Below are 139,167 nucleotides of genomic sequence, written 5' to 3' on the forward strand. Positions count from 1 at the left end.
TTGAATATTTAGGCATGTTGTAATTACATTACATCAACCCCAGTTGTTTTTCCATTTTAAATATGTTTCTTTCTATGTACGTGTGCTAGCTGTTTTATTTGGTTTATTCACTGACGAGCAATTGTACATTTAACTTGTGTCATGTTTTAAACATTCTATCAGTTTTATATTGTCTCACAACTTATATTCTGATCATAAGGTCAGGAATCTAAGACAATGTATAATCTTTGATGTAGAATCCTCCTAGCAGAAAGTGACGATTCTAATACATGTATTTTTAAGGAACTTTTGTTCTACAATTATTTACTTTCTTTAAAAAAAAAATCCAATAGGGATTATCTGTTAAAAGTATCTCCTTTAACATGATTAACCTACCTACATTTATTTATATTTTTGTTTGTGATTCATTAACTTAATATTTGCCATGTTGCACATACAAGTGTATGTATTCTGGAAAACTAAAAATAAAACTACAGTCTTATCTTATGCAGGGCCGCAACTACCTATGAGGCAGGCGAGGCAACTGCCTCCCCTGAATTTTCTACACAAATTTTTTTTTTTGAAGTAATAAAATGAAATATTGACCATATGTACACGAAGAACTTGAATTTATATTATAAACAACACAAGTTTACAGTTTTAACAGTGTTATCATGATACGTGATATATCTGTCATTTTCGGGATTTTTTTACCGAAAGTGAACCGTTTCAGTATTTTATTTTTGTGTGGCCGTCCATCTGTTATTCAGTATTCGTACGAGAACACATATGAAACTTTGCTTTCGACAATTTTGAATAAAACTTAACTATTCACATTTATTTAGGGGCTCCATTAAGCAGAGGAAGTTCCCTTTATATTGTTAACGTCTCCCGGCCGATCGTACGAGAACATTATGGTCAATGCCATAGTAGTTAAACACTCCCATTCATTGAAGCAGAGACTTTCTAAACTAAGTGTATACTAGTTTAGAAAGTCCCTGGTTGTAGTTATATACATGTCTCTTCAGCTTTCAACACTGTGGCGGAGAGCCAGTTTTTAAAACAACATTACTTCCCTTGAAAATGGACTGTTGTGAAATTAACATTTAAATATTACTGTTGGTATAAATTATTGATAAAAATGATTGTTTTACATGTCATAATATCTATTTACTTTATTGTGCTTTAATTTGTTGAAGATATTCACAGATTTTGATATATTTGCAACTTATCATTTACTTATAGAGCTTTTGTATTGATCTTGCTCTTGTAAAATTAGTCCTGAGATAAATATTTGTTAAATTGCTGCCGACCGTGCAAGGGCTGTATAGCCAGTCAAGGTCGTTAAAAACTTCCATTTGTTGTTGTTAAATTGCTTAATCATTTAGAGAGCCACAGTCTATTAAAGAGACTTTTTACGGTAAGTGCTTTTATGAAAGAAAAGATATGCAACACTGCTTGTCGACACTAGTCACTCTGCAGTATAGCTTTACATATAGAAAGCTTGATGGTCTTGCACAGACCTTACCACTAACTGTTAGATGACATTGTTATATATAGAACAAAATGTCTATCTTCAGTCTTGCTGGTCTTGCACAGACCTCGCCATATTTTGTCACTTTTATGCGAGTTTTAACTTATTTACATTTGAATACTTTTATCTTTATAATATTGTTGATATTTGCTAAATTGTAATTTATTGTAATAAACTATGAAAACTTGCTAGTGTTAAGTCATACAAAGCCACATATGAAGGATCAGAGACTCAGGATTCCGATACCTACTCTTTACACGGTCTGGGGTAAAATATGAAAAGTTGACACAGAAAATATGCAACGTAAAAAACCCTCCGGTTACATTTTGGTGGCAGCGGTGGGATCCTGAGGCGAAACATCTGATCTTCTCATAGGCTACAGCACTATTTATACAATTAAATATGTAAGTTAAAATTGTGAAATTTAAATCTTTTACAATGTATTTCATTTTGTTTATCGTAAGTGAGTAGAAATCACTTCTTACATAACAGAGTTCATTAAAGGAACACTGTTCACTGATGTTTCATGTTTACACATGTTTATTTTTATTTGAAAAACATTGTCATGCTTTATGTATGTAATAATGATGAGTAACAATTTCAGTTTTAGTTTACAGACTGATTATTATAGAATGGCAGAAATAAAGTATGTATTGATATTTATAGAATTTATGTAATGCATAGATGATAAAGTTTTAAATTATTTAAATGAAAGTAAAGCTTAGATTGTTTAGTTAGAATGGTATATTTTGTCCATATTGTCTTAATACATTCAGTTATTATATATAGCTCAAAATGAATGTGTATGAATCGTCAGGAACAACATTGTTGTATCCTTTTGGTCCATTCAAAGGGCCGTCGCTTACATCATTTTATTTTATGCTAACTTGCTTCAAGATTATTATGTTTATGTGGATATAAGCTAGGCTGCGAACATGATTGTTTCGGCACGATTGACGTGTTTTAAAACGCCAATATGAGCCTCTGACTCACGTTTATATCGCTAGGGCCTGTTAAAAAGAGCTGGTCGCGGCATGATTGTTTTATTCTATAGTAAATGTCTCTTAAACTCATACAGAATATCTACTTCTTAGACAGTTACACAATTTCCATAGCATTTGACACAACAGTTTACTGGGTGACGATTCAGTGTAACTATTTGTTTAATTTTGTTGTTCAATTTTTCAGCACTTGTTTACAGTGAGGGTGATGATATGACATAATATACGTGTGTTAGAACTAATATTGGAGATGACCTGATCAGCATTTCTAGTGTTAGAATGATGAAAGAATTCGATTGTGTTTCATGTGCAATATAAAAAAGAATACCGTGAAATATAATATGTGAAAGAATATCGCTGTGTTTAAATGGAGAATTTAGAACCATTCATACCTGCCTAGTTTTTAAACTTCATGGCTTCAGTTTTTAAGTTGGGAGGAATGTGGCGGAGAGCCAGTTTTTAAAACAACATTACTTCCCTTGAAAATGGACTGTTGTGAAATTAACATTTAAATATTACTGTTGGTATAAATTATTGATAAAAATGATTGTTTTACATGTCATAATATCTATTTACTTTATTGTGCTTTAATTTGTTGAAGATATTCACAGATTTTGATATATTTGCAACTTATCATTTACTTATAGAGCTTTTGTATTGATCTTGCTCTTGTAAAATTAGTCCTGAGATAAATATTTGTTAAATTGCTGCCGACCGTGCAAGGGCTGTATAGCCAGTCAAGGTCGTTAAAAACTTCCATTTGTTGTTGTTAAATTGCTTAATCATTTAGAGAGCCACAGTCTATTAAAGAGACTTTTTACGGTAAGTGCTTTTATGAAAGAAAAGATACGCAACACTGCTTGTCGACACTAGTCACTCTGCAGTATAGCTTTACATATAGAAAGCTTGATGGTCTTGCACAGACCTTACCACTAACTGTTAGATGACATTGTTATATATAGAACAAAATGTCTATCTTCAGTCTTGCTGGTCTTGCACAGACCTCGCCATATTTTGTCACTTTTATGCGAGTTTTAACTTATTTACATTTGAATACTTTTATCTTTATAATATTGTTGATATTTGCTAAATTGTAATTTATTGTAATAAACTATGAAAACTTGCTAGTGTTAAGTCATACAAAGCCACATATGAAGGATCAGAGACTCAGGATTCCGATACCTACTCTTTACACGGTTTGGGGTAAAATATGTTAAAGTTGACACAGAAAATAAGCAACGTAAAAACCCCTCCGGTTACAACACTATTAAAATTCAAGGTCCTCGACAAAAAAAATATCTTTCTATGATCTTGCTTTATGTTTTTTTAACTTACCAGTTGGATTTCTAACAAAAATATCTTTAAATACAGATAATAATTGTTTGTATTAAAAATTGCTTCAAGGATCCAGCAATTACTGATGTTTTTTAAAGTAAGGAAATCAAAGGAAAACGGGTGGTTTTTAGCCATATTGAGAACAAAATCCGCGGTCACAATGTATTTAATGTTAATAACTATAGGTCAAAGTACGGCCTTCAAGACGGAGCCTTGGCTTACCCCGAACAGCAATCTCAGTTTTTTTGCATAAAAATTGTTTCCAGGTTCAAGCAATACTGATGTTTTTTAGAGTAAGGAAATCGAAGGAAAACGGGTCATTTTTAGCCATTTTACTTGGAGAAAAAATCGGCAGGGGGCTGTGCCCCAACCCCCCCCTCTCTCAGGGGGGCCTCAATTGGCGGCCCCCAAACCCCTGCCTCCCCTGAATTCGAACCCTAGTTACGGCCCTGTTATGGATAAAACATTAAATAACATTAGATGCACAAATGTACCTTGTTCACATGTATACTGCTGTTGAGTATACTTTCTGAAGGCTTCTCCAATATGTTATTTACTGGCTGTTTTGTCAAAAAAATCAATTCCCCTTTACTCAAAACAGTCATTTCTGGATACTCTAAAATAGTACAACAGTATTATAAGTCAAAATATAAAGTTCATAATGACAGTAGACTAGTTCTATACTTTGATTGACTGCACAATCATGCATAAAAGAAGATGTTGAGTATACTACTAGCCTAGGCACAGCAAGCCGCACACACTCACAAACTAAAAGACCTGTATTATAATTGGTCTACAGTGTCATCAACATTATACAGGTGACTATGCAATACATCAAGCTCTAAATATTCTAAGATATAAAATAAATTATGAATAAGTTAAAGAGACACAGGATTAATGAACTTCATCAGCACAAAATAATGAGACTTAACAGAGAAAGAAGCTATAATTTCTTCAAGTTTTTTTAAGCCAGATTGAGATGTCCTAAAATTTATATTCATTGGTTGGACTTGGCCTGGACTGAATCCATGCCAAGGACAGTTATAAAATTTGATCTTTTGGCTCCAGTGTACATTTGTACTCTAGCTATCGATCTGTCCTCTTGGAATAAATCCACTAGATTAAGATATTACATGACATCTTTTAAAATTCTTTTTTGAATGTTTTAGAAACTTTTATTCTGGTCAAAGTAATTTAAAAAGTGTGAAGAAGACACTCACCAGACAGAATGTAGACACACACAAGCTTAGGACAATCAAATATTAATAAATCAATAATTCAAAAAGTGTCAAAATAAAAGAAAAATTTAAATTATATTTACCCATATTTGAAAACTGGTTGACGGCCTTTACTTTTCTCATATTCTTGTGGGGATCAAATCTGAATTATAGAAACAAATGATATTCAAAAATCTAAAAATCTGTAATATTTCCTACAAGTTTCCAAATTTCTTTCAGGAAAAACATTTATTATTTGATTTTTTTGTTAATCCTGTGAAATAGATGTTGTATATATGCTTGCATAGGCGGATCCAGGGGGGCCCTGGGGGGCCCGGGCCCCCCCCCCTTCGTGGGAAAAATTTGGTTGATTATATAGGGAATCATTGAAGCATGACTGGAGCAGGCCCCCTCTTAGGTCAGTCAGCGGGCCCCCCTTAGGAAAAGTTCTGGATCCGCCACTGGCTTGGCATAGGAATCTTACATTTTACTGTTGTTGGCCCCTCACAGTCTACATCTTTAACATTCAGGTTCTAGTTAACTTCAAGGAATACATGTATATCAAACTTGTGTTGAAAATACTTATGCCAGACTAGGCGGTGTCGGCTTGGCTCATTATTGAAGGACATACAGTGACTTTAATTTTTATTTCTGTGCCACTTTATCTTTTTTGGAGAGTTGTCTAATTTGCAATCTTCCTTTGTATGATAACTTCAGCTGAAATACATTTAGCATTTCATTGAATGTAAATAAATTGCAAATCTCCTTATATAAAGGTATTTCTCTATTTGATTTCTTCTCAGATTTCTTTTACAAACTATCAATGCAAAAGATTCAGTAAAGATTATAATATTGATCTGATCTTAATACAGACTTTTCTTAATACAGTTTTTTTGACATCAATAACCATTTTAACCCACTGCATTTGTTTACACCTTTCCTAAGTCAGGAACCTGTTGTTCAATGATAGTCATTTGTTGATGTCTGGTTCATAAGTGTTCTCTTGTCTTAGTTTAATATATAAATTAGACATTTGTTTTTCCTGGTTGAACAGTTTTACACTAGTAATTTTTGGGACCCTTTCGAGCTTGCTGATTGGTGTGAGCCAAGGCTTTTTGGTGAATGCTGTACTTTTTACAAATTGTGACTTGGATGGTCGGAGAGTTGTCTCATTGGCATAACATGCTACATCTTCTAATATATCTACAAACCTTCATGAAATTTTACAGAAGAAGTTTGTCAAACCACAAATGAATCATGGAGTTTAATAATGGACAGAAGCTTTAACTACATCATACTGCCCAAAATAGTGAAAATATTTGTTATCCTTTTTCTTTTATTTTGTTATAAAAGGACCTATGTTTTTTGCAGTTAACATGATGATACAATCAATCCAATCTAGTGTTATAAGTTTAATATACTCCAATTATTTGTAAAACCTTCATAGATTTTTATTAAACGTGGCAGAAACTTTTTTTGTTTATTACAACAGAATGAGCAGATGTCTTTTTTTTTCTTTTTTTTTTAAAGTTTTTCAAATATATTTCTTCCATTTTTCAGTATTTAACTGCCTTATAGGGGTCATTCAGTGTATTGCAAAAAACTTTTAGAGACATTTAGGATAAACTTTGTAAACCCATCATGGATTGTTAAGTAAAAAAATGGATTGGTAATTATATATATATAAGAGTGTCTAGCATTAGAACCTTGAATCTGTTCAATAAAGTATTTTAAACACCTACCCCTGTGCACCAGTCATGGCTGTAAAACTATCTTCTATCAAAACCTTGTGTATAATACCAAGTTTCTTTTGATAAAATAAAGTCTGAAAATAGATACTGTAAATTAAGAAATTATTTATAACAATGTATAAGGGACGACATCAAAAGTTCAATGTAGGATAAAAAAAACTTAATTCATATAGTTTTTTCACTGACCCCCCTTAACTTAATATGGGAAAAATTTATTGACCAATAAGGATATATATATAAAATCGATGTCAATTACATGTAAACAAAACTTGCAGCAATAAAAACATATAAATAACATAAAAACAATCCAATTTGACATTTAATTTAAAAACAACCTGTAATATGTGCATTTATAATTGGGATTGTAACACAATGACAGACCAAAATGTGAGACTAATTATTGCCATTACAGGAAAAGATGCGTACAAATATATGTGTCAAGATTTCAGAATGCTATTTCTTATAAAGTTGATACTCAATAGTCTCATCCATCCCTAAACCCTAGAAGCATCATTTATATTTGCAATAATATTAATAAAATCCTTCCCCTGCAAAATTGCAGATATTGTTATTTAAAAAAAGTACATGCATACAATAAGTAGACTGACATCCTCAAAACTGCCTCTTCTTTTTGGTACTGTCGAGTTTCCCATGCTTTACAATTTGTTGTCTGCAGTTATCTCCCCTAATTTCGACTAACCAAAATTATGAGTCTTTGATTTCATGCCCTCCCGTCAATCAAGGATGCAAAAATCAAAATCTAAAAATACCCTCAGAAGACGTCATGATTATCTGGACTAATCATAGTGTGTATTAACACATCAAATCATTGAAAACTCTGTAATTTTGGGTCTACAGGTATCATGTCAGCCTCATCATCTTGGTCATTCATGATTACCGGGATTATTTTTGTTCTGCCAGTTGGTGACTTTTGTTTTCTCCGCCCCAACCATTTTTTTCTTCAAATGTACCACCATAATAATGTGTGGCCAGGTGGAATTAGTGATAATCCCGTGCAGTCCGTGCATATTCCAAAATTCTGACGTTATCACGTGACTGGATGTAAAATGAGATCGAATCTGGAAAACGAACGTTGATCATGGAGTGATCTTTTTTCTTTTTTCTTCTCAGCTGCTAGGCGGATTCAGGAGGACCGGCCCCCTTTTATTTGGGAAACATTATGGTGGAGTAAATAGGGTATCACTGAAGCATCACTGTTGAGCCCCCCCCCCCCCCCTTTTTCGTTCAGTCGGCGCCCCCTATAATAAATATGAAAAGTTCTGGATCCGCCACTGGCTGTCTAGATTCTAGTTCGCCAGATCCAGATCAGATCTACACATTGGAACACTAGACACACAGGCTGCGTGGAAACATTGTCAAACTGTGTATTCCTCGTAACGAACTTGAAATCCTCTAGTACTCAGTGAGACACTTTGTTAACTTGGCCTTAGTGTCTATACAGTAATACGTTAGTATAAAATAGCTACTAATTGCTAGAGAGGTAATAAAGTCGTCTGCACAGTTTCATGGTTTTAATACAACTGATAAACTAATACAAGTTACACACATGATAAGACGCGATTATAACGGTCTGCATCTGTTAAAGTAATTAAGTTCTGTAGTGACCTTAGATAAACAATTTCAATACATTACATCTCTCCCTTTCTAGATTTAATCTTTATCAGTCAGTAGAATAATAAAATGAAATAAAATTAATGAATTGTGAAATTAGCCATAAAATTAATTTTCTTTAATACATTAACGATGTCCATAAAACAGCGGTGTAATAATGTCCAAATGTTGTATACACAGTTCTCAGTGCGGTAAACATAGCAATTAATATCATGAATGAATGAATGAATCACAACTGAATTAATGTGTAAAATTCTTTGGTATTATCAGTCTAAATAGTACTAAAGACATCATACGATACGCAGAAAATTAAAACTTATTCACTTGATCATAAATACTAAGCGTGATGCCTAGTTAAATGTGAGCTCAGGATTATTATGCCTGTTCACTAGCTACACATTACTTTACATAACATGACTTTACATAATCATTTAAGTACGCCGGTGTTTTGTTTATTCTTCCTGACGTCCTGAGTTGTGTTGCTGCTGACGTCCTGAGTTGTGTTGCTGGTTCTTCTCTTTTTTTTTTCTTCATTTACAATTGTCAGTGGTATTTTAACTTGCTTATAAAACGAAGAATTTCGAGTGATCGTGTGTCCATTATCTCTTTTAGCTGTTAACATTGTACCATTCCTTTCAACTATTTTGTATGGATTTGAGTTATACGGAGTTGAAAGTTTGTTTTGTTTGTCTTGCTTGACCAATACAGTGTCACCAATTTGTAAATTTGACGGTTCGGCATTTCTTCTTGTATCTGCATAGTCCTTCATTTTATCCTTTTTCCTCTCGTCAGTTTCTCGAATTTCTTTGTCGTCATATTTTTGTGTTAAAGTTGGTAATTTGGTTTTGATATTTCTCCCAAATAAAAGTTTTGCTGGTGAAACTTCCGTTGTGGCGTGTTTTGTCGCTCTATAATTACGGAGGAATGTAAACATTTCCTGTTTCCAATTTTGATGTTGCGTGTGTGCTGCTCTGATTGATTTTCCAATGCTTCGCATAAATCGTTCGCACTCTGCATTGCTCTGAGGCCATAATGGTGTTATTTTTCTATGCGTAAATCCCATATATGTCGCAAAGTCTCTGAATTCTTTTCCTTGCCACGGGCTTCCATTATCGGTTTTTACTATATTCGGTATTCCAAATGTTGAAAATACTTTGTCAAGTAGTGGTATAACCGCTTTTGCAGAAATCGTTGTTAGTGTTTCTACAACTGGATATCGTGAATACTCATCCATTATCACCATGAGATAATGTCCACTAGGAAATGGTCCACAGAAATCCATGCTAAGATATGTCCATGGTGCCTCTGGTAGTTCTGACATAGCTAACGGTTCAAAAGTTTTCTTTGGCGTAGCTGCTAAACATGGAATACAAGCTTTACATGTATCTTCTACACGTTTATCTATACCAGGAAAATAAACTTTTTCCCTTAGTAGCTGTTTTGTTCGCACAATTCCCTGATGACCTTCGTGTGCCAATGTTATAACTCGGTCTGTAAGTTTGTGCGGAATGACAATTCTATTATCATGCATCAATATTTCTCCTTTGTCTGTGTTCACTGTCGTTAATTCGTTCTTTAAACGAGCAAATGTATCAAGAGATTTATTGTCATATGAATTTTCCCAGTTTCCCGATTTCACGGCCTTGATAACATACTGAATATTCATATCGGCTTCGGACTCTAATGCAATTTCTTCAATTGTCATTGCTTTCGGTATTGCGTTCTCTGATATATAATTCACGAATTCTTCTGCTACCTCGGAATGATCTGTTCGATTTGCTTCGTTAATATTCGGATGTCTTGACATGTAGTCTGCGGCATTTGATTTTCCTGATTTGTACTTAACATCGAAATTATACGTTTGCAGTCTTAATCTCCATCTTTGAATTCTCGCTGGCGGTTTCGATTTTGGATTGTTGAAAATACATTCCAGTGGTTGATGATCGGTAACGAGTGTAAATTTGTGTCCGTACAGGTAAAGATGAAAGTGTTCTATAGCCCAAACTATGGCTAGTCCTTCTCGCTCTGTCTGACTATATCGTTTTTCTACATCACTAAGCGCACGGCTTGCGTATGCGTTAACTCTGCCATCCTGAGTAAGTAACGCACCAACACCTACTGGACTTGCATCAACTATAAGAACAGTGGCCTTTCTTGGATCAAAATAAGCCATTATCCTATTGTTCATTAATTCCTGTTTAAGTGCATCAAACGATTGTTGTTGTTCTGAAGTCCATGTCCATGTCACTCCTTGCTTAGTTAAACGTCTTAATGGTTCGGTTATTGTAGAATATTCTGGTATAAATCTTCCAACGTAGTTAGTCATCGCTAAAAAGCTACGTACTTCCGATATGTCACTCGGTATATTGGTGTTACGAATTGCTTCAACTTTTCTCGGATCTGCTGATATTCCTTTTGAACTGAATATATGTCCATAAAATTCCAAGCTGTCTTTATTAAATTCGCATTTCTTTTTGTTAAGTGTTAAACCTTTTTCGTTTATACGTTGAAATAAGGCTGTCAGTCGTGTATCATGTTCGTCTTGAGATGCTCCAAACACAATTATGTCATCGGAGATATTTCTCACCCCGTTAAGACCTTCTAATGCTGTACTCAGCGTATTCTGGAATATTTCAGCAGCAGACGTGACTCCAAAGCTTAGACGTTTGTATCTTCTTAGTCCAACATGTGTTGTGAAAGTAGTAATATTTCGTGACTCTTGTGTAAGTTCTAACTGATGGTACCCGTTTAAAAGGTCCATTTTGGAAAATACCTTTGCTCCATTAAGGTCAACTATTAGATCATCTATAGTTGGAGTTATGTGTCTCTCTCGTTGTATTGCCTGATTTGGTAGTCTCATATCTACGCATATTCTTATTTCACCTGGACTTTTAGGTTTGGGTGCTACAACTATAGGCGATACCCAGGGAGTTGGTCCATGTACCCTTTCTATAATGTCTAACCGCTCTAACCTTTCAAGTTCGGTTTCTACCTGTTTCCTTATATGAAACGGTATCCTTCTATGTGGCTGGACTATAGGTTTTACGGTTTTGTCAACATGAATTTTCACTTGCGTTTCTTTAAGTTTGCCCAGTCCATGAAATATATCTTTATATTGTTCACACAATTGTTCGTGTTTGTTCCCTGTTGAGAGCCTCGATATTTGCGGGATTATCTGTAGTTCTAATGACGTATCATAACACAGTAAATTACCGCTTGTCCCTTTAGAAACATAAACAGTTGCACGTGTTAGCTTATTTCTCGTTTCAATTACAGTGTCAAACTTTCCCACGAATTCTAAGTTTTGATGAGATCCATATGCGAAAACTTTGGTCTTTGTAGCTATCAATTTTGGTTTTCTCTTCATCCTGTTGTAGGTATCCTCATCAATTACATTGATACTTGATCCAGTGTCGATAAGAACGTTGATGTCCGATTCATTGATTTTGACACAAATTCTTGGTTGTTCACGTTTGATAGAATTCACGGTTCCTTTTAGCGATTCTGCCTGTAGTCCGAAAACATATTCATCATCTGAACTACTATCTATCTTTGTTTGACATTCGAAATTGTTTTCAAAATCTAAATTCTCTAGCGTATTAACAGATTGTTTAGTATGATTATTTCTTTTTGACCTACACATCTTCTCAAAGTGATTAGGCTTCTTACAAAAGTTGCAGGATTTTCCTTGAGCAGGACATTTCCCTCGGTGTGGAAATTCACCTCCACAATTCCTACATTTGTTGTTTCGATTCACACGTTGGTCATTCACACGTTGTTCCGGACGCTTATCTTGTTGTAAATATCTTGGTTGATTTTTCCGAAAATTTCTCTTCTTGTGTAAAGCGTTGGTCTCAAGTTTCTCTTCTTTGTTCTCGATTTCGTTTGCTTGTCTTTCAGATAGTTCCAGAGCTCTTGCTGATGATAACAATTGTTCCAAAGTCATATCTTCTCTTAAAGCTTTTCTCCTCAGTCTTGAAGACGAACATCCTTGAACGATTTGAGATTTTACTTCCCGATTGTCATCATTAAATTCACAGTTGACGGATAATTGTCTTAACTTTGTATGAAACGCATCCATTGTTTCATTTGTTTCTTGCTTTGCCTGACGGAATTTATATATTTCGTATTCAACGTTTTTCTTCGGTGCAAAGTATTCAGTAAGCTTCGTAAGTGCTGTATCGTAATCCTCTCCAGTTTCTTGTAATGTATCAAAAATGTCATTTACTTCTTCCCCTGCGTAATGCAAAAGTAACGCTCTTTGTCTCACTTTATCCTTGATATTCATTCCAACAAGTAAATTTTGAAGTCGTTTTGTCCATTTTTTCCAGCGCTGATCAGCTGCACTTTCATGTACACTGAAAGGTGGAAACACAGGTAGTGCTGATGCCATAATGGAACTAATCAATACTATTAATTAATCCAATTGTTCAATTTGTTAATCCAATTTGTCTCGTCGCCATTATAAAATAGCTACTAATTGCTAGAGAGGTAATAAAGTCGTCTGCACAGTTTCATGGTTTTAATACAACTGATAAACTAATACAAGTTACACACATGATAAGACGCGATTATAACGGTCTGCATCTGTTAAAGTAATTAAGTTCTGTAGTGACCTTAGATAAACAATTTCAATACATTACAGTTAGTATAGAACGTTCCTGTATAGCCTGAGGTTTAGCAAGATACGAAAAAGGTTTCAGAGCTTGCAATAACTACTTCTCACTGAGTCAGCTGCTTAATTTGACCATTGAGAAACATGCTTATTGGCTACCCGGTAAATCACAAAGTATATTGCCAAATAAAGGATTAAATTAAATTAATTTTCAAAAACTACTTATGATAATGTACAAAGATATGAATGAAATATCATAAAAAGGACATGGGTGTTCAGGCAATAAGAATTAATCATATCAAAATATCATGTAGGATTCATGTAGCTTTGATACCTTTTCGAAAAATTCTTTCGAATGGTCTATGATGTTACTGGTTCTAACTTTTTTGAATTCAGTTCCTGTCTCTGTGTCTTTGGCTGTGTATCTGGCGGAGTGTGGCCCTGAAAAAAACAATCACCGGCAAAATATCATGGTTAGTTTTTCGATTTATCATTGTCTACATGCATAAGAACCGTTTTTTTAATCCGTTGTCTACGTTTGATTGTCACAATTTGTTTCTGCCGAGAAAAAAATCATCGGGTAGTACCGTACTTATCATGCTTATGGAGGGGTGTAATTCTTTTATATCTCAACCTAGAATTACCATATGGGAGGTTCCAGAATGTTTGACAACAAGTGTTCTATTATTTTTTTTAGGGGGGGTGGGGACTTCGATTAACGGTATTTTTTTCAAATTCGCCCAGTGAACCGATTTTAAATTCATATAACATTAGTTTGTGTATTCAATGCTGCGATTCATAAGAAATTTCACACCTTATCTATAAAGATATATAAAGGTTTTTTTTATTTCAAACAGAAATTTAAATGAAATGCACTTTTTCAAATACAGACAAATAAACTTGCATATTTAAATTTTAGAATAAATTATTATTGTATATCGTGTTTCGAGGTGCAAATTGGATAACTGCGTCGTGTTACGACATGAAACTGTATAATTTTTAGATTTTTTTTTATAAGAGATGAGCAGTCATGTAGGTAACTTGTGACGTTTGTTTGATTTTTTTTTTGTTGTTTTTTTGTTTTTTTTTTTTGCATTAGTTGTTAATGCTCAGATAGAAAAAGATATGATAATTAACTAGTTAATTGACTCCTTTCATTTATAGTGCATTATCTGCTGACTTAAAGGTCATATGATTTTCATATCATGAAACGAAGGTCCCAGATTTCAGATGAATGACAATTAAAGGTCGTTTGTGATTTATACTTTAATAAGTTTGAAAAGCCATTTTTAATAGATCGAAGTATCTGTGGTAAACCCAAAGCTGGAAAATAACATGAAAAGGATGCTCACATGAAGGTTATGCTTGCACAGTTTGACACTCAATGTTTTCTCAGATCTATTTTGTTTTTTTCAAGAACTCATTTACTGGACAACATTTGAAATACATGGGGAAAAAAATCTTTTGTATCTCGAATATACGCATCCAAACCTATTCAAACAAGGGATAGAAACTAACCTTCATTTCCAATTTCTTGGGTCTGATATTTCCACTGTCCGTTTCCTTCATCTACTAATCCAGAATGCAGCTGAAAAACATTACTAAGCTACATGTAGTAACGATATGGTTTTAGCTTGAACATATTTGTAATTTCTAGCTTATTAACTCCCGCAGAGTCACATGTCCTTTTTCTTTTCTGTGTTATGCTTTTTTCTTTTTATTTTCTTTAAAATTGTAACAGGAAATAAAAGAAACGACAACTATGTAAGGAAAATGCTTTATTGAAAAATGGATCCAGAAATTAGCTTTTTAGTGTTTTAGTGTTTTCAGTAAAAGTGTTCGTAATGGTCATGGTGATGTTTTGGAAATTTTACAAAAGATGGCCTAAACGCATTTAAAATGTGTAAGTGATTGATTTTATTAGAATAACATTCAGAATAAAGTTTAAAAAAAACTATCTTTTAAAGGCCATTTATAAAAAAGTGGCTTGATTAACTGATAAGAGATGAAAAACATAACTATGTAATCTAAAGTCAAATAGACAAGGAACACTACATTATATTATGTATTTTTAGATATCTAACTCTTTGACGTTCGGTTTCTTTTTTTAAAAACCCCTATAACACAGCCGTAATTTTGCATTTTCATTAATATAGAATTACGAAGATGTGTTATGCTATCGTTTCAATGCGACAAATATCCACCAGATACCAAACTACGTGTATGCAAGCAACTGAGTAACTGACATATGTAGCAATCTTTTTAGCACTTCAACATTACTTACCTCTTCTTTATCGTGTAGTTTGGCAGCTAGCATTCCAGCAAGACCCTTTTTCGTTGCTAACACGTCTTCATCTTCAAGAGGGTGATATACTTTAAGAATTTCACCATTTGGTTTTATTTGGAAAGAAAACCTTTAAATAGGAAAAAGAAAAACATTGTCAATCGTAATGTCAGAAATTCCCCTGGGATCTTTGTTATAAGCAATGCCATAATATCTGTTCCTGTTGGAACAAATATAATGTGACCCTTTTATCCGTAAGTAAGACATACAGTAATCAATTGACAATAATATTACAGAATGTTTCTTTCACTTGGAACTTATAATATTATGAAGGAACTTCTATTTCATGACAAATTTACTTTCATTAGTTATTGAACAAAAACAATCATATCATCAGTTTAGATTTTTTATATATCTCGTAGCTAATGACCCTTTAACATTAAATGTATCTCATAAAGGCACTGGCTACGGTTACATGGAAATGTAACAATAATACAAATATTATTGTTACTTTGGAGACTAAATGCCGGAATGCATGGATGGGTAAGGACCTGATTAATTACGAATGTAACAATAACTATTGAGGCTACGGTTACATAGCGTTATTGTTACACGAAAAACAGCACTGTACGAATGTACTAAATAATAAAAGTTGAAGACATTTATTTTATTTTTGAGAGTCTGAACCATTTTTGATGAAACCACTCCTACAAGCAGTCATCACACACCAGTGATGCCGCATTGTGAACGTCTGTATCGCAGTGTGCAAATCCATTCTGCGATATTCCTTTTAGAAGATAAGGCAACCTTTAATGTTTGCCATGGTTCTGGTGAGAAATACTTTTTACTCTAGCAATGTTGATATTCTCATCCAATATTTTGGTTGGAAGCATGTGGTGTAGTTTCATGTCGTCTATCAATATGATCACATTGCCGTCCATTACGGATTTTAGGTCAAGTTACCTCAGATTTTAGTATACAACTTAGCAGTTAGCAAACTTTGCTTTTGATGTATGAATTTTTTTAGAGCTGCGTTTGTATCTATAGCTGTATGAAATTTGTGTCTTGATATTGTTTCAGTTTCGTTTTCGTTTCAAACGCATCCCAAGTTTTAATTTTTTCATCCAAACGTGACAAAATTGGTAATAGGAATCTCTTCATCCATTGTTCAAAGTGTAATGACAGTAATAAGAGTAGGTGTGCAGTTAAATAGAAGAAAAAAAGTAAACACTTTTCTCAACAAAAAACCATTGAACTATATTTTTCGCCTTTGACACTACTAATCTGAAGTAGTACCTTTAAGAACATCAAAACCATTAATACGTAAAACTATCTAAACACCATTTGTTGAATAATAATATTTATTATCTATCATTATTACAAGTATTAGTTAGTACATATGAAAGAATTAAGCAACACAACCATAGAAGATTTAAATTTAATAAATCTAGCGTACATTGCTGTTGTTCATGTAATAATAACACAATGTAACCGTAGCCTCAATAATTATTGTTACATTCGTAATTAATCGGTTACTTACCCAACTTTGCATTCCGGCAATTAGTCTCCGATGTAACAATAATATTTTTATTATTGTTACATTTCCATGTAACCGTAGCCAGTGCCTTTATTATTAATCTAAAGTTTTCAATTTCATTTTTGTTTCCACTAGAAAAAAGGAAGTTGAACATGTGTATTGTGTTGATTTTTTAAAATAACTTATTCTGGGTGATGCGATGTCCCTTTTGATACAGCGGATTTGAAGCAGTGAATTAACATCATTGGCGTTAGGTATACAGGTATAAGGATATATATGGTTTAAATGGGGATAACAACGAATTTTGAAATGATGAAATGCTGATTTGAAGGAGTGTGATTCTCAGTTTTTACAATAATTAAAAAATAAATTCCCACGGATAAGTTGCGATGAAAAAGATAATTACTCAACGAATATTGGGATATTAAAAGCGTTTTTATTCAAGGGTTATCGAGGGATGAGTTGTGTAGCTTTTACTGCTCTTTTAGAAATTAAAAATATAGACAAAAAGTATGGTAACTAGTAATAAAAAAACTTGAAAACTGACATTATAGTCCTGAATTGTCTATGAATTTTCATTTCTACGGCATCAACTTTTTTTTTTTTGATGAATTTCGATTCTAATTACCCTTAAATACCCTTAACCCAGACCCTTCATGTCAGTTGAAATAATCACACCATCTTCTCCCCCATTACATCTACATCTTGTAAATACTTGTAATATATAATCAAGAACTGATCTGTCGTACGTTTACAATTTGTCACTGAAAAGTATCCGTTTCGTTTTGTCATTTTTCTATTCTTTATATTTCGTTCTGTGAATTTTCGCTTCGTGTTGTTTCGTTCGTTTAATGCATTTTGTTTTTCGTTTCTCACTATAGCAATTTGAAGAAATGAAACAAGTTTCCACAAATCTTGTACGAATAGTTATAAATGAATTATGTCGATTTGACAAAATTAATGCCAAGGTTGTATTTTATTTTGCATGTCACTGATGTTCCAGTTACATTTAAACAATAAAGCAAGCTATAAACATGGACCGACATGATATGAAAATAATACAGAAGACACTGTAGTACAATTAGTTCAGTAGATTGATTTTATAAGTTTAAACCGACATTTATTTAAGCTTTTCATATTCTTTCGTATATTTTCAAAGATCTATATGATAAACTATCAGATTTCATAGTTTTTATCAATTTGCAGAATAATGCTATTTTATCATATACATATCAATCGACACCGTGACAGTGTTTAAAGAACTGGAATTGAATTTGAAGTATTCGATGTCGGATTTAAATAAAAAAGCAGATGAATAGATTGGTTATACTACTGCCCTAATATGGTGTTTGTTATTTATCAAGAAACTGCTACTTTTAAAAAATAAATTATATATAAGTATGGACATGGTACATAACGGTTACTTTTCGTATATTTCTTTTGTCATATTGTACACATACAACGAGTAAATACATTTTCTTATTCTTATTCTCAAATTTTCATTGTGGAAAGAGCAAGGACACATTCATTTTATCACCTTTTATTTAATAATTCCAATATACCCAATAGTTATCAAAGGAATCATGCTTATAATTTGATACGCCAGACGTGCGTTTCATCTACACAAGACTCATCAGTGACGCTCAGATCAAACTAGTGAGAAAACCAAACTCGTATGAAGATGAAGAGCAATGAGGACCTAAAATTCCAAAATGTTGTGCTAAATACGGATAAGGTCATTTATGCATGGGAAAGAAAAAATCCTTAGTTTTTCGAATAATTCATACTTTGCAAAAAAGTAAGTTTATAAAAATGACCATATAATTAATATTCATGTGAACACTGAATTGCTAACTACTGGGCTTCTGAAAAGTGTCTAGCAAATACGAAGACCTACTGTGGTAATGTAACTGTTGGATTGGGGCTACGTAATTATTTGAATAATGGCCTATATCAACGAACAATTTTCTTTTTTCTTTTTCTATTTTGGCAGAAGTACATGTAACGCTGAGGTGATATATAGTTCTAATATGCTCGTCGCACAGACTTTTCATACAAACGATTGAAGTTTTCATAACGTGTTGAATATTTAAATATCCCACCGTCTTGTACCGCGATGGTATAAATAATCTCATCATAGATACCAGGACTAAAATTTTACACTTACGCCAGACGCGCGTTTCGTCTCATTAGTGACGCTCGAATCGAAACATGTTTAAAAGGCCAAATAATATACGAAGTTGAAGAGCATTGAGGACCAAAAATTCATAAAAGTTTTGCCAAATACAGCTAGGGTAATCTATTCCTGAGGTAGAAAAGCCTTAGTATTTCAAAAATTCAAAGTTTTGTTAACAGTTAATTTATTATCATGAACACATCAATGATAACTCCAGTAAACACAGAAGGGCTGACTACTGGGTTGGTGATACCCTCGGGGAAATAAATATCCACTAGCAGTGGCATCGACCCAGTGACTAGGACTAAAATTGTACACTTACGATCAATAAGGATCTTGCACAATTTGCAATATAGAGTTCAACTTTGATTTTAATCGGTTCAGACAGATATTCGTTGATGAGAGAGGAGGGGACAATTTTTTTTCAAGCTGAGTCTGCACTCTTCTTTCGAAGAGAGCCACTTTGATAGGATAATTGTGTTTCATTTTGAGAATTCCAACTGTTATAGGTCAGCTTTTGTTTTTGTTTTATATCCAACCGTGTAGACATGTACTAATTTAAGCTTAATGGTATAGGTAAAGAATAATTTTCAAATGTAACCAGTTATTTGCTTGTTTGTTAACCTGCATTAGTCAACATGATTTTTAAAAAAACGTTCAATACCTAAAGTCAGATCAGTTAAGAACCGCGATTTTTTAAAATGCTCAATACCTAGAATCAAATTAGTTTAGAACTGAGATTTTTTAAAAACGATCAATATTAAGTCAGATCAGGTAAGAACCACGATTTTTCTTAAATGCTCAATACCTAGAATCAACTCATTTTAGAACTGAGATTTCTTATAAATGCCCACACATAGAGTCAGATTATTTTAGAACTGCATGTATGGTTTGTTTATAAGTGACCCAGTGACATCAATTAATTTTTAAAGATGTAACAAGTAATTGTCGCGTTTGTTTACCTGCACCAGTCAACATGATTTAAAAAAAAGTTCAATGCTACTGTGTTGAATCGGATCAGATAAGGAACGCGATTTTTCGAAATCCTCAATACCTAGAATCAGATCATTTAATAACTGAGATTTTCTATAAACGTCCAATACCTAGAGCAAAATATATATAAAGTAAAGACTGCATGTATAGTTTGCTTATAATTAGTAACATCAAACAAATTTTAAAGATGACCTTGTAACCAAAGGGGGTAGGTTATCTACCGGAGCCCATTTTTTGGGCATTGTACCTTGCAAGTTAGATATTTTTTATTTTAGGATAGTCCAATATTCACTGATATGTCGACTGATTAATATAATGTTTTATACAGAAAAAATATAAAACAACGAAAGAGTCCAAAGATCTTAAAGAAGAACAATCCCCTCTCTTATATCTAGAAATATTTATTACCCTTTTCTGATTTCGTAAAACTGCGTCATTTTTGATTTCCTTATGGGATTTTAATAATCAATAATAAATTGCAAGGAGTAATTGCCTTGTTTTTTTTTTGTGATTAATAAAGGCAACAGTAGTATAACACTGTTCAAAGTCATAAATCGATTGAGAGAAAATCCGGGTTACAAACTCAAACCGATGGAAACACATCACCTATAAGATTGATTGATTGTTGGTTGCTTAACGTCCAGTGGCAAATATTTCATGCATATTCAGGACGAGAACAAGTTCACAATAAATACAATAGGTAGGTTGTTGAAATATAGGCCATCTAGGATGATGGACGGGGAAATTTGGACTGCCACTGGAAAATGAGGGTATATTGGATAGAGACAACAATTTTGCCTTGCAACAGGCCACCTACGGACCCCTCAAAGAGTTGTTACAAGGGTTCTTAACGTGCAAAGAGCGTGGCACTCTCTTACACGAGGCATTGGATTTAACGTCCCCCTTCTGACCGGACGTGACTACGAACTTGATACATCCCGCAAAGCCAAACGGACGCCCCACTTCAGCAAGCGTTTTACTGCCGGTCGGGAGAAGACCAAGTGACCATATTTCTATACCCCAGTCACCCTTGGGGTGTCACCTATAAGAGGAAAACAATGAAACAGAAAAACACTGAAGTGCAACAAAAACAAACGACAATGCAACATACATAGAAACGAAGATTACTAGGTTTTCATTGGTTTTATATTAAAATCCCATAAAGAAGTCATAATAGATGCAGTTGTAGATTTTATTTGGTCAACAACAATAAGGCATAACCGTACTTATAATTTTACGAAGGATCTTCGTGAATAAAGAGCATCTAAAAATTAAATACCCTATTAAAAGATGATGTGGTATGATAGAAAATGAGACAATTATTCACCAAATTTTAAATGGAGTGAATTTAAGTACGAACGTTAGAAGTAAAATATACATGCATTTAAATATCATGTATTTCCTAACCTTCGTCATGTTCGTTTATCTATGCATTTATGCAATTATTTGAACTACAAAATTGATTACGTCTTGCTGTACAATACATTGACAAACGTTGAGTCATGAATACTGTTTTCGTCTTTATTATTACATAATGTAAAAAAATGCAAAAGAATTGGAAAGTTCTATATGACGCACCAAATATGTAAATTGTAAGCGACAATTGCGATTTAACGTACAGTGGGTTGTCATATTGATAAATTATAAAGAAAAAATATAGAGTACACAACAATGCATGTTAATATTCATTTGAACTAATACAAAGGAAATGGAACTTTTTATTAAAAATAGTGAAACTGGCCAAGTTAGTATATTCGAATTGTTTACATCTGCTTCTATGGCTTTTAATAGTTTACTGTAAAAGAATAATTTAGAATTTTGCATCTTCTATACGTGTTTATACTAAAATTGCAGTACACAGATTCGAGATTTTTTTAGACTTTTAAATTAAAATCCAATTTTCAGAAAACAATCGATTATGGCAGGTACTTATACGTCTGGATTTTTGATATACTTAGAAATTAATTACCATGGCTGTCTTTGGAAAAAATCATGACATACCATGAAAACACAAAAAAAATTCACAAAACATTACAAAACAGACTTAGCAACACGAACCCTGTGAAAAAAGATAGTGACCTATATAGTAAATTTCCGAGTCATTTGGTGTCTTGTGGGGTTTATCTATTATGCAGTCGCATAGTTTATGTGCTTAATATCCTTTTTAACTGCTTATATAGAAATTAATTATAGATTGGACAAATTGTTTGATTTATAAGGAAAAAAGACTGACATTAGTTCCAAATTGTCTATGAATGTTTAACGCTTCAGCATTTATATTTATTGTTTTTTTTACAAGTTTTGGTTATACGAAGTATTCTTAACACCCACCCTCCATTTCCCCCTTTTCGGTTGAAATTATCACTCATCTCCTTCCAATTACATATAACCAAACCCAAATGACTTATCTAATCTCAACTTGAAAATACTTGTAATAAATAACCGAGCAGACTCATTGCTTTTTTTCTTTATATAAACGCCCGTCGTACATTGAAATTATTTTCTTCGTTTCTTTTAATTAGTTGTCATCTGTGCGTTTCGTTTTCGTTTCTCATTCTAGCAAGTTGAAGAAACGGAAGATTTCTCCTTAAAAATTGTTCGGAATACCTTGAAATATATAATGTCGATTTTACGATATTCTTGCCAGTATGTTTTATATTTTGGCATGTCACTGAGGATTCAATTACATTTTACCAATAAAGCAAGATATGAACATGGATCAAAATGTTATGAAAATAATACAGAAGACATTGTTATATAATTAGTTCAGTAGATTGACTTATTAAATTTGTTTGAGATTTAGCTTATATGTAGTTTTTCATCCTGTTCGGTATATCATGAAAGATCAAAATGATATAATATTAGATTTCATAGTTTTTATCAATTTGCTGAATAGTACTATTTTGTCATGAATATATCAATTAACACCGTGACCGTCTTAAATGAACATTGATTATATTTAAAGTATCCGTTTTAGTATTTAAATACAAAAGTGGACACCAGGATTTGTTATACTTCTGCCATTGTATTTCTATTTATTAAGAAGGTACTATTCTTCGTTGTAAATAAGCATGATACATCCCAGCTACTTTTCGTGGATATTTTTTTTATATCATGTACATCATATGACCAATACACATACTTTGTTATCCATATATTTGTTAAACATATTTTACAGAGAAGTGAGTAAAAAGACACGTTCAGTTTGTTTATTCAATTCTCAACTCGATAGATATTAAATAATGCATGTATTATTCTGGTAAAATATATATATGTATCAAATAGGTGCATCATCATTTTTTAAAATTCTTATAAACTCGTACTCAAAGTGTCAAACAAATACGAAAATTTTCTGCTTTAGGGCAGAAAATCCTAATGTGTAACTTTTGTATTTGGGCCTAATAATTACTTGACAATGGTCTATAATGAAACTAATAAAGCTCGTCGGGCTGACCTTTCTTTCAAACTATTCAACCTTCATAACGTTTGCATGTCTAAATATTTCAACCAGTGCGCGCAGCGAAAATGGCATCCATCCGATCATCTGTTCGTTCAAAACAAACCAATACTCACATACCACTTTGAAGAAATACTTTAGAACTATTTGTCGTCATATTTGATTGATTATTATTTTCTACCATTTTATTTTTATCACTTCCTGTGGAATTCTCTAACAAAAAGCTCTCTTACTTGGCATGATTGTTTTCCAACATATGTAATTATATTTTATGGGAGTCATGGGCCTTTGGTTTTCCTAGCAGAGTGATACCTTGTGAACGCCTTTCCCCTGAGACCGTTTAGTGAAAAGCTCTAACACTTGGTTATACACCCTTGTAAAAGTTATTCTGCCTATAGTCTGTTCCGTCTGACACGCATGATTTTGACGTTTTGTCAATATGTTTGTCCTAACTTGAGAATTTCTTAAAATATCATAAAACTTTTTTTTCCAGAATATTAATTACCTGTCTAGTCTATAGATATAAATTTTATATATCTTGTCTGTTTTATTTTATAGAAAAGCTGTTTATTAGTGTGGACTGTGGATTTCACAGTATACACGCAATAATGTGTGAAACGTCTCTTCTATCTCTTCACATATTGGATTCTAATGGCTAATTCATCTACTAGGTAATTCGGAGAAAGTATTTTTATAGTGTTGTATCTTTCCTGTATTTTTTCAGTTAAATAATAAACTTTGCAATTTTATGATTAAATGTTTCGCATCGTTTGAACCCAATGTATAAGCTTTTATTGGCAAATTCAACAATACAGAATTGGAGATATTACAAAGTTAAAAATTTTTATAACTACTTTGTGTGTAGTGAAACTCCAAAAAAAAAAAAATCTTTATCTATCTAATTTGTTTGTTACTATTCGTGTACGTAATTGCGATTTATATATAAATGTTTATGTCTCAGACAGATATTGAGCTTTCAATCTTAACTTCAAATAAATTGTTTACCACTATTAACCTGATAGTAAATACATCATTATAAGATTTACACGACGATTTTTCAATCTTTTTCAAAATTGAATGACGAGTCATTGTCTGTGATTGATCGATAGGTGACACTATTATGGTTTTCTTTTACCATTAAGTCAGTATATTTCTAAAGTTAAGTGACTTACGGATGAAAATCAAAATAAACAAAACAAGTGTTGGCGTCGCAAATAATCGATATAATAGATATTTTAGAAAAGTCCAAACAAAAAACAAAATTCCTTTCAAACAATTGCATAATACTATCATTTATTAGAGTCATAAAGATATACTGTTCTCAAAAAAATTAAAACAGTAGGCACTGTTAATGTACCTATCCAAAGACAAAATCACTTGATACGATTTATAAGATAAGAAGCACCAATAGCAATCAACAATAATAAAAAAAAATAATAAAGTTTGTATTTTCTCCCAGACACACAGTCTCCAAAAGGAGCGATGAATATGTGTAGTACATTTTGAATAATATGTATACAAATTTATTAGGAGCAGAAAGCAATCAAGGCCACCAAAGGGTCTTCAATGTAGTGACAAAAAAAATGTTTACGCATAAAAAATGGGTGAAATGTTAACAAGAACAACTTCGTGGATTTCTAATGCGCTGTGTATCCTTTTATCTATGTAGCGTATCTATAGTTCATGATTATACACAATAAATTTCCTAGTGCTTTCTGGTCAAGTGATATTTGTGTCCTGGCATTTATCAATATCACAAGGACCAACACTCCTTAATGGTAAAAGTTATAATCATCAATATCAAACTTGACCTCCATTTTGTCAACAGTAACAACATTTTTAAATTTGAAAAGCTTTATTTAAATGGTTCATGAGTAAATGCAACGACATGACTGGAAACGCAATTTTTCAATCTTTCAAGAACCATAACTCCTGAACCGGAAATTGAAAATCGCCATTAATGAACCTTGAACTCCATTTTGTTAACATATTAAAATTTTAAAAGCTTTCGTTTAGCAGTTCATCCGTAAATGCACGGAAACGACTGGAAACGCAACTTTCCAATCTTTTAGGACCATAACTCCTGAACGGTAAAAATCAAAATCGACATTATTGAACTTGACCTCCATTTTGTTGTAAGTAACAACATATGAAAACTTTAAAAGGTTTGGTTGGATGGTTCATCAGTAAATGCACGGACAGCTTTTGACTGCCACCCGCACGACCGCCCACCCGCTGTACATCCCCAAATTAATAACCGATATGTTTTTTCGAAAATCCGATTTAGAATTAAAACAACTAGTTATTTAATTTCATGTGTCCGAAGACTCCGAAGTTACTTGCCATATATTGATATCATAAAGTAATCATTTAAACAATGGCATACAGGACGTTATGAAAGTTAAGGGGACAAAACTATGTCCCGCCAGTTTGTGCAATATTGCAAAAATGAACATGAAAGATACCAGGATCAAAACTTTATATTGACGCCAGACGCGAGTTTCGTCTAAAAAAGACTCATCAGTGACGCTCGAATCAAAAAATGTTTAAAAGGCTAAATAGAGTACAAAGTTGAAGAGCATTAAGGACCAAAAATTCCTTAAAGTTTTGCCAAATACAGCTAAGGTAATCTATTCCTGGGGTAGTTTTTCAAAAAAAAAATCAAAGTTTTGTTAACAGTTAATTTATAATGATGAACATATCAATGAAGATCACTTGAATTTGACAGTTGCAGTTGACTGTCCCTCTGGTATCTTTCGTCCGTCTTTTTTTTTATCCTACATTAGATTGCAGTAAAACAAATCTGGGTCCTCAAAATATATCTTAAGTTTATCAAAGAACCATCATTTTTTTATTTGGGGTTTCTAGATAACATTTTGATAGCTGGAGGTTACATGGTTACTAAAGCTTGCACACAGGTAAAAAAGAGATGAAATTTTGATTGGTTAACTTCCAATGATGTTTTTATGTGCAATACCATGCTAAGTGAAATTTTGTCTATAGTACTAGTACTGAACAGGATAAATCTTTACTCATGTCGAGTAGTTCTTTATTTGCAATGAAATGTTGTTTTTTTTCTTCTCACTTTTAGAATTTTGCCCCTCCCAACATACGCACTTTTCAGTTTACGCCTACACCAATATTTAAACTGGAGTGTTCCTATATATTTTGACACACATACGTACTGACGGAATATTTAGTTGTAATTTTTCTATTGCAATATGTCGATCACTATTTCAATGGATGGTAAATTTCAAGTACATGTATGGTCATGGGTCACAGTACGCCCTTTACCATTGAATCAAACCCATACTGCACACCAAGCTATAAAATATCCCGATTTCAGTATCCTAGTATCAAAAGTGTATATTTGGAGGTCTAGGGGTTTCAATGCCGTCACTTCCCAAAATGTAGAGCTCCTCTATAAATTCTAATGGGGTGGATCGTTTTGTTTCTGATTATCACATGTGTGTACCAGACGTAACATTTTACCAATTTCAGCAAGTGGTTGTTATTGGCTACATCAATAACGAACATGAAGAAAACTGCAGTGACTTATTTCGGAGTGTTCAATTTAAATACCGAATGGCATTAGAGTAACACAAAAGTTCGACCAAATATGAATCACAGTACAACACCCTCCCCCCCCAAAAAAAAACCATACGGATAAGCTAAATATACGGTCGACGAGTATGAAATAAATATATGAACAAAATTACGTCCCCTTTTCGTAGATATGCAATAGTCTTAAGAATACATGCTCATTGGCGAAAAAAAATGATTAATTACAAAAGTATGAAACATACGACTGCATCAATTGCACCTAGTTCTTCTAACAAATCAATGGCAAATGAGAATAAAACTTGGAGACAAATTGATATGTCAAGGTACAATAACAAAATTCGAAAGAGGAAAGATTGATTTCAAGGAACAATATATTTTCGTCGGGGTCCTATACAAAATATATTTCCTGTTAATAAACGATAGAAGTAAATCAATGAATAAAAAGTTTTGTCCAACACAACTAAGGTAATCTATTCTTGAGGTAGAAATGCCTAAGTATTTAAATATTCAATGTTTTGTAAACAGTCAATTTATAATTATGACCAGATCAATGATAATTCAAGTTAATTCAGAATTGCTGTCAGAATTGCTGAATACTGGGCTTTGATATCCTCGGGAAATAAAAACTCTACCAGCAGAGGAATCGACCATGTTGTTGTAAATAATCTTATAATAGCTACCAGGAATTGCATTTTATATGTGCGATAGAATTGCGTTTTTTCTGCAAAAGACTCATTGGTAACGCTCGAATATTTTTTTTTTAAAATGCCAAATAAATGTGTGTATAGAAAATCATCGCTTTCATCAATCGTTCTCATTGGATACATTGCGTCGTTCGCCTACAACTGTCAAGTCTCTGATTTTTCACCTGTCAATTTTCACTTTTTACCTTGAAATGTGGACGCAATAGATGAAGACGGTGCACACTATGCTACAGAAAGTTCACCTTCAATCTTAATCTATACAAAGAACTTTTCACATAGATATTCGTTAATGAGGGAGGAGGGGACAATTTTGTTTCAAGTCGAGTGTGCATTCTTCTCTCGAACTTCTGATATGATATTTGTGTTAAGTTCGAGATAATTGCAAACAGATCTCAACTTTGTAGACGTGTACCAATTAAATAAAAAGATTCTTGTAATTATAATTAGTCCCATTTGATTACCTGTAATTTTTTAAAAACGTTCAATACCTAAAATCATATCAGTTCTAAACGGTCAAAACGTTGAAATAGATCAGTTTATAATTGTATAGTTTGTTTACAAGAGACCCGGTGACATTATACAATGTTTAAACGCGACCTTGTAACAAAAAAGGAGGTGGTAAAAGATATATTTATATAATGTATACAATTTTAATTGTTTATGTATTCCCAGTGTTTCATTTATCAATTCATTCATGCAATTATTAGAACTCCAAAAACGTTTTGATATACAATACATTTGGAAATATAGAGACATTAATACTGGTTTCGTCTCCGTCAACATGATTTTTTAAAAACGTTCAATACCAAGAAATAGATCAGTTTTAAAACTGTGATTTTTTTTTAAATGTTAAAAACCTAGAATAAGAATTTTCTATGCATTCATGCAAGTGAACTCTCAAATATCACGTCTTGATATATACTACATTGACAATTAAAAGCATGCAAACTGTTTTCGTTTTCGTTGCTTCATATATTTTACATAATGTATTAAGGATGAATTCTTCTACAGTAATATTCTCGTTGAAATCTCGTTCTGGAATTATTCTCAAAATATTTGATACAAGTGGGAAATATCAGTGAATTTAAAATAAATATTATATTCAAACTGAACTCTGTGAATGTGTATTTAAAATAAGTAGTTTTTGAGTAATACATTTTTTTTTATAACAAATCTAGTCGGTCTCTTAAGCCCAAATGATGATAAAAAAGGATAAGGGTACAAGAAATTATTTTACTAGAAACATATATATCCCATCCCATATCAATATCCTTTCTTTTCAAATTTCTAAAAAATGTTTTTTTTCCCCAACTTATTTATATCAAAGAATTTGTAATAAATTTCTCTTTGTTCTAAAAACAAAAAGAGAAATAAAACAATTTTACAAAATTGACAGCATTGTAAATTGACACAAAAACGCGACAAAATTTTATAAAACTTTCTTATATTAGCACCTATCTATAGTTTTTAAAGTAAAATTTATTCATATGGGTCCATTTCATCTTAAGTGAAAGCATGAAAATGAGGTAATATCTTCAAAATTGGATACTTACAAATGGCAAATAAAGTAGTTTTAGAGTCATAGAAATCCAAAAATCTGGTTAGGGAAAAAGTTTATAGAAATTTTTGGCTCCTTAGAGGTGTACATCCTATATGTATACAAGACATCGAGTGTATTCATTGTAATTGGTAATGTTGGTTTTCTGTAAGGTGGTGTCCTATTATTATTTTTATAAATAATAGATATGCAATAAACCACATTGCGGGATAAAAATCCATTTGAAATTAATAAAATGATTGGACCTATTTATGAAAATAGGTAAAAATGGTCAAGTTGATAATTTGATTTGTTAACATCTGTTTCTAAACCCTTTAAACAATAATATATGCTGATTATAATTGAGGTTGTTTTTTTTTTGCATAACTTACATTTTTTTTGCAAATTATACTATAATGGATCTTCGAGATATCTGAAACTTTTAAATGCGAATTTTCACAAAACAGTCGATTACTTTTATTGTCTTTCATTTTTTGCTGGTGTGTTTTGTATATGCGACCTTTTGTATTTGTTTGGTTCTTATAACGTGACTCTGTACTCTAAAAGATCCCGTCAATGTGATATTGTTCTATTTTATGTCATTATGATATATTTCTATTATGAATTACAAAATACGTTGAACCACGAACGTCAAAATTATTCAATCGCGTAGTGGAATGAACTATTTGTGGAATCTTATAAATTCTATATAACATTTGGACTATATTAAATCTCGGTCTATTTCTGAAATTAATTCTTACATACATTTGATTTTTTAACCCTGTATGCTAACATTGCCTATGTGAAATTTTGAAATTGTTTGTATATACATTGAACGACAAATATATGTGACGTATAAAATTTTCTGACGTCAGACACGCGAATTCATGAATGTGTTTGTAGATAGATTTTTTTGTGTTCTGTTAAATTGTTCCTTTTAAAATTGTTACACGATGATGACTGCTGTACCAATATTTTGACTATTTTATTTATTATGTCTGTTCATCATTGCATCATTATAAATATAACGGATTTGTGGAGACTGTCATGAAAGTGAGAGGGTTAGCGCTATAAAACCAGGTTTAATCCACCATTTTCTACATTTGACAATGCCTGTACCAAGTCAGGAATATGACAGTTCTTGTCCATGTGTTTGATGTGTTTTGTTATTTGATTTTGCCATATGATTATGGACTTTCCGATTAGATAAACTCATCATTGATACCAGGACTAAATTTAGTATATACGGCAGACGAGCGTTTCGTCTCCAAAAGACTTATCAGTGACGCTCGAATCCAAAAAAAGTTAAAAAGGCCAAATAAAGTACGAAGTTGAAGAGCATTGAGAACCAAAATTCCTAAAAGTGTTACCAAATACAGCTAAGGTAATCTATGCCTGAGGTAGAATTTTCCTCTAAGTTTAGTATTTTTGTGATTTTACTTTTTACTGTACGTGTGAAAACATATGGATCTTATTACGCATTAGCATACGCATTAGCATAAATTCCACAGAAATATAAACGATAGATATCAGGAAAGCAATTATTTGTATATTTTTATAAAAAGGGGTAATAATCTAATCAAAACGGAAAATTTGGATACCCCATGTTACGTTGAACGTATCTATAAAGCAAATATGTTAGAAATATTATATGGCTTCAGATTTCATTCTAATTATATGTTGGCTGCACGTTGATATAATAACATAAAAAAAAATCACAGTACCAAAAATGAGGTATACAGGTCAAGTGAAATACCTTTCTAATGAGTCATAACAATGTAATAGTATGTTTGAAAAAAGGCTTCGTGCTACTTAAAATGATAAAACTTGAGGATTTCTAACTTGTATTTTTAAAACTTAAAACTAAACTAAAACTAAAATTTAGGCATATTGATTATTTTATTTATGAAATGTACTATCAGAACAAAAGGAAAGTCGGACATACCGTTTACTTTACACCCCGTACATACGAGTCCTTGCTGACAGACGTTACTAGCAGATCTTTTGTATACATAACTTCAAAGTTTGCAAGGGTAACCAGCCTCAAATTCTAAATATTTTAGACTGTCCTTCAATGAAGTATCTAATTTTCTGAACATTGGGAAATTCCTCTTGATAACCAAGCAGGCAATAGTTTAAAGTTGACAAAAAGTCCAAATGTACATTAAACTATGCTTTAATATAGTCATTTTTATCTTTAAATGCAACGTTCATGTACGGATCGTAATGATGCCATGGATAAAGTTTTCGGTTTTCAAGACTCAGAGCTAATATAACAGCGTGACATTCGTAGAATGGCTTTTATTTTCACGATTAAAAAAAGGTTCGTTAGAGTACTGGTGAGATAATTTTGAAGTAGAATTCCGAATGAATGGTCCCGAATATATTTTTAGTATCAATACCGTGCTTATATTTTAACATTGTGGTGTTATTTTTTGAACATAAGCGCATTAATTAGTTATACAGTTCTGCTGTAACAGTTTATTAATACCACCTTAAAGTATAGCGATGTTCACCAAAGGACCTTGTCGCAGAAGATATATTTCTTGTTGAAGGTTTCCAACAATATTCAAATACTTACTTATGCATCATATAATTTACTGTACATTTTTATAATATAACCTTACGATATACACAGAATTATGGTTTTATTTTTTACCGTGAATATACAACTTATTCCTTTAAACATACATATATATACACACACGTATATGAAATGCATATAGTATGTTTTATTTGAATGTTTATGTCTCCAAACATTGACTAATGGGACTTATATAATGATTTTTGTCAGTATAATTAGCTTATGATCTGTATACTACACGTTGGGTGTTTTTAATTAAAAAAAAAAGGATAGAAAAAAATGGTAATTGAATGAAGTGAAGTGAATAATGAATGTTTAGATTTACAGAATAGTGCAAATTAGAAATAGAAAACAGAAAATGATGAGCAATGCAGCTCCTTAGACCCTCTAAACTTCGCCAATAACTCAAAAAAATTCTTCTACACATATAGATTCAAAATTCAGAAGTATGTAGACATATCTTGAGTAGGTATCTCAGTACCAAGACAAATAGAACTGAGTTATCTTTCTTTATTCGGAGGTGTTCTTTGGAGGCTTATACACAGTACGCAATAGAAGTAGATACGATCAACAAAAGCAGCCGCGTTTGTTATTTTCGTATCAAAGGTGAAGGCAGACAAAGACTAATTATGTCTGAATTTGCAATATTTAAGAAAAACAAGTAAAACGATGTTTGGTAACAAGTTCATTATTTTTTTTTCTTTCTAGGGCGAGAAAAGTGGTGGGCTTATCTCGCCCCGTAAACACAAAGATATAACAAGAGAGGATCTTTAACGGGTTTGGGCTCATGTAGCCTTTATTTTAATTAATTTTCTCAATTTGAAATTCGTCTTTTTAGCCCCTTCTTCGATATTCAGCGTTCTTTCATCTGGATACAAGAAATTCCTCTTGTCTCGAACGTTTTAATGGCGTTGTAGAAATCTGGGGTTTTTTCTTTCTCAATCATTAAAAATGTATTATGGATACAGCTAATCAGAAGAAACTAGTTTTCTTTTTCCAACTCGAACAGGAAGATCTGTTGTGGTAGATCTAGAGTTATCTTTCCTACCCTGATTTCCGAAGTTGTTTGAGATGTTGACATACCTGCAGGATATGTTGAAGGTCGACCCTCAGCACCTCAGCACCTGGTGTGCAGGCGGGGTCATTTTGTGGTATGCAGGGTCGATTTCTGTCGTCGTCGAGTATCGTTTGATCCTGTGAAGTCATTTCTTCTGTAGGTTCAGCGGTATATTCTCCCTTCTTTTCGATCTTATTGGTAGAATCTACATCGGGGTCATTTTCATTTTCTAAACATTCTTTTTGAGCGGTTTCTCTGTTCTGAGTTATCTGGTGGGGCATTTTTAATTATAAGAGCTTCTAGGCGGCGTTTCTTCCTGTTCTCGCTTTTGATGACATTTTCCGTGTCTTTGGTAATGTAGGCGACTCGTTCTGCTGTTCTTGTTGTCTGGACTTTTCCCATCTTATATCAAGCTTGTAATCTCTATTTCTAGCTGAGAAACCGAGTTGGCGGTTTGGTGTTCAAAGAAGTGTATAATAGTAAAGATATTTCTAGTCAAAAGTGAGGGTGAACATGACTCATTGCTCGATGTCATAACGATTCACCTCATCCTGCCATGTTTAACCTAATATTATTTGATTAGGGTTGCATGTTATTGCTTTAAATATCAAATAAGTAACATGTTGATTGATTTGTGTAGTTCGGTATGTCGAATTGTAAGTGGTTACTTCACAACAGTCGTGATTGAGTTTTACAAGTTGATTATGGTTATCGACTTTCTGTCAATTACGTTACATATTGCACACTTCCGCTGTGACATTAGGTTCTGGTGTTGAAATAAAAAAAAAAATACCGACCCTCGCGCTGACACAATTCTCAAATTTAAATTCAATTATGATTGTCTTAATTACCTGGCAATTATCACATTAGAAGTTTCACCTATTGCAATTGATTATAATTACATGGTTAACCTCGGGCCAATCATCAGGTGTCGTGAATGTCACAAAAGTTGATTTCTATAGTTCATTGTTCATCACAAGGGCGTTTTTATCAAGGCAGAAGGGCGCAGCTGAGGGCATCAAGGTCGCGGCTCCCTGTTTATTTTGGGCTATCGAGACCACTTAAATAGTTGTCACATCTTGTGTACTTAAAGAGGGGCGAAAGATACCAGAGACAGTCAAACTCATAATCGGAAATAAACTGACAACGTCATGGTTGGTTGATTCGGCTGTGTTGTGTTGGAAGCTGTACTGTGACATATGGTAGCTCACAATATTAATTAATCGTCGTATCATTGAAAATAACAAAAATTCTCGTTATCTTTATATCGACTTTTAAAATTTTTTACAATAAAGGAGAACATTATAAAAGAAGAGCCCAATACAATTTTGTGATCTTAAATCATGCCAATGTAAGGTCTTAGGATTTGGTTTTAGTTGAATCGACTGTAATAGTATTTTTTTACTGTACTAGTTACCAATAACAACAAAAAAGTGTAAGTATACTCACCACTTTGATAGGTCTTTGTCATGATCAGGATCATCTAAAACATTTTTTAAAATTGTATGATTTTACTGAGACAAGAAGACTATTCTAACATTAGACAACTTAGCATAAGGGCTCCAAAAATATGTTAGGCAAATATATTTTAAGTGATCACGATTCTTGAAAGGAGACTTGACTCATATTCAAATATCTATTTCTTACAAATTTTTGTTCGTAATACGGATCGTTGTAACATGCTTAAAGTTTATTTTTGTTTGTTTTGTTGGTACATTAGAAAAATTAAAAAAAAAATGAAATTCATATACAGATGCAGTCCAACATATAACTGATAATATCTAACAAGCATATTGCACACAACCACTTCTCATTGCGAGCCTCTTGATACACCCCATTATGACACTTAAACGTTAAGATAGTATAAGTGAAGCTGATAATGACATTAAAAATCAATACACAAGACAATTAACGAGATGAGTGAACATGCAACATTTGTTGAAATAGCAGATACATTTAGGATCAGAAGCATAATTAACCGGACACTTTGTTTCACTGTTACGATGTTCGTTTGATTTCATTCACAACCGTGAAGTACCTGGTATAAATGATCTCCTTTGTTTCAATTATTTTTTAATTTTAATAACCTTAGCTTCAAATTACAAGATGGAGGAAGACACCCTAGCCACCTAAAAACTACCTTCCTCTACACGAGTTTCAATATATTTTTCCGGAAATGTGGACGCTCATCATTTTACATAAGCACTGATTTTGTTTTCTATGCGTTTTTAAAATTTTCAGACGTGTTATTATTTTCTTGCAATCGCTACTATTTTTTTTATTTTTTTTTTAAAGTAACGAAATTATTATAAACACTCATTTTCTGTATTTTGAATGCATTTAATAAAGTATAATAATTACTTAGTTATCCATAAATTGAATGTTACATTGATGATCAGTTATACATTTTTCCATATAAAAATACCTGTTTTATCCGATCTTGTATAGTGAAAGCTGTACACTGTCAGTAGTAGTTCCTGATATCTTGGATTATTGTCAACCACAGTGTAGCTGATCTACATTTAGAAGGAAAAAATGGTTTTTTTACAAAAATCAACAGATTAATTTATAGATATTATCTTCATATTAGAAAACTAACGATACATACGTTTTAAAAAAAGGATATACGTTTAAATTGAAAGAAATTAAATTAAATTATACTTACTTTTGCTTCGATGTGAAAATTTCCAACATCTTTGAAGTCTACATGGGTGTTTAATCTATATAGATATTCAAAGTTTTCTTCAAATTTTATAAATTTCGGACTACCAAAATCAAGAAATGTCAGTACAAATACTGTAAGCGATGAAAATAAATTCATAGTTGTTCGTCAGAACATTTCGTTTACAGATAAATCATGTTTCTAGGAACACCAAAATGAATATGGGTACTTAAATGAGATGTTTAAAAGTTTTGTTAAAGCTTACCCCACGTGTTCATTTAGGCGTATCCAATTGCAACGCACCTATTACGACCATACAACAACTTATTTAAATACTAAATATTTACCGCTGACACAAACCAATATTAATAATTGATTCGAGCAACATGCATGTTTTGAAGAGAACTACCAAATAATCAGATATTGGGAATACACATGTGTTAAGAAAGGTGAGTTGCATTTTCAAACACATTTTTTTACCAAATAAACTCATCATAGATACCAAGATTAAATTTTGTATTTTTTGCCAGACGCGCGTTTCGTCATGCATTTTTAACATGCGAAATAAGATTTCATGTGAAATACTTATGTGCATGAACACATTGTGTGCATATGTATTGAAAAAACGCATTTTTTGTAAATTTGTATTCAAAGAAAACTGCCGATTGTGTCGTTACATATTCGTATTCTTAAGGCTATATAGCTATTTGCAAGATATTATTTGACTGTAACAAGAATAGTATCTTTTCTTGACGACTTTGAGTATTGAACATTTCTGTATGGAAATATTACTTCCATGTTTTTAAGAATTTCAATACTTTTTATTTTCAAAATGCGTTTTAGCGCCACTCATTTTTTTCTTAATTTTCTAACTATGATTGCGTTTTAAAACAAATCTTTGCGAAATAAATAAGATAAACTTCGCGAAATAACGCAGACATTTATTTTATAAATCAAACATTTAAAAGAAACACAAATAGATACGTTATTCGTACAGTTAAGAAAATTATTATTATGAAAAAAAATATTTGACGAGCTTGAAAAACAGAAAAAAGCGAAGCAAGTTTCTCCTATTTAGTAGTGATTTCAATTCAATTTTACATTCTCCTACACTAAACGAATATTGTTTTCATTTTTCAAGGTGTCAATTAACATAACCGTGAAGCTTTGTTTCCATCCAACTCGTTGAATTTGTTTTCATGAAACCAACATGACTGAACGCGGACGCGAGTAGGACCAAAACTGAACTTTTATTTAAACATTTATTTGAACACAACAGTTTTCTTTGCAACAATACAGAAGCAAGATACTAGGATACTATAAACATACGTTATATGTTATAGCTTCAAATAATCTGTGAATTTCCATTTTTAATGTATAAATATTGCTTGCATGATAAAGGAGTGTCCACGAGGGATTAAAATTGGCCCTAGATTTTTAAATCAGGCGGTTATACTATATTTCGCAATGAAATAGTTAATACTAGTGCAAACTATCTTCATTTGACAAATTCATATAAAAACTGACTAATTATTGATTCCTTAAGTTTGCATTATTTGAGTAAAATTTTCAATAGTTCTAAACAGTTCAGTTTATTTTCGATTTATGAGTTTGACTGCCCCTCTGGTATCTTTCGTCCCTTTTTTTTAGCATAATAAACTTTTGCGGCCACCTAAGAATCAGATTTTGTGTGTGTCTAGGGATTCAATTTCATCATTCCAAACTCTTGGTCACAGAACATTTGGGATCCTAGGTTGCGAGAAAGGGTCCGAAAAATTAACAAAATTATCGTATTTTGACAATCTATACAAAATGTGCCGATTTTTAAGCACAAAATCTTTTTTTGTGAAGAGATTTAAAAAAAAAGTATATCTTTTGAAATAGAACCATTTAAGAACGAAATTATGGCCATTTTTGAATTTTATAAGGTAGAAATTCTAGGTTTTAATTCGTTCTGAAAATAACATAATTATTCTGAAAGCTATAATGTGCACTCAAATATGCGACCAATGAAAAAAGGAGGTAAAAAGTATACGTCAATAAAAGAATTAACATAGTATACGACAAAAAGACGTCGAAATGCTGCTAGCATTTAATCTTTAACAATTGAATGACCTTTAAATCACCGTGTGTATTTAAGTCTAGATGCCATCTTATCAACTATCGAGTGGACCTCCGACGACCTCCGATTGTCATATAAGCGAAATAACCTAAATTTAGATATTGATAGATATTGAAATAGTGCACATGGATTTTTCTAGGTCTGTTTATTTTGTAACGTGTAACCAGGCGTTTATATCACAAACGATTCATTCCAGTAAATAATTGGATTAAAGTTGTCCACAAACAATACGGCAATGCTGAAAACTACAACTAACTATGTTATGCACAATGAACCAAATATATATACACTAGCTCTTTGCCGATACAAAGTAACAATGAAACAATAAAACAATCATATATACACAAATATAATTATTACACAGCCTGTCCTCTTAATTGGACAATCTGTCCTGAAAGACAGTGCGGGCTGGTCCATTATGTTACTGCCAGACATTCTTGGCTGGAACAGTCTGTCCTCCGAGCGAAACAGACTGTCACTAACTAACAATGCGGACTGTTACAGTCTGTCCTCCGAGTGGGACAGTCTGCTCTACCAGCTTTCAATGCTTGGTACAAGTTGTCCTCCTATCAAACTTACAGCTTTGTTACGTACTCACTATTGTAAGCTATTCTGCTTCTATAAGAATATCGACAGAACCCGAATTGTATTCCTCACCCACTTATATACTCCAGGGGCGAATACACTATTTACTGGATAGGGCTGTTCTTAAAATGTTCCCGATACCGAACACAATAATCCCTCTCAAACACCCCCATACCCTTGGACCTAACCACTGACTTTTCCGCCAAACCTCTAAATCCACACAACGCTTCCTTCTACATGAAATATGTATATATACAACAAGATTCTTCTTGTTTGTTACCTTAGCAACCAGTAAACATGACATAACCTGCGCCTCAATCGTCATGCGTCCGGCATGATTAAATAAGACTAAAATATAATAAATAATACATGGTTTAACCAATATCTTTGGTTTGAAATAAATGTCCACTTATTGTCTGAAAAGCTTAAGTAGGCGTCTTTAACTTCCAACTTCTTTGTACCATCTCGATAAGTTGTTTCGGTTGTTACAGTTTTCGTATACAACATCAAGTCTGTTTGAACTCCACATGAAACTAAACTCACCTTCCTTTTCTTACATGTTGCACATAGGGCAATACTTTTCTTATCATTGACTTTACTTCCCCCTTTGTCCGTTTGTTTGTCTGGGTTGTCAACTGGTAATCCTTTTACATCGGCACTCTTACTGCCAACTGCAATAATATCTGGTCCCAGCCTTCCAGCTAAAGAACTTCTAACTCCTGGATGCCGGGGGGTAGTCTTGTCACCATGTTGTCATCTTTCTTATTCTCAGACTCCTTTAACCCTATATCCTTCTTTTCTTCTTTTTCACTGTTTGCACTTTCATCACTGTCTTGTACAAGGATGTCTCCTGGATCCTGTCTTTTCGCGGACTCTGATGAACGAATGAGCAGGTCTTTACTTTTGCTAGTATTTTCTTCTTTGTCACTATCGATATTATCGGCTTTATGATGTTTAGATTTCATGTGTCTAAGTAAGTTCTTTGACTTGTCTGTATGATAAAAAAAGACCCAGCCACCTTCAGTACAAAAAAATCTTTCATTTGCACAGGACGTCAGATGTTTATCCCTTTGGTCTTTACAATCAAATGAAGTGGGAAAAAATCCATATTTCCACTGTTCTTTTTTTCTAATTGTAATTTTTGCTTTTGCCATCTTGATTCCGCAAATATAAAACAACACATATTAAAACTATATACAACAATAAACTTAAACTTAATCAAGTATATAATCAGCCATCAAGACTGGTCTGTTTCTTTCACGTCGACCATTTTCTTCTTCATTACCTATGCTGTCCTGATCTATGACATTACCAAATATATCAATTTCACGTGGTTCTGCTACTTGGGGATTATCAATGCCTTCATACATTTCCCCTTTGAACACCTGCTTGTGCTTGAGTTTTATCCTATCTACATTAATTATCTGCGGGCTCCCTCGGATACCACAGTCAACCTTATATATAAGGTCACCACTTGTCTCTAAAATTGTGAAAGGTCCTCTCCAAAAACAAGTCAGTTTTTTTGAGATTTTCCCGGTTTCCTTACAGGGAAGTTGACATATACTTAATTTTCTTGATTAATCATATGATAATTTGAGATCATGATACTTCTTTTGTCTCCGCATTTCAATTGGCATCCTCTAATCTTTCTTTTAGATCCTAAGCCCATTTATGTTGTGGTATACCTTTAACAGTTAAATAGATCTCATACAATATATCTAACGGGGTTGTACTTTCCCTACCAAACATGAGACGGTTTGGAGTCTGTCCAGTTGTGTCATATTCGGAAGCCCTATACGTCATCAAAACAAAGGGACTATACTTATCCCAATATCATTGGTGTTCTATGACATATGCACTAAGCATTGTCACTCATGTCTTGTTGAATCTTTCTACCATACCATCCGATTGAGGATGATATGGTGTTGTCCTGGTTTTCTTGATATCAAGTACTTTACAAACCTCTTGAAACAACCTACTTTCATACTGTCGTCCCTGGTCAGAGTGAATCCACGACGGAATACCGAATCGAGCTATTACCTCCTCTACAATTATTTTGACAACAGTACTTGCTTCCATATTGGGCATAGTGATTGACTCTGTCCATTTATTATATAGTAGACTGAAACAACTAAGATATACCGATTGCCATTTTCAGTTTCCGGAAGTTCCCCAAAAGTATCAGTAGCTATCCTTTCCATGGGACTACTTGTCTCTAGTAAGCCGTTGAGGTTTCCCTCTTAGCATACTTATCGCAACCAGTGACATATGATCTAACGTCAGCTTGCAAACCTTGCCAATAGTAAGACTTTCTCTAGAATCTTACGCATACCTGAGTGACCTGCATACTTTGCATCATGACAGATGTGTAAAACCTGTTTTCGTTCAGACAATGAAATTACAGCTTGCAATTTCACAACTTTCCGTTCGATGCCGTAAAAGTGTCTGAATACCAAATCATCTTGAAGTTCTAAACTATTAAACTGACTCCATAATGACCTTATAAAGAAACCTTTACCAGATACCACATTGTATAGTGGCCTTTGACCATCTATCAGCCATTGCTTAACTAGTTTAAGGTCTGGGTCATTTGATTGTTTATCTGTCAATGTCAAATCTGTATCATGGTCAGGCATCTGACTAGTAACTATTTAAATCTGACTTTCTTCAGTCTTGTGCCAATCACTACTCGTTTTTGATTGCCAGACTAACGTATACCCACATTGTTTACATGGAATACGACTTAGTGCGTCAGCATTCCTGTGTTGGGTACCTGGTCGGTGTTGGATGTGCATATCATAAGCACTCAGTGTCAATCCATCTAGCCACTTGACTTTCTGGGTTTTTGAAATTCAGCAACCACCGAAGTGAACTATGATCCGTTCTGATCATAATTTTTCTCCAATATAAATATGGTTTAAAATAATTCACAAAGTATACCACAGCTAGCAACTCTTTCGCGTCACGCAATGTCTACGCTCGGATTTAGACATTGAGCGACTTGCATATGCTATAACCATTTCCTGACCGTTTTCATGACGTTGTGATAAGACACCCCCTAATGCTACATTGCTAGCATCTGTATCTAAGATGAACTCTTTGTTAAAATCAGGATGTGTTAATATTGGGGCGTTTGTTAACTTTATTTTAAGTAGATCAAATGCATGCTGACAATCAGATATCCATTCAAACCTTTTGCCTTTTCAGTCAAAACATGCAAACATTTAGCAATTGAGGCAAAGTTTTTGATGAACTTTCTATTATAGCTGCACAGACCTTAAAATGAACGAACTTCAGTAGGGTTTATTGGAACAGGCCAATTTTGTACAACTTTATTTTTTTTTCAGGATCAGTGGCTATTCCATCTTCTGAAATTATATACCCTAAATAACGAACCATGGTAACACACAAGTTACACATTTTAGCCTTTAGCTTTAAGCCTACTGATTTTAATCTGTCAAAAACTGTCCTTAAATTAACCAAAATATCGTCTAACGTCTTGCCAAAAACAATAATGTCATCTAGATATACAAGACATACCTTCCATTTGAGCCCTGGTAGACCAGCACAACCCAAACGGCATTAACTTGAACTGAAACAAACCTTTTCTAGTCGCAAATCCCGTCTTATGTTTATTTTCTCGGCCAGTTCAACTTGCCAATATTCAGAACAACAGTCAAGAGTACTAAACCATCTGTTGCCTGCAAGATGGTCAAGTTATTCATCTATTCTAGGGAGTGGATATATGCGTCTTTATTGATAGTCACGCTATACAGTTTCCTGTAATCCACACACAAACGGTACGTGTCGTCCTATTTCTTAACCAAAACTATCCCCGCAACCTATGGGCTGTGTGAAGGCTCTATAACCCTATTTTCTAACATTTTATCTATATTGTCATTATTAACCTTCGATTAATGAAAAGGTGTGCGGCGAGGAGGTTTTCTGAAAGGCCTATAAATAGCATTACCAGTTTCTATTTCATGTTTAACTAAACTAGTCTTACTTAAGTCTAAATTTGTTTCAGAAAACAGACTTTCATATTCTTGCACTAAACTTTTGACCTTCTATTTTCTGACCTTGATAATTTGTCAGATGTTTTGTTCAAAAGAACATGCAAATCTGACCTCAACCCCTTTTTGTTTTGTTCGTCATTCTGAGCGGGCACATATTTTGCTACATGACTGATTTCACACATCTGTGTAGTAGTTGTGCCCGGAAATATAGTCTACCCTGTAATTCAGTGGTTGTCGTTTGTTTAATGTGTTACATATTTGTTTTTTCATTTTTTTATATAAGTAAGGCTGTTAGTTTTCTCGTTTGAATTGTTTTACATTGTCTTATCGGGGCCTTTTATAGCTGACTATGCGGTATGGGCTTTCCTCATTGTTGAAGGCCGTACGGTGACCTATAGTTGTTAATGTTTGTGTCATGTTGGTCTCTTGTGGACAGTTGTCTCATTGACAATCATACCACATCTTCTTTTTTTTTTTATATTAGCCTCGTTTTCTACGTTCATGAGTCTGACTGGTATACTGTTATTTGATTTGACTTAGGAACGTGACATCAACATGTAATCTTTCCCTTTATTTTCACTAGCTTCTACTAAAACATCATTTGTTGGCAATGTTTGACCTTCTGTCAAACAAACTTTTACAGAAACTACTATCTCTGATCGAGCAAGTATCGTAACAGATTCTGTAGAAACTACTCTGAAACATCCCAATGTAACTTTAAAAATTAAGGGAACACTAAGGTTATCGATGTAAAATATGTTTTCAGACACATCAACCAGACACTTCTTTTTCTTCATAAAGTCTAAACCCAGAATGTCATCTACTTGTAGCTCAGTTACTATGGCCTCTGAAGTAAACCTTTCTGTACCAAAATCAAGTTTAAAATTGCCTTTACCTCTATCATTTGTCTAAGATTCAAATAGTTTCTACATGCGGACTTAATTTGTGACTTAGTTGCACTCAGGTGTGGCCTATACAAGTCAGGAATAAGATCGTACACTTTCGTAGAAACTAGAGTTTATGTAGCTCCAGTATCAACTACAAACTTGACAAATATATCATGAACGAGTAACTCGACAAACATTCCTGCATCCTCTAATGCTGAAATGACAACGCCTTTATCTTTATTTGCCGCCTCATCTCCAGACTTCAGTTTCCTGACCGATCCGTCCGTATCAGGTCCTTTCGTATATCCTCCTCGAATATTTTGTTTCTTAATACTTTTGGGACAATTTCTTGCAAAGTGTTCTACATATATTTTATCACAACTAAAACAAGGGCCTCCCCCTTTTCTTGCTTTGAGTATTATTGGTCTCCCCACGTGGTTCTTTTGAGAATTTAAATCCTTAAGCGTCGTCACGTCTTTCGTTAAAGATTGTAAATTGTTCTCAATTGTCTGCATCCATGTCGCCATATTCTTCATTGATACAATGGTATCCGTACTATTAGATGCTTCTGTCCGTTCGTCACTCGTAGTCTGTCGTAAGTGACCCATACTTCATTGTTCTACTCTCAGTTTTTTTGTAAGCTTTAAGCTCAACTGCCAACCGTATAGTATCGTTCAGACCTTTAGGAAGAGATTGTTTAATTCTCAATTTCATTTCAGAGTCTACTAATGCGTCAACAAATCGTTCCTTGACAAGCGTGTCTCTTAATTCTAATTAGGCAGTAGGGTATTCCAGATTAGACAGTCGTCTAACTGACTGACCTAACTCCTTTAGAGTTTCACTTGCTTTCTGGCGTCGTTCTTTGAATTGAAAACGATAAAGTCCCGTTTGACTGGATGGAAAAGCGCGCCTTCAGTGCATATATTAGGTCTGAAAAAGTCTGAAAAAAATCTGTCTCTTTTCCTTTGGTAAATCACCAAGGACTGCTTGGGCCTGTCCAATCAGTGACACGACCAGGTACAAACTTTTTTGATGTTCAGACCACATACATATTAACAAGGGCACACATCTCAAAGTGTGATAAATAATCCATCCAAGGAGTAATGCCATCATATTTTGAAGGTTTGATTTTAACATCATTTGAACCAGAGCTTACAGTATGAGCAGTGCTTATATTGTTTGTTGATTCCTGCTAAAAGATTAATATTTTGATTTTTGTCTTGCCCTATGGATTTTCTATTATTCACGCGATGATTTGTTATGATATCCCTATCTGGCAAAGTAGTGTATCACCTACGGCCGATCCTACAGGTGTTGATAGAGACGGCCCTGTCGTCACTATGCCTGAATCATGTTCTTTGTTTACAATTCAACAACTTTTGGACGTACACCCTGACCTCTCGGTGTAGAAGATATAAAACCTTGTCCATGTTGTATTGTGCTTTCGATAAGAGACTGTATTTGTCTACTTATTTCAGCAATCTGATCGTCATATTTGACAAATTTATTGCAGTATAGAGTAATTTAAATAAAACAATAAGTGTGTTGTAATATTTTATTATATAAAACACTCGTGTTACAACTTAGCCGTGAACTATAACTATGCCTCATGGTTGATTTACTTAAATCTTTTAAATAAATACTCATGTCAACTAAAAATCTATAATGTCAATCAATCAATCCAACAGTATTTGATAGACAACTTGAATCCCAACTGCTAGCCACCAAATATGATACGTGTAACCAGGCATTTATATCACAAACGATTCGTTCCAGTTAATACTTGGATCCAAGTTGTCCACAAACAATACGGCAATGCTAAAAACTACAACTAACTATGTTATGCATAATGAACCAAAATATATACACAATTGACACTCACACCACATCTTCCTTTATCTACTAGCTCTTTGCCGATACAAAGTAACAATGAAAATTAAACAATAATATATACACAAATATAATTTTTACACAGCCTGTCCTCTTAATGGGACAATTTGTCCTATTAGACAGTGCGGGCTGGTACAGTATGATACTACAAGACAGTCTGGGCTGGGACAGACTGTCTTCCGAATGGGACAGACTGTCACTAACAAATAATGCGGACTGTTGCAGTCTGTCATCCGAGTTGGACAGTCTGCTCTACGAGCTTTCAATGTTAGACCAACTTGTACCCAGTACAAGTTGTCGTTGTCCTCCTATCAAACTTACAGCTATGTAACGTACTCACTATTGTAAACTAGTCTTCTTCTGTAAGAATATCGACAGAACCCGAATAGTACTCCTCACCCACTTATATACTCCAGGGCGAATACACACTTTACTGGATGGGGGTGTTCTCTAAATGTTCCCAATACTGAACACGAGAATTCCTCTCAAACACCCTTATACCCTTGGACCTAACCACCGACTTTTCTGCCAAACGTCTAAATCCACACAACGCTTCCTTCTGCATGAAATATGCATATATACAACAAGTTTCTTCTTGTCTGTAACCTTAACAACCAATAAACATTACAATTTCATTTTATAGATTAAAAATATATGTTGATCATCGTTTTGCCTGTATAAGAATGATTTTTGTGGAACGAATCAGTATATCAAATGACGTACCTTTGTTTTAATTTCCGTGTTGACCTTCTCTACCCTTTTAATAACCTTATCACTCATAAGGGGTTACTTAGGTGTTCATAAGAATACGGATCCAATGAGGTCGCATCATTCACTTACAAGTGAATAATTCATCATCAATGTTTCTTAGCTTACTTTGACAAAACTGAAGCAGACTGACTGCTAAAAGCGAATTAATATTTCGCTATTTCATTTTCATTGATTGAACAAACAAAAAAACTCATGTTTTAAATTTTTATGTATCTCGTAGCTAATGCCCCTTTTATACAAGTGTGAATAAAGATGGAAGATATCATCAGAAACAATTGAAACATTCAATGCTGAAAGATTGCTGATCGATGCAGTGAATAGATTAATGACTTAATTGTGTCTGCTTGGTTACGGCTAGACTGTTGTCTCCTTTTATTTAAATTTGGCACAAGATAAATTTAATTTCGAAAAATTAAAGAAATTATATTATTTATCATATTTTGTAACTATCTTAGTTTACTTGAGCGAGACACTTGGTTGAATGATTGAGTAGTTTATTATCTAAAGTATGCTGACGACAACTTTTTTGTAGAGAATTTTGACCATGGAAAGACTCCAGTTTGCATTTGTAGCTGGATTATTATTATGCTTACTTAAATCATACTTAGCACTGGAAAGTTGTACTGCTAAAAGGTAAATTATCATTGTTAAAAATCTTTTGGATAATATCTATATATACAATCTAATGAATAAGGATAACATCTTCTTACTTTTTTGAAAAATAAGTTAATTCAAAGGAGTAGTTTACATGGATCGGACTCTTATCTATAAACATCATCACCATAAGGCAGAACCGTTATGATGTGTTATTTCGTTTATGATAAGATGTCTGCTTGTATAATAAAATTTTGAAGCTAAATTTTGTTGTAAAAAAATCTCAAGCTAAAGAATTAACTTACAATGTAGTTATTTGTATAAGATCAAACTAGGCACGGTAAAATGTTTTGCAAAAGACACGTTTTAATTGTTTCACGTCTTTTTAACGCCGATACCTTCTATAGCTTACTTTACGGTATGGGCTTTGATTGAAATTTAACACGGACACAGGCTTAGCGAACAAGTTGTGAAATATATGCTCCGCTCCGTAAGTAAGTGCTCGCCGTCTAAAAAAAGGAAACCAAAAACTCGTCACAATTGTCAATAAACGCTTACACACTATAACCCTGGTACATTCTATATTTCTACTTTCTTAATCAGGAGCCTGTAGTTCTGTGGTTGTCGCTGGTTTATATCTATTATATTTGATTTTCATAAATTGTATTGTTATAGATTAGCCCTCTAGTTTTTTCATTGTTGAAGATCTTAAGTAATGTTTCACTATAACTGGTTATATCTGTTTCATTTGAACTCTATAGGACAGTTTCTTCATAGACAGTTATATCGCATCTTCTTATATTGATATGTCCTCACCAGATCGACAAAAACAAACAATTGATAAAAATACTCAAGACAAAAAGCACTACAGAAGCCCATTCATTAGATATCCGTCGAATACATTTTTGTTATTCATTATCACCGATTGATTGATTTATAAAATTTATTATTTACGATTTGAATCTGTAATCACGAATAACAAAAAATGAGAAAAAAATGTAATTGAATCCATGATTAGTTTAATACATTTACATGATTTTTAAAGTTCGTTATTTCCATTTAAAAGTACATTATATCGCGAGTTACTGAACTTTGTGGTATTCCGGATATTCTTTATGACGAATTTAACCTATGCTAACGAATTCCATCAGTTCAAATATTATATATTTTTGAGAGGTCCTTAATGGTCTTTCATTTAGCAACGACCAAAGAGCCCTCAGAGTAACTAAAAACTAATGCAAAGCTAATAACAACGTGTAAACCTGACTAAATATAAAGCATTACATGTTACTAATGGATTTATCGTAGAGACGTCTATCATAAACCTTATATGAAAAACATGACTTTCTTCAATACCAAAATATAATTATACATTGTGGTCATTTAATTAAAACAAATTGTTTTGAATTTGAATTTATACCATTTTCTTGTTTCCAGTTGCATGTTTACAACATTGAAAACAGCGAGATATAAAACGTATGAGTCTTGCTGGAGTTGGAAATGGTTTTCCTGTTCAGTATATAGGTACATGTATAATGATATGGATGATCTTATGTGTGTGCATCTTCATATCAAGTTCTACTAAATTAATAGGAGATACATAAAAATTATGTTGTAATCGTAATTCAAATTTATTTGTCTATAGTTTTAGAAATAGCAGCAATATAAATAGAAGATGATTTTTATTTTTCTCCATTGAAGCAAGATTAAAATAATAAAAAATAAGAATTTTGATTAAGATGAATAAAAAATATGTAGTTCTTTCTACAATATGCATTTTATTGTCCTTCAAGTATATGATGATATTAATTCTTTATTGGCTCTTAGAATGAAATACTATTACTCAACGGAATGCTGTTCTGGGTATGGAAGGTATCGGGGATGGATGGGAAACTGTTATGGTAAATATGTAACGGTATTCATTAAAATCGATTTCCATGAAAATACAAAAAAAAAATTGTCAGCAAACAATACGTCACACAACTACAATGAAAGCTATAATTTTGTGTGTTTTCACTTGTAAATGAATATAAAGAAATGACACAAAAATAATAGGCAATTTTTGTATTATCAACTCTTGATTAATATTTTAGAAAGAAAATATTTAAAGCGTAGTTTAAATAAAATAGAACAGTTAAAATCGTATAAATTTCCAGTTTGCCTGAATTAAATCTTAGTTAAGCAAGATAACCAATATGTGTCATTTAAACTATGTATGTACCGATTCACTGACTTTCAAGTGGATGTTACAATTGTGGACTGATAGTTTCTTAGCAGCTCAAAAACAAAGTGGCAGAAAAACAAATTTTAACAAACTGTTATTCATGTGAGAAAAATATTCTTTAGTAGCCTAAACGTGTACGTTCATAACCTAAAGTTTGAAATGCAAAACAATAACATGTATGAAAGCATGAAAACCAAAATGTCTTGAGCAGTCAGTGTCACAAAGAACCAGTAACTGGAAATCAGTGCTTGTGGTATATATAATGATTATACAACTTTTTCACGCATTTATTTCAATATCAATTGAATTAGAACCAAATACGGATGCTTATGGTATTAAATATTTGATATTAACGAGATGTCAAACATGAGAGTTCAACTTCGTTATATCCACGCCACAAGCTCCTATTAGTTAATGATGCTTTTTATAACATACAACGTGCATACATGATAAATCACATTCGGTAAACTTCAGCACAAAAACTTAAAAGATAATCAGCAGCCAAAGTTTGTTTAGTAAATATACAAACATTAGTTCAATTATTTCTAAATTCACCCAAAACTGATTTCATATACATTTAGTCGCTGGTGAGTTTAATAAATACTTGTAAATAAATTAAGTGGACTACCATAGATCTGCCACTTACAACAACGTAGTTAAAGAAAGAAACACTAAAATATAGAAAAAGCCCCAAAAAAAGCGTTTACAATTCAGTATCACATGCGTAAAAGATATTATATTTTTTTCAAAGCTAAATGCAATAGACTGACCAAAACCATTACAGACGGGGCATGTAATTTACACTATACGAATGACAGCGTTCCTGACAGGAGTTCTTCAAATGTAGAGAGAAATAGTGGCGGAACTTGTGTAAGACCAAATGAATGTGCATGCTGCAACAAGGGATTTTATGCAGATTATAGTGATGGGTACTGTAAAAGTGAGTCTACCCTTTTATCAAAAGTGTTTTCTCTCTCAAAGTTATAACAATATAATTATCATGATTATGTTTCTTTGGATACCGGCATGGTCCATTTCCATCTTCCATTCTGAAAAATTATGACGCAACAACACAACCAATAGATAGATTGATGATTGCTCGACGCTGCATCTGCACAAAATATCTGTATCGCGGCGAGAGCTATTTTAAATGATTATAAGAAGACGTTTTTATTTTTAAAAAATAGACAAAAAGTCAATCAAATATGTTAATTTTTTATACTTGCAATTGAAAGGTATACATTTTGGTTGAGTTTCGTTTTTCAAAAGATACTCATGGATAATTCTTGCATGACCAATACGGTATCTAGACATAACAAACTGATATTTCTGCTTAGAAAGTTTAAAGGTTTGCATAAAGTTTGTTCAATTTCATGCAGTTTATTCATTTTTCCATATATCTAAGACGTTTTCTCTTATATTAGATTAGATATTATTAGTTACATAGTGTGCTAGTTGACGTATTGTAATTTTACAACACGGGGTAAATAGCGGTAGATTTAAATAAATAAGAAATACACAGGTTGTACTTTCAATGTTCTATTGTTGAATCAAAAACTATCTCAATAAAATTACATAAATCAGTCTTTAGTCTTTAGAAGTGTCAACTTGACACTATAATCTCTCTGTATTTTTTGGATCACTCTGGTAATTTAAATTTAAAAGTTACATACGGGAGTCTATAAAACAATAACAACGGCACAGTCCGCTGGAAAGTCCCTAAAAATAGCAATACGAGTTCCGTATTCGAACGTTCGGTAATCCTCATTGACTATAATTTCTGAACATCTCTTTTTATAACAAATGTTGAGTTACTCTAATATAAAATGACACTAGTTAATACAATTTGACAAATTTGGTCCATTCACAAGATTTTGTTAAGCTTAATCCGTTATCTCAAAATGACATTATGATCTATTTTACTAATTGTACTATAAGCAGATTACGACATATGGATTTGTGAAAATTTGTAACAACATAAAACAGTATTAAAAATTATGAAATAAAATCACAGAAATTTACACCATGACATTGTGACCTAATACGGTATATATGGGTTTAGTAAATTCCATATGGGGTGAGAGCGAAGCTCGAATCCCCATATGGAATTTACTGACCCCATATACATTTGTATATCCTATTACGTCATTAGCACACTATGTTAAGCCCCAGTCCCACTAGACCAATATCGCACTACGCTCACCGCGATCTAAAATAAATTCAGATCGTGGTGAGGTCGCGGTATGAGTGGCATAAAAATGTAAATTTTCGTTGTTTTCAAGATGCTACTGCGTCCTCATTACGCTTCAACAACGATCCCGCTACGATTATACCATGTTCTCACCACGCTTATTCTGCGACCTTTCTCGCTTATCAAGATCTTTCTACGCTCATCACGTTCTCACTACGACCATATCACGAGTAATCCGATTGCAACACGATTTTACCATGCTTTTACTGCGATTATAGTACGTTCTTACCATGATTATACTACGTTCATACCGCGATCTTTATACGTTATCAGTAATAACGTCAACATCGTGTTCCATATCAATACAATTCCATTCCTTCTATTTCTGATTAATACATAGATTTCTTAGAAACAATACAGTCATGCCACCAAAATCTACTATAACACGTGGGCATGCAGGTAGGGGTTGGTGTAGAGTCAGAGGGAGCTCTGATATTAACGAATCATGATCAAGCAGAGATTTCGGATCGACCAACCCAACCTAAATTACAACCTTTGGCTGGTCCATAAAGCTCAAATGACGATATTTTAGTGAACGATAGCAGAGATGACACAGATGTGTCAATAGATATAGGAAGATGTGGTATGAGTACCAATGAGACAACTCTCCATCCAAGTAACAATTTATAAAAGTAAACCATTATAGGCCAAGGTACGGCCTTCAACACGGAGCCTTGGCTCACACCGAACAACAAGTTATACAGGGCCCCAAAAATTACTAGTGTAAAACCATTCAACTGGGAAAACCAACAGTCTAATCTATGTAAACGAAAAGCACGCACGGTTGAGCCGTTAGAGAAAATGGACAAGAACTACATAGAGACAAAATTAAAGAAAACTTGGAGATATTTAATATTTTTTATGTGAAAATGACAATGACAATGATGGTCGTAGTATGAACGAAGGTAGGTCGTAAGAAGAGCGTGATGAGGACGGCAAGGGCGTGCTTGAATCGTCTGTGGTCTTGAACAGCGTGGTGTAAACGTGGAAGCGTAGTTAGGTCGCGGTGAGAACGTGATGATCGAAGTGAGGTCGTAATAACGTCGCTGTGAGATCGTAATTGCAGTCTCTCCGAATAGAATCACGCTTTCGCTACGATGGTACAGTGACCTTTGCGATCTTACTACGACCTTAGTGCGCTCTCACTACGCTTCAACTACGACTTGATTTCGCCACGACCGCACAACGATTGTTTTGAACATGTTCAAAGTTGGCCACGCTCATCACGATCTTGAAGACCTCACCACGTACTACGATCATCAAAATTTGCATTTTTTTCATAGATCGTAGTGCTATCGTGGGCTTGTGGGACTGCGGTATAACGAATTTATCTTACCGACTATCTTAACGTGTTATATTTTGACTAGTGATCTATCAAAGTGGGGACGTCTCCAATACCGTTAGCATTTAGAAACTACTTCTATTGATCATACAACAACAGATGCCGACACTAACAACTTGTTAGCTTTAAATGTGTTTTATGAATTTATTTCAATCTCCATCTATTAGTTCGTCTGTTGAAACCTTTAATATGTTTTCTCAGTACCTTTTTTTATAAATGGACGTAATACCACTACTAACCGTGTATTAAATTAAGCCCCGCCTCCCCACTAATCTAATATTGAATATACACGGTCTCCACGCGTATGCTTTTAACAAATCATACTCCTAGAAATGTATAGGAGGTAAGATAAACGGCATTTCACATTTAGATAATGGGTTGTTCTTTCCTTATCTATAACTAAGTTTCCGTAAATGGCGATAAGACTTGGCATCCATATATATATAGTATAATTTCTTTATCCAGAATTTTCAAAATTCTCATTACGTAAAGGATTTCGAAAATTAACGGGTTTTTTAATTTTAATTTTGAATTGTTTGGAGACATGATAGCGAGTCAAGAGATCAATAATAAACTTTGATTTGTCAGAAGTAGCAATAAACTGTAAGTCTAGAGTTATTGCATTAGTTTCTGCAGTGAAGTTGGAAGCTGCAGAAGGTAAGAGAAGACTTGCAGGTCTGTCACCAAAGACAGCAGTAAATGGCACTCTGTCTCCATCCTTCGATCCATCAGTAAAAACAGTTGAAAAATCGGATTTGCTGGATTTTATTTCAACATAGTGTCGCTGTATTAAAAGATGATTTGTTTTAGCCTAATAGCCCACTTTCGAGTTTATCCGTCACCGGAAAAACCCTTCAATTATGCGCTCCTTTATGACGTCATTTACCAGATAAAGGGGATCGCCTGTATCCCTGCACTATTTACGTTCATCAAGCGTCTTAGTGATTGTCATTGTGTAGGATAAACTAGAAATAACGGTTGTTCTGTAGGTACTTAATGACAATTCCCTAATGACAGCAGTGCTGATTGTCAGTTTTGAGAATTCAATTTGCCGTATAATTCGTACAATATAGAATTATAGTTTCCAAACCACTCGCTCAACATTGAATGGAAGTGAAAACGCCCTTAAACACACAAATGACGTTCACTTAAACCAGAGTTTTTGACGGAAATACATCGAACTCGAAAGTTATCTATTGCATTTACTGAGATCAATTATCGTTTTTGGTTTTGGAAGTTCCAAAGATGAACATAGGGGACGTTACAAGTTTGAACTGGGTCAATATATTTCAAATTATAGGTATTTAAATGTGTTTCAGACGTATTCCTAATGGAGAATTATTACTTTCATGCTTTTCCAAAACATATTCATAAATGATATTGAAAATGCCTTCGGCTTGCCGGCATACTGAAGCCCAAACTTCAAACGTCTATGAGAGAGTGAAGGATCGTCGGCCTCTTCGTATAAGCTCTCAACTGGCGAGGTTTTAAAGGCTCCAAGACACAGACGAAGACTCTGGTTATGAACAGCATCGAGAATACCTAAATATGACTTCCTTCCGGAGCAATACAATATTGTATCCTAATCTTGTTTAGACCGAACGAGTGATCTGTAAAAATTTAATAAAAATTTTCGATCAGCACTTAGTGATAAGTGCTTGCAACAACTTGTATATACTAGCGAACTTTAGAAACGCAACACTCGATAAGTATTTTAGTTTTACATTTTAAAATACACATTGCGCATGAAATACTAAATTGAGTATAAAGTTGATTCATTTCTTCATCGTCTAAGATAAATTTGAAATTCGAAAGTTGAATTGGTTACGTCACGCTTAACTTTTGAATTATGTAGTATGCACAAACATTGCGGTTTTCTTTTAATCATTGGTCGTGTCAATTGTCAATAACAAAGACAGTTGTTAAAATTCCCTAATTCAAATTTCCCCCTGTCTGATTTTGCCCATTTTCCACCAATTTCAGTCTGTTTTGCAGTAATGTGGTGTTATAAGTAAGGGTTATCGTACCAATATTGTAATTGGATCTCTGAATATAGTTTATATTGGCACTAATATCGATGTTGTCATTAGCAAATTAAAACATAACTAAATTGTATCTTCTTTTGAGGCGGGATGTATAGAGACACAGACACGTTAATTTTTATATCTATAGAAGTCGCTCCTCACTATCCTACTACATGTACCTGTCGATACATTTATTTTTGGCATTGCTCAAGTCATGTCTTCTCTGACTGTTCATGACGTTAAAATACTAAATCCCTGGGATGTGTTTTAGTTGATTTTAGTCTCTGATGCATGACTTTTTATTATTAATTGTTTTTGGCTTTTAACTAGCTGTCAGTAACTGCGAGTACTCTCAAATCGTATTTTCTTGTTAATTCGACCGGTTGTTACTGTTTATAATGCTTTTTTGTTATTTTATATTTATATGGTTCTTGTCTATATACCAGCTTTGATTATTTGGAATATTTTCTAGGTTTCACTTCTTCTCACTACATTTGTATAAACTTCAAGATTTACCTGTATTTTTTTAAAACCGGTTTTTTTTCTAAAGTGAATATTTTCGAAGGGTTAAATATTTCGCAGTGGTGTCTTGACATGACTTTGTTTTGACTTGTTTGTCCCTAATATTTTATTAACTGTGCATTTGCATTCAGATATCGCAGATCAAATTTATTCGTTCATAGTGTATTAATGTACGTTTTTTGATTGAGTTAAGCCTGCCAATTGATATTTTATCGTGTGTTTGGTATGCTATTGTTTCAGAAATAGGGAGAAGATTTGGATCCATTAAAACGTTTAATCCCGCTGCAAATGTTTGCACCTGTCCTAAGTCAGTAATCTGATGTACAGTAGTTGTCGTTTGTTTATGTAATTTATACGTGTTTCTCGTTTCTCGTTTTTTTATTTTATATAGATAAGACCGTTGGTTTTCCCGTTTGAATGGTTTTACACTAGTAATTTTGGGGTCCTTTATAGCTTGTTGTTCGGTGTGAGCCAAGGCTCCGTGTTGAAGGCCGTACATTGACCTATAATGTTTTACCTTTTTTTAAATTGTTATTTGGATGGAGAGTTGTCTCGTTGGCACTCACACCACATCTTCCTATATCTATTAACTGAAACTCTTATAAACAATATTAATTTTTCCTGAAGTAAATCTGCCTGTCATGACATTCAACGACTTGGTAATAAAAACTGCCGTTTTAGCCGTTATACTCTGTTGCAAATGACGTTTCCTAAGATTGCAATTACTTAACGTTAAACTACAGGTTGACTGGGTCCATAGGTAGTCACTTACAATTTATGACTAACTGTTTTGAAGTTTCAGGGTCTTATATGTAATTAAACCGCGAAATTATTCTCGATAGAACATGCTATAAATTCTGTCTGTAAATTTATAAAGACTTAATTTCAATTTTCATTTCTCAGTCGTGACTAAAAGGAAATTCAACAGTTTTTTACTGATTAAAATTTTGCATTAGATTAAAGGAAATGTTTAACGAAGAAAAACTTCTAAAAAAACGTGTATGCGCTTCTTATTTGGCGTCCAGAAATTAGTGCGACGTCAAAATTCCGCGATGTTTAATTGTCTGAGGAAATTCATGTACTGATTTTTATGCCCCATTTATTGGCATAATGTTTTCTAGTCTGTGCGTCCGTTCGTCCGTCCGTCTGTCCCGCTTCATCAAAAACTTTCACCAAAACTTTAACCTGAACTTTGAACTATCATTTTCTATGGTCAGTGGAACGTGAAATTGGGGTCAAAACTTTAATTTGGCATTAAAATTAGAAAGATCATAGTTATCAAGGGGAACACGTGTACTCAGTTTCAAGTTGATTGGACTTCAACTTCATCAAAAACAACCTTGACCAAAAACTTTAACCTGAAGCGGGACGAACGGACGGATGGGGGATTTATTCTGATGTTATAGCTAGCTAAACCTCTCACTTGTATCACAGTCGAATATAATTCCATTATAATGTCAACAATGTGTGAGGTACACCTATTAACCAAATTGCTTTTTTTTCATCTTTTACTTTGTTGTTACTGATGATGAAAGTTACATTCAATATGGACTAGATGCAATTGTATCGTCAAAAATTATTGTCCTTGATAATTTGGTAAATGGTACTTTATGACGTTTCAGTGCAAGATCTTCTGAATATTCAGCCAATGTTCTTAAAATCATATTTAACTGATGAGAAAATTAAGGTTAGGAACAATAGTGACAATTTCCACCCCAACCGTTTAGGAGTTTGTATCTTGAAAGGTTGGATAAAATCATTTAGATATGTCGTTTCCGTTCAACAAAGGAACCGTTAATCCAAATGATTTTCAAATATCAATATGTTGTTGCTAATGACAAAATACAAAATAATCCATGGAAGAGTGGACATGGTCCATTGGGTCGTTTCCATGCAATTATGTATGAGCTGTTCAGCAAATGATTTTCAAATAAAAATATATGCCAAAATAAAGGTTTGATATTGACTATTTTCCAATTAACCTTTAAGAACATATGAACCTTGATGGATTTTGAAATAGGCACATAACGTGTCAGGTCATGGAAGTAATATTGAAAGGAATAACATCGTCGTCACTTCAAAGGTTTCATCTGCGTTACCGCCCATCTTTCGATAACTCGTTTATTGGTTCAATAGCTGGCATGGAAGTTGATTCTCCGCATGTGATCGATCAAATCACTGACACTTATCGGTCTTTTTCGTGTTCACGGAGAATTACGAACAGACAAGTTTTTGTCGTATATACGTGCGAGGTAACCCGAATAGTCCATTCGTTACATTCCGTTGATGTACGCTGCCGAAAAGATTCATTCGTTCAATTTTTATTTTAGTCCATTTTTTCCTATTTTTAGTTAGTTTGAGTCTTAATAGTTTAAACCGACACCTATCACATACGAAATTGGAGAACAAGGCTGGGTCATTTTCAATTTTAATATTTACATACAGTTAAAAAAAAACATTTCCGTAAGTTAAGAAGATGATTGTACAAAAAATACATTTGGACCCCCTTTATTAAATACGAAAAATCTAAGTCTTTCGTGTATTAGTCAATTAAAATATTCACAATTCTAAACGGTTCTATCCTTCAATTTAAGTTCTTGATACATAAACTAATTTGTGTAAAAATGAATTTGCCGTAAGACAGATAGATTCAAGCCCATTTCGTCGGTTTGTTATAATTTTTGCTGTAGCTTGTTATACATGTTATATTAATACAAGCATTCCACAATAAACAATAAAAAAACATATTTACGAAAATATTATCCCCGTTTTAGTTGTCCAGTTTCAATAATGTAATCAATGACATTTATGACATATACATAAATTTAGAATACTTGAAAGTAAATATCCTTCTTTTTCAATCTCGATAAACTTTGCACATTTCAACAGTAAACAAATCTATGTCTAGATTTGCCTACATTATTTTGTTAAACATCATGTGAAACCTGATCGATTCATGGGTATTTAACTGTTTAACTCGGGATCCGCTTTTAGAACAGTTTAAAACAAACGGTAAAAAGCCGCGAAAAATATGCTAAATTAAATACAATTTTCCATGCTAAACTGCTGTAGTTTGAACAATTCTCGTCCGTTTTTCAAGTTTTTGTACATCATACGACTTCATCTGAAGGTAGAGATTTTATATGATACAGTGCCACCTTCTTATTAATAAACCTCGGATTTCACACAGGTACTTTATAATTACCGGACTCGATAAAATCACGTGACTGATAAGAAATTCCAGATGTTATTTTACAACCGCGGTATCACAGATAGTAACCAGAAGGGTCTTACCGCTGAGACTATAATTGGATAAAATCATATGACTTTAGTACAGGGCTCTGCAGGCCGTTAATACATGCTAATTAGTCGATGTTATTCCTTTTAAATATTACTTCCATGGTTAGGTCAAACAACTAGCTAGAAATATAATACACTTTCTTGGATAACAGGTACATCGAACATTTGAATCATATCGAACATTTGAATCATTTAAGACGATTAAAAGAAATCGAGAGCGTTAAAAAAGGGGGACGAAAGATACCAGAGGGACAGTCAAGCTCATAAATCGAAAATAAACTGACAACGCCATGGCTAAAAATGAAAAGAACAAACAGACAAACAATAGTATACATGACACAACATAGAAAACATAAGAATAGGCAACACGAACCCCACCAAAAACTAGGTTAATTTTGAGGAAATGAAATAACATATACTAGTAGTCTGATACTGTGACCGTATTGATAAATAAAAACTACTGGTTGTTGAGTCGCAATATATAAGCTTTGTATCTATGATGAGTTGATATTTTTTTTCCAGTATGCCCATATATTTCAATGTGTGACTATAGGAAGTGTCACTCACCTCATGGCCATGAAAACGAATGTGAATATTGTAAATATGAAAATGATCATAAACGTTATGAAAGAGCCTACAAGTACAACAATATAACTAATGCATGTGAAAGTAAGTATTCAATTAAAATTTCACAATGTATTCAAAAACGAAATATTTGATATAGTCCTATAATTAATATGACTTTGCATTTGCTTTTCGTTTTCCTCCGTTTTTAGGCTGATATTTCAATTTTCCTTTTTAATGAATTGCAAAGTCATATTGGATATTGCTATTTGTTTTTTTAAGTTTCCCTCAGAATTTATGGCGGTAAGGAAATGACTCAAGATGTAGGATACCTGAAATGCCAGCAGTTCAAGCAATGATTTAGATGAAACACGAAATGTGCTGAAACAAACGATAGATAAAGGCAACAGTAGTATACCGATGTTCAGAACTCATAAATCGATAGAAAAAAAAAAAATCCGAGTCACGTTCTGTTGCACAGTATTGACTTATATTTCATGACTAACCGCTACCTATGCAAAAAGTTATCACATCAATTAAACATTTTAAAACAATTAGTATATTTTATTAAAATTAAACAAAGTAGCTATCCTTAATACCTTCATACTTTCTTGTTTTACTTTTCGTCCACTTTCTTTCATTTTATGAATCAAATGTAAATATAAAAGAAAACATCATGAGAAGGTTCTGCGATTCATATATATACAATGATTTCCAATTCACTGCTGGGGGTAGGTAGTTGCCTTCCCTTAAAATTAGACACATGTGAATGATAACTCGTTACATACTTTTAAAATGAAAAACTGCTTAGCTCCTCCTAGTCTGAAGTAGCTGATTCACAAAGTATAGTTTTACTTGCACCTGCCTCATGTGAATCAATACATTTTTTTTGTACCTCCTCATTTCATATATATGAGCTTGAAAGAAGTTTTTGTTACCTAGTGCATATAGATAACCGAACGAATACCATTGATGTATGCAAAACAAATAAATATTCTGCATGAATAAATATATATATCCTAGACGAAAAGCTTTTTTTGAAGGGAGATTTCTTTCATAATCTTAATATTAAAATAGGAATGCTTTACTTAATATACCGATAGAAATTTAATGCATTTTTATAATATATAGAGACTTGTTCCTGGAGACCAGACAGTACCAGATGTTTTCCTGGTTATTGTTCGGACGAGTATGCAGAGACTTGTAATTGCACTACAGGTTTTGATAGTCCATTAAGCCACTGTACAACGAGTAAGTAAAAAAGAAACTTTATTAGCACTTGTTATAACAGTGCCAATTATTCAACAAAACTTTATTCAAAATTACTAACATCTACCAATATGACATCAATAATAAAACCTGGGGTGAGGTTGGTGTGAATAAGATCTCGAATCTGTTGGTTTATAATATGTGCCATGAAAATATAGCTAAATATGTTTAACATGTATTTTGCAGTTACACAAGCAATCGATATACTTCATGCCCAAGTGAAATTCAGGGATGCAGAAAATACTACGGTTTCATCTCCAGAAGATGTGAATAGTCCTAGAAACGTTCCAAAGAAATGGACAAATAATATACATTTGAAAACAATGGAATTTTCTCTTGGAGCAATTTACAAAGCATTAGGAGATATACCAAAGTTTGGTGAATACACTGAAACCATAAAGGGCGAAGACAAAACTTTAACACATTTTGTTACCGAATTTAAGTATGGTATTATAACAGGCGAGATGAAAGCTATTCTAATTAGAGGTAAGTGTTTTTGTCTGAAGTAGAATGACTAAAATCAAGACAACAAAGTTTTAGAAAAATAAATAATGATTGTAGAACGCTCAAGTGGAAAGTGGATATCAAAATGTTCTACAATAGTATGCGGTATTGACAAATTTGCTTGGAAGTTTATTGAAAAGTTGTATTTCAAAGTATCGTTTTGATTGCATTCTATATCAATTTGTCGAATCAAGTTTTATTATTCATTTAAGATAGATTGAAACTCTGTCTATGCTATTTAAGGGGGCTCGCGGGTCTAAATCAATTTTTTGTTCTAAAGATAGGATTTCGCTAATTTTTTTTCTATATATAATAGTTATCAAAGGTACCCGGATTATAATTTAGTACGCCAGACGCGCGTTTCGTCTACATAAGACTCACCAGTGACGCTCAAATCAAAATATTTATAAAGCCAAACAAGTACAAAGTTGAAGAGCATTGATGATTCAAAATTCAAAAAAGTTGTGCCAAATACGGCTACGGTAATCTATGCCTGGGATAAGAAAATCCATATCTTATACTTATTGGAAAAATGAAATAAAAATATGGGGTTACCACTCATTTAAGCTCACAATCTGCCTTTGAAAGAAGCATGCATTTTGCTAATGTACTTTGTTCTGTTGAACTAATAGGAGAAAAAAGATAAAATCGAAATAAAAAAAGAACTTAATTACAGAAATCGCTTTAATTTTACAGTAGTTTAGTTTAAGTACAGTTCATTTGAAAAAATAATAAAAAATATTGGTAACCGTTAGAAAAAGTTATTTCAATTTTTATGCCAAAAAATGGCATTCTTTTTTACCAAAGAGAGATATTTTGCAGCATTTACTATGATATAAACATTTTAAAAGTCATCTGGGGCCAAAACGAATTGTTGTTTTTTTTTTTTTTGGTTGGGTTTTTAAACATATCACAAAGAAACAACTAATAGTGTAATAAATAAAATTTGTAACGAAAAAAACAAATGTTTCAGTTTTTGCTGATTTTTTGTACCCTCGAGCCTCCTTAAGTCATTTTTTGTTGTTGAAATCAAACTGTCTTAAATGTTGTCGAATCATTTGTGAAAAAGAAAGGCAGTTGGATCAGACTGGATAAACGGACTGACAGTCGGTCGGTTGGTTGGACGGATGTACCGACGAACGGGCATTCATTTCCATAATTTTATTTTTCCTTTAAGGTTTCCCTCTTTGTCTATTTTGAGATAATGTACGATTTAAACAAGTAGATATTGATCCATAACCTCAAAATTAATGTTACTGCAACAGGAGATGGAATATTCCTAGGTTATCTATTATAAAGAATGACTTGCATCTTGCAGTTTTATAGATTGAGGAAAACCGGTTGATGGCAATCATGAAAGCCCATCAGTTTCTCGTTTAAGTTGTTTTAAATTTATCATTTCGGGACCTTTTATGACTGACTATGCGGTATGGTCTTTGCGTATTGTTGAATGCCGAACAGTGACCTATATTTGTTAATTTCTGTGTCATTTGGTCTCATTTGAAGGGTTGTCTCATTGGCAATCATACACTTCTTCTTTTTTATATGATAGGTATGTCAAGATCTACCAACTCCCTTTAAGTACCTTAACTACCAGATGACCCTTTAATGAGGTATTGTCCTTAAATGACAATTTTTGGCTAATACCTGATTTTTCAGATATTTATAAACTCAACAACTATAATAAAGATTAAGCAACTGGAGTCAACAAAAATAATCAAAAAGACAAGATCAACAAAAATTCCAATTATAGCCTTACATCACGATTCATTACTGATTATTCAACGATCCTGTTCTTATAAAACTCCTACACATAAACAACTTCAACCAAACTTGGAGTGAATGACACTGATCAGAAGACGCATATAGATGATACTGCAATGAAATTACGATTTTTGACAGATTTTCCTTTTTATGCTAATTATCCGAAGTAATTAATTAATAATAGGCACAAACGATGCACAACACAAGAGTAGCACTAATGCTATATAACTGACCATTTGATAACTCTCAAAGGAATAATGGTCATGAAAGACTTTTTTTTAAATTCTTATGTTTTTGACAATAAGTTGAAGAAAATTTTAAACAGATAAATATAAACTGAAAATAGCAAAAAATATCAGTTGTTTTATGATCTATAGAAAACGCCGATGTGGCTAAAACCATGGGGTGATTACTTAAAAAATCAAGGTCTTTAGATGACAATATTCGTGTTTATGATACTGACCTAAAAATATCAAAACTGTAGGCTGTAAAAATGATACAAAAACTCAATTAGGCATAAACTATTTTATGAATTCTTACCAGAGTTCTTGTCTTTAAAACAATTTTGTCTATTTTTTGTAATTTTGCTTATTATCTGGAGAACTCTGATAGAAAAGTGAAAACTGTAAGTTGCCAAAAATAATCTTAAATAATATGAATATTTGAAAGTTGAATTCGAAAGGGATACATTTTTGTCTCCAATGTTAATGACATACAATTAACATTATTATATTATATACAATTACAATTTTTTCTTTTAATGTTAACGAATATTCTTAGTAAAATTGTTAACATGATCGTTCAATTTACAATACACATTAATTTCAGACAAGATCACAGCTGTATCCCTTTTCAATGAAAATTGCAAGGACAACACAAAAAGAATTTCGCCTTTTTCAGTCAACGAAATGTTTTCTTGTGAAAAAACATTGAAATTTGCAGACCAGTTTAGACACAATGATGAGTAAGTATTGTACAAAAAATTATATAATTATCTTTAATATTGTTTTTAAGGCTATATAATTTTGCTCAATTCAGTTATGGTTTGAACATGTCATGATTTGTAGCTTAACAACTAATAACTATTCAGTTGAAACATTGCTTATGTTCATAAATACTGATGCAGCATAGAATGGGAACATAAAAATGCCTATTTATTTTGGGGTTAACGTGTCAAAGATCAAGTTTATTATATAAAATATATTGAAAATGGATTTTAGAAGGGCGTCATACTATGAATCGAGACACTTTTATACAGCATGTATATTGAATTGAAAATAACATCCTTATATATCACATATCAAAAATAAACTTTATATTTAAGTTCTTGAGAAATTTATAGGTTAACTATATCAGTTGAACTTGAAAATGGAGGATATTATGTATATGAGAACAGAGATGACAGACTCGGTTACAAAATAGCTAAGAAGTGGCCTACACACTCGGTAAATCTGAAGGGAATAAAAACAGTTGAATCGTATGCATTTCACTGGGATACAGAGCTACCATACTATCATTGCATCAAATGGTTTTGTGCATCTCTACCTCTCTATGTACCCGATACATCAAAATCTGTGAGTATAATTTTATCATTAATATCCAACTCTTAATAAGTATATAAAAAATAAAATGTTGTTTTGATGAGCCAAAGGGGTTGAAAAATTACACCCGAATCTTGCCAAAATTACAGAAAAAAGTAACAATAGTATATATATTGCTAATACAATAATCCGAAGAATCAGCGATTCAGTTGCATAAAATGTATAACGGTTTGTTTCCATTCTCTAACATTACGTATAATAGTAATAAATTCAATCTGAAAGAATGAAAAAAAATCGGTCAATATTATTTGGCTCTATAAACTAACAGCTTTGACAATTACGTTTCTTCTCTCGTGGATCAGCTGCTTACAATGATTTCTTTTTAATAATAAACTATCACAAGATGTGTATGACTCAATCCATGAAGTAATAGAGAAGTATATTGCCATCTGCTGTATTTGATCGTTCAATCACGTTACCGACTGCAACTATATACGTCTTTGTCCAATTCATCGTTGTTATTTAATAACGATGAATGGACCAGGAGGTATATTTAAATTCAACTTATAACATATCTTTCTGATATTGTCCATTGTAAATTTCAAAATATTTGGAAACTAAGGTTCCAGCTCCCTCTGTCAAAGTTAAATTTATATACCTTATATTAATTTGGCTTTTTTTAAATCCCTTTTGTTTATATAGCTGTTCAAATAAAATGTCTCCGGATGCATACAATCTTATAAACAGTAGTTTGCTCTATTTAAAAAAAAACCATCTACCTTGTGAAAGTATCATTTTAAAGTTCTTCGGGCATATTTGTGTCACAATTTTAGAAAATTAGCGTCAATAGTAAACATTAAAATGCAAAGGTCAGCCAAAATCAATCATTTTCATTGACTATTGCAGCGTTTTATTGATATTCATTGGTACGATTGGTCAGATGATCTTTCTGGAGTGGATTACTACGAAATTGAATTATTTGAATTGGAAACAGCAAAACATGACTCTGAAGGAATTGAAATAAAAGAAAATGTGGCACCAATCCAGCATATAAAAGGCATTACAAATCTATCGGTATGACTTAAGAAAAATTTATATATGATTCATTGTAAAAATTCAATTTGCTTTGATTACACCGCTGGTCTTGCTTTTCTATGTTTCCTACGTTTCCATGTTTCATATTGATGTGATATTTTCGACTGTTAATCGATTTTAACATGCCATGTTGTACATTTAACTATGAATAATTAAATGCATGAATTATGTGATCGAAAGTTTTTGCTCTGGCTTCTTTTAAAATATGAAAGGATACAGACTTCTAGACTTGGCATTATATTCAAGTTGGTTGTGCCAGGTATTTTCATTCAAGTTAAGATTTCAAAAGATGAAATTTAGGGAAAAAATTAATGTTGATTATAGGAATGCATGCCACAGCACCATAACAAGGGGTCGAATTTAGACTTTTTTGTGTACTGGCCAACCGGACCAGTGGACTGAAAATATACTGGTCCGGCTGCAAATCTACTGGTTCTGCAAAAATTACGTTAATTTGGCAAACACTTATTTATATAAGTGATAGACATTTTTCTTGGACAATGCTTTCTTTTACATATGTTAGACAAGAAAGTGCTTTCCTCTCCTCTATTCTCGTAGATTTTTTTGTGCTGTTCTGATTGTTCATTAGCAAGTACAGATTGAGAATCTAACTTAAAAAAATACATTTCTGATCTATGTCTGTCACTGCAATGTTATACAAGTCATTACATTTTTTTTTGTCCGGCGGTTTAAATCCTTTAAAAAATTTTCACATTTTTTGTTGTTATGATGGACGCTCACTCGAGATATTAATTAACTTGATCAATTGTAATACTTAGTACCCCCAGTACCGTGGAATTGAAAGACTGCATTTTTTACCATACAGTTTATCCCTATTTATTGAAGACTAGATTTCGCAAGTAATTTTGTTTTGTAAGCAAACCGAGATTACGATTATATATCCGACGCAAATTCTACTGGTCTCGGACCACCGGAACAGCGCCAATTTCGACCCCTGAGTGAAAACCATTAATCAGTTTCAAAGTATACTGCATCCTAGTATTTCAATCATGCAGGTTTTTAACTTAAAGAATCAAGTTTAAGGCAAAACATAACAAACAAACAATTAATGTAGAAATAACGGCCACAGTTCACTTTTAATGATGATATCTGACATGATAACAGAATGCCGATATGATTGATTTAACTGACAAGTTTGTGCACCATTGGTAGCAATGGATGTTCAAGTTCCTCAAGGTTAAATACTAAGGAGAACGACGGCCATGATCTCCAAATACGTCGGGTCTCATTCGTATCACCCCTGGTTTCAGGGGAGTAAAGATTAACAATTTCTATATCATAAAACAGTTAAGCTCGAAGTGGTACAAGTTTAGAACCGGCCACTCATGGTTTATGCGAGAGATGATATTAACACAACTTCATGCAGTACTACAGGGAAGTAAAAACCTAATATGAATCGACGTACAATTACAGGAAACGATCATAACCCCTAAATCCTACCAGATCCCGACATACGTTTTTTACTGTGACGAATGATTTCATTACAATATAATGAACAATTGGAATCAAGTAATCAAGATAAATGCTGATCTTTAACAAAGGAAAATCAAAAGTTAAATGCATTCCGGGCTAACGATCGTGAACTAATAGCACGTATTGATAGTTTCATTTTAACACTGCTGGTATATGCATATTTTGATAAAAGTAATAGCTATTCATGAAAATTAGCTTTAACTTATATAGTTCTCGAAAGTAAGATTCAGCAAGCTAATCAATCGGCTTGTTTGTCTCCTCTATTTTGTCCAATAACGTTATAGATCCGGCCTGTATTGGTCAACCTGAAAAAATAAATAAAACGGCAGTAGACAAAAGAAATTGTTATTAGATGGTAGATTGCAAGGGGAGGTGGGCAGGTTTTTGAAACTTTTACATATTTACAAGAGTGGCTAGTTCAATGTAATGCTGAAGAGACACGCCACGTTGATTAGTGGGAAACGAGATACGTAATAGAACGCATTTTGAGAGCCAAACAAATTTTACTATTGTACATGTAAGATATGGCAACACAATCACGATCGTTATTTGAAAACTAAAACATTTTTAGAAGTTTTCATGTTTTTTCTCTCGATTATCTTGGTTTTCAAATTTGTTATGTAACGTTGAAGGAATAAAGTTAACAAAAACACAACATGTACTTTAACGTGCAAAAAGGATAATCGCCATTCTGTTTAAATATATTCCTGTTTTCGAAAAAAATTAAAAGCATATTTCTGTTAGCATATTCACAGATACAACCACACAACGTTAGTTTTCTCGTTTGAATTGCTTAACATTGTCATTTCGGGGCTTTCTATAGCTGACTATGCGGTATGGGCTTTGTGCATTATTGAAGACCGTACGGTGACCTATCATACCACATCTTCTTTTTTTTATATTATATCGCAAGTTAGCTTCTTTACTGCTAATACTACACATATTTTAGCAATACTTCCGAATTTATGTACGAAATAAAAATCCAATAAAACACTTTTGGATTTATATGTCATAAAACTTACCTTCTCGACTCGAAAAAATCCAGATTTAAACAAATGTATGATATACAACGTGACATGGACAATACTATGCTGTTAGGGATATAATTGAAATTGTTGTTGATCTCTTATTTAGGACTGGTAATCAGTATCACGCATATATATTATATCAAACAATCCCTTTGGATGAAATCATTTATTTTTTATGTTTTCACAGACCACAGTAGAAGTGACAAACACAGGAATTTATGCCGTCCATTTAATTTGCTTTGACATTGCTGGAAATCATAAGACTGCAAGAGCTTTTTTTTTGTATGACAACAACGATATAATCGATCTAGGTAAAGGACAAATAGAAGTAAAAAATACACAACATTACCTTGAAAGAAGATGGATAACTGATTCCAGTGCTCTTATAGAAGTGGAATGGAAGGACAGATTTATAAAAACTGATCATGTAAAACACAATTGGCTTGCGGCAGTTCAACCGCTTTCAAATATTGAGTCGACATACGATGACAGAAGTGGTAAACGCACCGCGAAAAGTGTGGAGCATGTGAAAGGTAATACCGCACATAAGTTTATTTTTGAAGCTAAAATACAGATTATTATGAAACAGTAGATACTGTAAACCAACTTATTTTCGCGGATACTTTATTTCGCGTTTAGCCCTTTCTATTCAATTTCGCGATTCTCAAATTTACTTCATGTAGTTAAGTAAGAAATAATCATAGTTTTACATATTTGCGACGATTTATATTCGCGATATTTTTCTACTAACAAAAGTCGCGAAAATAAATCGCTCGCGAAATTAAGTTGGTTTACAGTAATCAAAATCGATCAATATGTTTTTACAGCTAGGAACGCAACTTGAAACGTTTGAACAAAAAATAAAAGTAGGTGAATAAAATGTTGGTTAATATTTAGAAGACGGATTAAGAAATTAAAAAAAAATATTAGCACAATTATAGATATACTCCTGTAGAAGACATACACGATATACCTTTATGCAATCGATTAAAACAATGCATTTGTGCCGAATATCATTTTACTAAATTTGTATTCCATTGAATTAGACATAAAGAATAAAAACAATTGAAAAGTAAATGTCATTTAAAAACAGCATAATACATTTATCTTTGCAATAGGTATTGTAAGGTTTGAAATTGTCCATGATGTTTATGGAACCAAGCTCAAATCAATTTCGACGTTTGCTCAAGTATCAAATGTGTATGCAGAATTTGATGCTCGAAATGTAATTTGGGATGACGGGGACCAACTCATTTCAACAATTAGAGCATTTGATATTCTTGAAAACTACAGAGATGAGACGATTATCACTTACAAAGATTCAACGCCACCAGTTATTTCGAATTTATGGCTAACGAAAGGTGATCGAGTCAACACTGCCGTTCACAGTTTGAAAGAATTGAATGAAATGACGTAAGAAACGAAAAAAGCTAACGTTTAGATGTAATATATACTTCGATATTATCTGACAATAGTTACAGAAAACCCTTTATCAGTATTGAAATTAGTCCAAGAAATTTGATCATGTTGGTTGGATTAAATGGTCATCAGATAGTCTTTTAATCACTATAATGGTGGGGTTCGTGTTGCTTAGTCTTTAGTTTTCTATGCTGTGTCTTGTCATGCTATCATTTGTCTGTTTGTTTTTTTTTCATTTTAAGCCATGACGTTGTCACTTTATTTTCGATCTATGAATTTGACTTTCCCTCTGGTATCTTTGGCTCTCTTTTTAATTATATGTTGCCATGTAGAGGTAAGTGAAGAAAGCTTTCTAAAAGATGACCAAAAATACGAAAAATTACTCATTAAAGTGGGTCAATTGACAACTTTGGTCATATTAACTTATTTGCAGATTGCATTTTGCTGGACATCATTGCTGTTTACAGTTTAGATATATCTATAATAATATTAAAGATTGTTTCTAAAAACTGCAATATTTCCTTAATTATCCAATTTAGGACAGCAACCCAACAACTGGTAGTCTCATTCTTCCAAAATTTGAGGACATTTAGAAATTAACCTGATGAGCATTTTTACCCGATGTAAGATTTGCTTCTATTTATCCCTACATTCTAGTTTTTGGACTAGTTGAGCTAAAGATGGAAGGCCCATATAAAATGAAAAAATCAAACGCTATCAATCAATGGAACAAGTAAAAAACATTTGCCATGTTCCTGACTTAGTAAATGATTTTCTGGGTTAAAGTAACTACGTAGCTTGCTCTCGACAATAAAACCACAAAACATATATTGAATTTTTAGCATTTGAGCGAACACTATAGATAAATACATAAGATAATAGTTGTTCTTTCTGCCTGTTATAATTCTTATTAAATACCATGAATAAATATTAATTTGTACTACAGACACACGTGCTGAGACAACAAAAGACTCACCTATGACGGTCGAATTGAAAAAGTTTCAAAAGATTAATAATAGTAAGGAAATGAAATGCATTAAACACCCACAATCCCGAAAGGTTTCGCCAAATACGGTCTGTTCGTGGTGTAGAAAAACCTGTTTTTCGAAAACAAAATAACGTTTCTGAACAGTTGATTTTAGTTATGACCATTTTAATAACCATTCAATTGAAAACATAAGTTGTTGACTACTGGGCTGGTGATACCCTGGAGAGAAACCTCAACCAGTAGTGGCATAAACAAAGTGGTAATATATAAACTCAACACAGATACTGGGATTGAATATGGACGCGCATTTCGTGTACAAAAGACTCATTACATGTTAAAAAGGCTTAAACAAGTACGAAACAGAAGATTATAAGTGTTTCAATTAGATCAGTTAGACAGGCACATTTATCAAAAATATATAAAATAATTATTATTCATATTTGTTATAATTACATTTCATAACGTATTTTATGCTGTGTATAAGAAAGCTATGTTTTCAAGTAAAATTATACACAGTAATATAGAAATATAGCAATCTGTCAAAACCGTTTTCAATTTCAAACTGTCTACATAAACAATAGCCAAACTGACTTAAGTACATTGGCCAATGTTTTATTCTATCTGTCTTTCAGAATTGAATGGGATGTCTATGATTATCATAGTGGAATAAGTCATCTAAAATGGAGGTTGTATAGTAACTACAGTGGTACTGTTATCATTCATGGAGAAATAGACTTACCAGGCCAAGGCAAAACACAGGTGCTAATACCAATATCTTATATACGGTTACTAAATCTTGAATAAACAAACATTAAATTAATCTCTAATTTTGTAAATATACATATAATAATTATTGTAGGGAGGTGGTCTTAAACCGTTCGTTGAGGTATGCAAAACCTGTATATTTGCCTTCAAATTAAATTATGATTATATATAAAAAAAATGTACACATTGCACTGGTTGTACGACGATTTAATTTAATGGAGATTTCTAACATCATATATTTTCAAAAATTAGTTAAAATCAGTTCTGCTATTTGTCTAAATAGTTGTAAATGTAATCAGAGACATGCATGGAAATGACGACTCTAAGATGTAATACCCATACATGTAAGACAAGTATCAAATTCTAAAAGAAAAAAATAAATAGAAACATAAAAATTTTCTTTTTTAAAAGACTATTACAGAATGTGAGGAGAAATACAACACCAGTAGAGGACCGGCTTGTTACTGTACCAAACATACTGGTTGTTACCACAAACACTTCTTTCTCAAGCCACATATAGTAGTAGGAGAAGGCAATGGGATAGTCCATAATAGATCAATGGGAGAACATGATTCTGATTATTTTATTGATGTCAATGTGACAAATATGGCAACTTTGGTTTCACTGAAGACTATCAAAGTAGGTACCGTGTGAGATGTTTTTTTTTTTTTATTAATCTTTCACTATCGAAACGGATGGTATACTGATGACCCTGTCAATTCGTAACTTATGTTTAATTTTGTAATCAAGCTGACCAGTACTAATAGTACGGTGACAAGAAGGGTAAATTAAAAAAAATATGAATTGAAATACTTTACGTCTGAAGTTGGTCATACTCTGAAGATTATATAGTGTTATTCAAAAAATAGACCTCGGACTTTTAAAACTCACATTCGCTGAACAGTTTGGACGTTCTTTTTTCTCTAAAATTCTGTATGCTGAATAATAATAGAATATATTATTTTAGGAATCACGACCTTGCGATGTTGTTTCAATTTAGCTTGCGACATTAACACCAAATAGCATAAATGTCTTATAATTTCGTTTCAATAAAATTAGATCTATAGGAGTAATAAGTTATTCAAAGTGATTGAAGGGGCCAAATTTCTTTTAGAAAATTTGAGAAACAGCCTTTGATGGTAAGATTTAAAAAACAAATGATATATTGATTTTTTGAAATGTTATTTTTGTAAAAGAAAATGATAAAATTTGAGAAACAAGTTTGATGCTAAATTTCAAGGAAAATTTATACAAAGGTCACATTTGCTATTCAAAATGACGCCTTATTAAAAGTATGGATTGCCAAAAATACATACATGTGGAGGTATGTATTTTACATAACTTATATTTATCGAGAAAGCATCAATTGATTATCCGTGAATATGAATTGATTTTTGTGCACCAGTATTTTTGTCTCACACAAGAATGTGCAAGCAAGGCCTGTGATGACATGTCAGTTTTTTGTTGTTGACAGAACTAAGGCGTTATGAAATTTTGTTTTTATAAATCTCGAACTTTCTATTTATAACATATATGAGTTATTTTAGATAACTGTTGATATAACCCCTCCAGAGGTTGGACATGTAAACGATGGGGTGTTTGGTAGTCCAGAAGTTGATTTCCAACAGGACTTGCGGCTTGATGCTCACTGGGAAGGATTCTTTGATCGTGAAAGTGGTGTTGCATTTTATCAGTATGAATTTTCAGATGTCTGTCTTACTGTAGAACATTTTCAACAAAAATCTTTGGTTCGTAAAATATACGAATAAAAATAAAATTAATTTAAGAAACTTTGAACCAGATTTTTGTCTTAAAAAAAGATTAAAATTTTGATAGAAACTGTTAAGCAGCGCATGGAAGTTACATTTCGTCAATTTAAGTCAAATTGATATGTTGTATGTCATTTCTAGGATAAGGAACTCAACATGAAAATTGTTCCAAAATAGTCAATAGACAATACGAAATCTCCTCAGTACTTTGAAGATGTACAGCTCCTATGAGAGACGACAAAGTAAATCGTCTACCTCGACACGTTAGGAATAACAGATAAAGGTGAAAATCTGAGATAAAACCGATATTTAGAACTGATAAAAAATATAAAGAAACAGTAACAATTACTCATATGATTTTTTACTGTGGATAGACAATTTATACTTATTGACTGGGTATGAGTTGAAAAGTAAATTTATTGTACCCAATGTGCAACCAACTATTGCCCTGAGGCATAGCCGATGTCAATAGTTGTATCCCACGGGAACATACACTTACTTTAACACGAATATCCAGTTAGTAAGTGTTTTATTATACCGAAAGAGACAAGACAATACATATCGGGGTCTAGTTATACACTTTCGTACAGCAGAAACACAACCATACTTTTTCACGTTTAATATTCTGAATGCTTAGACTATGTCCAACACGACATTAATCTATATACAATAGATATAATTCGACGTTGTATTCTCAACATTGTACAGTCCCGTAGCTGTATTTGAGGTTCTTCAAAATATATTGACGCTTGTAGTCAAATAATTTCACCAAGGTCCAATTTCCAACTATTGACAGGTCGAATAGTTCAACGCTTTCAATTTGAAAAATAGACAACACATTGTGTACTTACTTTATATAGAAAAATGATAAATAAATTATAAGGTATAATAAATTGACAAATTGCTGTCATTTTTATTAGAATTAAAAGTTCTGTGCATCTGTCGACGGTGCTAATTGCTATAGAGTTGAAAAAAATACTGATATGACTGGTACAGATATATAACAAATTCTTACACGTTTTATATTATATCCGCTTTGAATTTGTATTATAGATGAACGATACAGTTAATACATTTGCAATGTATGATGCACCAAGTTCTGGGACTTACTACGTCACAGTGGTTGCATACAATAAAGCCTTTCATATGTCTAAACCAGTTTGCTCTGATGGTGTAACCATTACAACCACAATTCCTTCAGTTAAAAATGTGATTATAATGAATGCAAGGACAAAACCGCGTTTGGTTAAAGAAACTGATGACCATGAGTGGTATATAGATAAAAACCTTAACCGGCATCATTTGGTTAACAGCACAAGCAAATGCAAGTATGTGTTTATATATTTAATTTCAATTTATCTTTAATTATTTAACAGATTGCTGTATAAATTATTACAAAATAAATATGTATGTGTAAGGTAATGCTTTTTCTCAAACTGTTATTTTAAGTTTTACCCTAAATTATCTTGATCTGAAATAACATTATTTGTTTATTAATTAAGGTAGCTTCCAGTAAAAGGCCATTTATCTTTGTTTGTTCTTCGTGACAATCTGATAAACAATTTTAGTTGGAGGACTAGGTTATCCTAGTTTGTTTCATGCTATGTCGTTTCGCAAACTATGCACTCAGAAAGGTGTTAAATCTTGCCATATCCTTAGGAATGTGTATGTATATATAAAATCCAGTTATGCATTAAGTGTTGGTTTTTCTCTTTTGAATTGTTGAACATTTTAGACTTATACGATATTAGTTTGTTTCATCATCGAAGGTCTTCGGTGACCTGTGATTGTTCTCATCATTGTTTTATTGTTTTCAATTGATATGGATATCTTTTTTGTGTGGAAAAATTATCAAATTTACCTATCGAATGCAATTCATGTTATTGAATTTAAGAAAATTACTGTTAGTGCTGAAGACTTCTTGTCTTTTTGACACTCATTTTGACAGGTTAATCTAAAAGAACGATTGTATGTATATATTTAAAAAAAAAAATCAAAATGTATGTAATAAAAGTAAAAAATCGTCCTCAGAGCTAACGACGCTTCAGGCGGAATATATTCATGATGATAATAATAGCCAGTCAATGTCGTTCAAAACTTCCAGCATCATGAATATGTTGCTTCTGAAGCTTTCATTTGAAACCACTGGGTTGGTACCTTTGCAGGTGGACCATTAGTCATATAGGGAATCATCAGTTCAGAAGTATTCGCATGATTTATAATATATTTTTGAAATAAAAATTCGGCGTTGAAAAACGGGTTTAGGGTTTTACACTCTCTTTCAAAGTTGAATTTAGATTGGTTTAGTTTTTCATTTGGACCACTTTCAAATAAACACCTTTTCAAAGTTTTTGTTTAACGCCTGATGAATTTAAACAAAAAGAAGAACTTCGGACACCACAATTTCATGAAGTGAAATAGATAATGGAAATGGGGAATATGTCAAAGAGATAACAACCCGACCGAACAGCAGACAACCGCCAAAGGCCACCAATGAGTATTCAACGCAGAGAGAAAATTCCGCATGCAGATTCGTAAGCATTGAAACCAAAGTATAGCCAATCTCCCGGAATTCGTTTAACTTAACATTATTGAGTTTTAAAAACCACTCTACTTTCTCTTAAAGTTAATTATAGAAAAAAAAAAACATTTTATCGCTGCTTGTTGCTGAAGGGGACAATATTGCTAATTTTCAAGTTTTTGCAAAATTTTGCATCGAAGGACATGATTTACAAAAATTAATAAGTTTGTATTCGAAGGACACTTTAATGCTTTTCATTCTACATAATTTTAGTTTTGGTCAACCATGTCCTTCTAAAATCTATTTTGTAAAAAAAACCCTTCAATATTTAAAAAAATTGTGAAAATGCCAAATTTGAGTAATCTGTAGACACAGGTATAAACACTGAAATTGCAAATAAATTAAAAAGAAAATATATAAATCTCATCAATTTGTACGTCAAACGTTCCTGGATGTCCATATAAGACTAAAAAGTGGTTCTCAAATCGGAAAGCCAAATCAGTTACATTTTGTCTGTTGATCCTTTTCGTTTTCGCAATGGCGATGTCACTTTTTTCTGACATGAGTTGAAATGCCCCTTTGGTATTTGACGCCTCTCTTTTAGAAAACTGAAGAATATTACAAAACAAACAATAATTAAAAAAATACGATATGTCTTATTATTGAAAACTAAGAGTACTCCCCTCCCCTCCCGCTTTAAAAAAGCTGGATTTTGTGATTTAACTCTGTCAGTCCATCTATCCGTCAATCCATCAATAAGTCCGTCTGTCGCATTTTTGTCAGGAACTACAATACAAGGATTTCTGAAATTTAGTTTCAGGGTTTATATAAGTCAGCTATACCGTGTGGTGCGTTTTCAGATAATCAATCGACAACTTCCTGTTTACCGAATACTTGTATGATTTTACACTTGATAGCCAAGTTGAAAATTTTCGTAACAATTTTCTCAGGAAATACTTGTTTGTCTTTCATTTCATAAACTATAATTTTAAAGAACCTGACTTGTGTTTACTGATATAAGTTTAGTCGCTTGGTTAGGCCTTATTTTATAGCTAGCTTAACTATAAAAAAGAAGATGTGGTATAATTGTCAATGAGACAACTCTCCACAAGAGACCAAATTAACACAGACATTAACTGTCCACTTGTATGACAGTTGTTCATGTTTGACAAAAATGATTGAGCAACATAAACAAATATACATGTAACTTGTTTCTTGGACAACAATGTGAAATTAGAAGTCAAAGCTGAGTAAAGACTCATTGCAAAAATACAACACAACTGGCTAAAAAATCATATAAACAGACCAAAAAAAACTTACCAAGACGCCAATAAAGTGTGTGTAGTTGATAGTGCATACAGTAAAATAAAGTATAATGTCGTACAAGTATACACTTCCCGATGAGGTAAAAGTAAAAACAAAATATGAATTCAACAAATGAAAACAACAAATAAATATACATAATGGTTTACTTTTATAAATTGTTACTTGGATTGAGAGTTGTCCCATTGGCAGTCGTACAACATCTTCCTATATCTATTTATTTTTATTTATTTTCATTAAAGATTTTCAGATCCGCTGACCGAAAATATTGAAGTATTCCCTATCTCTCAATCACCAGTTTTAGCTGACAACGTTTGCATGAATACCAACTCGTATTCTACCTTAGTTACTAGAGTTATTCCTAAAATACACATGGTATGTATTTTGCTTTTATAGTTTTCCATTATAATTTCTAACACGAAATGTATAACTATGTAGATAACGAATAATTGCATTCAGGTCAAGAAGGATTCAGACAAATTGGATCAATGATATACACTGGCTCGTCAACAGTGTTATGAACTTTAAAGTTACATTTGAGCATTACCTGTTAAAAGTCTTTGCGAACAGTGATTACTATTCTTTTTCATACATTTAATGTTAAAAGTCAACTCATTCAGTGTTGCAAATGAAGTTTCTTTTTAAAGACTTAAATATATTCAATTTTTCATAGAATTACCGATGGAAATAATGACATCGTTATGTTTCAGTTGAACATAACATGGGAACCTGTTGATGATGCCTCGCTTATTGATGATTATGAAGTTGGATTTTCGACAGTGTCGGGGAGCACTGCGCCTGAATTAATGACATTCCAGTCGTCTAAGCATCATACACACATCTTAATAAATCACTTCGGAGTACCAGAAGGGATGTTGTTCTTTATTATTATAAAGTCTATTAGCAAATCTAATGTAAAAGGTTTTCAGGTGAGTCAATTAACTAAAAATGAACACCATTATTTTCTAAATATGTTCGTCCAAAAAAAAATCACCAACAACAATATGTTAACATCTTTGAAATACAATGATAGAATATGTTATCTGTATAGTTTCTTTAATTCAAATAAACAGAAGTCAAAGTAAGTAAATATTCATCTTTTCAATTGGGACAGCAAATACATCAATAAAAATCCATGCAGAAGCTTATGAAAGTCTTTTAAATAATGATTAAATAAATTATTTTTTATTATTTCATAGGAGCTGTGCTCACTCTCTTTTTGTTGACATTTTTTTTTGTGGTATCTGTTTGTACTCTTATGTAAGACACTATTTCTACCCATAAACTATATACTCTCTTTTAGAAGTATCAATCTTTCATTATTATCATCATTTCAGACAAACTTAAAACACGTAAGTTTGACTGTTTTGTTCATGTCCTGCGTATGCAGACTATATTTGCAACGCGACTTTAAGAAAACTATGTCTATCAATTACGATTTTCCTTTTACAGAGCGTCGGTCCGTTCATACTTGACACAACACCTCCTCAGTTTGTTGGATCATATATTGATTTGTACCTTTCTGGAAATTACCTTGTGGCAAATTGGTCTGCTGCGAGTTTCATTGATAGCGATAGCCCTTTTTCGCTGGACTATGAATATGCTATAGGTAAATGTAATTAAAGAATATTCGATATTGCAAACGGACTGCCTTTAAAACTTACTCAGACCAAAAGTTTGGAAAGTCAAGTAAAAAAGATTTTCTTACATCAGGAACTGTACCGCCAATTCTTTCTACAGAAGGAATTATAGTATTACTAGCACAACTACACAGTTTGTAGACATAGAAATTACACTGTGCAGTAAACTCTCGTTGATTCAAAATTTCGGATGAAAGTATATCGTTGCAATAAAACCCAAATCAAGTGATAGCTACGGATTGGATGTATAACTAACGATACCAAAAATGTTGTAGTAGTAAAAGTCCATATTATTTATACCATTAACCACCTTACCTCCATAATAAAGATGAACAGATAGTTGGTCGGTATTTTTTCTATTTATCAAATAGCGGAGTTTGGTTATGTACAACCTGTTTTAAAGGGAAATTCCGCGATTTTTTACTTATCATCTAATTATGTTCATCTTAACATAAAAAACACATTTGCAAAGTTTTAAATTTATATTCCTTCTAATAACGGAGAAAATCAAGTATTTGTAACTTTTTTGTTTGAATTCTCGAGTGGGTCGTGACGTATTAGCCCGATTTATTGAATTCTGGGAAAAAATAAAATCTGTTTAACTCTTATAGCTTATCGACAATATACGTAATTAAAAGCGCACAGCTGACGAATGGTCGAAGTTATGAACCACAATATAAGAATGAACGAAAATGAATATGCATATACCGTTTTGTATTGATTGAATTAAACTCCTATAAAATTATCTCTAGTAAATGTTTTTGAATAAATTTAATTAATTATTGTTGAGATTTTTTTCATAAAATATTTATTGAACATTTTTACTGATATTGAACTGAAAATATTTCAGTTCTATTTACCGTTATTGTTTTGATAATCATTTCAATGCAACTAATGTGTGAGCAGAGTGTGTATATTATTTTGTAAAGGTCACTGTATATTTCTCGGCTTGAGGTCAATTCGTTTACCTTGTAGCTATTTAGCCGCAGGTGTGAGTTCAAGCGTACACAGGTATAAATGTTGTTATTTGGAAAGGATAAACAGAAAGGATTAGAAAGAGTATGCTGTCACGATGTTAATACACTAAGATTTAATACACGATGAGAATAAAGATACAATAATTAAATTGTGTAAATTAATTGAAAATAAAATTCAGATTCGTAATTCCGAAAGTGTATAAAAATAAAAGGAAACAATTTTTGATTACTTTCTTAGCGGCAATTGGCGTAAAGATTCAAATATGAAGCAAAAAATAGTAGTTTTAATCTTTTATAAAAACTAAATGCAATATTACCCAATTTGATATACCATTGTACATCTGTTTGATATCATTGACTTTACCGGAATTTCTTAACTTGTATTCAAATCTGGCTGTGTTTAAATGCTAATAAAACTATTGCAATTTTAAAGTTTTTAATTGACAAAAAAATACAACATACAACATGCATGATTTTTTTTTAGTTTCTTTTTAACATTTTATTCTTACATAATTAAATTCATTTGACAATCATTTACACGAACTTTTTGTGAAAAGAATATCAATTATCTAAGCTAAGGCATTATTTCTTTTGAGGATTTTTGAGGATTTTTTTTAAAATTCTATGATAATATTTGTGCAATGTTGAACATTATAGCCGTCATTAATCCAAATAAGTAATACAGTAGTTGTAATAAAAGTTATATTTTAGTCATGCATAACTGATATTGACGAATTTAGAATAGTTCGTCCATACATCGTTGTTCTTGAAACAATCATTATTAGTATACATGTAAGTTTCCTGACGTATAAGAGCCATTGAGGATGAGCTCCAGAGAAATCAGACTAGTGGCGTTTCGTTCGTTTGTTTGTTGGGAAAGGAGAGGAAATGCAACCGCTTGTACAGATAAACGACAGAATTACCATACAAGCATTTATAGTCAACACAATCAGAAAGAGTTCCCTTCGTTAGACGGGGAATATGAAGGCTTCCAAGAATGAACAAGTGACATGTCTAACTCTGAACAGTTAGAAAACAGACTATCGACATCGACCGCTTGTTCTTAATATTTGAAACTGTATGCATATATATACGTATACGTTTATGATATATATAGTGATGAGTTCTTGCGTCTGACAAAAACTAAATTCCTTCATGGTTATATCTTGCCATACGTTTATATTGGTTTGTAAGGTGATTACTCACAATCGTTATTTGAAAATCCTGTTTGTGAGATGTAGATTCATTTCAATACAGAAATTTCGTCTATATATTTCACAAGTGTATAACACGGAGAAGCTCTGAAGGTCCATTACTCCCATTTTGTTTGGGTGTGAACCATCGACGTTTACAGCAATATCACAGAATAAGATGATGATGGTAGAAAGAACTATGGGCGTCATGTGGCAAATATTACATGCATATCGGACAATGAGTTGTCAATCTGTATGAAAAGATTTCCAATACAACCATATTATTGAGAAGGAATGTTTACATGCTATACTCTCGTACTAGTATTACAGGGTTCTTGTGGCGTTCACCTTAGACACACATCTTTTTAACGATGTTTAAAAAAAAGACAGAACCAATTTAATGTCATATTTCCCTATTTTTTAAATATAACTAAAAGTCTTTTATCTGACAAGAATACCCCTATTTAGCGAACAAGTAATTTATTCTTTTTTCTGTTATTGAATACCAAGAAAGAAAATAAATCCCGAAATTAATTTGAAACTTTGATACTCAAAAGTTTCCCAGCAAAATATTCACATTCCCTGGGGATAATTAGTGTTCGTCCAGTGGCATATATAACAATTGTGATGACGAATTACTTCCTTTGTTCGAGAACAATCTTATTGAAATATAAATCTGTGATTTTACTAGGTCCACAGCTTCAATGAACCAAAGCAAAAGTTATACATCGACCTGTATTTAAATCAAATTGGTTCTCTTCTTCTTCTGGTATACAATAGTCTATCGACATTCGATGATTACATACTGTTGGCATACGTGGACTAGTCTATTTACAACACTTTTACCCCTATTTATTCAAAATATATGTTTTTTTCTTATGTTCAATGTATACATGTATATATTTTAAATTGCGCTATAGTTCCGTAACTTTCTATCCAGTCGTATAAACGAATCGTCGGCAAGTGCGTACATTTTTTTAAATCAATATTTCTGGTCTGTTCCAATCTGTCCTTCACTATTGACAATGACTATATATTACATTTTCCCAAATTCACCCTTGGAAAAAATATTTAAATAGATTTTAATTTCATCAAATCTTATTTTTTGGGTATTATTTATATGTTTATGAATTATATTCTTTACACCAGAAATGTTATTTATAAACAAGCGTATGAGTTTAGTAATGACAAGTAAGACAGAGTTGTATATTATTCATCTGATAGTTCAAAATGGAAAGTTATAAGTTATAAGTTATCAGCCGTGTACACTGATCAATACCTGCAGAAGTGAAACGATGCATGAACTTGCAAGCCCGACAGGAAATCGCTTGAATACCTGGACGTGTCACCTCACACCCCTCACAATACCTTTGGAAGTAATACCTTTAGCCATGCTGGTGATCAGATGAGGGAAGATCAAAATATATTTGTTTATTACTTTAAAGAATTATGAACAAATTAGATTTTCGAAAACAATTTTCACGGAACACTTATTTATGATTTCAACTTTGACTTTTCACCTAATTCCAATATCAACAGTTTAAAAACAACAGACCATGGTAATTTAAAAAAAGTAAGAATATTTTTCGTATCAAGTTAGTAAGTCGGATAAAACAACCGTACGATTGACAAGATATCGACACGCAATTACGACTACATCGGTTACTGTAGTTTTGTTTCTTTGTGGTTTATAGACATATCGTTTTTATTAATCGGGAAAGAAGACAAAATGGCGGATCGCAGAGAATTGATACTCTAAATTTAAAATCGATGGTGATCGCTTATCTAGCGGAATAAAACTTTAATATCTATGAATTTGAGCATTTTTATACAGAATGAACATAATATCAATTTTTGATTTTTTTGCGAAGTTTCCCTTTAACTGTAACTTATGTCTTGTGTTTTGAGATTTGCAACATGATAGCACTTGCCTTTATAAGAAAGTCGACACAATAAATCTATTATCGATATATTTGAGGTTCTATCAGTCATTACTGCAGCTAACATTCTATTACATGATTTTAAAATAAAATGGAAATTTAAAAAAAATATCAATTATTGCAGGGCACGAACCATACTCTACAAATATACAGCAGTATTCTGTAGTTACTGAACAGGGTTCCTGCATCCTTTCATCAAAATATATTTGTACTGCAACTAATGTGTCTGAGCTAGATTGGAAATTAAATGGTCATCATACGTACTACATGACAATCAAGGCAACAAATCTTGTCGGTTTGTCTGTCATGCAGACATCTGTGTCCTACAGTCATGATATCGTTTTGCCTAGAAAAGGTATTGTGATCGACGTTCCAGGGAATTCGTCAACATTTACACCAATTAAGGTATACGTTTTTAGCTTGGTAGTAAAAAAAAATGTGTTATATCAAGTAAAAAGTATGGCTATTTTTCTGAAATCTGCATCATGATCAAAGTTTAAAAGTGTAAAATATGATAAGATGTTCATATCCATCGACAGAATACATATATCAAAGAGTCCTTTTATAATTTACTTTAAAACTTTTCAACATAATCCCTATTTATCAACGCTAAATCTAGGGTTACACCTTGTAGTTAAAGGCCTTTTAATACCGGAATGCAAAAGTTTCATGTTAATAATAATATTTTATTTACTTCATTTTTTTTAATTTATTTTTATTTTTCAGGACATAGAGGATATTGACTTCCTTGCCGCAACGGACCATCTAGCTGTTCGTTGGACAAAATTTTATCATCCACATTTGAATTTATCATATTATGTCTGTGTAGGAACCGCGGCAGGCATATGCGATGTTGATGGAAAAAGGAAAATAACCGGCAATACTAATTTTTACTTAGTTTCTGGACTTTCACTATCTACTTTTCAAGTATGTAAAATGTAAATATTAAATTGTAAGAAAGCAATTATAATGAATTGTTATTCCAATTGAATTAAAAAGAACATTGACTGCATTAAGAAAAAGGTAAGATCACAAAAATACTGAGCTCCGAGGAAAATTCAAAACGGAAAGTCCCTAAGCAAATGGCAAAACAAAAGATCTAAAACGAATGTACAACAACTGTAATATTCCTTACGTGGAACAGGCATTTTTTATGTAGAAAATGGTAGATTTTATAGCTAGCTAAACATCTCACTTGTACGACAGTCGCATAATGTACAATTATATTTTGGAATCAAAATTTAAAAATTGATGAAGGTAGGATAATTTGTCAACAGTAGTAAATTAGTGTTTTTTTGTATTATTGCAAAACTTCCTTCGACATAACAAAAAAATAAATTAAGTTGAAACAACACCTAAGGAAAATGAATAAGTTCAAAACAGGGCAAGACCGTGAGCGTCCTCTGTTCTACATGAATAAACCGTCATTTAAATCAAAACTCAGTCAAAATGTCACATTATAATAGAGGACACAATCGTCAAACATACAAATCAAATGATTTTTCCTTGAAGCCAAAGATCTAAAAGACTGTGACAGAATATAATTTCTCTTAATCCGTAAAGAAAGCACATAGTTCTTTATAATTTTTGTCCGAGTTTTCGATCAATGAATCGAAAGAATCGATTTATTTAACAAAGGTTTTCAATAAGATATGTACGTTTTTATTTATCTGTTTTCTGAATAAAATATTGTTTACACTAACTCCAAATTTTGTTTTTAATTTAAGTTACAAGGAATTTCAATTAAAACATAAGTGTCAATTCATTACGATGTAATTATAGCGGTACTACAGTACAGTGTTTGCTGAAACATTGACGGGATCAGCGTTCGTATCTTCAGATGGTGTTACTATCGTGGATCCAAATTGGTCATTGCCAGATCTGAAAATCCTTGATGGAGAAAACTGCACAGGCAAGTCATGCCAATTAAATTGTCTATACAATGTTAAATACTAGAAAAAAAAATAAACAAAGAAGGTAAACTAAATTAGATTTGCATTTATTTGTCAAACTCTAGTTCAGTTCCCCCCAGTGTAAACTAATATATCCATTACAATCGTACATATATTTACAGTGGTGCTTGAAAGTTTTTAAAGATAATAAGCGATACAATGATCAATTTTATAGACAACTTGTACTATATCCCTTCACAATTGTGCATAGTGGTTGATCTTTGGGTACTCTGATGTTAAGTAATAGATTGCTGAAAGAGAACGTACAAAACAAAATGATGACGCTCAATTTGTTGTTACCAAACACGATATTATATTAAATGTATTTATATATGTATTAAAAACTATACTCAGTTGCAACTGCAACTTATCTACGTCATTATATTCTTTTCCAGACAATTTACCATTAAATGCAAGCCATCATGATCAGGTATGTCAGAATGTGCTTTGTATATTTTTTACTCATTATGTGCGCATTGTTCACAACGGAGAAAGAAAACAAAAATATTTTGAAGCATTAAAGCATTAAAAAGATATCATTTACGCCTTGACGAAGAAATCACTTTAGCAATGAGATTATAATAGCAACGTGTATTGCTCGCACTGGAAGTAGACTTCTGATGTGTATAAATTTTAATATAGCATACATAATCACATTTATAATAATAAAAAAAATATAGAGAACTAAATAGATCCACGAAAGGGATTTGTTCTGTTGTACATTCAATTAGCACAGGTCAAAAAGAACGTCTATTAATTTTAACCACAATGAAAATGTTTTGCATATTTAATCAATAGAAACAATTAATGCATCTTTTAAAAAATACGAATACAAAAGTACATTGGGTGTATGCTATATCCAATTTAGTTAGGACAGTAATTTCTTCACGTTTCAACATTATTTTTACTTTCAACAGGATACACGACCACATTGTGTTTCTGACAAGGATTTTCAAGTATCCACTACTGTCTTGAGCACATATTTTCAAATTTCATTAGAATACTTACCATACATAACACATGCATTTTGGAGTATAGATGAACGGCATTGGCTTGGTGGTAAATAATAATTAGAATTATAGAATGACACATAAAACAAGACACACCACCAAGTTAGTCATACCAAAGAGATAATGAATAATATAAATAATAAAAACAAAAATTCATTATGAGGATAAAAGTCAATAAGGTACAATATTATATAAGTGACCTAAGTAGGACAGACTAGCCCATAATACGAAAAAGTGATGAAAAAATAAAAGAAAAAACAAGAATGTGTCCAAAGTACACGAATTCCCTACTCGCACTATCATTTTCCATGTTCAATAGACCGTGAAATTGGGGTAAAAAGTGTAATTTGGATTTAGAATTAGAATGATCATATCATAAGCAACACGTGTACTACGTTTCAAGTTGATTGGACTTCAGCTTCATCAAAAACTACCTTGACCAAAAACTTTGACCTGAAGCGGGGCAGACGGACGTACAGACCAGAAAACATAATGCCCCTCTACTATCGTAGGTGGAGCATAAAAATATCGAACTCCTTGGAAAATTTGAATTGGAAAGTCCACTTTCAAATGGCAAAATCAAACGCTCAAAACCATCAAACCAATGAAAAACAACTGTTGACTTGGAACAAGCATTTTCTTTACAGTGGATTAAATCTGGTTTTATATCTAACTAAACCTCTCGTTTGTATTAAAGTCACAAAATATTTCATTATATTGAAAAGACACAGAGCAGTATACCTATATTAACTCCAGGTAGTATGCAAGTATACTGAAAAATTGAAGTTCTACTTTGTTTAACCTACTGTTATTTTATTTTCATATTATGTGTAAAGATTATGATTTTAAGTATTCTTCTCATCCTATTAGCTGTGATTGGCAAATAAAGTATTTGTTTGTTAGTTTGTTAAAATAATGAAAATATGCATTGTATCATTATAATGAAAGTAACTTTTTTTTACAAATATTACGAATGATCACTATTTTACACAATTTCTTTTGATCTTACTGACTGATAATTTCAATTCTCAGCACAGTAGAGTGATATGAAAATTTATTGCTAGAACCTAAAGCCCTGGTCACAACGAACCCACGACACATCTATACAGCGCCACGACATGAAAATTGGTAAAATCGGTCATTTGTGATCATCGTACGACAGTCCCATGATATTTTGAGCATCGTGGCGCTGTCGTGTGTCGTCGGACAAAAATTGAACATGCACCTTTTTTTGCTCTACGATTGTTTGTCGTGTCACTGTCTGGCGGCTGTCGTGATAGTGTCTTACCATAATCGTCCGACTGTCTGGCGATAAACATATTGTCGTGGGTACCAACATAAACCATTTATAATAAAACAATCGTACGACTGTTGCAAAACACTCGCGATACAGTTACACGATTGTCTCACGAATACCAAATTTCGTACGATGCTCGACCAACATTGATTGTCTGTCGTATGGCAGTGGTACGTTCACCGTGCAACACATTTTTGTTTTATTTAGAAGAATACAATTCGTCGGGACTGAATGTTTGAAAAAACATACCGTCTGCCGTTTAAAGAGGATGGCTATTCCACCAGAACGATTACACTTGGCCCTGCTAAATAGGCACCTTGCCGGACCCCAACAAGAGAAAACTATGGTCCTGTTAGCGTTGATTCGAGTTCGTGAATAATATAGGAACCAGCGAAACGCCAGACGTTGGTGGGTTAGGCCATTGATCAAACTACGCCTGATGTTTGGGCAGTATAGTATTCACTGATGCAAGAGTTGGAGCTGGAATCTGCCGGTGCTTTCGTTGGATTCATGCGGAAGGAGCGTGGCATGTTTCAAGACAGTGGCACGACAGTCGTACGACAGTGGCACAACAGTGAAAAGACAGTAACACGCGAATCCCATGACATGAAAACCTGAAAAATAACCTGAAACAATTCAGGATTGTCGTACGACTGTCGCACGACCGACTTGCGACTTACTACGACAGTACAATTACAATTATTTTTTCTCTGTCGTGTGCCCATCGTGGACATGTCGTAGCTGATGCGACCACTCGAAATATTGTTTTGACATTTTGCACGACAGTGCCACGACAACTATTTTATAGATCTTCCACGACAAAAAATCGTACGATCTGTTGTGACCGGGGCTTAAGGGCGCACGTGCCCGTTGTCAATGAAATTAACAACGTCGTTATAGTTAAAATAACAATAAACAGATTATCATTGGTCATCTCAACTCGATTGCTTTTCTCATTTTTGCTGTACAGGCTCAAACGAGAAAATCAATTTTGCTGAGATGATTAACGATAATCTATAATAATGCAAATAAATTATCAAATTGAAAAAAAAAACATTTAATGTTTATTGATTTAGTTATAGAACATGAACGTGATTCTATTGTGAAAACATTAGCTCGAAGGTTTACGTCTGAGGTTTAAAACTAATGATCAATTTCGAAATTTCAGATTTCTGGAGCACATTTAATGAAATGGACTACCAATATATTTCAATCAATCAAAATACAAAACTGACCGCGAGGGGTCTTTCACTAGAGCCTGGGCGAACATATCGATTATCATTGAAGTTTTGTGCAGGCGATGTATGCTTCCCTGCAATAAAGACTAGTGGTGTCACAATCATACCAAACAAACCTGTTACCGGACCTATATCGATTGATTACACACATCATACTAACGATACAGATAAGGTATGGTAGATCTTTGTTTAATTAATCCCTCGATATTAACCAAGTTAATCCCTCGATAATAATCAAGCAACAACCAATCACCCAATATTTGTATTTAAGGTATATGCTGTAACAAAGTGCAATCATAAATTCGTTGTGTAGTAATTAATTGTGACTTATTGGTATGCTGGTTTTTACATTAATGCAGGGTAAAACATAGCATGATCGACAGAAAACATAAAAAAAGGAAAAAAGAGAGAAAAATTGATAAAAAACGGATAAAGACCGGATAAACTAGAAAATGAGAAGCATTCATATGTTACTGAATTAAACATTCAATGAAAATCATAACTTCATAAGTAGTTTAATACATATTGGATGTTTTTGAAGTGAAACTGTTTGCGTTTATTTTAAGATGGAAATAACATTCGCTAATATGTATGATCCGGACATAGTGGATGAAGTAGAAGCAAAACGAGTAGTATCATATTACGAATACAGTCTACATGATAGTTCAAACGGAATATATCATTCTTGGTTGAAAGCAGATGCTATATCAGCAATAAACAGCTCTTTCGTATGTTTTTTTTCTTGATGAAGTGTTTGATCATGTTTATGCCATAAAGTTAATCTGTAACACAATCACAGATTTTATGAAATTTACTTACAACTTTCAAAAGTTTTAATTTGCACTGTTAAAAGTAAAAATATGGTATGTTTTCTATTATTATTTTGTACTTGTTTGGCTTTATAAATATTTTGATTTGAGCGTCACTGATGAGTCTTATGTAGACGAAACGCGCGTCTGGCGTACTAAATTATAATCCTGGTACCTTTGATAACTATTTGCTATAAATCAAACAATGCTATTTAGTTGATGTACATCACGAAGGACGTCACATTCGGTAGTTACAAAGAGGTGAAAGATAACAAAGAGATATTCAGACTCATAACTAAAAATCAAAATTGACAATGTCATTGCAAAAAACGAAAAACAGCTAACATTACACAAAACACAACATAGAAAACACAAACCCAATCAAACCGTGGGTTATCTCAGATTCTCGTGAAAGTAAATGTTTATAAAATTGACATTAAAATTATCAGTTGCATATATTATTTTTTTGTTTGCTAAAAACATAAAAGAATAGTAATGTATAACTCTACAATGTTTTTCACACTTTAAAAAAACGGTTATCAATAAGCCTATCGGAATAATGTGCATGTGAACACACAAACAATATAAGCATGGACACTTCATTTTGTTGTGTTGGAGTAGCAAGAAATGGAAAGGTTTGAAGAACAGTTGCAATAGTTCGAAAATCTATGCATTTTCAAAAGAAAGTTAAGATTCAAACATCTTAGATAACATTTTCTCATACATCATATGCATTCAACACGTATAATCAGTTTAAAATTAATCTTTTCTCAGTCAGATTTATTATCGTGAGTATTTGGACATAAGGCAAAATGTTTCTTGTTTTTTTTCTTCTAGTCACAGCTTACAATTCATTTGCTGGGGCAGATTGATTTTTCAAAATGTCGTATATTTGCCTTACGTGGATATAATGGAGCAGGTGTGTCACAGACAACATTTGCAGAAATTAAACCGTGCAAAGGTCAAGATGTGGTTCCAAAAATAGTCTTAGATGCTACAGGAGAGCAGCAATTGAACAGAGGTATGTTTTTAACAAAAACAAGGGTGTTTATTTTACATCTGCTAGTATTTACACATTTCAAACAATCCAATTAAAATATCAGTCAAGAGTTTCACAAATCATTGCATCATTTTCTCGTTTGAATTGTTATACATTGTCATATCGGGGCCTTTTATAGCTGACTCTGCGGTATGGGCTTTGCTCATTGTTGGAGGCCGTACGGTGACCTATAGTTGTTAATGTCTGTGTCATTTTGGTCTCGTGTGGACATTTGTCTCATTGGCAATCATACCAATCTTCTTTTTTATATCATAACAAAAAACAAACAAGAATGTGTCCATAGTACACGGATGCTCCATCTGCACTATCATTTTCTATGTTCAGTGGACCGTGAAAATGGGGTAAAAAGATCATATCATAGGGAACATGTGTACTAAATTTCAAGATGATTGGACTTCAACTTCATCATAGACTACCTCGACCAAAAACCTTTACCTTAAGTGATACAGACGGAAGAACAAACGGACGAACGCACAGACCAGAAAGCATAATATCTATAAATTGGGCATAAATATACATAAAAGTTTAAATCTTTTAATTAAAGTGTTTTATTTTTTTTTGTATTTTAGACGGTTCTATAATAGATGGATATGGCCATGAAATATATCTTGAAGAAACTGGAAGATGGAATATTGAAGATGTTGATTACACTCCGTATAAAAACATTTTAAGTGCTGTGTGGCACTCACTTCGACACAAAAACTTTACTTGGGCAGTGATAGAAATAAACACATTAGATGCTTTAACGTACTACAAGGATTTCAATACCATTCATCTTTCAGATCCATGCTCACATCCTGATGTTGTTACATGTGGACATACTGGTAAAATATTTGCAGGATGCCATTGATTCGTTGTGAATAGTAAAATTATATAAATATCACATAGCTGAGAGGGTGATAAAGCAGGTTGTTATCCATAGGAAATATTGTCAACTTAAAAGGAGCCGTGGTTGACAATGCTTTTTCGAGGGGTACCAATCTGCTCTACCACAATCCTCTCAGCTATTTTCTATTTAATTTTTTAATTTATTATACTTATTGTTACTGTTAAATTTAAAATTATAAGTACTAAACTATGACGGTATAGACATGAGCAATGAAACAGTTATTAGAAAAAACAACAGAATGGAAGCCAGACAATTTCCTTTTGTTTTGACAGACTGAGAAAACCATTAGCATTAATAATTCATTGTCCTTTACATTATCTATTTTTTTATTTTTCTGCATGAGAGGGTGACATTCAAATAAATTCTTGCCCGCTGAGCCATTTGATTGAGTAAATTATCTCCTTTGTATTATCCAATCAAAATCTGTCGCTTTGACGGGAAATATAATAAAAACAAAAATATCAAACTGCATTGGAAATTTTAAACTGAAAGTCCTTTATAAAATGACAAAATCATGATTTTGTACAGGTGAAATAAGGTCATTAACAAAACAGAAAAAGACAATATTTACTTTTCAGGTTTACATTCCGGTGATGGATGTTTTGCTTTAACAATTTTTCCTCTTCATAGTCGAGTCGTTTATTATTTCAGGATGCATATAACATTACACCATGATAAGTCTTGTCAACTGGTTTTGGTTTTTTATTTTTCTGACATTGTTATTACGTGGTTGCCGTTTGTTGATGTAGTTTCTTGTTTTCTTATAGATTAGACTGTTGTCTTTCATGTTTGATTTGTTTTACACAAGTCATGTTGGGCCCTTTATTGCTTGTTATTCGGTGTGAAACAAAACCTGTGTTGAAGGCCATAATTTGACCTATAATTGTTTACTCTGTATACAAAGTGACTTGGGTGGAGAGTTGCCTTATTAACACATCTCCTTTACATATCTCTTAACATTTATAATTGGCATATGGATTACTTTTTATTTCAGAAAGTGCTTATATTAATGTTTTATTCAAAGACGAAAGTCCTCTAGAGCACGGTAAACGGTACACCATCTGCATTCATGCTCCGTCGAAAACTCTTGAGTATGAGACGTACACAGAAGTACTGCAGGAAACAAATGAATGCAGTGATGGTATCACCGTTGATCTTATACCTCCTTTAACAGGAACAATTTGGATAGGACCAACTACAATAATACAGTACAAGGTTCGAACAATTTTTCAATCCTGGCTCTAATTTTTTGAACGGTTTCAACATAAGGAGAAGTGTCTTTGTATTTATTTTGATCTATAAAAGGAGATATTACAGAAGATTTAACTCTTGGGTGGGTATGTGATGCGGATATGTTACGTCTGAAAATAAAATTTTACTTATGGTTTAGCAAACCCAAAAATTAAAAGTTTGATCTAACCCCGTGTTGCAATATGTCAATACTAGCAACAAAAGAAACTAAACAAGGCAATGTATTTTCCACAAATAATGAAATTATATACGCTGTTCCTAAGTGAATAGTTGCCCTTTTTGGTCTATTTTTTTTACAGAATTGTATGTTTTCATTAAAACCATTGATTAAAGGCAAAAACGCGTGAAAAAAAATGGAATTTTCTAATATTAAAAATCTTATTTTCACCCAAAAATTCAAAAAATCGATTTAAGAACTTAAACCTTTAAAATTTAAACATGGGCTGCTTAACATTTTGAATGCCTTTACAGATATTTGAATACTTAATTCTCATCTTCGAAATTAAGCCCCAACTTTTGTCATCATTTTCTATAAATAAACTTGACCCAAATGTTCAATAGCTAGGTATTTTCTAACTTTCCAATTAGATAAGATTCTTTTAATCATATGCATTTGCTTTATAAATTTATGTTTTTCATTGGATAATTGACGATTTTTCCTATTCATCATATTTCATGATAAATTTAAGTTCAAACTTTTGTATCGTTTTGTTGACTAGTATATGATAATGTGTTCTTCATACAATTAAAGACAAATACTCAAAGAGAAAGGCTCAATCGGTTATAAGCAAAACACTATCTAAATTGTGTTTCATTATAAAACTTCGGATAAGTATTACAAATAAATGAAAACTTTCAAACTCACAAAACACGTTTAGATGAAGAAAAACAAAAACTTGTCAATATACGAATCATCGAAGAGAGGTGGAAGATGACAAAGGGAAATTCAACTCATAAGTGAAAGACAAACTGCCAACAGTCAGGCAAAACACAAAACAAACAAACGAAAGGACAAGCAACCGTCTACTAAACACAACATCAAAAACTAAAGACTGAACAATATGAATCCCATAAAAAAGGGTGACAATTAGAATAATATAGAAATATGCACGTGTAAAATACAAAAACAACCCCATGCATTATCACATGACTTTTTTTTATTCAACTGCCTTTTCAGATTGTTTGTTTGCTTGTACTAGTTTCAGATATCAACTTCTGATATTTTTGTCAATTGGGAATCATTTCTGGATATTGAAGAATATGGTACAGCAAGTCATAGTACTGGAATACTTCAATACCAAGTTGCTATTGGTAGGAAAAATATTATTAAAAACAAACATGATATTTTCCAAATATTAGAGTTTAGACAACTAAAAGTAATAGTTAAAAAGGATCTATTTTTCAAAGAAGAGTGAAGGAACTTTCTGTTAGAAATAACAAACGACTACATTTTTTGACGACATTCTAAGATATACTTTCGAATTGTTTGATAGGAGCTCGAGATAACAGAAGAATATCGATGTATATAAACTAATGAAAAATTCTAGGATATAATGTTTTATGCCAGTTTTTTTATCAGTGTCACTCGGACTAGAACAGTTGGATAGCGAAATCAATAAATTGACATAATTTAACACCAAAAATTGCCTAAGTTTTTCAAAAATCAGCTCTAGGCCTACGGGAAACTGGTATCTTCATTTGCAATATACCATTCAAGGTGTTGTGCAATTTTCTCATTTCTTATCAGTTTCAAAGTGATTCGTTAATAAACCAGTATTTTCATTTTTTTAAGTAGAGATTAGGAAACAATTGATATGAAATGTAAGGTCCATGAAGTTATTTTCGTTGATAGTTGGTGTTTTAGATTACAATACCTTGTTAATATACTGTCACATATTTATATCTGTTTTGTCATTAACAGGATCTGTAGAAGGAGGGTCAGATATAGTTGAAAACACAAATGTTGGTATTGTGAATCATGTCACGTTTCACAATCTTCACTTACAGAATGGTCATGATTATTTTGCATCTGTTAAAGGTATGTGTGTATATCTTTTTAAATATGCATTTTTAAATATGAAATAAATAGAATGAAAAATATTACTAAAATTATTGAATATTGACTTAAGTTAAATTGGTTTGGGACAAATGCGTTTTGATGTTTGTCAATTAAAATTGTCCGTAAAATTTGTTCTATATTTGTTTGTTTGAGATTGTGACACAATGATGACTGCTGTACCCATATTGTGACTATTTTAATTATTATGTCTGTTTTGTGCACATGAATGGGGTTTGATGCGACTGTCATACAAGTGACAGGTTTAGCGCTATAAAACGAGGTTCAATCCACCATTTTCTACATTCATGTAAAAATGTCTGTACCAAGTCAGGAATATGACTGTTGTTGGTCATTCGTTTGATGTCTTTTATTATTTGATTTTGCCATTTGAATAGGGACTTTCCATTTTGTGATTTCACTTTTCACAGTATGTTCAATTGTTCTGCACCCTTCTAATTTTTTTTGAAGAGCTACTGAAACATAAGATAAGAAACAAAATGAATATGAGGAAACCAACATATACCAAATGCAGAGACATATTTACTTTATTTTGTGGGTACCAATTTTCGTGTATTAAGAAAAAATTAAATATTCGTGGATATTCCATTTCGTGGTTTCGACGAGGTCTGCATGAGAAAATTTGTTATTTGTTGAATATTTATCATCGTGATTTTAAACGAAATCAAACGAAAATCGGTATCAAAAGAATAATTACTCCATAGTAAAAGATTTAAATCAAAATTGTTAAAACAAACTTTGCATCAACTTTTTTAAATTCGTTAATCTATTTTAAGGAATTGATTTCTCTGGAAGAAGTTCTACAGCACACTCTGCCTCAGTAAGAGTAGATACCACTCCACCACATCTAACATCAAAACCTATTCTAATTGATGGCAGACATATTAGAAGTTTCACTGAAATTCAAGCATGGTGAGTAAAACGATGAGATTCATCTCAGCAAACTGAATTTATGTTAATTGAATTATTTGTATATATCCCGTTGCATTAAAACAAAACGCAAAGGATTTTAAATATTCTTACATTTTGTGACGTATTTACTTCAGCTGGAAAGATGTCTTTTATGACTTAGAAAGTGGAATTGCATATTACATGCTAGAAGTAGGCTCTAAAGCAAATATTGGGGACATTGTACAATCCATCGAGACAACTGAGGACTGTGGAGTTCCTATCCAGTATTTAGATATTGATGCGCATCAAGGACATGCATATTTCTTAACAGTCAAGGTAAGATATATACCATTGATATATTTTACTTATGCTAAATATAACTGCAGGAGAAACGTTTCCTTTTTTTTTTATCCTCGTCTGGCAATCCTTTAAAACTTCTATCGCATTTGTTTAAGGAACTATACGAACTGAAATTTGTAATCGTGTGAAAATTGTATACAGTCTGATGCGTTTTGAGATACATCATGCATCAGCTACTTGTTAACTGAATACAGATATGAACATATTCTAAGACAATTTCCAACAGTTACGAAACTTTCAGTGCAGTTTTCAGTTAAGTGCCTCCTGAAAGTTGTTTTCAGGATTATGTGAATATCTATACGCTGTGACCCGGTTTCAGATTTTTCACTCGTCCAATTCCTGTACTTTAGTCTTACAGTAGGAGGATTAGTAGTAAGCAATAACTCGTAATTCCACTTATTTCATTAATTTTATACAATATTCAAAGATGTAGATTGAACATGTATTTCAAGTATCATGTGGATATAGCTATTACATATTAACTTAATTTAAAAATCACTTTAGAATACAATGTAATGTTAATAATTTCAGTTTTCGAATTTGAGTTATTTGGAGCAACGTATTAAGAATGGACCATTTGCTTCACTGTAAATTAAACCTTATTTCTATTCTCTTACAGGCAGTCAATAAAGCAAATTTAGTAACAACTTCATCCTCGTGGGGTTACATTTATGATCAATCTCCGCCAGAAGTTGGACAAGTGTTTGATGGATTTTTGCAAGAAGATAAGTTGAATTCGATTGATATCGACTTTCAGATAGACTCCACTCAGCTTGGTGCATACTGGAAAGAGTTTTATGATCCACATACAACAATAAAAACTTACAGAATTAATGTTGGGACTTGTGTTGGTTGTGATGACGTATTACAAGCACATGATGTTGGAATAATATATGGTATTAAACTTATATTTTTGTTTTTTGTATATACAAGATATCAGTAAAACTACCTAACTACATTCAAAAATTTGTTATTAGAAGGCAAATTCAAATACAATAACAAGAAAAATTCAAATACAATCGAAACAGTGTGTGAGGTTGGGGAGATTAAAAACGGTAAGCATACTTTCATGATGCATATCTGTATATAAGTTTCGAAAGACATTAGTTTTTCGAAGTCATAATCATTTTAAAACATCTAAAGCCATGAGATTGATATGATACCGGACAACTTTTTAACATTAATATACTTACCGGAGAAACACGACGGGTGTCACATGTGGAGTTATATCTGCTTTCCCCCTTTTGGAGTACCTGAGGTTACCCAGGTATTTGTTTTGGTTTGTGTTGCTAATTTTTTTTTATGCTATGATATTCACTATTTTTTGGTCGTTGTTCGTTTTTTACCGTGGTGAGGGAGTTTATTTGCGACTTTTAATTTCAGATTGAGTTTCCCTTTGGTATCTTTAGCCTCTCTCTTTAAGTTATTTTTACCAGCCTATTTACTTATACATAGTCATTATTCTATTTTAGAATTTGTTTTAAAGGGAATGAATCTTGCTATTGGTAAGATATATTATACCACAGTAACTGCATGTAATACAGCTGACCTTTGTTCATCTGTTACGTCTGATGGATTTATAATTGATAATAGTCCCCCAAATATTGGAAAAGTGAAGGATGGAGCAGATTACATTGACATAAATTATCAATCTTTAAGGTATCTTAAAACGGCCAATACTGATACTATTTAAAAATATATGTACTTAAATACTATTATAATATATGTGTATGTAAAACAAAGGATTACTTGGATATACTATTAGAATAATCTTTTTTTAATATTTGTATTCTTTACAATAAATTAAACAGAAAAAAAAATATATGTATGGTGTTCAAAAGAAATTGGTAACGAAGAAAAGAACTGTAAATATTGATTTTCCCCATTTATATTCTATCGGGAAATTATTGCTGTTTACGTGAAAGCTACTAAACCCAGGACCAAAAGGTGAATTTGTGGTTTACCTTTCGAAATTTTTACGCAAACCATCACGAAATGTTGATCATAATGGAATATCTGTTTTACCGATGACGACGGATATGTTTAACTTACCGTAACAACAAGCCAGTCTACTTTTCATTGAATCTGCTCTCAAATGAGCAGAACAAATGAAGCCACATAGGAAAAAAGTATTTTAAAGATGCACGTATCTCGGGAACTAAATTTTATATGTATGCTCATGATCAAATAATTAAACCCCAACTTAAACAGCATTTTAGAATTACGATAAACAAAGTCGTCTTCATACAAGTACAAAATCCAATTTTATCGCAGATAAAAATCTTAGTTTTCGATAGAATATCGTGTTCATTCTATAAAAATAGATACAGTTAAACTAAAACATAATGCATCATTAAATTTTGTTTGGCTGGTTTTTTTTTCAAGTGTACTTCGTGTGTATAATTTCAGATCATATGTATCCGCAACATGGCGCGGTTTTAACGACCCACAATCAGGCTTAGATAAATACTCTTTCAGAGTAGGAACACTATTGGGAGGAGATGATATCATATCGAAGAGTGAACTGCCGTTGACAGATATAGCCGTGTTTTCAAATACTAGTATTACTGATGAAATTCCAACAAACATCAGAATCTACATAACTGTCCGAGCCTACAACAAAGCAGGTATCAGATAATATTGTACATTTATTGTAGTTGTATATACACAGAGTTATAAATACATTATATTTATAACATAACAGAGCCATAACGCATGCAAAATAATATAAATAGTATTTGCTGATATTCAAAACAAATGTAGTCCTTTCGTGTGTTGTTTTATTTGTTTCATCAAAGAACATAAAAAAATATTTTAGGACAATCGTATCAACACTCATATTGATTTATTTATTTTGTACTACAAAGTGATAAAATATGTGTAAAAGTTAACAAATAGCATGGCAACTTGAGTATAGTTAAAAATCCAATGCTTGTTATTGTCACTTTAGAATTTTTTTTTAACCGATAGTATACATTTTTGGTACTACATAATAATAAACTTTATTTTCAAGTTAATTTACATTATACGAGACACACATTCATTCCATATGCCAGGGCCTCTGTGGCCGAGTGGTCTAAGTAGTTACTGCTGTAATCACTCGCACACTGAGGTTGTAAGTTCGAACCTCGATCGTGCCGGTGCACTCGACTCCAATCTTAATTGACTAGGATTGTCAGTTTTCCTATCGAAGGTTGGTAGTTTTTTCGGGGCACTCCGGCATCCTCCACCAATAAAAACTGGCCGCCAAGAAATAGCCTAAATGCGGTGCTTAAAAGTGGCGTTAAACACAAAAAAAATCCCAAATCAAAATCAAATCAATACAAATAATTAGGCTCTTGATATTACAGGTCTTAACTCTGAAGCAACGTCAAATGGTTTTCTGGTTGATGATTCCCCTCCATTCTTCAGTCGCAAACCTGAATTGTTTCAGCAGCTCGGATCAAGAAGAGAAAACTCAATTATTTACAGAAGTTGCATGAAAATCACGTGGGAAGTTAGTGACGAGGAATCCTTCATTGAGAGACAGTACATCTCTGTGATCTCTCACAAGGGAGGTGAAATTAACTCAACATCGACAGAGGTATCATGAATTCTTTTTATAATTTGATGTTGACGTATGAAAATAATAAGAAATTGTATGGTCATTTTGATCGTTCATAAATTGTTTTTGTTATAATATTTACATACGCTCAAATGAAAAAGTTTTTTTTAAAAATAAAAGAGTGTGACATTTCTTCTAAAAATATAATTTTCAAAGTATGATAAGGTATCCTTTAGTCGAGAAACTATGACGTATTGTCTTTAGATAAAATAGAAGTATACAATTTGTATCGGATTGCATATATATAGACAATAACTGTTTAGCGTCTTTAAATATCAGCTGTATTTGTACGAGGCTAAGAAACAGGTGTAGTGCGAGCTTTAGCGAGCTATTACTCCTTTTCGAGCTGAGTACAAATACAGATGATATTTAAAGATACTAAACAGTTATTGTCTTTATCCTGCTATTAGTTCTTGTATATTGTTTGTGATTTGAAAGACACGAAAACTCACATTTTTCGCATTCATTTTCGATTTGATATCTCTCAAGTCCTGCGTAGTAATATTATAATTACACATTCAGCTGAAGACGGGTTCGCAAAAAAAAAAGGAACTCGAATGGTCCACAATAATACATCGCTCAAGGTGAATAATTATCTATTTTAATATAACAACTTATTTCAACAGTATAAACAAATAACAAAACATTGTCCAATTTGAAACAGAAGTGTACAAGTTGTCCTACGCTTCAGACTTGACATTCACTGAACATGCATGCTGAAATTGACATGGTTGATTTTGTTACACAATCATTCACATTCAAGTTTTTAAATCGATAATTGTCATCGTTGAAAAGACTTCTGTTCCTGTGTGTATGTTATCAGAAAATTGGTGTGATTTTTATTGCTCTAGAGAAATGTTGAAAACAAACAGAACGTATAAAGGTAATATTTAATTTGCATAAGATCAAACAATAAGTCATGGAATGCGACTGCAATACACATTCTGGGGTCACGCAGGATCATACAATACTCAGTCCGGCAGTGGGCGGATCTTTAAAGCGATATCTGTATAGTATACAGATACAGCATAGCAATATCTGTTGAGCTGTATCTGTATAGTAGGACACCCAATTGCAGAATAAAACCCTATGTCGGATTAAACAATCGTTGAAGTAAGGGGATACTAAATCTTTTTTTTTTTATTTTGTGCTAACCATACCGTTTGTCTCTGTAGGATTTCATCACAATTTGGTTTGCAAGATAAACAGTTCGCATGTCTTTAATAACTTAATTACTTTTCATGAAACCTTATATGACTATTAGTAAAGGATATCAGAATAAAATATGTTAATGATACATCCATTAGAACGTGTCAACTTTTAGTATTAATAGGATCTATATTTTCGCTAATTGTATAGTATGTTAAAACAGACCCGCCTTCATGGTTGTAGTGGATTGAATTGAAGTCTCTATGGAGACAAATACAAAGTTAAAAAGGACAGCATTCATTATAAATATTATAAATATTTACTTAATAGTTTTTGAAATAAATTATTACTATTCAGTTATTTATGAATGATTATAGTATGAGTAAGTCGTATGATTTGATTTTTTTTTCATATATCAGCTAAATGGAATTGTACGTGATTTTACTTATACAAGACTAGATCTACACGATGGGGGAATATACTTTGTTACTGTTATTGCATGTAATTCGGCTAAAGTATGTGTAAAGAAGACATCAGATGGCATTTTCGTCGACAACTCTCCGCCAATTACAGGTAAAATATAGTACAGATTATCAATCGTTTGAAAAAGAATTCGGCTACAGTTACACGGATTCTCGATATCTATGAAATGAGTTGTAGCCGATTTACTTTCTCGTGTTTGCGGGTCAACTGTTTTCTGTTCACCGCTAGTTTCAAAGGTAATGTCAATGACGTTTAATTATGACGTCATTGTATTCTGAGAACTCACCTGAGAAAAACTCATCTTAGTCGTGAAGTTTGAGATTGATAATTCTCGCATGGAAAAAGGGAAACTTCGTGAATATAGTGACATCATTCAAAATCATGCATTCGTATTATATGGTAGTCAGTTTATTTTACACTGTTTATTGTTTGCCGTTAGGCATATGACTCAGTGACATAAATTATATGTCTTTATTTTTATTTACAATATAATGCAAAAATGTGTATATAATTAAGGGGGTATAGCTATCAAACTCATGTTTATCAATTAGAATCAATTTCTCATATCTGATTTGAAACTATCAATATGTATATTCAAATTACAAAAATTTCAAAAGAAATACCAGTTATCAAAGGTACCAGAATTATAATTTAATACGCCAGACGCGCGTTTCGTCTACCTAAGACTCATCAGTGACGCTCAGATCAAAATAGTTATATACTAGTAGTCAAACAAGTTTAAAAATGATGAGCATTGAGGACCCAAAATTCCAAAAATTTGCGCCAAATACGACTAAGGTAATCTGTTACTGGGATACGAAAATCCTTAGTTTTTCGAAAATTCAAAGTTTTGTAACAGGAAATTCATAAAAACAACCATACAATTGACATGCATGTCAATACCGAAGTGCTGACTACTAGGCTGGTGATATCCTCGGGGATGAAACGTTCACCGTCAGTGGCATCGACCCAGTGGTGTAAATAGTAATAAAAGGTACCAGGATTATAATTTAATACGCCAGACGCGCGTTTCGTCTACATAAGACTCAGCAGTGACGCTCATTTAAAATAGTTATAAAACCAAACAAGTACAAAGTTGAAGAGCATTGAGAACCCCAAATTCCAAAAAAATGTGCCAAATACGGCTAAGGTAATATATTACTGGGATAAAAAATCCTTAGTTTTTCGTAAATTCAAAGTTTTTGTAACAGGAAATTTATAAAAATGACCATATAATTGATATTCATGTCAACACCGAAGTGCTGACTACAGGGCTGGTGATACTATCGGGAACGAAACGTCCACCCGCAGTGGTGTAAATAGTAATAAATAAACAATTAATGGATTAGTTATAACGTATCAGCATTTTGACATAATCTAGTTAGCACATGCTCTAATTCTCGGTCGATTGATTTTTTTCATAATGAACACGCGTTTTTTATCTCAGTTTTTTAAAAATTGGTTAAAATCATGCCAACGGAATTATGCGATTTCTTAAATTATATTCATGATTCTTCAACTTTGCACCTACAAAATATATTTGTCAATTTGTTTTACATTCTGAAGCGAATTTAAAGTTTTAAAATGTATGATAAATAAGTTTGACGTCGAAACAGGACAATTTGTAATGGTATGTGCAACAGATCAGCGAGTTACAGACTTTCTATTTAAAACGAAGAGAAATATTTACCATTAGAAAAATAGGATGAATGACTCGTGAGAATAGGATATCGCTTCATACCAACTCACAATCTATATTTAATTAATTAATGAAATACCAACCACGTCACCTGTTAATTTATATTTATATTATAATTAAACAAATCGAGGTCATATCAAGCGATATCCTTGTCCCACTCGTTATGAAACTTATAGTCTTTAATTGCACAAACAATACTTTTTAAAGGAACATTTGCTATTGAAACGGAACACGCTGCTAGCCTTCATCGCCATGTAGATGGTTGGTGGATGAAGTGGTCAACATTTAAATTATGGCTGGCATGGATAGGTTTCTCTGATCTTCATTCTGGTATAGATTACTATATGGTATCAGTTGGTAGTAGATATATGCTTGACGATCTCAATAGTGTACGTTTAGTATAAATTTCATAGAGTATGCCTTTAATATTCCTGCTAATATAATTCTAATTAGAGTACAGAAAATTGTTTTATGAATTTTAAATAAACCTTGACATCCCTTTTCAATTATTATATACATTTTACATTCACTGCCTGAAAAGATTTTAATGTGCATATGTTGCTGAAAAATTGTTAACGATAATACTATTGATTTATTTATTAAAACAAAGTAAGGAATCATAACATGTTTATGCATATATTATGTAGGGTATTTTGGCATCCTACATCTGTTTTTTTGTAAAGCAGTTGATGGATTAAATTTAATTTCAAGATTTGAGAGTATATTTTGACAGTGCGCTTACAGGCTTCTCATTTTAGGTTTTACTTGTAAAATTACTTCCTACAATTTCAAAGGCTACACAGTATGTAATATTTAACAAGTTATATCTGGAATGCATCTTAAATCTATTTTTTTCCAACCGAATGTCGGTGGTTCTCTGCGGCCACTCTGGCCGCCTCAACCAAAAAAAAAAACAAACCCTGACCGCAATGAAATATCACAATAGTGTTGAAAATGGCGTTAAAACCAAACAATCATTCAATTAATCTTAAAAATCTTATACATTCTTAGCAAGTGAACTTGTTGAATCTTGTTTAAAATACAAAATAGATTTTTAGATAAACATTTATTCACGTAATGTTATATTCGTTTTATTTCATACAACTGACATTGTTGACCTCTACTTTATAAGATCAAATATTTAATCATCTGAGTACAAGCATTAAAACATGCATACTATTATTTTATATTTGTACCTTTATCGGGATTTCATGAAACCGAAAACAAAAGGAAAACATGCATTTATTTATTTCCGATTAATTTAAGGTAGATTTATCGATATATATGTCCTCAGATTGAATTTTTCTTGTATTTTGCCAAAATGAAGATTTTACTATGCTTTTTTCGAAAATTTAATAATAAGTATTGGTCACTGTGCTATTTTTGAAGCTATGAGTCGTTCAACATTGCCCAAATTTGTATAGATTGTTCATGAAAAAACACATTTTTGATCGTAAAAAGAAATCTATGAGATAGAATTTTGAAATAAAATATGAGAAGATAGGTTATATCATATGTTTTAAGAATATAAAAAGAAAAAATAGTGTCTCCGAACTTCTTATCTTGATACAAGTAAATAATTCGAAATATCCCTCTCAGTCCAGTATATTTTTTTACAAAAAGGGTTAACTCCCCTTTAATGACTAAATGGAAAAGTTGATTCTGAAAACACAAATGTTTGGAATGTATTTAAACATTTTGAAAAATGCAATCAATCACTAAGTTTTTTTTATATAAATAAACAGTCTAACCAATAGATTGCAAATCTGTCTCCAAATTTGCAGATGTGAGCAACGAATTAGACCTATTTTGTACTGCGATTGTGCAATTCAAGATGGCGGATACCATGAATCTACCTTAAATAATTTGTGTTTTTGTAGGAAAATAAGCCAGAGAAATTTCACCACAATGGTTCTGGTGTAGACAAGGGAGACGAGGGTAAAGTGCAGACTTTTGAAGTAGATACGACAAAATTAACTGACTACAACTATGTGTTCATCAGTATTTGGGCATTCAATAATGTAAGACATTCAATAATTGCCAACAAATGCTTATCGTTGTTCAAATCTATTTTGAATTCAAACAATACGATAAAAAATGAACTGTAAAAATCGGATGATATTCATACGAAACGAGATTAGAGGTATCGACTTGGTAGGCGTATGCTGCCTATTCGTGTACATGCATGAATGAATGAATGAATGAATTAGGGAAAACTTTCAATTTAATCGAAATGTTTTTTTTAAATTCTAACAGGCTCTGAATTTTCTGTTTCAAATAATCTGATCACGGAGGATGTTGACTGAAAAGAACTTTTATTATTATTTGATGCCACTATTCTTCTCAATATGAAATTACTTTTCTACGCATAACAACCAACCAGATAAGCTAATGGTACTCAAGTTTACAATCAATAGACCTAACCCAATAACTTAGATGGTTCTAACATTATTTCAGTACATTGATATGATTACCTTAATCTTGCATTAATTTTGCATTACATTACAAGTTTTTAAAACTTGGTTTTTAAATGTGTTTTCTCAAAAAATTTGTGGCAAATTCGACGATTCTACATGTGTCAAACTTGGTTTAAATGGTCTTTACGATATTTTTATGTGTTTGTGGGATGATAACTTAAGTCTGAACTTGAATAACGACAATGGTACAATGGTTTATTAATGTTCGTATCATGCTCTTATATAAGACTTCCTGTGTTAACTCAAAATATATCCCGTGCAATTTCGGTGAATTACAATTTATTACTGTAGAGATAAATAAATTGGTAATGATAAACAATCTTCTACAAAAAATGTACTCATCTTGGTTCTTGGTTATTTATTTCATTTAGGTTGGACTTCAAAGTGACATGATTCACAGTCAATTTCGTTTGATTCCTGGTGGTCCACTTGAGTTGATTAGACGATGCACTTCTAACACATGTCGAGGACACTGTGTATGTGCACCAAAAGATCAAAGATGTCCAATTAAAGGCACGCCATGTGTAGACAATACAAATAGTAAGAAAGCATTTTAGAATGTTGAATCAAAAGTTTTTTTTGTATCTATAGTATAGGTACTTCTAAAACATTTCAAAAAAATACAAAAAAGAGAAAACCAACGGCATAACTCATGAATAAAATTCAATTCACGTAAACATGAACCAAAGACAACCACTGAAATACATGATCATGACAGTTTCATAAAGTCTGACGAAAGAGTTCAGAGAGTACAGAAAAACAAACATAATGATGCGTTGCTGGAGCTATACAGTGTTACTAACATACATCGTTACGAGAGCATTTTCAACTAAAGGTCTTTTTTGTTTGCGCTGTGACACACAAAAAAAACCAACACAAGTCATTCAATTTAACCACCGCTGTTATCTTTATTTAATGAAAGTCACATTTGAAAAATCACCTTATATAAAGTAAACGTTATCTAATAAACTGCTTCTGCTGTAGTAATTTTGTTTTGTACCAAAGAACAGTTTTTTCATACGTTTCATGGTTATCAGTGCAATGTTTTCCTGAAAATCCTCCGTAAAACTAACAACTAATGATTACATGTACCTCCACTACATGGTCTATTTAAAATTTAATTGTGTGCAAAAATTTGCAACTAAAAAAAGTTCTTTTAAATTTGTTTTATTCATCTGGATGTATTGAGAGAAAAGTAAAATCACAAAAATACTGAACTCCGAGGAAAATTCAAAGCGGAAAGTCCCTATTTAAATGGCATCAAACGAATGGACAGCAACTGTCATATCCCTGACTTTGTACAAGAATCAATCCTCATATTAATTTTAAGTCATATGTAAATAGAAAATGTAAAGTGAATTAGTCATTATAGAAATTTTCAGATAATACCAACACTTTAATTGCTATATATGATGTGACTGATATACGAGAATTAGAAGCAGAAGATATTAGTTTTACCCCATCACATGACATACTAGCAGCAAGATGGAGAATTGTTCAGATTCAGGGTTTATTGCCACAGTGGTAGGTACAAACATTTTTTAAAGATCAAGTTTCAATAGCCATTTGATTGACTCATGTGAATAGATGACGTAAGATAGTCTGTTTGATTCTGAAATATGCATATAAATTTATATTGCATCAAATACAGTATACTTATTGGTCTTTTAAAAGTATTTATTTATGTTCATCGCGGTCGAAAAACCTAATACAAAACATACAAGCTAAAAGATTTATAGTATATTTAAAAGTGAAAATATGCCATAAATTTAATTGCTTGTACATGCATTTTTAAATTGTAATCCCTTGAATGATTTTAAAAGTCATTGAATGACTAATGATTATCTCGCTTAAATATAACACGCACGGCTCCTTGTTATTACAGGTTTATCTTTTTTTTTGCTTTTATGTTTTTCGTTGCACACTTTGGTATTTGCATGCTTCTTTTTTCATATATAAATCACTGATGCACCCACACATTTACTATATGTACTAGTTAATATGGCTTATTAGTACCTTTGTATCATTTTTAAAATTGAAATATATTTACTATAAATTGTATGCTGACCAGGTATGAATGGAGTGTAGGAATAACAGAGTCAATTGAACCGGAAGGAATTATTGACAGCTCTGTGGAAAATGTTTGGCATCCTTGTGGTCAGATAGATAATGCAATCTACACTTTGCCTCGAGGTAAATTTAAATTAGGATTTTGTACCCTTGTGTTGATTCAATGCAAAACATATGGCAATTTTATATAGAATTCACAGCCTTTCATCTTATACTCTAATATTTGACAATTCGGTGCTTGATATATTGAGGATTGAGGATTATTGCATGCAGTGTCTACATTGGTTTCCTTAAAACAAGCATATACATTAAGATATTGGTTAAAACAAATACAAATATGGAGCATTGCAATTACACCTTCTAGGACTAGTGCATGATTTGTGACAAAACAATGAACGAAATTAAAAATGACAAGCAGCAACCATATAACGTTTGTCTACAAAAATAATTTGTTATTTAATGAATAGAGATTCTTTTGGAATTGTTAGCTGTCAAATATGCATGAACAAATAATTTTTGTTCAGTAATATAATTTTATAGCAAGTTATAATTGTAAAATCATTTCAAGGTTGTTGTTGACACTGCCTTTCATTCTATCATTTACATCTTTAAAAATGTGGTAAATAAAGGCAATAGCAGTATACCAGTTTCAAACGTCATACATCGATTTAGAGATAATAAATATGGGTTACAAACTATAACCGAGGGAAACTCATCAACTATAAGAAAAAAAAAAAGGAACAACAGGACCACTGAAATACAACAATAACAAACGCCAAAATACATAGAAGAGATTTTTTTATAACAACTGCCATATTCTTGCCCAGGTAAAGGACACTTTAAGAAACAAAGGTGGGTTAAACCTGTATTTATTGCTAGCCAAATGTCCCGCTCATATGGAAATAAGGAATTTTGATGCGACTGTCATAAAAGTGTGAGGTTTAACTAGCTTTACAATTCAGGTTTAATCCACCATTTTCTACATAAGAAAATGCCTGTACCATGTCAGGAATAAAACAGTTGGTATCCATTCATTTGATGTGTTTGATCGTTTAATTTTGCCATTTGATTAGGGAATTTCCGTTTTGAATTTTCCTCATGTCCCACTAAGGTACCGAAAATGCAATCTGGAAATGTTTGAATAGTTATTGTCTAACTAACATTCGGTGACAAGGGTACTATGCATATGTATGACGAACACACAGTAAGAAAGTCGTGTAGATTGTAAAATATAAATTATATGTGGTTGCAATTTTGCAGGAAAAGTTCTGAATGATTTCCAGATGTACTCATTTTTTGTTAGAACATGGTATGATAGCAACACTTTTGCGGATTTCAAATCTGACGGTGTAACAGTAATGTCAAAACCACTAACGAAAACGAACGTATTTGGCGTAGGGGTAAGGAATTCAACAACTGTTTAAATTAAGACATACAAATGTTGATTTCTCTGTCACGAAAGAGTCTACGAAACTGCACTAGAAACAAACACTTCAATCGTATGTCTGACTGAACACATTGTTAAAGTAGTACACATACAATACACGAAGTTCTTAACCATATAAATCTAAGAATAAAGAGATACTTTAATATATGTAACCTATAGATGCTTTCACCCACGTCGTTTTGAATTTGCTGTAAAGTTTTCCGTCCTGAAAGGCAGTGCAGTGGAAATAAAAATACAGCTGGTCCATTTGCTTGTCTATAGGGTATTGTGTTTTAATATAAAACACTCTCGTGTGTACAGTTCTTGCAAGATTATTTCAAGTTTTGCATCAGAATGTTTCAGACGAGTTGGAAAGTCAGTGATAACCATTTATTTTTTTAAAGAACATATGAGTTATATGAAATTTGCGTTGTAAACTCTCTCAAGCCAACATTCTTTAATGATGGTTATACAAATTTGAAGTTTTATACCAGCAGAGTCGTTGGAAGAATTCGATAAACAACGCTTATTAACTATCTCACGGGAGTTATGCTCTTTAAATTAGAAAGTATATGGAAATAACATAGTTAGCGATCTCGTTCCTTTTTATCCAGTACAACATTAAGAAATTAAAAGAATCAGAAACATTTTTAGTCATTGACCATGAACGAAGACAATAAATGCAATATCTGGGTACATTAGAACGCTGTTCTTTTTTTCTATTATAAATGTACAGTTGAACTAAATATCATACTAACTAATTCAATTATTTAGGTTTTGAAGACAAATATACTTTGAAAATGGTTAATATTTAGATATAATTTTAAATAAGTTAGTATTACATTTAGGTTAAGGAACATTTACCAGGTCACTGGAAGAAGGATATTGATTATATACTACGAGGCGGGCTATTTACAATTTCATGGCATGAAGCATTTGTGAAGGCCAGCACTGTTATAGAGAAATTCCATGTTTATTTGAGTACCTATCCTGGAGGTATGTATTGAACATTATTATGAGTGACAATACAAAATGAAAATGTACTAGTTTTTGTTTTGTTATACTTAACAGATCTACAGATTCAAGAGAAATACATAAACTTAGACTCTCCTTTTTTAAAGTTTCAATTAAAAAGTTCGTTTTGCTGAAAACCGATTATCTATACAATTACGGAATTCGTCATTTGACGTGTTAAAAACAGTTCCCGTTTTCATTGAACAGCACAACTAAGTTAAAAATTATCTTTATTTTCAAAATCGTGTGTACCACTTTTTGGAAAATATAACAGCTGATATGAATATAAAATGATACATGGTTTTCATTGTCTAGAAAATAATGAATTGTTTTAAGTCGTCACTGAAGTTCGATAGTCTTAAATGATTAGTAAATGCGTTCTGTTAAAAATTCTTTGTTTACCACCCACTGATCGATAAAATTTAGGCATTATCACTTAAGGGGGTACCCAACACTATACCCCAAAAAAATCGTGTCGTTTAATTTTTCTTAATTTTTTTTCATTGATAAACTAGGCCAACCTTAACATCTTGTAAAAATTTTAAAAGATTTGAACCATAGGTTTAAAAGATTTGGCAACTCAAACATGGCATCTTTTACATACTAGTATCGGCCAAAATTGGAAGTTTCTGAAATATGGTTATAGGGTTAAATATTTAAAAAATTTTAAAATGAAATCCTAAATAGACAATAGCATAGCTAATAATCATAGCTGAGGTGAATATTAGGTCATTTATACCCTTTTCTTGTAAGTTTTTTATTCCGGATTTAAAATTTTGCCCGAATTTTAAAAGGGTGTATCAGAATCCACCCCGAAAAGTGGATGCTGTGCTTCTAGTATTTGAAGAAAAAAAAAAAATTTTGAAAAAAAATGTGTCGTTTAATTTTTTCAAAAAACTAAGCATTTGGATTGCTATACTACTCGGTTGTTCTTGCAAAATCTTTTTAAAATTTAACCGTTAGACTTTTTGGTATTTAAGTTGATAAATTGATTCATTAAATAAGAGCAAAATCTATTTAAAAAGTGCATAATGTCCATATTTTTTTTTAATCTTTTGAACTAGGCCTTATATATATTTTGCATGTGGATGTATCATCACTGGGTTGAGTGTCTTGCATCATGATGACCTTTTTGTTTCAAATGTGACCTCAAGTTCAACTTTATGTTCTTTTTTTTTCGTGGAAAACACAACCTTGTAGGCCATAACTTCTTCGCCTTTTGACCTAGGCCTTACATCTTTGGCATGTGGATGTATCATCATGAGGTGGTAAGACTCCTTAAAATTTTGACCTTCATGTGACCTTGAACTTTGACCTTGAGGATGATAATTGTGTTTTTGGTAAGAAACACTTGTACGGGCGATGACTTTTATGTAGTTATGAATTTATGTTTATTTTAAAAAATCATATTACACAAGCTGCAATCGACCATACAACAATATAGACACATTTTATGACATGTCAACCCATTCCATGCACAGGGATTACATAATGGACATGTAGTCACATAAAATTGATTGAAAAAGGAATAGTTTCTATATTGAAGCGCAATGTACATACTTAACTACACAACTCAACAGACAGCAAAGTGAAAACTTCCTAGGAATCAAACAGAAGGAGGAGTTATGCCGATTAACTATATACCAATAATGGGATGGACGGAAGGACAGACGGACAGGGGTAAAACAATACCCCCCCCCCAAAAAAAAAGAAGGATGTAACTGATATTTGATTTGAAATACGAGCTGTTGAAATTAAAAGTATGACACGCCAAAAATACATATATGATACATAGGGAGAAGCTTTAAAGTTGGCACTTGCTTTACATGATCAAGATTTTCACTTTATTGGGTCACAGATTCAAAAATATACAATTTAAAATTTAAGAACAAAACTATTCGTGCAAAGAACCACGGTTCATGAGAGATGAAATAGAGCTGACTGTGCAAAATCCTTATACTGTGAAATCTAGTTCGTTAAACGTAGAACTTTTTTAGTATTTCTGCAGAGGTTATGAAAATTAAATACAACTGTTTTTAGTAAAAAAAAAAAGCATGGCAGTAACAAGTTTCACATTATTTTTTGGGCCCCTTATTATTATAGAGAATGATTACTATATTCAGTAATAATCTTGAATTGAAACTTGAGAAGAAACATTTTCACTTGTCACTTGCAAAAACACCACACTTTCTTTTTTATATTTATTTCAAAATTGCATTTGATTTAAAAATTCGGAAAGATACACAAACATGACAAAAGCACAACAAAAGAAAAATAACAAATTTTGCTATCCCCTCGAAATTTAAATTTGATAAAGTAAAAATAACATGTTCTATTTATACCATACATGTGTAGTTTCAGTTTTAACCATGATTCTAAATATAGACTTTACTTTCCCTAAAATTGCGGACGGAATAGAAGACACCCGTTTATTTTCTACATCTGTCAGGATAATTGTTGAAAAAAGATACTAGAAAGTATTTTTTTATTCAGATGAAAGTGAGAGTGCATAAAAATGTGTAGTGTTTTGTGGACTGAATCGGAGGTTTGTTTCTCTTCTTTTTGTCGTTGTTCTGTGACATGTAATTAATGTACTGGTGGTTGATTATCCCCCTCGGTATCTTCTAACTTTTTACACTTATATAAATCATATAATAAAATATTCAATTGCACTTTTTAAAAATATGCCAGAAATTTTAAAATTAAAAATTATTCATAACGTATTTAACATTACTACGTGTATTACTAAGCTCATAAAAGCATAGTGTATTTCATTAAAAACTACAGGTATGGTTTTTAAAAAATAAGTATTGTGGAGTCAATTCAGTTTTGATTTTAATCAATTTGGTACGGAGATCTACGAACAGAAGCATTGTATAATTGTTTTATGGTTTATTTATTTATTTTGTTAAATTAAATTAAAATTGTATTGTCAGAGGGAACTACCATTTGAGGAGGGGGGCTTGGATAAAATTTGAGAAAAGGCAAGACAGGCTTTTGAGCAAACAAAGGCAGGAACAGTAATTTGGCATAACAAGCAGATTACAATTATGTAAACAATATCAGGATAAACTGAATAATGAAAATAAAGGTCCCTAAAAAATGAAGAATAAAAATGCAGGAAAATGATGTCAGATAAGGGAGGGTAGGAGGGGTCCTGATCCCGAAATCCAGGGCTTAAAAACACGAAATCCCGAGTTAAAATAAATTTAAATCCTGACCTCCCGAAATTCGAAAAAAACAATTCCCGGATCCTGAAATCCTGAGCTTAAAAAAATATCCCGGTCCAATCCTCCCTCCCCAATGATTACAACTAGAAAAATGCAGGACAACATTTTTAATTCTAGCCCTCCCCTCCCCCATAAAATCAAATGGTAGCGTCCTTATAGTTTTGACTTTTTGTACTTTATTTCATTTTATGTAAGACCTAGGCATTGGCAAGTAAAAAAAGAAAATAGTTATCATGGTCCTTTGACCTTTCTGTTTCCCTCCTTTTCTAACATCCTGGTTTTCTGTTGGTCAATTTATTTCACTCTGAAATCTCCCTATTATGTCTCTTTAAAGATTCATTCATGGAAAATAAGTAACTTTAAATGGATTAAAAGATTAAATGAATAACAATAGGTGTACAGCAGCAATAATGTAAACATTCTGATCATGATCTTTTAAAAGCTTGCATATTGCACATGATTTTAAAACGCAGCAAAGAATCAGACCATGAGTAAGAGTTATCTTTTCTTAGGTGTTCTGTACCCCCTTAATCGGTGTTAAAAATTGCATAATCAGGAAGAGGACACAATGAAACACAGAGTTAAGAACCAGTTTAACAGCACCATACAATTGTTCATGTCCGAAGTTAGTTTATTGGTGGTATACGCCACATTTCACATCGTTGGTAATATCATAGCATTGTTACAATTTATTGCTGGAGGAAGAAGTAGTACCTGGAAAAAACCCTCTACCTTCGACATTTTTTCCCTATATTTTCTATACTCAGGGAGATTAAAAACTTTAAAAATGGTAAACAAAAACTTATGTTTTATTGAAGAAGGCATGAACACATTTGTTTGATTTGTGTTGGGTCTTACAAACATATATCTCCTTAACTTACTCACATATTTGAATAATGTTCTATACTTACTAGTAAATTGTTATTTTATAATTCGTTACAAGCTAATTACGGTTTGTCTTATTGCTTAATTTTGGGATGGGCTGATGTTTTTATCTTCAGAAATTAAAAATTCAGTTTTTACATTAAAGGATTCATATGCAAGTGCATGCCCTTCCTGATTTGTACCATAGCATTAGTAAATGTTTGACAATAGGTGAAGGATCTTTGAATAGGTTCATAATCCAGGAAAATCTGCCTTTTTGTAATTTTTGCTACATCTCTTTCTTTACTGAAATTATCTAACAGTAGTTTTTGTAACTGACTGCTTTCATGTATAACATTTCTTTAATTTAGGAAAACATTGAATTTTTGAAAAAGTTCATATGGATAACATTCAACTAGACATTTTTCTCAAAACTCAACCATCTTTTTTCATAGTAATTGATAAATGCTATGTTATCCAATATGCACATTCCTTTTAGGTCATGACGTACACAAAGTTGAAATAGATATTCCAGGATCAGTTTCAGCGGTTAATATAAGTCGAGTCTCTCTGTTACCTGGTGTTAAGTATTATTCTAATGTGGTTGGTTATAGTTATTCTGGACAGCACTTGACATTGTCATCGGATGGGTTCACTGTAGATGTTGATAAACCTTCAGTCGGAGTTGTAAATGACGGCATAGGTTTGTTTACCGTTGCGTGTTAAATTGATAATGCATTTTGTAAACAACAATTATTTTATATTTTAAGAAATTTCAGTTTTCATAAAGAGGACTTTTTTTATTGGTCACATGTCCAATTACAACATTTAGTAAATGATAAAAATGAAACGATAAAAATATAAGTTCTTTTATCTTTATGTTCTCAAGTTAACTTCTTAAATATTTATTTTCTTTATTAAAAAAGAAAATATTTTTCAATTTTTCACTTTTTGGAGATATTTACTATTTTTTGGTACAATGAGAAATATAATGTTTGTCAATGTATCAAATTTATTGATAATATATTTACTTAGGACACATAGAAATAGATTTTCAAAACACTTCACACTTTGTTAGTGCTTCCTGGAATGGTTTTGGAGACCACGATTCCGGAATAAGGAAGTATTACTGGTGTGTGCAATCCGAATTCTCCGAAACGGATTGTGATGTGCTGCCTTATCTAAATGTTGGTATTCAAAGATCAATATCAAAATCCATCAACTCTTCTATAGTACACTCAGGTAAAATTTACAAGATATAACCATGATTTAGTTGTGTTAGTATTCCGTGCCGATCTAGAAAGCAGTTAAACTCTCTTTCACGAGAAATTGATTCACAAGGAGAATGTCTGCCTTAAGTTATTAAAAGAAAATTAGCACAAAAGATAACACCAATACTGGCAAAATAAATTGAGCAATTTCAGATAGAGCCCTTTAAATGAAAATTTATGTAACATTCTTTAACTTTATGAAATAATTGATCATATTTTTTGGTTGACTAATGTTTTCATCTTATCAAAACATAGTTCAATATAATGATACACATTTAAGTGCAATACTAGTTAATAGCTTGAGAAGATGATATGTATAAATGATTGGTTAAAATAGAATACCTTTTTATTTTTAGGGGCCAAGATTTTCAGTAAAGTATATGCTGTTGATTTTGTGGGTCACGTGTCAGATACTGCAACATCGAACGGTTTTACCATTGATGAAACCCCACCAACACCAGTACAGTTAATGTTTACCGAAAACAATATGATAAAGAACCCATCATTTGAAGACAGTGATAATAATTTTGTAGACATTTTAAATATGTCTACTACTAATATTTGTGGATATTCAAAACCAGATCACTGGAATTCTTCTGATAACGATTGTATTTGTGTAGTGGGCTCTTCCAAATCTATTGCTATGGATGGTCGATCGTTTCTTTTTCTCAGAGGAAGTGTTTTGCAGACATTATATAACTTAGAAAAAGACAACTTTTATAGTGTCATTTTTTTTACTGCTCATGTCCCCTTTGAAGATTCAGTACTTTCTACAAAAGAAGGTTATATTGAATTTGGAAATGAAAGACACGTGTTTCTTGTGTACCAAAAACAAGACAAACATGGTTCTGAAATTGATGTATCCTGGCATTCTCATACCTTTTACTTTACCGCAAGGAATAAAGACGTAAATATAACATATGGAAGCATGGACGATACAACAGGCATTTTAATTGATAAAATTCAATTTTCTAAGGTTGAAATTGTTGATGTTAGGACACATCCTTATCCCATTTTATCTCACGCAGTGTGGCTTCATGGATGGTCATCAATACACGCATCATGGCATTTTGTTGATGAAGAAAGTCCTATTGTTGAATATCTCTGGGCGATTGGTAAGTTTATTTGTTGGTTTTATGTTTGTTTTCATCTTTTGAAGCAGAAAAAAATCCACATTTTTTAATGAGAAATTGGATAGCTACTAGCATATAAAAGGGTAAAATCAGAAATAGCTTTGAAGACAATACCAGCTCGACATGTAAATGTATCTTAATTAGATGATTAGATATTAGTTCTTATTAATAGTGTTTTAATGCTGAAATATTTAAATTTAATACTCATGTGCTGAGTTGTATCATTGTGACGCATGCTATCCGTTTTTATGCATAATTAATATTAATTTCATTATTTCATAGGTTACAAAGAAGGAAGCACAGAAATACAGAGATATACAAGTGTTGGGCTGAACACCTTCGCCTACAATTATAATATTACATTAACACATACATCTCAAGTCCACATAACCGTTATTGCCATCAATGGTGCTGGGTTGTCTTCAGTAGCAACCGCAGAAGCCCTTTTTATTGATCTTACAGCTCCTGATATAGAATTTATTTATGATGGAATTGGTTAGTACCTAAGAAAGCAATTCGATCAGTTACAAAACATAATAACAGTAACATTTAAATTCTTAGAGACCCTACAGTCATTAATCTGAAGGCTTTGGTCTTTTACTATACCAATTTGGATGGTTAGCTCTATTTTTATTTCACTACACAACTAACAATCTTTTTTTGAACGCAATGAGCTTAACTGTTGTACCAGTTGATCAGTTTGAAGAAAATATACTACAGTTGGGTCAAAAATTTAGGCAATAATGGGCCAAAACCTTCTGGGTAAGGACAAGGACACATTGTAAATCTAATGGAAGATCGAATATTATAATTTTGATGTTTTTTTTAATTTAGACACTCTTTAGAAATCATGACTATCGATATTAATACTTATATCTGTCTAGACCTAATGTGAAAGCAAACGCAATTATGTTGCTAGTTTTCATATGATTAATTGAATAAATCGTGCTTATAACAACGACATATCGCTATTTTCACGCCAAGAAACGTTTCTTTTTACTGAATATTTTAGTAATTCTGACTTTCATTTATTCTTATGGATTTTAATTTTTGAATGTTATCAATTACTCTTTGTGATATCTAGTCAAGAATGAAAGAAAGATCTTCAATCGTTGATATTTTTAGATTTTTCTTCAATCTTCAACGAAAAATTTAATTTAAACTTGAAATGAATAGTGGACTGTTAATAAAAAGAAGTTGTTGAATACATTTTCCTTTCAAATCTGATTAAGATATAGTAATCTCGTGACATTTGTTGAATAACTTTAAAGCGTCGTACACATGAGGTTAATAGTTTTAGTGATGGATTGATCAGTCAGAAACAAACCCGCATTACAATTGTTCTATATTGAAGAGGTGACCTTATAAGGTATACATTGCACATGAAAGTTTTTAAAATACTCCTATTTACAGTTGTAAATAAAATATACTGTATACCTTAATCGCTTAGACATGTCTTATATCTAACAGAAAATGTATGAATGCAATGAATTTATCAATCTAAAACCACGGGTGGTTGTATAATCGCAGTTACGTGTGTAAAATGAGTAGTTCGAGTTATTTCAATAGTATCTATAAACAAGATATACACTACTGATATAATTATGTGCTAGGTATACGTATACTTTTCTCAAGTGATACATTTAGAGGGTTTTCAAAACTGCATTGTCAATTGAAGATTCTATATATATAGATATAGGAAGATGTGGTGTGCGTGCAAATGAGACAACTCTCCATCTAAATAGCAACTTATAAAAGTAAACCATTATAGGTCAATGTACTGCCTTCAACACGGAGCCTTGGCTCACACCGAACAACAAGCTATAAAGGGCCCCAATATTCTTATTATTGTCTTTTCATACAGGATATGATATAGACAGTCAAACCACGGATGAAATCATTGCTAACTGGAAGGTAGAAGATTTAGAGTCTGGATTATCGCATTGTGAATGGGCTGTTGGTAAGACAAACTGCTGTAAAAAGACACAAAAAAATGACATACATGTATTCCAAAAAATCATTCTGAAACACTCAATATCTGTTTGATTCTAACGTTTTCTCACCGTTTTCTAAGTATTGGCGTAAACTCTTCCAATTAACATCAACAGCAACAGGGATGAGCATTGTGGGATTTTACTTTGAATCAGATACATATATTCTTCGTCAAATGTTCACTAACATGTATTTTTTTTAAGAGAATATATTTTTAATAATTGAATTTTGTCCAAGCCGTTAAAGATCTTTAAGGTAGCCTGACAATTATGATACAATGATAACAATGCATCCATAGGTTAGACGTAGCATTTCTATACCTGCCAATATGAAATACAGTTAGCTTGTGACTATGTCTGCTTTTCCTACCTGCTTATCCTTATTATTGTACTGGCATAAAGCAGAGAATTAATATATATGAAGTCCAGGATTTCAGTAGTGTTAATGTGAGAGATGTTTGCTTTCCGTTTTGCATATACAGATTAAAATATTTAAATAAGCATAAAGACTGATATTAACTTCTTCGTCAGTGATGAGTTTATAGTTTCCACTTTGAGGTTGAAGATTTCAGATCTTTGCTGATATTATTACATTTATTCGTAGGTTTTAGTGAATTTGGTAATGAGATCCAGGCGTTTGTCCGAATATCGACAGAACTTTCATCTGTATCTAAAGTATTTGACCATAGTTTATTGGCATCGAGGAAAGTGTATGTGACATTAAGGTGTCATAATAAGGCAGGCTTGCACACCAAGAAATCATCCGACGGAGTAACAATATCAGACAGTCCTCCTTCTATACAGAGCGCTCAAGTTCAAATTCTGGACCAACCAATTACGGAATACAGTAGTAAACAAAACTTCCATGGAAATACTTCTATTGTGCGACTGAAGTGGATGGGTTTTGAAGATAAATCAGGCTTAGATTCATTCCATGTAAGTGAATACTTTCTTCTATTTGAAAATCTCATCTAAAGAAATAATTTTCCTGTCGGCCAAGATATCAAGAAATACAGTTCCATTTGTTTCTGATACTACCTATCATTTCATGTATTTGGTTTGTTTTCCATTATGTTCCGTGTACACCTGATGAACGTTTGTAAAAAAAATGTATGGTACATTCCTTTTAATTACAGGCTTGTATACATGATTTTATTTTCACATTTTACCATTTGAAACAACTCTCTTATCTTTTAATTTGAGTGTTTTTTTGATACACTACACGTTTCCGTACCCACAAGAGGAGTCTTTCGTCTGAAACTCATCGTAAACCATTGTCTTGATTTCAACGAAAAAATTGTGCACCTTTCTTATATATTGTCATTTTATTTTTTATTGTTACTGGATTTATGAACAATGTTCATTCGTTTTCCAAAGCGTTTTTTTTTTCCACAAACATCGTGATGTTCTGATAAATAAAGGCAACAGTAGTATACCGCTGTTCGAAATTCATAAATCAATTGAGAAAAAAAACAAATCCGGGTTACAAACTAAAACTGAGGGAAACACATCAAATATAAGAGAAACTACGACACAACAGAAACACAACATTAAGATGTAACAAAAACAGAAACGAACTATAATATAACAATGGCCATTTTCCTGACTTGGTACAGGACATTTCAATAAACAAAAATGGTGGGTTGAACCTGGTTTTGTGGCATGCCAAACCATGTAATTATAGACAAAACAATAATAAATTCAAGATCATACTGTTAACAAAAGAAAATTTTAAAAAGAATTAATATCCTCACATTATCTCAGAATATACATGTACATGTTTTATTCAAGGTTGATTTCGAAAACCAGAACAAGACGGTGTCTGTATCAAAGACAATCCTTTACGATCATGACGGTGATATGTACTGTAGTATGACTGGTCTAGACTTGCATGATGGACACTTTGAAGTCAGAGTTTCAGCAATAAATAATGCATTCCTATCCAGTCAACCTGTATCAACAAATATGTCTGTGTCAACTATAGTTCCGAAAGTATCAGGTATGTCAATCGCCTCATTCTGTAAATGCTTATAGGCACACATTTGGTACGACTTTCAAAGAAACAACTATACACCAGAAAGCAAAGGGAGTGGATGTAAACAACAATAGATCGCCGTACAACATTCTTCAACAAGATAAGAAAGATGTACCAAAAATTCAAAAGAAAAAAGTAACGGCCTGATTTCTTTTGAAAAATATTTATACGTTTATGACATACATGTATCTGTATTTTTGATAACCGAGTAACAATGCATAAAAATGTTAGGAAATTTTATCTTCCAATTTTCGTGGTTTTCGATGATCTTCAACTTGGGATTGAATGGACCGTCTGGTGTATTTGATTATCAGCTTTGTATCGTGAAAGAATTGATTTACATGTTTACAAATTAAACGAATTTTAAAAGTAACGTAAGCACACTTTTTGGTGTTATTACTTTTTTTTTTATACAAGACATCCATTGAAATTGATACTTATTACATTTCTAAGTTAAACAAGACGAGTTAGCGCAAGTTCTTTTCAACGATGTGAAAAATGATAAATAAAGGCAATCATTATTTTTAATTTCAAATATTTAGTTTTCCTCGTGTGCTCACTTCAAGATGTTTTGTTTATAATACAATTGCATTCAATGAATACAGGAAGAATTAATGTATCATTTATATTTAGAAACGAAGTCCATCACAATGTCTGAAAATGAAACGAACAGAACTTTAACCATAAGCTGGGATACGTATTTCATCTCTGCATTTATTTTGTACTATGAAGTGTCTGTAGGAACAGCTTTAAATGGAGCAGATATTGTACAGTGGCAGGAGACGACAAATGGATTTCTCGTGATGCATGTCCCACTCCAGGTTAAATTGTACAATGGGATGACGATTTATATTACAATTACAGCTATTGGACCAAATGGGAAACATACAACAAAAACTATTGCTTTGACTGTGTAATCATGAGACATTTACTATCTGAAGTGCGTGGACATATTTTTGCAATTATCGTGTACACGCCCGATTGCGGCAAACATGCTCCCTCAGTATACTTTGTGCTATGTTTGTAAATTTTGATCAAATATTTTTATTATTTACTTTTAGTAAAATACATACTGTAAATATCGTACAATTACATGTTTTACTGAAGCCCAAGCAATGTAGTAGGTCTAGAATTGTTGATATAAATCAGTATTGTAACTGCAAGATATACAAAAAAGGTTCATAGTCTTCTTTTATACTAAAATGAAAATCTATTATTTGACAGTATTCTATTTTGCTAGTAAAAAGTATATAAACAAAAGACACAACTCGTAAAGTCCCTTATCGCAAAATCGAAAGCTCAAACTAATCAAACGAATGAAAGTCATTGCATGGCAGAATGAAGTGAATTAATTTCCACTAAAACTTTCTTAGGTAGGTAGTTAAATATAAAGGAAAAACAATTTTCTTTGAAATGTTGTTTTGGAAAACAATTTTTCCAAAGTTATCATTTCTATTGGTTTATCTGGCTTGTTTGTTAATATTATAAATATTTTTTTACTAGTTTCAGAATCAATTTTTTTGTTAAGCAAGATATAATTTTTATACTATTCATAGTTTTACGAATATTAAAATTAGTTCTAATTGATTTATCTTGACTAATTGTAGTAAGCTAATGTTTTGGTATTGATTTTATTAATGCAAAATATTTGCCTAATCCAATCCTGTTTGTTTTTCTGTTCATATAGAATAAATTTCTCTGCGATTTGAACTCTTTCATCAATGATATGATAGATAAAAATAAAAAAAAAAACAGTTGCTTTTTACCCATTGTTCCAAGAAAAGACTGATGAAGTGATTTCCCCATATAAACTGTCTTCCTATTTGCAGAACGTCTTGTAGGTATGTTGATGCTCTTCCTTACACACTAAACAGAGTTTCAATAAATTCTGGATACATTCTTGTAAACTTTTGGAATAAAATTGAGAAAATAAATGGGGAATGTGTCAATGAATGCAACAAAAACCCGACCATAGAGCAGACAACAGCCGAAGGCCACCAATGGGTCTTCAATGTAGCTAGAAACTTCCGCCCCTAGGGCGTCCTTCAGCTGGCCCCTAAAAAAGTATGTATACTAGTTCAGTCATAATGGAGGTCATACTTAACTCCGAATTATACACAAGAAACTAAAATTAAAAATCACACAAGACTAACAAAGGCCAGAGGCTCCTGACTTGAGACAGGCGCAAAATTGCGGCGGGGTTAAACATATTTTTTGATATCTCAACCCTCCCCTATACCTTGCAAATGTAGAAAAAAAACCGCACTAATGCGCACAGTTACACTCAGTTTAAGAGAAGTCCGAGTCCGATGTCAGAATATGAAACAAAAGAAAATAAACAAAATGACAATAATACGTAAATGTCAACAGACTACTAGCAGTTACTGACATGCCAGCTCCAGACCTCAATTAAACTGATTGAAAGATTATGTCTTCCCATACATGACAACAGATTACTAGCAGTTACTGACATGCCAGCTCCAGACCCTCCTTTAAGAGGTTTAGTATTATACCATCATTAGATATATGACAAGAACATAATCCGTGTCATGCCAACAACTGGTTTTATAATAAATGTGTTTAATTCCGGTGCGAAGAACCTATAAGTGAATCAATATTAAAGCCAAAATATGCAATCTTTAATGACCTGAACTATATCCCTTCTTAATAAGTCTGTTTAAAGGTTTTGTTAGCTTTTGAGATGAATACTGACATGTGTATGCTTTGTAAAGAATATTACCATAAAAGATTGGATGTGAAATACCTGAAAAAAATGGAAAACAACACGTTTAATAATTTATTGCGTCCGAAGCGCTTTTCTGGATTTACCTTCATCAGGAACGCTCAAAGCCAAACATTTGAAATCCGAAGATGTATAAGTACCGAAAATCGTTGAAGAGCTATATGTTAAAAATACCTAAAATAAATAGCCAAATTCATCTAAAGCCAACTTTGCCTGAGGGAGTTGAAACCTACGTATAAGATGTCTGCATGTTAGGTTATGTTACGAATTATTTCCTTATACCGATGACAAAATTTAGTAAATGTTTTGACTAGTTTGTGATTTCGAAAACCCTGGTGAAAGAATTTTTCAGTAAAACATAGATTTCTCTTGATAAAATCTAATACATTGTTACATACACGAGCGAATCGTACAAGTTGAGATATATAAACACCATAAGATGGTGACAAGGGAACGTCACCATCTAAAAATTAACAATTAACGATAGGAAATGAACAATCATCTCTTTTATCACAAATTTTTGTATTAAGCTTCCCGTTAAGGATATAGATATCAAGATCGAGGAAAGGGCAGTGGTCATTGTTAGTATTAGCTTTATTTAAAGTACTTTCAACAGGATAAATTTCTTTAGTATACATACTGAATTTCGTCATTATTTAGAGCCAATATATCATCCAAATATCTAAAATTATTGTTAAATTTTTGTATCAAATGTTGTTTCGAAGGGGCTTTATAATTTTAGTCATAATTTGTAACTCATTCCGACTTTTTAAATGCCCAATTAATTAGGGATGTGAATATTTTCTTAATAAGAATATGAGGCAAAGTGGTATATAGGGTAGAAAAATCAAAACTTTGAACAGATTCAAAATCACAAATATATGCATGCAATTTATCAAGAACGTCCAACGAGTTTTCGACACTCCAAAAGCAATTAATTCCACTATTTTTAAAAGACCTTATTTGAACAATTTATTATCAGTTTTTTTATTGTACCAAGTGTACTAGTAAGTAAAATAGACAAATAAGTAGTGGAACAATGGCTTGAAGATGAAATAAATCAATATTTGTAAGCTGTTTTGTGTAGCTTCGGAAGCCAGTACATAGTTGGGACTTTCATTGTATTTGGTTTTGCTTTTAAGGAAGTAGCTAAAAGTTTGTGTTTGTTACAGATATCGTTTTCTGAACATGAAGTCAGTTGGAATATTGGCGAATTCGTGATTTCCTTTAGCAGAACCTCAGTATAAAATTTACGTCAAACAATAATGATATTGTTAGCAGCTTTATCAGCTGGGACAAAAACAAATTCCTTGCCTAGTTCTTTTAGTTTATGTTTGATACGCGAAATAGCGTTTTTATAGTATTTTTTAGTATTTTTATAGTATCTATATCATTTATTCCTTTAAGATTTATTTTAAAAACTATCAATTTTTTTCCCATTCTATTCAAATTATCATTTTTATTATCGTATGATTTTATTATCCAACTTATGTGTATGAATTTGATAAACATATCAATGTCTATCATTCTTATCCCCCTTTAGCAAACCAGTCATTTGTAATCTGTTGTAAGTGTTGATCTTTTAATTGATGGACAATAACAACAAGAAGTCAGATGACATTTCCGCCATGTTGGGTTATTTGTAGAAAGTGTTCACTGTTCCGTTCTATGTGTTATAGTTAATGCTAAATAAGCAAAAATGGGCTGAATAAATAAAGGCAACAGTAGTATACCGCTGTTCGGAAGTAATACATCGATAAACCATAAAATGGCGTCGAGGTCAAATGAAATCTGCCAGTCAGACATGTACACATAACAACCATTCCACACACCATATAAACTATTGCGTTTAGTATTTAAGATACTGCATTAGTAAAAAATCTGCTTATATCTGACGGAAATTTAGACCCTGCAAAGATCCCATTTTACAAATATAGTTATTATATTACTTATTGGAAGGGGAGTATCACACCTGACAAAAAAAGTCATTGTTTTAAGCAGTCGCTGAACCATAAATAATAAGGTCAAGGACAACAGACAGATTGCAGATGTAACATAAGGCATCAACATACAGGATATTTACTTTTTGAAATATAAAGCTCTATACATGTAGTTTACGCCGTCACCATATTGTAATTCCTATGTCTCGTATGCTGCGATTTCCGTTGAAAGGCAAGACAAAAACTATACATTCTTTTAAGCAGTCCGGAACCATGAAAATGATTTTTTTGCAAGGACAATGAACATATGACGGACAGACAATTAGTAGTATAAGGTCTCTGCATAAAAAGTATGAAGCACCCATTTCTTTTACCTTCTGAAATATTAGACTTTTTGCAAATAGTTTACTTTCGCCTTCGTTATATTGTAATCGCTATGTCATGCATTTTGGAACTTTTGTCGCAGGCGAGACAAAAACTGCAAAATATTAATATTGTTGTGAAAATATTAATGGTCATTCAAACTTAGCTTTTGGTAAAAATTAACAAATGTTTAGGACCATCAGTTCATGTCGATCAACACCTTTATGTTGTTCAATAAATCTAGCTTGCTGCAAGTGATTATTAATTAATTTTATGCACTGTAATAATATTGTTGAAAGGAAATTTCTTTACATGTGAAATGCGAAATGCTGACAATATTATTGTAAAAAAAATGTTCCTTTCTTTTTAGATCACAATTTTTAGAAAAACATAATTTTGTAAAGTAATCTACAAAAAATGGTGAATAAGATTAATATGGCCCTTCAAAAACCTTTGATAAAAATATTACTATGCTATAGCTATTCAAAATTAATTCAGCGTCAAGTACGAGATAAAATTTTCTTTTCGTTTAAATATTACAATTGTGAGAAAAATCTGATTGTGTTAAGATTTGAATGAAAGTTGATTTAAAGGTAAATGTATTCCAAATAACTTCCCAATGTCAAAACTGTGGTAATTTTTTTTTTAATTTTGTTCAAATATAAACAATTTAGAAAAACATATTTTTTTGCAAGGATAATGAAACCTCGTATGTAGGTATATTTGTCATTCCAAATTGATTTATTTTCAAGTTTCAGTTAAAGATTTTAGTTCCTCACAATTTACGAAATTGCAACCAAATATAAAGTGCTTGGATTTTATCTAAACTTTTTATTCACTGAGATAACTTACTATATTTATTCCTTGTGTAAAAATTTACAAAAATACACCATATGAAAATGTGGACATAAGTATTATATATTTCTGTGCTAAAAAGATGAAAGAGCGCATTAGAACTATTCATACTGCAGTTTAAGTCAAGAGCCTTAAAACTACAAACTATTTGGCATGGAACATTACGCAAACAACAATCAATCATTAAAACTATTTTGAAAGTTCAAACGCACTTTGCATATGTGAACCTTAAGTTGTGCAGAATCTACAGGTTTGGAAGCAAGGAAATTCATGCTGACTACGCTAGACAGTGCTTCCATTCATGGAAAATAATTAAATAATAACCAAAAATTAAGATAAAAACCTGTACAAGTATATTTATTAAGATTTATATTTTATGCAGACGGTCAAACATAGAAAAAATAGACACAAACAAACAAACAAATATGGATAAACATTAAATCACAATTATAGGAAGTAGAGCATATTTACATGTATATACAGGGGTTAAGAAATTTTTGAAACCTTTAGACCAGAACTCTAGTCCTAACATTTACCATAGCCTTGACTTCTAAGAATGTAGACCCTTTTTACATGCCAACTTAATATATTAATGACATTACGTCACTAGCACACTATGTAACGAATTTATCTTACCGACTATCTTAACGTGTGTACAATTTAGACTTGTGATCTATCAAAATGAGAAAGCCAGTCTTCAATACTGTTAGCATTAAGAAACTAATTCCATTGATCCTACAAGAACAATAGCCAACGATAACAACTTGTTAGGTTTAAATGTGTTTAATGAATTTCTTCGTCTGTTGAAACCTTTAAGATTTTTTCTCAGTTCCGTGTAGTCATTTATACGAGATTCAAATCCTACCAATGGCATGTTAATAGGGCTCTCAAAAGGAAAAGCACTGATGGATTTTCCTAGAAGCATATTTTATTAGAATAATAATGGTCTATAAGCAGTTTCATTTATTTCATGCTTGAAGCGGTGCAAATTTCTAATTTTATTTGACTTTTATAAAAAAAAAATGCATTGTAGCAAAGGTGAAAATAATTGTGTTAAAAGGCCAGAAATAAAGGCAACAGTAGTATACCGCTGTTCAAACTCATAAATCCATGGACAAAAAACAAAATCGGGGAAACAAACTAAAACTGAGGGAAACGCATAAATATAAGAGAACACCGACACAACACTACAATGTAACACACACAGAAACGGACCAAGCATCAGACAAAATCCATCGAGAATAACAAATATAACATCAAAACCAAATACATGAATTTGGGATAGACAAGTACCGTGACACGTCTTATCGCAATGTCAATTTACACTCTAAAATAAGAGAAAACAAACGACGCAACGTTAAATTGTAACACACATAGAAACGAACTATAATATAACAATGGCCATATTCCTGACTTGGTACAGGACATTTTTAAAGGAAAAAATGGTGGGTTGAACCTGGTTTTGTGGCATGCCAAACCTCGCACTTTAATGGCAATGTTAAATATAACATTGAAATGACAACATAATATTACAGGACTACAATATAAATAAATAGGAGAACGTATTAGACAAAGAAACACATGATTAATGAATAACAAAAAGCATCAGGTTTAAAATTCAATACGCCAAAAACGCGCCTCGTCCACACAAGACTCACCAGTGACGCCCAGATATAAAAGATCGAAAGCGAAAAAAAGTACAAAGTTGTACAGCACTGAAGATCAAAAGTTGAAAAAGGTTGTGTCAAATACGGCTATGTTTCTATGCTTGGGATAAGAACATCCTTATTATTTAGAACAATTAATGCTATTGCAAACAGTAAATTTTATCAAATGAATATAACAGATATACATAATGAAACTGAAGTATTAACTCATTACATAAAACAAACACGAATACATAACACAGAATAGACACACCCGACTCATTCCAGGCGTCAACGCAGTAAATTATGAAAATGACGTCACATACGATGGTGAAAAGGCATTAAAAATTACGTCACATTTGAATATATGAAATTTCTGAAACAGCAGAAAAATGTCGTCATATATGAAAAACTATATCTCAAAAGTAAGATAGAATTAGGATTGATTGAAGATTATAGTAGAACTAAATACTGATATTGCATTTAAACACAATGCATATTGCAATACTTATTAATAGCAATTAAGGTGGTACCCAACACTTTCACTAAAATTAATTTGGCTCGTTTAATTTTCAAAAATTTTTTACAAACTATTTACTTTGACCCTTAAATAAAAATATAAAAATTTCAAAAATTTTGAACCAACCGTTTTGTCAGAAAAATTACACTGGTTATATAGCAGTTTGACAAATACCAATTTTGATCATTGAGAAGCTTTTAATATTCCATTTACAACACAACGTAATCAAAACGTTTAGCTGACTTTACAGAGTTATCTCCCTGTAGTGTTAGGTACCACCTTAACTATAATATATATATGTCCAGTTTGTTATGAATCCAACTTCAAACGTAATTTATCGTACAGATTACGTTGACAAACACGAAAATAATTGAATTTAACAGAAAGGAAACACATAACAGACTTTGAAAAAAAGGGAGAGGGCTTTTGATACCTTATATGAAATTCTCCAGTCATAATAACTTTTACAAAAATTCCCCCTACAACAGTTTACTAGCTGCATATGCCGCGATTTCGCGGGTGTGTTCTAGTTATCTATTAAAATAATACTAATATCACTCCGGGTATTCAATCCAAAATCGCGGAGGGATTCGAATCTTGAGAAGCAATTAAATGAATAGTTTGTAACAGTGGGCAAGTAAAATCTGGATCCGATTCCCACGGAGGAATTATGCAGTTCTGTAGTTTCTTTAAACCTTACAAAACAAAATCGAGAAATATCCTATATATAATAAAGTAGTGGAAGATTTAGATAAAAAGGAAATACGGGGGTTTAAAATAAGTATGGTGATTCCTGGGTATTTTACGTTCGGCAGTAAAATCTTTGCAAGTTGGGCGTCCGTATAACGAAGTCAGTAAATGGATAAATGAATATTATTATGTAATTACAAAGTCAGAATGTTTCTAAAGTTTAAATATTCGAATGTTCACAAATTGTCTCTAACGTTAAATTGTTCGAAAGTCCAATAACTTGTCACACGGACACGTAATTATATAGTGGTATAATTCGTCTGTCCTGACTGAGTAAATTAAGATGGTAAGTGAATTAATGTACTTGTATCATTTATGTTAGATTGGATTACACCTTGTTAAATATTGTTTTCTCCAATAAGGCCAATAAGGACGAAAGTTCGGTTAAAAAGTTATCCTTCATTTATGCGTTTATAATTTCTGTAGCTTCCTTGTTAAGTTTTCCTTACCAGCATTACATATATATTTCATAAAATTCGGAAAGTTCAATATCTGGATATATGGAGTTCATATAATTTGTAAAGTTCAATATCTCGATATATAGAGTTCATATAATTCGGAAAGTTCAAGATCTTGATATATATAGTTCATTATTTTTCCCGTCACCATCATAGCATATTGTTCATCAATTTCCGGAAAGTACGCAATTCTTTGAACAAGTGTCGGTCCATTCTATATACACAGTTCATAGTATTTCTCTAATTTATTTACACGGTATACGTCATCTGCTAGTGAATCCGGTCATCAACGTTGTAAGGTTTACAATCTAGCCCCATTACTTAAGTTGTTGACGTATCTAGATCTGAGTACATCTTTCTCAAAAGACTATTAGCATCGGTCTTCAGTTTAGTTGCGTCCCTGACCAATGGTGCAGAGGAAGACATCTCTCTGAAAGCAGTAGCATCTATCCCGACCAATTGAGTTGACACCATTTTGAACCCATCGTTCGTGGCATTAGAACCAAAATTCACACCTTTCTGTTTGGCTAACCAAGATATACTCTTAATAAATGGACAGTACAAAAATATGGCTATTGCAATGAAGATCGCACTTAAACCCACGGATAAACCTACTCCCCAATTTGGAAATCCATTATCGTTTTAATTCCCCTAGAATTTCTTCAATTTATCAATTAAAGTATCGATGGTTTGTTTAATCGCCCTTAGTTCACTTGGTTATTCAAGCCTAGCAAAATTTAGTAAACAATTTCTATGTATGCGTTCTCTTAAATATCTAATTATCTGGATAGAACAAAAGGAAAAAAAAATGTTGTATACTTCATCTGCAATTTTGAGAATTCTACATAATTTAACAAGATATGTTTATTTATACATGACTAAAGATATACATTTTCATATAATTTTACAATCAAATAAGTTAACTCGATCATTTTATGTAACCTTAGTTACACCTATATGATACCTATAAAAAAAGCGTTAAAACTCATATATGCAAGTTACTTTGTTACAAAATGTGGTACTTTTATTTCTTTAACTTTAGCTTTTATGACTTAATCTTAACACTATTAATAGACGGCATATTTATTTTCATCACTCTTAAAAAAAAACCCTGCAGATTCCATTGATAAAATTTTAAGTACGTCATGCGCAATTTGTTCATGCCTATATTTTACTATTTGCACCAACATTTTGTTGTGGAAAAAAAAGTCGTTCCTTTTAATCTTTTGAATTATTTCCATCAATAGCATATCGTTTATCTCATCATAATCTTTCCTTTCTTTTTTATACATACATATATTTTTTCTTTTCTTTAAAACTTCATCAACCTACTGCCTTTCCTTTTTATACATTTCAATATGACTAAATGTGTATGTTGAGATTTTATTTATTCTAATTCGTTTAAAACTTAACTTGGCTTACTTACATCTTAGAAAAATAAAACAATTCAAAAAAATTTTCTATGCTTATTGATGAACAAAACACATTATTAAGACTCTTTTTTAACTCCTAAATTATTTATTTTCTTCTTATTATTGTAATATATGTTGGCAAACCTCACAAGAGTTTATGTAAAAAATTTCCATTTTACTTTAATGCTAGTTTTCATTTTATATCAATTATCCATTTCGCTTACATTTTTTCATTATTCACGAAGTTCAAATATGTCTCTCATTTTTTACAAATATCAATCTACCGCAAAAATACTGTAAATCATTTAGGGCAAAACATATCAATTTTTATCTGTTATGTGCTATTTTCTTATGATACTTCGCTTATTCATTTCGCATTATGTAACAAAGGTGTAATCTAACACCATACAATAACTTGCACCATTTCCATTACTTAACATTACTTATGTTAATTATCTGAAGAATGGGTTGGATTCTAAAAACATAGACTATTTGTTTTCTCTAAACAAACGTGCTTAAACACTACCCAACTGCGTAAACCATAATCAATGGCTATAACATCGCAAACATATGTATACTCAATGTACCCTTAACTTCATCTACCAAAGGTAATAAATCAGAATGTGTTGTGCCCCTCTATAGTTTATGCGCACATCAAGCGCCACGATATTATGTCACAGTCGGTTAATGGTGTCTTTTACCACCAGTCATGATGAATAATAATGGCAATTCGTTTGCAGGATCGGTCAGAAAATGTCCTAAATGTGTCGACATCAACCCTGGGTTGGGGCAGTATAAGTAGAGTTTCAAAATGGCGACAAACCAAAATAGCAAAGAAGAGTATAATACAAATAAACTGAAATTTTACAAAATACATCCAAAGGAAGGGGCTGTTAAGTGAACTATATTTTTTATAGTGTTTGCGGCATTAAATAAATATTGTTCGTGTGTAAATACTGTCGGTGGTGTTTATCAGTAGAACAGAAAAAAATATATTTATCGGGATTTTGAGTTGCTAAGAGTAAAATGTGAATGCGAAAATACATTACCTTTACTAAGAAGACAACGGGCCAAGATAAGAACTGGAAATGATTAAAGATGGAAATTTTAAAATTCAATTATGTTACTTATTTGACCATAAAGTTTATTGTCGACGTCCATTAAAAGAAAATTGACCACTGCTGCTATATTCATATCTTCCATTTTGAGAGTCAACTCGAGTTGAGTTTTCACTTCGATTCGGGAAGGTTGCGCACATGCGCATTATTTTATGACTCGAGTCAACCCGAGTTGGACGAATCGAAGAAGGCCCAACATATCGGGACAATGGGAGACAATAGATGGCAAACCAATCAAATCCATACAGAAAAGGGGAAATGTAATTGGTTCAATAATCCGAAACTGTTTACACAAGGTTTCTTCAAGTTGAATAAAAAATCAACACTAAACTCCGTCGGTTGAGTAGATATAGACATCAATCTATCAGCACATAACGGAAGTAACTATCATTTATATGAAAATCTAATATTTCAAATTAGTCAATATTTATATACGAAGAATATATCAAATGATTTTGATATGTTTTGATTTTTTTAATGTTTGAACCCTATCGCCATCTATTTATTGACTAGTCAGACCATTTTGCAGAAATGGTGTTGGCACGAAGAGCTTTATTCTTCTCAAGTGAACTGGTCCATTTTGGGATATTTATAAATCGATTACTTTTCTCACTCAACATTTAAGCATTATTGGAGAAGTTCCAATTTTGTCGATTTTGTCTTCCAGTTGTACTCTAGTTCAATATGGGATAAACTAAGACCACGCATAGCAGGAGACGCTTACCTTGTCTACTCACCCGGTCTGGCGCCTTTTCAAGTCCATGCGATAAATACGAGATTCCTTCGTTTTTTTAACCTTGATTTGATTTTTCCTAATCAATTTACGAGATAGAATATCGGTAAACTACTGTCTTTTATTTTAGGGACAGTTTTTATATTTAATTACACCTTATATAAGAATGATGGATTTTGATTGGTTGGTAGCCAGTGTATTTTTCGCATATTCTAACATTTTTTTCTCATTTCAAACGCATTTGCATGTTTATCGCCACTGCCGGTGAATTTGCCTCAAATACCATGGTATTTGCTATTTTGGATATTCCTTTTTTACCCTCTCGAACATCTTCCCGCCAATTTTTTTCGGATATGACGTTACATAAAAAAGCGAGCTAACGCGTATTAGTACATGTATAATTCCCGCGGTTCTATGATAATATCCTCTTATCCTCAAAATTACGTATAAACATGTTAATGAATAACAGCTTTCAAGTAAAAAAAAATATCTGTACAGAGAGTTTTAATCCAAATCTATTCGGTGTAATTCAACAGATGTATCATGTTATGGAGGGTATATCTGCGAAAAATACCAGTCTTGGGACCGAATTTCCCTTGACTGGTATTTTTTGCAAATACCCCATCATAACATGATATATCTGTTCACAAATTGTTGGACTGTTGACATACACACATCACTGTCCCAGGTTAGGAGAGGGTTGAGCGCTCAAAAACATGTTTAACTCCGCCACTTTCTTTGCTTGTCTGTCCAAAGTCAGGAACCTGTAATTAAGTGGTTGTCGTTGGTTCCTGTTTGACATAATTGTTTTTCGTAAAATGTATTGTTATAAATTAGACTGTTTGTTTTATCGTTTGAATTATTTTACATATTCTATGTCGGTGCCTTTATAGCTTACTACACGGTTTGTGTTTTTCTCTTTCTTTGAAGTCTTACGGTGACCTATTATTGCTCATATTGTCGTCAATTCAACTCTGGTTGAAGAGTTGTCTCATTGGAAATCATACTACGTCTCCTAATTTTTATATGTATCCATTATATCACCAATAAAACAGAAATCAACTTATGATATTGTGGTAGTGAAGTGTGGGGATATCATAAAGAAATTGACATTGAAACGCTTCACTTAAAGGATTTTGAAAGTAAAAAAAAGTACAACAAATTACATGGTGTATTTTTAAACTAGGTAGACTTCCATTGTATGTACAGAGGTACTGTAAAATGATGAAATAATCGTGTAAATTGTTAAAAACTGACAATTGTATTCTGAAAAATTGTTATGAAGCAATGTCATTTTTTAGGAGTCTTCTTAATGTAAGTTTTACAGAAACATATATGACAGACATGGTTTGCAGTTTTATTTTAGTAGACCTGTTAATTTTAGATATAAACCATTAATAAGCGAGTACCGTTTACATGCACATAACTTGAACATTGAAACTGGAAGGTTTTTTAAATGTAAACAGAAACGCTAGGATATGTAAAATGTGCAACTGTTATTCTATTGAGGTATGTTATAAATCATATGACTACAGTGAGCTGATTATACTCTGTAGTCAGTGCTTCTGTACCGATATGATTTATAACATACTTTTCCGGTAATACATTATGAAATGATTAAGAAACTAAGGTTCTATCACTTCAGGCAAAGTTAGATGAGTTTAAATACTCTTTTAATGTTGATAATGGTCATATAGATCGTCGCGTATTCTGGATTGTCTTTTGAATATTTGGGTTTAAGCTTTCCGGATGAAGGTAAATCCAGAAAAGTGCATCTGCCTTCACTTTAAAGTAATAGTTTAAACTATAATAATATCTTACAAAAGAAGAAATGAGTAATACCAAAACCATTTGGTCAGCTATAAAACGTCCCGAAAGTCAAAAGATGAAACAGTATTTAAAAAAAAATAAAACTAAAGAGCTAGCTTAAGTTATAACATTAAAAGAAAAACACTTATGACAGACAGCAACCAACGAAAACTACTGAAGCTCCTGACTTGGAACATGCAAAAGAAGAATGTGGCGGTGTTAACAATACTATTGAGCGCCACCCCCCACCTAAACATTGGACAAGAATGTGAAAGCACACAATTGGAAAGGACTGATATTTACTGTATGTTATTGCATGTGCCTTGTGTTTATAACCCAATTTATCGAAAAGGGGAGAGGGTTGCGATAAAAAAAAACAAAAAAAAACATTTTTGTATCCACTGACAGATTTTCATGTCTCAGGAACTTGTCGGAAACCTCTTCAATTGTTGTGGCTAGTGGCACATGTTGGACTGAATTCTTTTCTTAGTTCGATAACGATTTCGTCAAGCTTTAAACTGTAGTATAAAACAAATTTTTATGCTACGGTTATTTTTGCTTGAAAAAAAGTGGAATCGTATTTTCACTGTCTGCAATTCAAATATCTACCTACCACAGTCAACACAAAAAGAAACAAATGTTCAGCATTGATCAAATTTATTGATTTAGTATTTGAAACTATTGAATTTCTTTTCAACTCACTGTGGTAAGACTAGCCTGAAATAGTGAAAAAACAAAATTAAATGGATATACAAAAGCCTCGAAACAGCGGTTGCAATACACTTGACTTTAAATCAGACGTTGATTAACAATGTTTCGGAGTTTTTGAAATATACAAATTAAATACAAATTGCACAATATTTTGAAATGTCTCACTTTTATTATCTCGTGGAAAGTTGCCGTTAGTTAGTATTGAATATAAGTTTCACAAAACACTAGATTGAGCAAGATGGTGAATCCTCATCAAAAATTTTGGTATCCCGAAAGGGTCAAGAATTCCTATTCCACTAGTGGAAGCAGTCGCGTTTCTGAAAAGCGCTCCAGTAAAGAATATTTTCATTGATGTCAAAATGTGACAGAAATATTCATAATGGTCAACAAAATAAAAAAAACTAACAAACAAACAACAATGAGAAAACCCATACCGAATAGTCTGCTATAGAAGGCCCGGACTTGAAAAATGTTAAACAATTCAAACGAGGAAACCAACGGCCTAATTTAAAGCAACAGTGAACGAAAAACAAATATAACAGACATGAACCAACGACAAACACTGAACTATAGGCTCCTGACTTGGGACATGCATATAAGGTATGTGACGAGTTTAAAATGTTTGTGAGCGCTCAACCCCCCCACTAACCACAGACACAGTGGTGTAACAACACAACATAAGAACAAACTATAAAAATCGAAACAAGAGTACTCGCAGGTACTGACGGACGGTTCAAAGCCAATAACAACTAATATATAAATCATGTTATCCCAGACTAAAGTATCAATCAGCAGACACAAAGAAATGTTTGTGACGATGGTAATGTGTTTTCGTATAGTGTTTTATATGTGACATCCTGAAAGAATACAGATTTGAGGGAATTTTACGTCGTCTACTTCAAATTCACAAGAGGGCATCAGTGGCCCAGTGGTCTAAGACGTTCATATACTGTATCGCTAGCCTGTCAACACTGAGGTTGTGCGTTCGAACTCCGCACGTGGCAGGGGCGTTCGACTCGAATCTATATATTAGGACTTCCAATTTTCTTGCCGATGGTCAGTGATTCTCTCCGTGCACTCTTTCCTCCATCAATAAAGAAAACTGACCGCCATGATAAAGCATATAGTCCTGAAAGTGGTGTTTAACACCAATCAATCAATCAGTCAATCATAATAAAAAAAAATTAAATTTTTACCAAAAATAATCATGTGGGCCAATTTTAAGAGTTAACGTATTATAAATAAAAGACAACAACGATCCAATGTCTCAAAATATGAATTTTATTTGAAATCGGATCAAAACAGTTTGAAAGTGCTCGGTACAGTCTCACATTCTATCCGTTTCTGAGTCTTGTATGAATATATATATTTTTTAGACTATGCGTAGTTATTTCATATCTATGAAGTCCTTAGAGCAGAAATGATATAACAATAGTTTTTGTCTTATATTCATAGCTTGACCTTCTACAGTAGTACATTCATTCTTAAGTCTTAACACGCACCTGCATATTCTTGATTCGAAAGATACCTTAACTAAATGGATTGATAGATTTAGTTGGTGTTTAAAAATACGCATACCTGTAATGGTTGCTATGTAATTGACATCGAAACCGGGGAAGTCTCCTAAGAAATCAGACTGGAAACGAACCAACACCTTGTTTGCCGTCGATTGCACTGTTGTTCCGTTAAGCGGTCCTCCGGTAAGATGAAGCAATAACGGATCGTTTACACTTTCTCCGTCATATATCTTTGATTTGGAATAAATGTAAGAGACAATATGAATAGTTATCATTCTTGATGCAACCGACATTTCATCTAATATATAACTAACACCCGTTAAAAGCAGTAAAAGTATATCTTTAATCGTACTTGTGTATTTACGTCATGATAACAAAAGTAGAAGGTTTGAGTTATCCTGTCCAAATCCGAAACCTCATTCACGTTTGACTTTATTAGTTACTTGTTTATTTTCTTTGAATTTCGTCTTTGAGGAATTAACTTGTTGATATCAGGGCTTGTACTGAATAAAATTATGGGAGCTGAGAGTCCAGATCTGATAGTCTTCATTATCTCTACTCCAAATCTCTCGTTACCCATTACTTATTTCTTTCACCATTAAGAGTACAATTACAAGCAGTGCGTGTGTTTTGAAGCATAGAACACGATTTTGCCCATAAAAATATTATATGTAGTAAGAGTCAAATCGAAATTATCGAAAATATTCTAAATACGTACATCTACAATATCAAATTCGATTAACGCTGGAGGTTCCAGGAAAAACGTTCTAAAGGTTAGCGTTACCGTGTGACCAACAGGAACACTAATTATATAAAAGCAGTCTTGATCAGTGGGATAGTTGCATGGATAATTTGTTGATGAAAAACTTCCAGTCAGTTCTGTGAAATTCCCACCACATACCCCTGTTAAATATAAAGGTAGTACAAACTTCTGTGACGAATCTTAATCAAGAATGTACAAGTTAACAATTCTAAACTCTAATTTTGGAACATTTGTATTCTTTATTTTTTAAAACAATTAGTTCTTTTTCGTCCTCTGTGTGGGTGTGGGTGGGTGATTGGTTGTGGATAACTTGTTGTCAACTCCTGTGTGCAATAATCAACAGATTTTATAAACTCTTTGATGTCATAGTCAACCACAACATACCACATGTCATATTGAGGGGACTCCATAGAATATCGCGACAAGTGTCTTCTTCAAAACATCCAAACCACGAAATGGAAACTATGTATATGTATGCGTCTAGTTCCCGTTCTCGCGTTTCAGCCTTCAAGGGTAAAAAGTCACGCGAAGGATGAAAGCGAAAGAAGTATGGCGAAACAGCGACTATTGGGCTAACTATACCACTGAGGACTAATAACAGAGACATATACAGGTTTCTGCTAATAATCGATCAGCAGCAGTATTGACCCGGCGCTAGAAAATGAAATAACACTTCATACCAGTCTAATTAAAATGTATATCATTCTCTGATTTCTTTATACTCATATAAGTATGAGCTCTTCGACGTAAGTTACGATTGATCGATATTTCAATTAGATTGATGAATTTCCATTGTGTAATACCCTATTTTTTATATCCAATATCACTAAGAAAAAGTAAAAAAATCATTATCAGATCTAAATCCTGCAAAAAACACTACACTCGTTCTACTATCTCTGTGAAGGCAAGGATACAGTTTATTATAGCTAGATGTTGTTTAACCAAGAATCTTAAAATTGGAAAAAATGTCTGAAAATTGAGAAAACAACTACTACTAATATTTCAATGATATAATGACTCACCAGTACAAGGCTTACAACATTTCAAATTATTACAACAAAATCCACCTCTGTCGTGTCCTTCAATTACTCCATCGCATTCTGTTTTACAATTACAGTTTGTGTCATCTGTTAAAACAAATCTTACATAAGATGCAGGTCTTATATGTATTACAAAATTATTAAAGAGGGGAAGTAGGATGGGATATCATCCAGAATTCCGAATAAATAAAGCTTTCTTTACCGGATCCCCAAAAATCGTTTATTCATGAGTCCCGATAAGGGTAAATCCAGAATTCCCGTGAAAATAAAAACCTAATCCCCACGTCCCGAAATAGATCCTTCGGCTCCTCAATTAATACCACGTACACACAGACATACACTTTGTTCATGTATTTTTTTATTATTTGTTTCTTTGTCGTTCTGCATTATCTCTCGGATTATGATAGCATGTAACATTTTGACATGATTCTTTGAATGAGCCAGTAAGGTTTAAAGATGTTACTAATTTATATTTTGAAGGTCACGTGTTACATAAAATTATACTTCAATTGTTGCAGGATGTCTTGTTTCTCTTTAAGTATTTTATCACCGGGTTTGTATTTACATGAGCAACACGACGGGTGCCACATGTTAAGCAGGACCTGCTCACTTTTCCTGAACACTTGAGTTCACCCCCTTTATTTGGGTTTGTGTGCTTGAGTCGTTACTTTTCTATGTTGTAATTTGTGTTGTTTGTCTTTTCGTCTTTTATTTTTTTTTGCGATGGCATTGTCAGTTTGTTTTCGACTTATGAGTTTGACTATTCCTTTGAAAGTTTAGAATCTTTCGCCTAAATTTAAGAAGACAATTTTAGGTCTAACACATCCGTACACATTTTACAACATTTAACCAATCCACGATAATTATAGATTTTACATACCAGTACACAGTGGCATTTCACAACATTTCAATCCATTACAGCAAGCAGTGTCTGTAGCGTTTTCGTTTTCTCCACACGAAGCTTGACATGTCCCATTACGAGATGTGCATTGAAGTGTATCTAGACATATTTGATTATAATGAGTATGTTTCAAAATAGATATAAAGTTAAATATGATATAAAAATGCTTAAAATTGTCTCTGCAATATGGAAATGCAACATGTTTTTACTAATTTGAGTGCGGATAGGAATCTCACGAAAGTTACCAAAAAAAATCATAAAATAGTAATGCAAGGGTTTCAAATATCGTTTTTACAAATACATGCTTGACGTTAAGGTATCCATTACATTGTATGTTCAATCAAACCTGGTAAACATGAATAGCAATTAGTGTTTAGTGTCTTTAAATATCAGCTGACTTTGTACGATACAAAGTAACAGGTATAATGCAAGCTTCGACGAGCTATTACTCCTGTTTCTAGCCAAATGCAGCTGATATTTATCTAGATTGGTGGATTTTCATTGTGTAATTATACCATATTTAGTAAATCAAATATCACTCAGAAAAAGCAAAAATATTCATCAGATCTAAATCCTGTACAACAAACTTCACTCGTTTTACTTGATCCGTGAAGGAAAGGATACATGTTGTTCTACCTAGATGTTGTTTCTCCATTAATCAAGAATC

The 139,167-nt window shown here is 32.4% G+C and overlaps 2 protein-coding genes across 2 annotated transcripts in view; one reads left to right on the forward strand and one right to left on the reverse strand.

The window, feature by feature from the left end:
• The first annotated feature begins 58,686 nt into the window (after positions 1 to 58,686).
• On the forward strand, positions 58,687 to 120,624 carry LOC143057491 (uncharacterized). Its single transcript, XM_076230799.1, has 38 exons — positions 58,687 to 58,816; positions 59,843 to 59,962; positions 64,730 to 64,863; positions 67,594 to 67,939; positions 68,525 to 68,819; positions 70,446 to 70,572; positions 70,990 to 71,217; positions 72,126 to 72,287; positions 73,401 to 73,547; positions 82,668 to 82,818; positions 87,369 to 87,610; positions 89,085 to 89,268; positions 89,877 to 90,131; positions 91,191 to 91,411; positions 92,647 to 92,758; positions 93,369 to 93,485; positions 94,301 to 94,436; positions 94,571 to 94,751; positions 95,395 to 95,671; positions 96,248 to 96,434; positions 97,185 to 97,402; positions 98,126 to 98,358; positions 99,948 to 100,101; positions 101,918 to 102,099; positions 103,591 to 103,731; positions 104,559 to 104,727; positions 105,570 to 105,711; positions 106,259 to 106,380; positions 107,518 to 107,657; positions 108,532 to 108,679; positions 113,291 to 113,494; positions 113,827 to 114,033; positions 114,419 to 115,177; positions 115,478 to 115,690; positions 117,060 to 117,155; positions 117,791 to 118,122; positions 118,978 to 119,185; positions 119,855 to 120,624. The coding sequence occupies exons 1-38, from the start codon at positions 58,687 to 58,689 to the stop codon at positions 120,136 to 120,138; spliced, it is 7,704 nt and encodes a 2,567-aa protein (XP_076086914.1). The 3' UTR covers positions 120,139 to 120,624.
• Positions 120,625 to 134,208: 13,584 nt separating this feature from the next.
• Positions 134,209 to 139,167, reverse strand: part of LOC143057214 (tolloid-like protein 2) — a 6,731-nt gene continuing 1,772 nt past the window's right edge. Inside the window, exons 3-7 of the mRNA XM_076230472.1 lie at positions 138,480 to 138,599; positions 137,582 to 137,686; positions 136,515 to 136,699; positions 135,858 to 136,026; positions 134,209 to 134,285 (exon numbers count right to left, since the gene is read on the reverse strand). Coding sequence (XP_076086587.1) covers positions 134,281 to 134,285; positions 135,858 to 136,026; positions 136,515 to 136,699; positions 137,582 to 137,686; positions 138,480 to 138,599 — 584 coding nt within the window. The 3' untranslated portion in view covers positions 134,209 to 134,280. The remainder of the gene's footprint in view (positions 134,286 to 135,857; positions 136,027 to 136,514; positions 136,700 to 137,581; positions 137,687 to 138,479; positions 138,600 to 139,167) is intronic.

This window comes from Mytilus galloprovincialis, chromosome 13, assembly GCF_965363235.1.
Source record: "Mytilus galloprovincialis chromosome 13, xbMytGall1.hap1.1, whole genome shotgun sequence".
Taxonomy (NCBI): domain Eukaryota; kingdom Metazoa; phylum Mollusca; class Bivalvia; order Mytilida; family Mytilidae; genus Mytilus; species Mytilus galloprovincialis.

Bases quoted from the DNA above. Each gene is read 5' to 3' on its own strand.
- LOC143057491 (XM_076230799.1), top strand. From the start codon at position 58,687: ATGTGTGACTATAGGAAGTGTCACTCACCTCATGGCCATGAAAACGAA. The intron at 94,437-94,570 runs GTGAGTAAAACG...TATTTACTTCAG, and splicing joins TTCACTGAAATTCAAGCATG to CTGGAAAGATGTCTTTTATG. The intron at 118,123-118,977 runs GTAAGTGAATAC...GTTTTATTCAAG, and splicing joins CAGGCTTAGATTCATTCCAT to GTTGATTTCGAAAACCAGAA.